General features: G+C 35.0%; 3 protein-coding genes, 1 long non-coding RNA gene and 3 other non-coding genes across 8 annotated transcripts; 3 read left to right on the forward strand and 4 right to left on the reverse strand.

Moving 5' to 3' along the window:
• The first annotated feature begins 4,650 nt into the window (after positions 1-4,650).
• Trnak-uuu lies at positions 4,651-4,723 on the forward strand. The gene has a single exon. It is a non-coding gene; the product is annotated as a tRNA-Lys (tRNA).
• A 586-nt stretch (positions 4,724-5,309) lies between these two features.
• On the forward strand, positions 5,310-39,215 carry LOC123695575 (sodium-independent sulfate anion transporter-like). Its single transcript, XM_045641466.1, has 13 exons — positions 5,310-5,900; positions 23,224-23,397; positions 25,996-26,262; positions 28,693-28,820; positions 30,274-30,366; positions 33,284-33,494; positions 34,374-34,538; positions 34,967-35,154; positions 36,168-36,282; positions 36,715-36,860; positions 37,612-37,770; positions 38,174-38,358; positions 38,866-39,215. Coding segments are annotated over exons 1-13 (2,241 nt in total). The 5' UTR covers positions 5,310-5,491; the 3' UTR covers positions 38,867-39,215.
• Positions 39,216-40,601: 1,386 nt separating this feature from the next.
• LOC123695585 lies at positions 40,602-44,457 on the reverse strand. The gene is made up of 3 exons (XR_006751950.1): positions 44,335-44,457; positions 43,845-43,925; positions 40,602-43,757 (listed from the first exon to the last, which is right to left on the reverse strand). It is a non-coding gene; the product is annotated as an uncharacterized LOC123695585 (long non-coding RNA).
• A 485-nt stretch (positions 44,458-44,942) lies between these two features.
• On the reverse strand, positions 44,943-113,184 carry LOC123695583 (prominin-like protein). Of its 2 annotated transcripts, XM_045641480.1 has the most exons (19): positions 112,595-113,184; positions 59,217-59,355; positions 58,768-58,893; positions 58,245-58,432; positions 57,772-57,936; positions 57,319-57,440; positions 57,060-57,083; positions 56,755-56,908; positions 56,399-56,565; positions 55,636-55,748; positions 55,246-55,350; positions 54,635-54,776; positions 53,729-53,935; positions 53,207-53,395; positions 52,482-52,616; positions 51,627-51,785; positions 50,824-50,945; positions 47,512-47,562; positions 44,943-46,847 (listed from the first exon to the last, which is right to left on the reverse strand). In XM_045641480.1, exons 1-19 carry the CDS (start codon positions 112,866-112,868, stop codon positions 46,589-46,591), a joined length of 2,841 nt encoding a protein of 946 aa, XP_045497436.1. In that variant the 5' UTR covers positions 112,869-113,184; the 3' UTR covers positions 44,943-46,588. The 2 variants fall into 2 exon arrangements, with proteins under 2 accessions (XP_045497436.1, XP_045497435.1); XM_045641479.1 differs by having other exon boundaries at positions 46,779-48,911.
• Trnap-agg lies at positions 61,724-61,795 on the forward strand. Its single transcript has one exon. It is a non-coding gene; the product is annotated as a tRNA-Pro (tRNA).
• Positions 68,334-68,405, reverse strand: Trnae-uuc. Its single transcript has one exon. It is a non-coding gene; the product is annotated as a tRNA-Glu (tRNA).
• Positions 113,185-118,077: 4,893 nt separating the features above from the next.
• Positions 118,078-126,109, reverse strand: LOC123695584 (sodium-independent sulfate anion transporter-like). The gene is made up of 10 exons (XM_045641481.1): positions 125,427-126,109; positions 124,103-124,273; positions 122,976-123,196; positions 122,448-122,601; positions 121,888-122,052; positions 121,125-121,286; positions 120,464-120,564; positions 119,768-119,953; positions 119,188-119,349; positions 118,078-118,710 (listed from the first exon to the last, which is right to left on the reverse strand). Exons 1-10 carry the CDS (start codon positions 125,656-125,658, stop codon positions 118,477-118,479), a joined length of 1,788 nt encoding a protein of 595 aa, XP_045497437.1. The 5' UTR covers positions 125,659-126,109; the 3' UTR covers positions 118,078-118,476.
• Positions 126,110-126,939: the final 830 nt, after the last annotated feature.

A 126,939-nucleotide genomic window follows, 5' to 3' on the forward strand; every position in this document is an offset into this window, starting at 1 on the left:
TTATTTAGTTAATCCAACATAGGTTGGTACTAAGTATAAAAAACCCAGTAGATTGGTTTTTGTAGGTATATTAAATCTATCAGTTACCTAGATAATATAATGCACTAGAACATAAGTGTGGATAGCAATACATATTTTTTATAACTTCCTAAAACTTGAAATCAGGAAATGCAAGAAAAAATAAAGGACAATACTTATAGCTTCCGAGTTGTAGTTAGGTAACCTATATTTATTTCCTGACATAGCTATCCGTTTAGGGTTCCATTTGCAAATAATTATATTATATTTTTTATTCTTGACAATGTAGAAACTAATCTAAATTGATTTGCCAAATTTCATATTTAATTAATTCTTTTTAAATATATAAACAATAATAGCAAATTAAAAAAAACAAATCTAAAGTAATATTGACGACGAACAGATATTTATTGTCTTTCTTTTAATACCTACCTAGGTAGTTAAAGCGCGTTTAATTTTGAAAATGGAATTAAAAATCTAAATTGTAGGAATAACTAGAGCTCATTACCCACAATGACATACTTATTGCAACAAAATAACAAATATACAATGTATAAAAAATATAAAAACCTTTCTCGCTGCACTCAAGAAACTTGTACTTGACCCCATTATAACATTAATATTGTAGGGTCTTGTCATGTGCGGGTGTAATAAAAGATGAAATTACTACGCAAAGGTTATATTTCGTTAGCTACATATATTTAACCGTATGTAATTAATATTCGACCTAATGCGACCCACCCGCGTCCCGACAAGCCCGTAACTGTCTGTGCATAGCGCACAAACTGTTTATATATGAGTTACCGTGTGAACTTTCTTAGCGTTACACTTGAAATTCGATAACTCATAAATTGGCTTGTCGACGCTACATCATTCCCCCCTTAAAAAATAAAAAGGGTATACAAGTAAAAAAAAAACTTACAATAAAAGTAAACTAAACAATAAACAGATGGGTGTATATAAAGTGTCGCTATATAAGGTTACAAAATGTTTACAATATAAAGTATAAAAAAGGTTCACAATATAAATCAATCATAACGTATACAAGTGGTTAACAGTTAACACCTAACTTCGTTAAACTATTTATGTTATAACAAAAACTCGGTTGGGTCTTCTAAGTCGCGTGCGATAATTGTTACACGTCATCTAACACTAATGGCTGGTTCACACTTTGATTAGTGCGAGTGCAGGTGATGAGTAGTACTACGTGTGGACAACGACTGTTTAGTGCGAGTGTTTAGTAGGCTGTGTAGTAAAGTGAATAGAAGCGTGTTCTATTTTTTTGCGAGTGGACTGCGAGTAGCCACGTCCCGCGCGCCCTCCCTTCCCCCTCACTCGCAGTGTGCCTGCCTAAACACGTCTGGACACGAGTGTTTAGTGTTTAGTGTTTAGCGTAGTGTGTAGCGTCGCGAATTGCACCATTGACCTGCACTCCCACTAATCACCTGCACTCGCAGTTGAATTGGACACTACTCGCACTACACACCTGCACTCGCACTAATCACCTGCACTCGCACTAATCAAAGTGTGAACCAGCCTTTAGTAACATTAACATTTCAAATCCCAATACGTTTTTCTTACACTTGTATCGTTTAATATTACAAAGGCTATTACTATACACTCATAAGCCATAAATCAAAAGTACTTAAATTTCTAAGTAGTAAACATTTCAATAAAAACTTAACACAAACATAAATTTGAAATACAGTACTTAAAACGTTAAACCATTAACAATGAACTCGTTTCAAATTTCACAAGTGCTATTATTTATTAAATACGATGTGTTGATTACTAAGTATTTATTATACATTTCTATGAAGTCTTATATGAATACTTATAATCATCGTAATTCTAATAAATTTAAAATAGTTGAAACAATTACAAATACAATACTATTACCTAAATCGTACTGGTAATCGTATAGCTCTTCCACTACGCGTGGTATGTGTATTAGGCAATTCGCTACTTGGAATTTGTAATGGAACCTCAGTATCTGCCCCAGATGTCGTATCACTATCATCATTCAAATAATATGCAGGTTTTAGACGGTCTACAGATATTCTAACTTTCCTGCCAGTCATTTGAATGTAAAATACCTTTTCCTCTCGACTCAGCACACGATAAGGACCGTCGTATGTTGGTTGTAGAGGCTTACGCACTGCGTCGTTTCTTACAAAAACAGGGGGGTGAATAAATATGTTCCGTCTTACATTCTGCCTAATAGCTACTGACTGATATTTCCTAATAGTATCTCGTAATTTACTTACATACTCAAGACTGCTATCTATTTCAAAACTCGATTTTTTATCGTAATAATCACTACACAGTACACTCACTCGCGGATCGGTTATTTTTCGACACTGGTAAAATTAAAACATTTCTGATTGCGCCGGTGTCCACTAAAAACTTAATAGATGCTGCTTCCGCCACACACAAGGTTGAAAGCACTTGCTGGCATTGTTCTTATAGCGGTAATGGTAATAACATAACCAATTTGGTCTTCTCTGTTTTGATATTCCTGCACGATCGTGATTTTGAGATGCGGAACGATGCGTGCTATTTCCATACCTTCGACCGCTAAACAATTTGCCTCTCGAGCCTGCACATTCCAGCTGGTTTACCCGCTGCTTTAATTGTGCTAATTGCTCGAGAAGGGTTAACTGTACCGACGAAACTGCTCGAACTGGAACTGCCGGATTCATTTTTAATTATTAACAAACGATATCTATGCAATTCACTATAATAATGTTCACTTTTCGCCGGGAGTCACCAATGGAGGGGCTTGTTATGTGCGGGTGTAATAAAAGATGATTAACTACGCAAAGGTTATTTTTCGTTAACTACATATATTTAACCGTATGTAATTAATATTCGACCTAATGCGACCCACCCGCGTCCCGACAAGCCCGTAACTATCTGTGCATAGCGCACAAACTGTTTATATAATATGAGTTACCGTGTGAACTTTCTTAGCGTTACACTTGAAATTCGATAACTCATAAATTGGCTTGTCGACGCTACAATATAATTGCAGTTTAAATACCTATCTATATGGATAATATTTTTTTTATCTTACGTAAAAATAACTAATAATAATTTATCATGCACTATGACCTTATGTCTCCTGTATCACACACAGAAGAATCTATTGTTTAGAAATTCAACTTCGAAACATTTTGCCGTTTACGACACTGGACTTTTCTAAAAAGTGTCCTTATTGTTAATAATCATAGCAAATTAAAATAGTTTGGAAAATCCAAAAGTGCACGCCTCATAATCTCATCCTTTACAATAAAATTGATTATTTATAAAGAGTACACTATAAATATAAAAAAGAAATAAAATAAAACAGTTGGAAAAGTAAAGAAAGCGGTACCGTAATAATTGAGCTATTTTTCTTGTGGCCCCACCTAGATGTGAAACTGCGCAGGTTTAAGGGACTGACTACCAACTTATTTTTTTAAACCTTGGCTTATAGTATAAAGAATCGAGTTTATAATGGTGAATTTTGAGTACACTATAAATATAAAAAAAATAAAATAAAATAAAGAATATATATAGATATACTAAAATTATGGAGAACAGTCGATATATTTTTTTTTTGTTTATTTAATAACAATTAAACCACATCGAATCAGACCCTGAAAAATGAAAGGGTTCTATTCCTGAGCATACTCAAGCGTAAGAGAAAAAAAAAAGACTCGATTAGTAAAGTATTTCGGTCGCTATCGTGTTAACAAGAAAATCCTCCGCACATACAGACACACGGACGTCCAAGACAGAACTTTTTGAAACTGTTTTTTAACTAGTTTAAATAACAAAAGTGACATCAAAAATATCATGAATGTTAAAAATAGTGTTTTTTCTTAATATGTGTGTGTATGTATTATCTTACAAGTGCAATGTATGATACATAAAGACATTTTAAGTTTGAAAAATCAGATGTTTTGCGCGAAGTGACAGTAGTACCCACCTCAACGCTTCGCTTATGAGGCGTGCAATAATCAGATAGTCAAACTACGTAATAGCTATTATATCTATCATGGTTAAAAAGAATTATTTTATCCTAATTAGGACGCTACAACATTGCGGAAATCAATTCCTGTGTCTCTATTTGTGCAGAATGATATACTTATCAGAAGCCTTCCTTCAAAACTTCCAAATTTTTTTTTCATCGCTAATAGATACATCAGAGCAATAGACGGTCAATAGCGATCAGCCTCGCGAGGAAATTGCCGCGTGAAGCACCTCGGTCAGTGTGAACGGGGCTTTGCCACAGACTAATAATAATAATATACTACGTATACAAGCTTTGCCGAGGAAAATGGCAGCGCCAAATAAATGATTGAGTTTGACTTTTCAGCAAATCGACCAATAATTATATATATAGATATTATATTGTATAGACTACCTAAATTGAAGGTTTTGCACATTGTTGTACATTAATATATATTTTAAATTTATTTCACTTCAGGAACAGGAAATTATTATTTTGAATACGTGAAGTGGTCACATAAATTATATCAATACAAAATACATAAAAACATTCCAAGTGAAGAAAAAACAGAACTAGATTGTCAATGTTATTTAATAAAAAGTAATAGTACTATAATTTCGACTGTACTCGTATCGGCCCGGATAGCTCAGTCGGTAGAGCATTGGACTTTTAATCCAAGGGTCCAGGGTTCAAGTCCCTGTTCGGGCGGCTTTTTTATTTTTTGTCGTTATAAAATACAAGATATTTAAGTATTCATTTTTCAACTTTTCAAAGTAGTTTTAGTAGAATAAAAAAAATTATTAGTTATGAAGTAAGTACATACCTACTTAGCATTTTTTTAGTAGGGTAGATATTCTGAAAATTGTATAGGTTTATATTTTATGGTAGTTATTATTATATGTATTTTACTTATTGGGTTTATTAAAAACATGTTTTCATCACATGCCCCATATTATAAAATTACCTACAATCATGTACCTAAGTGCTTATAAAATATTACCCAAGACACATACCTACCTAAGTAGGTATTAAAAAAAAGTAAATTATACGCAAGTAACTAAAACCAAAGGTTCTAAATTCAAAACAAATAGCCAAATAGGTTCGCGCAAATATAATGACACCCAAACCACCCAAACTATTGTATGCCAACCCTTCAACGTATTTACGTAACAAACGTTATTTCGCGCCATTTCACGACAACAATCGACAATGCTAGGTATGTAATTTTATTTTCTTCGCATTAAAAATTCGAACAGAAGCTAATGCAGAATTCAGAACGGCAGAACCACTCGTTAGCGCACAGCCGTCCGCGTAAGACGCACGGAGTGACGCAACGCGAAAAAAAAAACATTCCATATTTTATCTGTGATACTCGTATTATGTTCGACATTTAAAAACAGAACGAATAATTTAAAACGCTTCCATTCATAAAATGTCCCGCGCCTCCGCTTTCAAAACGGTATTTTAAAATCGAAAATGACAAAATACAAATTGAACAACACGGTGCGGTCGTCTTCGGAAGTCACCCTGACGTCCTACATGTCCGGGAGTATGGAGGGGAAGAAGGAAAACGTTTATCAGATACAGATGGACCCGGACAACATTGGTTCGAACCAGACGTTAGACGCTATAGACGGTAAATGCAACGTGTGCCCTAGTTCCTGCGATTACAACGGGAAGCTGGCTGCGTCCTTAGAGAAGTCCTGTAGCAGGTTCGGATTGAATGAATTAAAAGTGGAGAATTTAGAAGAGGTGTGTCTGTGTGAGAGGTACAATGGTGGGTGTAAACTGTGTCCACGGTCCAGCCCGGCGCCAACTCTTACCATCAACCTGGAAGGTGGTCAAAAGGAGTGTCTCTCGTGCCACGGAACATCTTTATATCCTAGTAAGTAATTATTTGAACTCTGTATCTGTCTTAGCATAGAGCATAATATTATCCTTAATAAGTATTTCCCAATCAATCTCTATATGAAATTAGTACGTTTAACATAGGTACTCAGTATTTTATTAAAAAATCTACAGTCATTTTTAAAGATTTCGATTTATTATTTCCGCTGATTTAAAGTTTATTGCTCCATACCTCGCTATAAATAACAAGTATTAATAAGGAAAATATTTACCCACAAATCATAATAAACAATAATTATTGATATACCTAATAATATGTAATTATTATGCAAATAGCCAGAAGGAAATTTAAAAATTTTCGCATTTATTTAGTATATAATTAAAAATAGACCTAATTTGTTCATGAGCGCATTATTGTTATAACAAACCAAATAAAATATGCATAAGTAATAAATAGTTCGATAAAATAAATACCTACGAAGAGCATATAGTTATTCAGAAACATCTCGTTCTAATAAACGACGCACAGATCAAAGAGGTTTCCATCTTACATGACATTCCGAAAAGCGAGGAAATTCTCAAATCATAGCATATTTATGAAATTGTTTTTACTTTAGACACTCTATATTCCCCTAATGACCTCTATACGATATAAACAAATCACGAGTAAATCACAAACAATTTTTTTTCGTGTTATCTTCCAATATAAACATAATATAAGAACTTCCTGTTAGAATTGACCTATTATCTATACGTAAAAATAAGTTATCACTGCTTTTAAATTGCCGTTCAATAAAAATTTAAAAGTTATACAGAGCCAAATGCAACCCGATTTTTCAATTTATTAAAACTACGCCATAAATTGTAGAGATTTGTGTCTATATTAAAATTAATGGTTTTTATAATGTTTTGTCATTTCCCAATGTTGACTAAAATGAATTTCTCTAATCCCTTATACCTACCTAGAGTCCTCACCTTTTCAAAGTATTAGTAAAATTAATTATTTTTTTACATTTTAGTTAATGTAATTACATTCTATAATATAAAAAGCCTGAATGGAATTTTACAAATATTCAACACATTTATCTAAACCTTATCGTAACTGTGAAATATGTACGTGCGGATGCTATAAACAATTTAATTGGAATATGACAAATACTATTATTACATAGAGCCATGTATCTAATATACAATAAAATATCACCTGTGTTATGAAATCACTTATTTAAATAAACACTATTAGAAGAAGAATTTATCGATTCAATGTTTATCGTACAAGCATTCCTACTAATATTATAAATACGAAAGTTTGTGAGGATGTGTGTGTGTTTGTTAATCTTTCACGCAAATACTGCTGAACCGATTACAATGAAATTAAGCACACATATAGAGGGTAACTTGGATTAACACATAGGATAGGTTTTATCCCGGAAATCCCACGGGAACGGGAACTATGCGGGTTTTTCTTTGAAAACGCGGGTGAAGCCGCGGGCGGAAAGCTAGATAATTTATAAGTTTGTATTAATTGTATTTATAAGTTTGTATTATCCAGTAGTTACTAGGCACTGCGTATTATAAAATTATATAACGGTAACATAAAATAAGCCATAAATGTGGAAATTTCTAAAACGCAATTTAATCGTATTGCTGTATTTATTTCTTTAAAAGCAATTCAGTATTTTTGCAAATGCATTTTATTTCTGATTCATATGCTTCTTGATTCATTATCTACATGATAATTATTTTAATTTAGATTCTTTCCAAACCATTATTTTATTCGACTTAGATATGTAGTTTTAAGATCAAATATTTTATCCATTCAAACTACGCAACGGTTTTTGATCCGGTTTTTTTTAATAGATGGAGTCTTAGATGGAGTGACTCAAGAGGAAGGTTTTAGACTTTTAGTGTATAATTTATTAGGTTTTAGACAAAGCGGGCGAAGCCGCGGGCGGTAAGCTAGTTAACTATAAATCAAATGCATCAATTAACTCTAATAAGAAAAATGTAATTCCATGTCACAAACGATATGAAAAAATGTAGAAAACTTAAAGATTGCGATAAATTAACAGGAATCTTTTAATACGCATTTTACAAATCAGCCTTGATCATAACATTTATATTCTTCCGCGACCCTTCACTGCATGAGGCAATACTATAAGATCTAGATATTTCGATTTTAATAATGCATTAGTATTAAAGATAAATATTTAAACGAACGTTAAAAACCTGAAATATAGCCTTTATCAAAAACATGTCACCTTAATAACTCAGGCCCCGGAATCACAGACACAATAGAAAATCTATTGTGTCGTGGACCGATCGGGCCGCTCGGGGCTCAATGTATTTTATTTAAAGGTATTGATGTATCAAATATTCTAATACAATAAGCATATTATGATGAAGCAAGTAAGAGTGGAAATTTCTGATTTTTCTACTGGTATGGGCTAAGGAAAAGTTTTCAAAGAAAAACCAGGATAGTTCCCGATCCTGTGGTAGGGAGTAAAACCTATCCTATGTATTAATCCAAGTTACCCTCTATATGTGTGCTAAATTTCATTGTAATCGGTGCAGTAGTATTTGCGTGAAAGAGAAACAAACATACATACAATATACCTTAAAATACCATGTTTAAATGCAAATAAAGGATTTATTATTATGTCTCTCTCGATAATACACGGGTATCGCCATAAGGATGATACCCGGTCCTTTGGAAGGCTTACGTGGGGACACAGGTCCAACACGCAGAGGCCCTTTAGAGAATTTAATGTGTTGTGGGACACCAGCCGCAGCCTGCCCATGACTGCACTATAGAGATACAGCCCTGTGCAGTCCGCGGCCAATGTAGGACTATTGCAGAAAAATGGAAATGAATAAAACTGGGTTATGGAAGAGGGTGTTAGATGGACTGGTATATTGGGTCTATGGGGACTATGGACGTCTGCCTTTTCAATATTAAAAATTGAAAATGATGGCAGACGGTGACTCGCCAGTTCGGTCGATGGGCTCCCAAAAAGGTTACCGATAGTGGCAACAAGGGGGCAACATCAGCTGAACGGCTGGGGGTGTAGAGAGGTGCGGCACCGGTTTCACCATCGCGAGCCCGCAGGCCCGGAGCGGGTTTCCCCGCTATTACGCCATTAGACACTTCCACCCCCGAGCATATAGCTCTAGCGGTTCCAATCTGGACGGCCAACAAAGGCAAGCCAGAGGTGGGGGATCCTGAACCTCGTCATTGTTCACTCCGAACTGCCACCGGGACAGCCCAGAGGTGAGGACAGGGGCCTCCCCCGGGAGCGGCGCTCGGTTCCCGCGGGGTCGCTACTCCCCGACACCTCGCCACAAGGTGCCCTGCGGGGTGACTGACTGCACGGCTGGGATATCTATTGTAGATATGCCAACGGGGGGCGATGGGGTCGTCACATCCCTACGCCTTTATTATTATATATATATATATATATATATATATATGTACATCCATCCTCACAAACTTTCGCATTTATAAATTACTAGCTGCTCCGCTCGGTTTCACCCCCGTAGCTCCACTCCTGTTGGCCGTAGCGTGATGTATAAGCCTATAACCTTCCTCGATAAATGGGCTATCTAACACTGAAAGAATTTTTCAAATCGGACCAGTAGTTCCCGAGATTAGCGCGTTCAAACAAACAAACAAACAAACTCTTCAGCTTTATAATATTAGTATAGAATAGGATAGGACATGATAGTATGATAGGATTGGATTTAGTATAATCATTAGTGTAAATACTTACCGGTAATTCAATCAGTTCTAAACTTCTAAAGAATAATAACTAAGTAGTCGTTTAAGAGGAGGCTCCCTTTCTCATTTCTGGCACTGAGAGACCGGTTACGGTACTAGACGCTAATGCAGCCGCCGCGCCGTAATAAAGATGAATATCGCGTGCGCTCGATCGCGTTCGAGCTCGAGCGCAGATTGGTCCGCGGACTTGTAGCCAGCTACAAATCCAGCGGATGGGCGCGCTTGTGAATGGTGGCCAAAGTCTCAATTCTTATTTCGTTTATAACTAAAGACGTAATAATTATTGATCTAGAGAAAAAATGTCTTGGGATTCGATAGTAAACTCTATTTTCTTACTGTTAACATTTATTTTATAAATAAAGAAGTAAATCTTTAAAAAATGAAACAATCCTTAAAAAAGGCATAATTTTTGAATAAAAAATGAATCGAGCGAAAATGTTACAATTACGTAACTGTCTTGTACATCGAAAGAAAAAGACCCAATAAATCATATAAGTACTAAAGTTCCATTTTGATTGTATGTGTGCCTGTTTCAGAATATGTATGCAAATTCACATAAAACCTGTCCCGTGTATTAATTAGCACCTTTTTAAGTGATTATTATTATTATCTGATATTTCTGAATCTCTTTAAATTTAAATTAGCATTTAGACCAATAGGTACATGTCGAATGGTTTTTGATTTACATTTTTGACTATAATAGATTAATTAATATACTAATGCTATTTATTATATTATGGTAATGAATTTCTTTTATATTCCTTTGTAGTAATGTGCTTTGGTACTAAATAATACCTAGGTGTTTTTTTTTTGCTAGATGCTGTACAATGTACATGATAATTTGGAAAGTAATTAAATGAAGACATTGTGTGTGGCCTACTAGAAGAAAAATATCAAACAAGAGCTATAATAATAATAATCCATAACTACACCTTATAGTGGTATAACAATGCACAATTAATTGTATTCAAAGAAACGTTGCAAATTGGTCACGAATCACGACTCGATTCGATTTTGAATTAATACATTTATTACTAACCTATCGTAATACATTTATAAATGGGAATATTATATGTAAATAACGGCTCATTTTCTTGCTTGGCTCGACTTATCTTCGCTTTTCCCAAATTGTCAGGGGTTAAAAATAAAACTTGTACATTTCTCGTTCATTATTGTTCTATTGATAAGATAAAATTTATTCGGTATACGTGGCTAGTTTTCGAGCACACGTGTCAAAAGTGAAACTGCATTGGCAAGATTCAAAGATATCAAAATCGTTGCCTTACTCCAAGACAATCATGACATGACGGTATTGCCATGACGCGACCTTGAAATTTTACTCTCAACGCGCCTAAAGAAGTTTCACTTCAATCTTTCCTCTTTATTGTGTACTTTATAGTCCGATGGTTAACCCAATAGTTTAACAAAAGGGATGAAGTAAGTGGTATAACTGACTGTGGGCGTACGATGATATATGTTATTGCAATCGAATTACAGTTAGAGAGCATTCGCAATTCATTATTATAACTCAATTCCTGTCGTATATAATAAAGTATCTAACAAAATCGTGACGTCATGACTCTGGTGAAAGAAATAAGGCAAACCATATTGTACAGGGATTTTAGTAAAAATAAAAATCTATATAAAAATGAAACCCGTTTTCCTTGGTCACGGCCGCGGCATCACGCGTGTACGGGTGGAGCGATTTCGATAATTCTTTTTTTATTATATTCCCTGAAGCACGAGGATGGTTCCTATGTAGAGAAAACGTAAATATGTACCACGGGCGAAGCCGGGGCGGACCGCTAGTAAATAATAATTGTTAACAGAACAACAATACAACTTCAATACCAAATTCTCCTTCTTTTGCATCGCTCCATTCCTTTTTATTTTTACTCAATTTTAGTTTTTGAATAAACAAGCTTAGGTATATTATGGTGATCTAGAGCAATCATACATTCTTTATGGGCAATTTTTTTGAGACCATGAGAGAGTACATCACGGACTGCACGTACCTACTCATTATTATAAAAATCAAAATAAATATGTCTATAATAACATACTCAATACTAACCTGAAACGCACTTTTAAAAATTAAAACTATCTAATGATAAGGCAGTTGAATCTAAGCACTTTAGAACTAGAACCAACGTATTTTTATGGTTGAGTAAGCAAAGCCTGATATCATTATAACTTTATAAGTATCCGTTACGCTTACAATCGATTTGCTATGTCGTAGGTATGTACTACGAACGCAAAATAGATGAGATTGTTTTAAGACATTTAATTTTAATATTTCAGTGGGTGCAATTTACAAAACCTTGTCCTTGGTATTTTGTTCTGTAGGAGTATAAATATATTACCTAAAATATCACCCAAAAGTTATATTATATTATTTAAGTAGGTGCATGTATTGTGTGGTATAATGACTGAGAAATCAAGTCATGTATAAAATGACGTATTTAACAATTGACTACAACATAACTAAACCAAACATAAACCAGAAAATTTCAAGGTCGCATTCGTGTTTCTAGAAAATATACTTTTAGAAACAAAGATTTTTTTATCTCCACCAAACACTATCTAGGCCTTTTAAATAGTATTTTTCCTATAACCTAGTTGCATAGATGTCGACTTTATTCTTAATTCCCGCTAAACTCTGTCACTTTTTATCCTTATTAAAAAAAAAAAACTTTCTTACAGAATACAGATGCACAATGCAATTTATTCATAAGGTAAACGCAGGTATTAACGACCCCTCTAAGGCAATTTCAAAATCAACCATATTTTTTAAGTATACTGGTTCTTCTAAAGATTTATAATTTCATTTTATATGCTAGTGTTATGTATAAAAAATGTATTTGTTGAAGCAAATACATTCTAATAAAGGATTATCTTGTAAAAAATAATTTTCAATGTGACTTAGTCGATTGTTGCTATTACCGACCCATAAAAACGGCTGTGAAGCTATTAACGATTTTTATGCAGCTATTCCCGATCGTATGTGAGAGGAAGCCTTTTTCCAACAATGGAATGTATAGAAGCTAGTGATGATGATGATTACCGATCTTAATAAAATGAAATAAAAATGCAAATATATTCGTATTTTTTTGTCGTCAACATAATACTATTAATGTACATATATTCAATTAAGGATTTCAAACTCTAGGATATTTCGTTATGCTATTTGATTGATTGCTTCGGCGAGTTTGTTTTACTGAATACTTTTCGCCGCTTTCGTGGCTCCATATTTCTGGAAAAAATATACCTAATTATATGTTTTATGTTAATTTAACCTAAAAAAATATAATTTTTAATAGGCACCTATTATGTCATAAAAGTGATAAAAATATATTTGCACGCTCAATTACGAGCAGAATGTTTAAGGATCAATATTATCTGTATATACAAACATCTTTATTCTACATTCTGCAAATAAAGCAATTTGAATTTGTAGATGAGAAACTAAACAATCTATATTCGATCGGTAATAGCTTCCTATAGTTGCTATTGCCGACCCACATGGGTCGGTATTAAAGTATGTAAGTATAAACCTAAATTGTATTACCGACCCATAAAAAAATGGTTATTTTAATTCATTTGACCATCAGACTATAAAATAGATTATAATTGATTAATGTCATACAAAATATGAACAAATGCATATTGTTTAAACAAAAAAAAAACAATGATTTACTACTGTAACTATTCGATAGGGATCCTCAAAAATATCATAACTTTGTATAAATTGACAACGCTAAAAGACACAACACTAGACAAAAAAGTTTAGTCGCTAATAGATTTTTATGAAGACTCATAGCTTAGATTTAAACTGGTCCATAAAACCACTTGTGTTAGTGTGATATAATAACATAAAAGAAAATAAAACAAAAAGTTACGTTGCTGCCATTGCCGACTTACGGGTCGTTGATACCTGCCACGACTTAAACTGGTGAAGCTAACACCGTCCCATTTTAATTTTAAGTTTTATCGTTTCAAATTACTTTTTATTAATAAAATGTTGTAAGAAATGAAAAGTTGACACTTAAATGCATTGACATTTAGTAATATAAATTAAAGTATAGATGTCATTTATTTGTAAATGTCTTAAAAAGATACTCACAGTACTTACCCGAAGGAACAACGGAACAGTACGACACGTCCTGCTTCCACGCTTCCCCGCAGCAACTTACGCATTTTAACTCTTTTTTGCTCAGTTACTCACTCTAACGTTAAAGTATACGATGCTCAAGTAATACATTCGTATATAACTTTGCCTACCTATAGCTAGAATAGTTCTGGAAACGTTTAAATTTCGAATTACTTTTATAGGTCGGTAATACCTTCAGATTTTCGATGGGTCGTTGATAGCTGCGTTTACCCTAAAATTTTCCTCCCGACATCCTCATTTTATTGGTGGATAAATCATTTTTGACTCACGCCAACGTTTTAAATTCGATAAGAGGATAGTGAGGGGACGTTGTTCAAGGTGACTAGCTGATGACGTATAGATATCCTAGCGTGCTAACAAATTATTTTCAAACTAGCCAGTTAGCCGCTTAGGTACCCGGTAGAACAAGGGTTAACCCGGTAAAGGAATAAAAAATCGTTTAAAAAAAAACTTAGTTTTAGAATTAGAATTCAAGTGTTCTACATTGTTAAGATGTAACTTACTAGGTAATCCTAAATAATGAAGATTAGTTCTTTAGTTATATAGTAAGTAGTAACAGACACAAATATAACATTAGTAGATAAGTAATACGTATCTCATTCAACTTTTCTCTTTCTTAATATAGAAAATATCCCGACATATTAATGGTATAAAAATGCAACTGAAACTTACGAAACATTGTAAGGAACGTTAATTATTTAAACCATGGATATCCATACTAATATTAAAATGCGAAAGTAACTCTGTCTGTCTAACCAATTTGCATGAAATTTGGTATATAGATGTTTTGATACCAGAGAAAGGACATAGGCTGATTTTTACCCCGGGACATAGAATAGGTTTTTTTCCGGAAATCCCACAGGAACGGGAACTGTGCGGGTTTTTCTTTGACTGCGCGGGCTATGCCGCGGGTGGAAAGCTAGTAGATAATAATTACTGAGATCCTGACGCAACTGCCAAAAACCAAACAAAGTAAGAATATCGACATAACATTATCGTAACAAACAACACCGTTTAGGAATTAGGAGCTACAATGCCATAGCCCATAGACAGACAAACAATCACACCCATACTAAACATCAAAACTCAAACTAATTAAATCTAGCAATAAAATGTTGAAAATGTTATGTTAAAATTTCAATAATATAATTTTCCCGAATAGTTTTTACTTTTAGCGGCAATTGGAAGATACTGAAATATTTTTTTAGTACATAATCGCATTTTAGCATCATATTCTTATACAGTACAATTCGATCAAAATAAACACAAAATCAAAAATTGTTTCACTTTATTGAGGTAATCGAACATTCCAAACCGAAGGTCATAGTGACTTTCTGTGCTTTTTAAAAATAAAAAAACTGTACCAAAACAAAACAACGCGTGACTTTCAAATCAATAAAAGCCAATAATAGGTTTTCGATTTAAAGCCATTTATAAATTTATATTTATGCCCGCGATGTTGGGATGCACCCAATATCTCTATCCTATCTCTATATATACTTATATAGTCTTAACACAATTGAATTAAATAATTTTAAAAGCAAAAGATGAAAGCAAAATAAACAATGATTTTGTTCTCATAATATCATAATATGCAATGAATCAAAAAAATAGTTTACGTTAAAGCCATAAATCCGCCAACAGACATTCAACCTCTTTGTATTTTATTTGTAACTAGCTGTGCTTCGCGGTTTCACCCACGTGGTACATGATGTTATAATTTTAGCCTTTCATAAATGGACTATCTATAACTGAAATAATTCTTCAAACCGAACTAGTAGTTCCTGAGATTAGCGAGTTCAAATAAACAAACTCTTTAGCTTTATATTAAAGAGATAGATACAGAATGTCTGTATATGTGTGTACAGAGAAGTAAAAATAAATAAAATAGCAGTTGTAACACGACAAAGAGCCTAGTATCTTCTAAAAGATGAACTTAGTTTTTTGCGCTGTCCGATTTCCTGCGCGCGATTGGAAAGGCTAATTAGGTTTTTATCTTCTAATTAGACCGTCAAGGCAGTTATTCGAGTGGGCCTTCCTACAGTTGGGCTGTGCTTTTTACGGTAACGGTTAATTTTATATGTCACTTTGGGTGTAAAAATACATTAATATCACTCAGACATTCGCTTTTCGAGTAAATTATGCAACAACTAGATAGATTCATGGTTTTAAATAACTTGACTATTTTTCTATTTTATTAGAAGAACCTAGTTAGTCCTTATCAAATACAAACTATGATCTTTATCTAAGTATACCATTAATATCGTCAAGGTTCGAGCTTTTCCTAAAATAGTACGACCATCCTTATTCTTTTTTTTTTGTTATTTTGTTATTTTAGAGCTTTTAGTTTAGTTTATAGACATAATATTATGATCAATATTGGGAGAAGCCTCTGGCTCCTGAGACACAGTTTAAAACTAGTTCGGGAGCCAAAGGATTCTGATGTCAATAAACTACTATACTTAGGTACCGTATTTTAAGTAAGATAAAATATATACAAGGGATAGAATACCAAATCCAACTTTCAAAACCACACAATAAATGCCAAATATCCATCCTGAAACGATCAGCCCTTATTTCTTGAAATATATCTATACATATTATAATAAATCTGTAGAAGGGTCAAGTCTGTACATTGAAAATATTGAAAAAATAAATAGCAGGGGGTATTACTGGATCGATACCAAACCCAAATATGTGATTAAAAAAATTTTTGTCTGTCTGTCTGTCTGTCTGTCTGTATGTTCAGGCATCACGTGAAAACTAACGGTTCGATTTCGATGAAACTTGGTATAATTATACCTTATTATCCTGGGCATAAAATAGGATACTTTTTATCCCGGAAAATTACGTAGAAAAAAATAAATCTTCATTTTTCCGCGCGGACAGAGTCGCGGGCGGAAGGTATATTAATATAATAGACCATACTATCACGTGTATACAGCATGATGGTTACGAATTCATCAAAGTTACAAGGTTGTTCTCAAAGACTAGAAGTGAGATATAACCGGCGGGGTGCAGCGTGTATTATCCAATAACCGATCATAAAAGTCACATCAGTATGAATAAAGGATACTAGTAATGATACTTTGACTGATTAAAGTGTTTGCGTATCTGCCTGCAGCTAGGAAAACATTTCCTGCAAAGAAAAACCTTTTTATTTCACAGTGTGAGCATTAAAACCTAAATACGTAAAACAAAAGTCTCTTCATGAATGATTTAACTTTTACTTTGACTTTGACTAAATTAACAACCCACAGAAGGCCATTGGAATAAAATTCTAAAAAGTTACACTTATATTACGATGACTAGCTTCCGCCCGCGACTCTGTCCGCGCGGAAAAATGAAGATTTATTTTTTTCTACGTAATTTTCCGGGATAAAAAGTATCCTATTTTATGCCCAGGATAATAAGGTATAATTATACCAAGTTTCATCGAAATCGAACCGTTAGTTTTCACGTGATGCCTGAACATACAGACAGACAGACAGACAGACAAAAATTTTTTTAATCACATATTTGGGTTTGGTATCGATCCAGTAACACCCCCTGCTATTTATTTTTTCAATATTTTCAATGTACAGACTTGACCCTTCTACAGATTTATTATATGTATAGATTATGCCTGAATATGTTAGAGTTTTACGTAAAGTGAAGTCCCATGTAGTGGGGTAAGGGGCAGATGCATTATACATCTGTTTCACTGATCGATTTTCTTTAGGGAGAAGTAGGTGATCAGCCTTCTGTGTCCGCCAGACCGAGAATTTTTTTTTCTTCGTCTCCACCGGGAATCGAACCCATGCAGGACCTCTCGGTGTTACGCTCACGCGTCAACCACTGTACCAAGGAGGCGGTCCGAGTTTTACGTAAAACGTTAATTAATATTTTTATAAATTAAAGATAAAATTATTTATTATGGTGATGATTGTTGTTATTTGTCGAATTAGAATTTAGTATCGTCAACGAGTATCGTTTATAAAGCGTTTATAATAAGCTTTTTTTATTTTATTTAGCAATTCATCAAGACGCAAACCAAACGATTTCTATGAAACAAAACAAGAAAATTGTCAAAATACTACAAACAACATTTGTCATGTTAAATTCCACACTCTTTACCCATACCATGAACATCTGAATAATTCGGAATGACATTGTTATCTGATGAACCGTGACCACATACAAAGGCATTGCTATTTACCTACGTAGTATATAGCCATAGCTGTGTGAGACAATGATTATTGTGAACCCTTGAAATAGAAAACTAATACAGTCGTCTTTGTACTAATATTATTATTTACCAACATTAGTCACAATTTCACGTCACGATTGCAAAGTTTGTATGTATTGAAATATGTTTATGAATCGTTTTAATTCATTTGAAAACCACCAAATTGATTTGGGTGAACACTGTTTGCTCAGAATAAGTTCCCCGTTCAGTGTGCGGTTCTTTAGTTAGTGGTGTATAAGTAACCCGGCTGTAGGGACACACATATGCAATATGCTGATCAAAGCTTTTTGTATAATATGTATGTGTCCACATTGTTTCCCCACCACATACATCGGCTTTATCTATACTAATATTATAAAGCTGAAGAGTTTGTTTGTTTGTTTGAACGCGCTAATCTCGGGAACTACTGGTCCGATTTGAAAAATTCTTTCGGTGTTAGATAGCCCATTTATCGAGGAAGGTTATAGGCTATATCATCACGCTACGGCTAACAGGAGTGGAGCTACTGGGGTGAAACCGCGTTGAGCAGTTAGTTAAAGATAGAAATATGAACTTTAAGGTACAAGTCCGAGACGGGCCGCAGACCGCAAACTGCAACCGCAAACTGCAAGCGACACCACTTGTTTCTATGAACATCTATGAATCGCTGCGCGTTGCATCTGCAGGCAGCAGTGTCGCCGCGCTTGGAATCAATTTTTTAGAGTTATACGGAGAGTCGGAGAATAAACTATAATAATTTTGAAATAAGATATAATGTGCAATAGAGGTGAGGTAACTTTATGTTTATCAAGACGTGTATAATCAGCTTCGCGTAAAGAGTGTCTTGTTTTTAAAACAAGTGCATATTATCGTAACAGAAGACGTGCTATTGAACGTCAATGTTAAACACTCTAGGCTTCCTAGATTTAAAAACACAATGTAGATATTTGAATCCATAATTGGTGCAGGTTTAGGTTATCTTGTTGAAAGAATATAAACTGCAATATCCTCAAGTTTCCTGAGCCAACTTTTATATGACATTAAAGCCGCTGCATTCGTATTCTTTTGATAGTTATTTTCCTCATAAAGATTTACTCAACTTTTTTCTAAATCCGTCCGTCCATAGAGCTAAAGCAAATAGAACCAAATTGTCAAATAATTAAGGAGCCTATATGTATACTTAAATGCAACGGATGATTACATTTTCATGGCACGTCTCTTCGGACTGTACATTATGTAATTTTATTAACTCGTTTATTTGCCACTGACTTTGAGTTACGCTAACATATGGACATGGAGAAATCGAACAAAATTGTCAAGAATACTTCCTGAGAAAATAAATATTTTATGTTGCTCTTTCTTAGAAAAAAGTAATGTGCTTTCTTTGTGAAATTTGTCAACAACAAAACATAAACGGTTAACTTTTAAACCAACACCAAAGCACACGTATTTATTGCGAAAATTTTAATTACAAATGCAAAATACGTTTAGAAAACAGAACATCAATTTCCCCCTGTCGCGCCATTGACAAACGCGGCCAAAACCAGTCCTCAAAACATGTGCAAGAACTTTCCAAATGCTAATCAACCTAGATCACTTGGCTATGCTAATTGACCGCCTTTTCCCTGTTTTTGTATTGAGCTCTTAAATCAACTGAGAAACATACAAATAATAAATTTATCTTGCGGTTTATCGCCTCGTATTTGTATACTTTTTCAAATTGAATGATCATCATAATAATATTATGATCATTTTTACGGTTACCACGGGAAACTGAATTCGTAATTATGGCCGAATTCTAACAATATGGAATCAGTAAGTGAACATACAAAAATGTATACTTATGTCCTTATGTCCATACATTCATCCTTACACTTTATCAAGTGATGTCGTAAATATGTAGAAGTGAGTACACAGCACATATACGTATTCACACATAATATTTATATTGCAAAATTTAAACTTTGTAAATGCAGTAATGTCAAGATCATTTTAATTTGATACTTATCAATGACTCTTCCATAACCTAGCCTAACATTAATTTTATGATAAACTGAACTGCAAATCAAAAAAATTGATTTTTATGATAAAATGAATTGCAAAAACATGTTATTTCATTTGTTAGTACAAATGAAATAACATGTTTGTGTACTTGTGGATTATTAACCGACTTCAAAAAAAGGAGGAGGTTATCAATTCTGCCGGTATGTTTTTTTATGTCTGTACACCGATTACTCCGAGGTTTCTGAACCGATTTACGTGATTCTTTTTTTGTTCGATGCGGGATGGTGTCGAATTGGTCCCATAAAAATTTTATTCGGATAGGCCCAGTAGTTTTTATCTTATTCAGAAATCAGAGCATTTTTGTCTGTATTTGTAAATGTTGCAAGTGCAAGTTTGAAGTATAGCCGCAATTCCGCCAACACGCACTTGGCCAGCGCGGTGGATTATGGCCTGTACCCTCATAGGAGGCCCGTGTCCCAGCAGTGGGAACGTATATGGGCTGATGATGATGATGATGATGATGATACGTATAGACTTGTTTATTTACCGTTTACTGAGAGTATCCAAATGCCTTATCTACCTATAGATTGTTTCAAAAAGTCGAGTGATATCTAGGTTCATAGTATTCTCGGTATAGAAACCGAACCCAAGGCATTGACTCGCCTTGTTTGATTGTCCTCAATGAAATGTCACATAGCTGTATTTCATACATAAACTACCATTTCGACAGAACTCGTGTAGATGTGTTTACTGTATTTGTTGGTAAAGTTGGGTTGCTTTATTGATGAAAAACCGTTCAATTGCGAGTGGGACTCGCGCATGAAGGGTTCCGCACTATGGGACCCCCCTTGATATTTTACTTTTTAATTTTTAGTATTTGTTGTTATAGCGGCAACGGAAATACATCATTTGTGAAAATTTTTCAGCTTTCTAGCTATCTCGGTTTATGAGATACAGCCTGGAGACACAACAAAGTCTCAGTAATAGGGTCCCGTTTTACCCTTTGGGTACGGAACCCTAAAAACGACGTTGTTGAACTGAAACTCAAACTGTTACTTTAGAATGTAGACTCTAACTAATAGAGAGTAGTTTATGCAGATATGTACCTGCAATATTATGTAAACTTTTCGCAGATTTTTCAACTAATGGATATATTTTTATTTAAAACAAATAATCGACTATTATTTATGTTCTCGTATTTTGTGTATTAAGGCCTGAATCGGGTAGAATCCCCTTTTGATACCGAAAATTAACTCTAGTTATAACCGTTTTTCTTCTTAGATTCTTTATGTACATGTATATCTAAAAAAAATGTATATTATAGTTTCGAATATGATAAAGGGCATGGTTGTTTTAATTTGTTTATTTTACAATCAGGTTTTTTGGAAAAAAATCATGAACTGAGGTCGATTTTTGTACTTTAAACCAAAACGCTAAGTCAATATAATGTCAATTATTGTAGTGTTTTAACAGTGTGTTTATGAAATTGAAACACAAGGCATGGTTGTTTTAAATTTTGATTCAATATCCAAATATCTTTTTAAATAATTTTTATACGTACTTTTACTACGATAGATTCGCGCCGGTCCCCCGATTCCGCCTAGTAAATCGTCGCCAAGGTCGCTAGCCCCTATTAACGCCTTAAAATATTCTAAGTTTATAAAGATATGAATAAATGCTTAATATACTAAATGTTATCTTCACATTCAATCTCTATTGATTATTGAATATTATTTTAGCGAGCATCATCCATACAAAAGACAGTAATTACATCTCCTACTATGCCGAATTAATTACTTGCATCAAATCTCATTTCTCTATGGACATTAAATTGAAACTAACATTACTAAAAGGTCAAGGACCAAGGTCGCCTGAACACCTGGCGTTCGCTTGCTTTTCAGCTTTCTTGTTTTGTTGATAAGCGCTTGGACATTGACCGCAATTTGCAAATTAAATATACTTTTGGTTATATAATGTTTCTGTTTACTTTAGGTATTTTTATGGTTATTGGCTTGAAAGTAAATGAAAGTGTAGGGTTGTAGAATTTTTTTATTCCTTCAAAAACTCTAGGTATATTTTAGTACCTATTGCATATTGAAAATTTATATTGCTCAATTATAGGATTTGTGAGTATCTTCCAAAAAGAAATAAACAAACTATAGGTAATTTCTCTCGTCTCTCTTCAATTAATCTGCAATTTTAAATTTTAAAATATTTAACGAAGCCATATATAGGTTATATCTGTCAACTGTACCTATAAATACGTAACTTTACGTAAATAGTTAATAACATCTAGCAACAAAATCAACATATTTGTCTCATTACCCTGAATGCCCTCAACCTGAATTTAGACAGTTGAAGACAAACACGGAAAAGTAACCATATTATTATAATTAAGTATTTATTAATTTATTTTATGATAATTAATACATCTGTTTTAACTTTGACGTCAAAATGCAAATGATAAACATACAAATTTATAAGGCAATAATTTAACTGTAATTTTTGTATTGCATACGTAAAATCTCATTAGATATGGTAAGCTAAATTGTTAAATCCTTATTAAAAACATAATATTTATTAAAACAAAAATATTCGATGCACGTATCATGTAACTTAAATTGTATCTTCAGACGTATCTTGAACGCGATTTGACCTTCCAGTCAAAAATACATTAAAACCGGGTAAATCACACATTAATATATTTAACGAATAGGTATATCTCTACAAAAGAAAGCTACTCCAGGCAAAGCTATTTTAAATTAACAGTTACAATTAACAGTAACAATAATAGTTCGCGAATTTATGACCTAATACATTGAAGTGGTATTTTTTCCGCGCTTTGACCACGTCCATGAATCGATCCAATTTGTCCTTGATTTGACTGCCATGCCGGTGATAAAACAAAATCTCTTTCTATTAAAAAAAATGTATATTTATAAAGCATACAATAAAACCAAAAAATATGAAATTTACGCTTTTATAGTGTACACAAGACTGTGGCTTACCTAGCATTATAACATAATTGTTATCATCATCATCAGCCCATATACGGTCCCACTGCTGGGTACAGGCATAATCTATCACGCTGGCCATTGGCCAAGTGCGGGTTAGCAGATGTCACAATATGTCGAACTTTCGATTCTTCGACATGTCGGTTTCCTCACGATCTTTTTTATAACAATTTATATTATCCACAGATACAAATGGTTCCTACCCCGGCCCCGGTTACCCAAAGAAGAGTAGATGGCGAGGCGACGTTGCGAAGCGAGCGAAAGCGTGCTGTTCCAAGAAGACTTTACTCCGAAGAATACCCATCCTGGCTTGGCTTCCAAACTACAATGTGAGGCATGGACTGGCAGATGCCATTGCAGGTAAGATGATAAATCTAAGCCGCACTATATGTAGTTTTTGTGAAACTTCTTTAGGCACGTTGAGAGTAAAATTTCAAGGACGCGTCATGGAGTAATTTTGGTTTCTTTGAATCTTGTTAAAGAAGTTTCACTTCTGACACTTGTGCTCGCCACACTACACGTTCTTTTTTATATTTTGTAGCACGTAAAATTATTCAGTGCTTTTTTTCTTTTAAATAGGTTTTTTTGTATATTACCTTCCAGTATACTACGTTCATGCTTATAATATGATAGTATGTAACCGACTCCTTTAGACTCGATTTTGACCCACTTTCAACGGACAGATCTAATTCAGACTTTGTACACTTATCAAGGATCGGCTTCAATACAATAATCTCTCAGTTTATTATATTACAGCTTGATTTTTAGTTTTTTCAAACTATATTTATTAATATTAAAAATAAGATATCCTGTATAAAATTTAATATACAATATGTACCTTAATAATATACCGCAAAAGTGCTTGAGAAAAGAAAACATTATTTATAAATAACCTTATATACATTTTCAATATAAACTAGTTTATTTATGGCTGTTACTCCAATATCACCTTAACCATAAATGTTTTATTTGAACAATGTGATAAATAGTTTTATTACTGTGTTATAATTTTAATTACAATTGTAATTTCGCACTTGCATTCAGTTTTTTTATGACATTTTCAGTATGCTAGAGTGATGACTTCCTATTTGCATCTCTTTCACACAATATCCTTTATATTCGCAATACAATAAAAGCAACATTTTTTTCGGTAACTACCAATAAAAATACTTGTAAAGTGAATACAATAAATTTGTATAGTGAATTTCAGTAATTTGGTGTTTTACAAGTGCCGTAATTAGAATGAAAATGTAGGTAACAATTATGTATTAACATAATATTGTAAATTACAGTTTGTACAATACAAACGATGTTTGTTCAAATTATACAAATTTTGGAATTAGGTAATACACCAATTATCATGATTCATGACTCATAATAATTTTATTGTTAACCGTGTTTGTGTTTCTACTTTTCGTTATAAGTAGAGTTCTTTAAAAATTGGAAGTTCGCGGGATATTAAAAATACATTTACAAATTGATAAATATTTTAAATAACATCTATATACGGTGTAAAACATCGCACATATGCATATAAAATGACTATAAAAGAAATGTGACTATAACGAATCATTCGGGTACGCTTGATTAAAGATAACGCCATAAGCAATGAGTCGTAGCCATAAATTAAATGAAACACGTGTACATAAACGTTTATTTTACTAAGACCAAAAAATTTCAACAGGTAGGTACGACAAATCCAGAGGTTTCTAATTTTCAAGCAAGAGTCCGGCTTTAGACATTTTACCCGGTTTTTAAACAATCCCAGGATGAATCCTGCGTCGGAAGTCTACCCTTTCTCGATGACTAGGTAAAAAACTTATTATGTAGATGGACATGAAAGATTGATTTTGTTTTATTCTTTTTATGGTAAAAAATCATACTAACAAAAACATTGTAGTTTAATAAAAATTGATCAAAGTTTTTCAGTTAGCTTTTGTTGACTCTTTAGAAGTAATCCGCAGATATATTATGCAGAATGCTTATTACAAGTTCAATGACCATTTTATTTTCTAAACTGCGAAATATAACAAATGACCTTTGTGATGTTTTACAATAAAAAGTCTACAACAAGAGGTATCGGAGCGTGAAATTAGTGAGATTTCTATTGTGTGCTTTATGTTGTTGCAAGCACTAACCCACGTCTCGGGTCTAGATTGTTACGACATTTGGACACTAGAAACTAAACTACTTAGTTAGTATTTATAATAACTTTATACTAAAAAAGCGCTGATATCAACACATACAATCAGGCAACAAACAAGTTAAATACCAATAGATTTTTTTCTACTTCTCCTCACTTTAAAAAAGGCAATATTACAATTAAAAGACAGTGATAAAAAGCGACACAGCAGAACTACTATGACCTTTAATAGTAAAAGTTCCCAATAATTATGCAATTAAACCTTTTTGTTCAATAAAATTACAATGCTTATCACTGAGGTAAACGCCACGTAATAGGGTAATTTTTTTAATTATATTGAAAATCATATAATCTGTAGCACATTTCTTGAAAGTGTCCATTGTCCATTGTCAAGGAAATGCATTTGATTACTGAGAACCTTAGAAACCTTACTTTACGTAATCTTATGAATGTTATGTTGTACATATATTCAAGCATTTCTTAAAACAGAAACAGTATACAGAGCATATAAATTACATAAATCTTATTGACACATTAAAAAAACTTTTATTGTGAATAAACTAAACGATTCAATGAAGTTTGCCAGACACAATCTACGAAGTACGCGACTATTTTTTTGTCTGTGATTTATATAGTCTGTCCCCGACCGTCCACGTCTGACTTCTGAGTCTAATCTACTTATTTAATTATTATTTAATAATTATAAAGTGGTGTAGTGCAACCTGCACTACACCACTTTATAAAATTCTAAAAATAAACATCCAATCATCTATCCCTAAATACATTTCCTTACCCTTTATCTCTTCTTTTTTTAGGTCTGACTGTCGGTCTGACAGTGATCCCGCAAGCGATAGCCTACGCGAACGTAGCCGGTCTACCTCCGCAGTATGGCCTATACTCCTCCTTCATGGCTTGCTTCGTGTACACGATATTCGGTTCTGTAAAGGACTCCGCTATCGGACCCACGGCAATAGCTGCTATACTGACGAGAGAAAACCTACATGGTCTGGGCCCGGAATTCGCAGTGCTTCTGGCGTTTTTGTCTGGTTGCGTCGAACTTGTTATGGGCATTTTACAGTTGGGTAAGTTTTTTTTTTTCTATTTGTATAGAAGAGTTTTGACTCTACAACCATTTGTGGTTGAAGAGTCGTATCCCATTAAATATCACTATTTAATGGGATTGGACATCAACTCCATCGTGTGCATATATTACCTAAATCCGTCAGAAAGTTTATGTTCTTGTACAAATCGTTCCTTAGTTAGTTACATTTTGAAGGAATCTTGCAAAAATAAAACTGTTTTAAATTATAATATGTAGATATGTAATTCATCTTTGGAAAATCATACATATTTTAATGTGAAATACACTAAGCCAAGGTAATGTAGTTAAAGATTTCAAACTATAGAGCCCATAAAGACATAAATTGCTACATACAATTGTAATGCAAATACCTACCAACTACAATGTTTTGTTATAAGTTTTAATTTAGGTATTCAAATTTATCTGTCTGTAACCATACGGGCTCTTATTTTCGTAACGGTCAGTTAAACTTAATTATTGAATAAAACATAAGGACCGCATATTTTAAAAATTGGTTCGTGCAAAAAATTTGACCATATATTTTAACCATATATTTAACATTTAAGTACATAAATGCTGAAATAAACGACATTTAAATGTAAAAATGTGTACTTATAATTTATAATGGTTGTCGTCAATATAGCCTTTGTCCTTACAAAGCGAATCGCACCTATTTACTTACATTATTCAATTATCTTTTAAATTCTGCATTTAACAAAATGCGTATCTAATCGGTGACAAAATGTACCTCAGGTAATATGCGTTGTTTCTTTGTGAATAAAAAATAAGGTCAGATTAATTTGGAATGGAACTAATTCTGAAGCTTTTAACGTCAATGTGATATTTTTTATACTGAAGTTGAATTTAAATTAGGTATATCTCATCATAAGTCATAAAATACAACTTTACCTCTTTAAACAATTTTTAAATAACTTTAGTAACAGGTAACCAACCTTTCGCGTAAATTCAAGAAACAAAACATCTAGTTACAATAATAAACATTGAAATACCATATCGAAAAATAGCCTGAATAAACAGACAAACAATCAGTCACTGAATTATTGAAAAATATAATTTACCTATATGTTGATTGTTCTGTTAGACAAAGAGTTTACTATCTGTGCCCTTTTATACTTTAAGTATAAATGTCCATGAAATTATTTGTTATTTCCTGCAAATTTTCTTTTTATTGTTGTAATATGTCAGAATATAATCGCTAATATTAGTCGCCGTTATACCTAATTTACGTAATAGTTGAAAAAGCAAATATATATTAAATAGCCCTTTTATATAGCACTTATTACACGGAATAATTTACGTAAATATCGGTAATGGTAATGCTCATTTATACCATTTTATACGTATAGTTATTTTAAACGCGTCATACATTTTTTACAGTTTACCAGTTCGTGATTATAAAACATTGCAAGAACAATATAAATATTTTGCATACAATGTTATGTTATTAGCAATAAATATATTTGTTAGTCACACGATGTAGTCAAGCAAACATAATTTAAAGTTTATGAAAATATATCAACTAGGAAGTTATTTAAAATATATTATAGAGTTGTTATAAATAGTCGCGAACGTATTTTAACTTTTTTCAGTCAGCGGCTTCGCTTGATATTGAATGTTAAGAAAAATACAAAATTCATTATTAAAATAGTATTAGGAAATGTAATACGTGGTAATACACTAAAATACTTACATGTAAAATGTGTAAAAATGGTAAACTGAATTAAGACTAAAAATAACGGCGTAATTTAATTCGATATAAAAACAAATAAAAATATAAGTAATATGAAACTTTTTATAATCCTTAGATATTGTTTCTTGGAAAAATTGTATCATTATGATAACACAGATTTTATATAAATATTTTTACTATTTTAATGAAATGATAAATGTTTAGTCTGCTATTATAAAAACAGACGTAACGATGTATTTCTACTAAGAATAATGTGTATTAATAATTACTTAGAAGTTAGAACAGTGAAGCAGGAAAATACTTATCTTAGCTTCAAGTACTTGTAATAGATAATAATTAACTTGGACATAAGTAAGAATTTGACTGAAAATCTCGTGGACTTTTTATGTGTTCATATTATTATGTACAACACGCCTGAATTTAAAAAATATTCAAAAAGTGTCTTCATCAATTCTGTTTATTATAATTTTAAAAGTTTAATTTAACAAAAATGATATCGATACGGGTTTGTTTGTTTGAATACTTATCTGTCTATACGTCTTATTTTACACGGCATTTTCCGCACTATTCCAAAAAAACTATAGACCTGGTTTAATCCCAGATTATTCATTTATTCAATCATCGTTATTAGTTTAGTAACTAGACGTAAAGATAACGACCATCGTAATACCAGGAAGCCCAAAGGTAATTTGAAAAACTTCTCATAAATCATTCTTTTAGGTTTTCTCATCGACTTCATAAGCGGTCCTGTGTCTGTGGGATTCACGTCAGCAGCTGCCATCATAATCGCGACCACGCAAGTCAAGGACATCCTTGGCTTGAGCTTCCCAGGTGGCAAGTTCCTTCAGGTACATACATAATAAATAATAAAAATTAATATAAAATAGAATAAATTACACTTTGAATCTATTATTATTATTCTTACATGACGTAATTATATACTGTATTATTTATTTCCTTACGTTTACAGCTTACAAATTTAGAATTCATTGATCATTAGATACGCCAATTAAAATTCATTTATTTGTTTTCCATGTACATTAATTTATTGCTGCATAAATTTAACATTATAGCATTTGCCACTTTCTATAGGTTATGAAAAACCTGATTTATTTTAATTCTTTCCAAATTCTCTTAAACGCTAACTTGTTTACTTGCCAAAAAAATGTAAATTATTATTGATGCTTGTCTGCAAATTATTACAAATTTCCATTTTAATATACAGGTTACTAGATTTTCAAAAACCTGATTTTTTCCAAATTCTCTCACGCTAACTTGTTTACATTTCAAAAATTATAAATTACTAGCTTTCCGCCCGCGGCTTCGCCCGCGTTTTCAAAGAAAAACCCGTTCCCGTAGGATTTCCGGGATAAAACCTATCCTATGTCCTTTCTCGGGTATCAAAATATCTCTATACCAAATTTCATGCAAATTAGTTCAGTAGTTAAGGCGTGATTGAGTAACAGACAGACAGAGTTACTTTCGCATTTATAATATTAAGTAGTATGGATTATTGATGTTTGTCTACAAATTGAAAAAAATGATAATTTGTTTGAAAATAAGGTACTAAAAACAGTAGAACTTAAAATTGCAACTTTCTTAACAAAAGCAATATTGACCAACAGTTTAACCCTGTAACTTATGAAGTAGTTCATATAATTTTATGAATTACGTGTATCGAAAAAAATGTACTACTTTTTGATATTATTTGCAAATCGTATTCAAACTCTACGTAATAGTAATTGTGTTTACCCTTTTTTCCATGAGTTTTTGCCTAATTTACTCAACGAGTTTTTTTTAATTCACTCTGGAGACATTCTATCGGCCTTCGACATTCCATTATTAAAAACTGTTTTATCATTGTATTTTGAATTAACTTTGTATTTGTAGGTGTGTTTTTTGTACATTGTTGTATGTTATTAGCTAGGTGATGGAAAACGTATGGTCATTAAAACCAAGGCAATTAAAAAACAATAATTATAGTTCTATAAAAAAAAAAGATTATTTTTCAGTTATTTTATACCTATTTCTTGCCCTTCAACGTGCATTTGGAAAAAATTAGTCAAATAAATTATACGAATTAAAATGAACCCTCAAAGGAGGTCCGTGTCCCAGTGGTGGGAGCGTATGGCTGATGATGATGATGATGATGCATTAAAATGTAAGATCATAGATGAAAAAAAAAAACACGAGGAATATAAGTCAGAGGACGTACAAATAAGGTTCCTTCGTATAAGCTCTAAGTTATTGACATTAGGTACTTGAAAGTGCATTGAACTCCATGCAAAATGTTTGTTTCAGGTGTGGTCGGGTATTTATGAGCACATCGGCGAGACGAGGCTGTGGGACTCGGTGCTGGGACTGTCCTGTATTATTGTGTTGCTTTTACTTAGGGTGAGTTTATTGGCAAATAAGCGATTGACATGTGTAGTGTGTGCCTACTTGCTTTGGAGGTAGGGGAATGTTATGAACGTGACTTATAGAGATGTGTACTGTGCATAAGATTTGTGCATTATTTGAGATGTGTACTGTGCATAAGTTTTGTGCATTGTTTAACATTAAATTTTTAGGAAATAGGAATTTTTGTGTGGATTTCAAGTAAAGATGTTAAGTATATATAATGCAAAATATATTCTCATCTAACAACATTCTCTTCTATCAGCTACCTACTATTAGCGATAATACATATATATACAGTTTGCAATTCAGGAACCTCTGTAGTTTTTGAGATCATCGCGAGTATCGTTCAAAAGTATGTAAGCTAAGTTGTATATCTTTTTAAGTTGTAACTTTACTCATACCAATACAATATATGTACATTCAAATTTTATCAACGCTTTAGTGCTTTGGCTTTAGTAGCAAAAAAACATGTAGATTGATTGTAGATGGGTTATTTATACATTTAAAAGGCACATACACGTGCCGTTTCATAAGATAAGCAAGTAAATTGAGTGTGACAATTGCAAATAACATACATTCGAGCTTCCTGCGGCGTACTCTAAGTGATAGTTGATGAATGTGTTTTGACGATTGAGTAAGCACTATGTACTAAGAATGTGTATGGTACGTAGTTGACTAAAGTTTTCTATATTATTTTACTTGGTAATTATTTTGAAACATTTTAGTTTTTTTTAATAGTTTTAGGATTAGAAACGTAATAATAATGCGACAGATACCATAAATGTTTAACGGGTAATTGAAATCTCATACAACAACAAAAAAATAAGAAACATTATCATAATATGTAATGACTTTGTAGAACGCTATTAATGAAAATAATTAAGTACTTAGTACCTACACTTACCTGACCTGACCAAATTATATTTTTTAAATTGGTAACTTAATTTTTAATTTAATTTAATTTATTAAGTTAAATTAACTTTGTAGTATTATCAAAACTTAATAAAAAATTTAATTAGGGCAGGTGACCCGGTTTTGGCCATTTTAAGAAATTTGTAGACTTTGAGGCTATATAATTTTACAGTTTTTGTTATGACGGACATATTTCTTGTAAAACGTGATTAAATATGTATAAATCTAGCCTAAAGATATATTTTTTTTCATAAGGATTCAATGGAAAAATAATCCTCTAGGAAAGAAAAATAAATGGTAGTTTGTGCCATTTTTGGCCAGATTTACCCTATTTCTGGCCATGTCATGTGCCAGTTCTGGCCATCATCAAATTCATCAAAAATAAAAAGCAGATAATTCAAAGTAATGAAAAATTTATTCGAAAATCGCATATTTTACGACCAACAATAGATAAAATAGCTAACATAATATTGACGACATATATGAAATATAATATCTCAGCTTGAATTAAAATTACAATTATGGAGATCAACATTATATACGAGGTAGATATCTATAATCTAACACAAGAGATCCGTTTGGAGCTAGAAAAAAAGCTGTTTCATCACAGTTCCAAACTCTCGCAGGGTTTTTTAGAATCTTTAAATTTTCATCACCGAGCAATGAAGAAATTTCTTGGAACCAGTTCCGAATTTTCTCTTCAGTTATTAAGGCACGAGCTTTATTAATATACTCGGCATGTTTTTTGGCTCAAATCAGGATGTCTCGCCATAAATCCATCGAACCAGGATCTTGAAGTCTATCGCATTTATAAAAGGTGTAGCAATTTTGCCCTTCACAACAATTTTCTTAACAGAATCCAGTAAACCTTCCTTATTAATAGGAAATCCAGCGCGAGCGCAATCTTTGATCCATATGACAAGTTCGTTTTCTAGTTGTATTCCAAGAACTGACTGGGTCCCTACATGTCCAGAAGTTTCAGGTGCTTTTCCAGAAATTTTGTGACGCAATGTCGTTCGAGGTACATTAAAATCTCTACTAGCAGTGGCAACGGGCATTCCATTCTTTATTGCGTTCAATAGTAATGATATTTTATGCGGTGAGTACTGGAACAATTTTCTTTTCACGACACCGATTTTTTTAGTATTTGGTTTCGATGGAGGCATTATAATTATTATAACTCTGAAAATGAATAGATTACTTATATCAAAATAGCTTAGTAATTAAGTTGAAAAATCACGATAAAAACTAAATGGCCAAAAGTGGGGTTCTACGTGCACCACTTTTGGCCAATCATGTGGCCAAAGATGGGAAAATTCATTCATTTTGGCTCCATTAGTGGCCACCTCTCATAACCTCACTTAATAAACAAATAGCGATAAAATAACATTAGTGTGTTATTAGACAGTGTATTCTTTATGAAGAATTAACATAAACATTAAAAAAATAAGAAGGATTTAAAAAATAATTATTGATTACTCACCCGCTCGCCTTACCCGTTTTGCTAAGACTTAGAACAATTGACGCTCTTCAAAAACTAACGACTTGTTGGATTGAAGTGAAGTTTGAAACATCAGAGCTTTCAACGCTATCTGTGCTGCCAATAATAGATCTTTTTAATCCCGTAAACAATAGAGTAAAATATTTGTCTTTGCCTTAGTTATAACAATTTGAAGTTCTAAATGGCCACAAAGGGGTCGGTGGCCACAACCGGGTCACTTGCCCTAAATCCCGATCTTTTTTTTTATCTGCTAGTATTATAAAAATAACTCATGGTTGTACATGTAGACCGTACACGATAACTGTCCGCTATCAACATCAATATAATAATTAAGATTTAAGATCTAACCATGTATTAAATCGTGGGCAACTTTCAAGGGCCGGGGCCTTACCAGCTGGCCAGTCGCATGATCGAAAATCCTCCCATTAGTATGCAGGACCTCCTCTCCTACATATTCCTCCACAGCCTAGCTAAGTATATGTTGATTTAACATTACAGAAAGTAAAAGACATCAAGTTCACCGACAGTTCAGACAGCGCGAGCGAGGTTGCCGGTATCCCGGCGACGTTGCCGCAGAGCCGCGCGCGGGTCGGCGCGTCACAAGCTCTCTGGTTCCTCTCAACCACACGGAATATATTGGTTGTGTTGGTGTGTTCTGGTCTCGCGTACTACTTCGATACAAAGAACCAGACGCCGTTTATGTTGACTGGTATGTTGGTGTTTCGATTTTATGCGGGTATTTAAAAAAAAGTTGGGTGCAAAACTTTCAAATTTTAGGCGTTTTGTGTGTTTTTCTTGCCAGGTTGAAACTTGAAAGGAATTACTACATTCCGCAAATAAAGATAACTTGATTTGATTTGGACAATGATGGATATCAAAATTCAAATTGAAAATTTAGAAATTGTTTAAATGGTATATAAGGTTAGGAGAATGTTTCAACTGAAATAGAAGTTCTCAGCGGCCTTTTTTAAACCAGTTGGTACCTATTTTCTGATGTGTAAGAGTCCCCATTCTGAAAATTGATCATTAAATTCAGTAAAAACTGATTTATAAATGTTTCATGTAGATAATAGTCACTAAAATGTAGTTTAAGTGTTTTGACCCAAAATGAATTCTACGAAGCAAAGTTAACAGCGTTTTCTAAGAAAACACAACCTAACATTAAACCTCAAGAACCTTACATTAAAGTTTATGTCCAATAAGCAGAACTAAATACCAACACATGTTTTTAACTTCAATGCCATATTTTACGTGTAACAGTTGCCAAACATAACCTATAATTAGGGTTTGAACCCTAGATCATTATGCCTTCTTAGTTTTTCCACAGATAATAAAAATACTATAATAGTAAATAATAAGTAAAAAAGAGCGTGTGTGCCGAGCACACGTGTAAGAAGTGAAACTTCTTTGTCAAGTTTCAGAGATACCAAAATTGTCACTTTACTCCGGTATTGCCATGACGCGACCTTGAAATTTTACTCTCAACGCGCCTAAAGAAGTTTCACTTCAAAAGTTTTTTCTACCTGCTTAGTATCTCAGTATTTCTTTCCTTGAATCTTTTTTGACATAAATAATTTTCTATTCCCAGGTACAGTTAAACCAGGGTTGCCAGAATTCTCTCCCCCACCGTTCTCAGCGACGGTCGGAAACCACACTTACACGTTTATGGAGATGACTTCTACGCTCGGTTCTGCCATATTTGTTGTGCCTTTGTTATCTATATTGGAAAACATCGCGCTGGCTAAAGTTTTCTGTAAGTATTTAGTTGTTAATATTATGTAGTTACTTTCTATGATAGTTGTGGCTGACTTTTTGAAATCTAATAATTTGTGTTTACGATGCTGTAATGATTTTGCAACAAAGATTGAGAAGTACCATGCTAGAGTCAAAACGATTTCAATTCTCATTGCTTTTTAGCATAGGTATGTCTACTTATATTGCATGTTTTATCTACACTAATATTATAAAGAGGAAAACTTTGTTTGTTTGTTTGATTGTAATGAATAGTCTCATAAACTACTGGACCGATTTTAAAAATTCTTTCACCATTCGAAAGCTACATTATCCACGAGTAATATAGGCTATATATTATCACGCTAAGACCAACAGGAGCGGAGCCACGCGGGTGAAACCGCGCGGCACAGCTAGTATCGTATATTTTAATATGGTCTCAATCCACAGCGGAAGGCAAACACGTGGACGCTACACAAGAGATGATAGCGCTCGGTGTGTGTAACATCGTGTCCTCCGTGGTGGACTCCATGCCGGTGTCGGGCGCGCTCTCCCGCGGCGCGGTGAACCACGCGTCGGGCGTCGCTACACCCGCGGGGGGGCTCTATACTGGGGTGCTTGTGCTGTTGGCTTTACAAGTGAGTTACTGGCTCTATTTAATATGCTCTACCATTCTGTTTTGATGCAGTGAAGTATGCGTTGGGTGTCGCTACACCCGTGGCATGCTCTACTTTGGAGTGTTTGTGCTGCTGGCTCTACAAGTGAGATAGCTCTATTATACTCTCTACTAAAATTATTGTCCTAACGACTCTACAACTCTCTCACGGCCGCAGCCGGCCGCGGCGCTGTCTAGCACGTGCCCGTCTGGCGGGCTCTACACTAACGTGCTTGTGCTGCTGACTGTACAAGTGAGATACTGGTTATGTTCTTCTTCTTCTTCTTCTTTTCAAAAGACAACTCCCGATCCCAGCGAGGACAGATTCTGCCATACTATATAGCTATGTTTAATATGCTCTACCATTGTGCCTTGGCGCTGTGAACCACGCGTCGGGCGTCGCTTCACCCGCGGGCGGGCTATATACTGGGGTGCTCGTGCTGCTGGCTCTACAAGTGAGAGAGCTCTATTATACTGTCTACTAAAATTATTGTCCTAAAGACTCTACAACTCTATCACGGCGCCGCGGCCTAGCTCGTGTTCGTCTGGCGGGCTCTACACTGGCGTGCTTGTGCTGCTGGCTCTACAAGTGAGATACTGGCTCTGTTAATTGCTCTAGCATTAGTCTCTACTTGTGCCTTGACGAAGCCGCGTCGGGCTCTGTTGATATACTCTACCATTCTCTCTACTACCATTGTGCCGCTAAACCCGCGGGCGGACTCTACCCTGGGGTGCTCGTGCTGCTGGCTCTTTCGATACTAACACATCTTAAAAAGCAATCTGTTATAGTGCGGGAGCAACGGTCAAACGCGGCGTACACTACTTTTTTATGAATTATTAATATTCAATATGAACCGTAACGATTCTTATAGCTCCATTTGTAGATTATGTAAGAGAACACTCTTCTTCTACTAGCTCTAACATAAAATCTACTATCTTTAACATAAAATTTATAATGCAAAATTTATTTTAAATAAGTACCATTTTCTATTACAGTATTTTACTCCATACTTCTACTACATACCCAAAGCGTCGTTGGCGGCAGTGATAATAGCGGCTGTAGTGTTTATGATGGAGTTGCATGTATTCAAACCAATTTGGCGAACTAAGAGTAAGTCACTTTCATATTCCTTTGGTATTTTTTATCTATTTTATCTATTTATAGTGATTACACTGTTTTACACAATATAACTAACATCATTCATTATGTTTTTAATAATAAACAATAGCTCATTAATAATCCTAAAACAAATATTTCAAATCTTAATAATTTAAACCTCATAATTAACATTATTGTGTAATTATAATCAGTCAATTACGTAAAAAATTCAATCTCGGAGAAAGTTATTAAAAATCTAATTTATGAAGTTTTTGTTTATTTTTAACACATTTATTGCTCACCTTATTTTGTTTCATCATATTTTTATATAACTACTTTGTAACTAATCGCCGCGATATACTAGCTGTTTAAATCAATAATTCTTTAACCGACTTGCAGAAAAAAAAACTTTTTTCGTTCTATATGTATTTTATTTTATTTCAGAATTAGACATAATCCCCGCAGTAGTGACATTCGCGACATGTCTGTTGGTCCGTCTGGAGCTCGGGATCGTGGCTGGTATTGCTGTCAACTTGGTGTTCCTGCTGTATGCGTCTGCCAGACCCTCTGTTAGGGTGTCTAGAGCTATTGTGAGTAGAAGTTTAGATGTACATATTTTGTTATTTAGTTACATTTAAATTTGTAACATATTAGGTTTAATTTTATTTATGAATATAATATAAAATGTGTAAATTTTATCATGTGACAATGAAATAATGTACTTTTTATATAAAATAATGTTGCGGAATTTGCACGCCATTTATGGCTAATGTGTTGATTCTACCTAAGTATAAGTAATATCTTTGTACACACATTATGCAAATAAAGAAATTTATTTATTTATTTATTTAATAGGTAAAATAAATGAAATAAAAATACTAAAAAACTCACTTTAATGAAATACTTTTATTCATATTTTAACAGGAGCTAGCGCGCAACTTTGTCTCCGCAAATATTTTGTCTCTCCCACCCATGGGCTAGTATGAAAGTGCGCGCACGTAGCGACGCAACTCCCCATACAATTGATGGGAGAGACAAATTAGTTGCGGAGACAAAGTTGCTCGTGCGCGCTGGCTCCAAAAACTATAAAGACTTCATGATTACGTCATTATGTTGATAGATTACCCAGATTTACAGTTTGCGCGTATTATAACTAGGTGTATAAAACAATGTTTTATCATTTTCTCTTCAGCCATTTTCTATTCACTGTTGAACATTACGTGATTTCTATTCAAAATTATAATAAAAATCACTTTTCGAAAATGTTTAAATGCTATTTTATATATGTATATATTTTTTATTATTTAACGTACTTTACTAAAATATCCACAATTGTTCCAGTCAAGTGACGGCGTGCCGTACGTGCTGGCGACAGTGGACCGCGCGCTCGCGTTCCCGTCCGCGGAGTTCGTGCGGCGCGCGCTGCGCAAGGCGCCTGCCGACGCGCCGCTCGTGCTCGACGCGCACCACGTGCAGGCCGCCGACTTCACCGCGGCAAGGGTGAGTGGTCTGGAACGTTCTAGAAGCTTCTGGAAAGTTCGAGAACATTTGACAGTTGTGTCGGTGTGAGTTCGCGTTCTGGAATGTTCTAGAACATTTTGATAGGTGTGACGTCACTGCGGTACGGGCGAGGGGACGTTCTCGACTGTTCTGGAATATTCGTGAATGTTTTCATAGTTGTGTCGGTGTGTGCAGTGTGCGCCTGCGGAGTACAACACAGTGCGGGTGTGTGAGAGCATTCTAGAATGTTCGGGCAGCTTTTATAATTTTATGAAAGTATGCGATTATATAAAAACAAGATAAAACCGTTCCAGAAGTTTATGAAATTTTTCAACAGTTAGTATGTAATTATTTATTTACGTCTAACTTTTAAGTTTTAACCAATTTATGTATTATCTTCCAGGGCATAAAATCCCTGATCGACGACTTCCACGCTCGCGGGCAGACGCTAATCTTCTACAACGTGAAGCCGTCCATAGCGGATGTGTTCCGCGGCGTGCGCCCGCGCGAGTTCCTGCACTGCTCACATCGGGCGGAGTTGGACAGACTGCTGCTGAACATCACTAGAGGGACGAAGCAGCCATCTTGGTATGTAGCCTGTTTGTGTGTGTGTTTTTTTTTATTATAGAGGGAAAAAATACTGTTAAGTATCTCAGGTCATGATCTGCGACCTGGTATGTCGGTCTCGATCATGGTGTCATTATCCATACCGACTAAAACAACCCTCTTTCTCCAGCCCATATCCCCGCGGGATGGCCGTTAGGCTTTACTTCACGGGCCTGTGTGTTTGTGTGTGTGTGGTGGAGTGAACTGTAAAATATCTTGATTGGAGAGAGGGGTAGTGGAATTTAATTGTGTTATGCTGGATGTTTTTTGAAAGCTTATAACAAGTTCTAACAAAGTTCGATTAAAGTAAAACTAATGCTAACGATAGAAAATCTAAAAATCATCGCAAAAACAACAACCATTTCATATATATTTGAAAATGAGGGAAAATTGTGATATTTTGTCTCTAATAACACGTTCTGTTTATGTAGAATAGGATTGATAACAACACAATTTTAACAAAAATCGTTAACTATTTTTCTCTTGCAGAAACCAACTTCGGATACATGTATGGTGTTTCCTCAGAGATGAGCGGACTTTGTTTCTATTCAACTATATCGAAGTATGAACATAACACTAAGAAACAGGGTACAAAGAGAGATTAAATGTTTGTGATAATCGATTATTTATACTTCCTATCACAATTTATTGCTCTTTTTTAAATTTAAAAATTGTAAAAAATATCTTATAAATATGAGTTAAAATATTTGTAAGTAAATAAAATTGTATGTAAAACTACCTATATGTAATAGATAATTTGAGTAGCGTGCTGTGTGAAGAGGCATAAGAATCTTTACAGTATTATCTTATTGTTGATGGAATAAAGATTTCTAAAGTTATTTTTGTTTTGTTTTTATTACACCTATCCTTACAACCATCGTCAAATACATAATGTGATGCAGTGCAAAAAAGAACGTATAAAGTTTACTAAGAATTGATTAATTAACAAAAATTAATTAACAAAGGGAATTAACAAATTATATTGTTGTAGAAACTAGCCGACCTGAGGGACGAGACAAAATGTCAAAGCACAAAGAAATAGAATCTGCTATCGATACTAACTGATTTAAGCGTATGATGTTTTGTTAAGGATTTGGTCACTCCACCAACGACGACTACGACCACGAACAAAATTTTCATCTAGTCGAAATTTAACAAAATTGTGCAAAACACAATTAAAAATGAAATATTCGAATTTCCGTCGTTCTAGTGATTGGAATTTTTTTTTTGAGATCAATGGATGAAAAAATAGGTTTTTCGTAGAAAAGGTGGCTCCTACAAAAAAATGTATTGAACGTTTTTATGGATAATTTTATGATCTACAATTTTCGTCCCAAGATTAATATGATAAATTTAACGTTTCAGTGAAAATCGCAAAAAAAACATTTTTTTATTAATTGACCTCGAATTTTTTTTCCGAGTAGGTACCAGAATGTCGGGTAATTTTAATAGTTTTTCTGGATGGGAATTTTGGTCGCAGTCGTCGTTGTCGTTGCTAGTGTGGCCAAACCATTACCAAAATGTCATAATCTAATTAGCGAAAGCAGTTTTTATTCCTTAGCGTTATTCAATTCGTCTGATATTTGTATCGGCCTGTTGATAACCGTTGTTATATCGGATGTATTTTAAATTAAACAAGTTAAACAAGTTGTCGATAAGTATGGCACAATATTGTTATTGTTGTTATTATAAGCGTTGATCATACCGAGGACATCTAATTTTGTTTTTTGGTAAAATCGTCTCAGTGCCCACGATACAGGCTTGCCTAGTGTGGGTACTATAGGGACTCCTTTTTAATAAACATAGATTAAGCCAATATGTGTAATAAGCGAGCAACGTCAATAGTGTATCTGTGTAAAAACATTTTTTCATTTTTTCAATAGTTTTTGGTACATCGACCAGTCCTTCGAGTCTACGAGATTTAGCAAATTGCAATAAAGTACCGTAAGCTTAAACCCTAGGGTGCGTCTGTATATTTAAAATTTAAAATAAACTGAACTGACTTTGATAAATCATGAAATTTGCCGTCTTATCTAAACCTTGTATAAATATTATCTATATCTAAACTAAAGTTAGGCCAACCAATTTTTCCTTTCATCTTTATTTCCAATACCAAATTAACATTTACATATATGTATAAAGGACTGAAATGTATCGTGCGTTTTTCATTTGAACACTACTACGCCAGGTTTACATAGGGTTAGGGTTATAAAGAAAACAAAAAATTGGAGATAATCAAATTTATTTTACATTCTCAATACACTCCGGCCTAGCGGACCACAGCCCTCCGGGACGTTCATACAAAACTTTTTGGTTACATCTACGTACCGTAAACAATAACGTTATATAATCACCTCGAGATTGTTCTAAATAATAACTAACTCTTCCTTACAATTCAATCGATATCTAGAGCTCCTCCATCCATACTAAACATGTCTTCATACATTTTTGAAGTGAAACTTCTTTAGGCGCGTTGAAAGATTTCAAGGTCGCGTCATGGCAATACCATGAGTAAAACCACAGGTAAGACGATGATTTTGGTATCTTTGAATCTTGCCAAAGAAGTTTCACTTCTGACAACTGTGTTCAACACACACGCTCTTACAAAACCGATAATTAAAAACGTATTGTATTTAACATCCATATTTTTCCTCATTCCGCTTTCTTGCTCACAATTCAAACTAAATTAACTACATACTCAGATGCGTATAGCACCAACATATTATGAAGAATTATTGAGCAGTGGTTAAATTCACATAGAGTATACAATTTCTGGAAGTTTCTTTTAAACTGAGCTTGAAATACGATACAACCACACAGAGATCTACAGCGCACTATATAAATTTTTAATTCAATATCATAAAAACTTAAAGACACTATTACATTTCAATTAGCAATATTCCAGTTAATTATTGACATTTCAATGTGATAACAACAAATATTGAAATAAAATTGTCCATAGGAGTTTTTCAAAATCACAAAAAACAAAGTCGAAAATAAAATTTTAAACATTTTTGGCATATCCCACAACATAACCTAACTAACAGATATGACACATTAATTATTTGAACATACGCGTCAACTATTTGAAAATAACCTAAAATAAAATATAAATTGTTTAATAATAACTAAATAGGATATAAATGGCTAGTATATAGCACTAACCAATTAGTGTGGACGCATACGAGTATTAGAGTCGGGAGTAAAATGCGTCCACACGTAAGGAAACTTTATTACTAAATTCAAGTCTATTTTCAATACAAGTAACTAACAAAAAGGGCTTGTCTTCAAGTGCCTAGTTCGTCTTTGGAAAGACATATAGGAAGAACTTTGCCAACTGGGAACAAGGGGGTTCTACACTTAACTAATCTCGCTACTCAGCCCATACTAACCAGAAAATTATTCCAACGTTTACTCTTTCAACTTACAATACGAATAAATTGATAAAGTTTGGCATGGCGTCCATATCGCATCCCTGCTTACAATTAGTCGACTAATTACGTTACATTACAGAGTTAGCATTATACCTACTAATCCTAATAATAAATGCGTTTCTAATCTCGATACCGTGATGTTCATCAACATTTATATCATTTTACTCTTTATATAACTATTCGAAATTAGAAATTTAAGATTTTAACGGATTTTAAACGCGGTTTATTCATTCTATTATTTCACTTTGCTGCGAGCGTGGAAACGTCGGTCGCGATAATAGTATAACGAATAAATCGCGTTTAAAATACGTTAAAATATTTAATTTTAGAAATTACTCGAAATAATATTTAGTTTAACAAAAAGGGAATAACTTTGAAATAACTCTCAATTCCAAAATAATATTATTTATTATTCGAGAAGAGTATATAAAGAATAAACATCACTTACAAATTCTTTACCGATCCGTGTCCTTCAAACTACCCTTTTTAACACACTCAAAAAAGTGCAAGATATTAAAAAAGGCTACAAAATTTTTAATATTTGTAAGCGCTTATAAGAAACCTTGAAAATGACATATTAATTTTAAAAACTGCAGAAAAAAAATCTGAGTACTTATATTTCAATCAATTTGCCCTACCATATTGTCATACATCGTAAAACAGAATACAATTAAGAAATCCCTAATTTCAAACGCACCTCGACCTTCAAATACAACATTCTCAATCTATCAACAAAGTCCAAACAATTTAGTTTCTTATAAGCACCCCACTATTATTATATAACCTAGAGAAAAAATTTCCAACGCTAAGTAAAGAACCTCTGAAAGTCATATTTGTGCGGAGAGCCGCGAGATACAACATGTAAAGCATTCGAACTAACTTAAAGCCAACACGGCCCTGGGGGCCTTCAACATCACACAATATACTCTTGAGCTAGACGCGCCCTTTTGCAAACACATTCTTCTGCAAAACATTTACAAAATGTTCCTTTACTGTGAAATTACAATCCGTAAAAACTTAACGTAACCATACATCCAAAAGAAAAACTGAAAGCTGGAAAATTTAACCCCGTTTCTTTGAAAAATTTAACATCGTAAAATTTTAGACTCATTCAGCTCAAATTGATTAAATAAATCTGTCTGCAAAAGGGCACGCTTATTAAAAAGATAAATCCGCTAATAGTGTATAAATACAGGACAGTCGAAATATGGCAGTTTTTATTGGAATCAACTTCCCCAAACATGACATCCCACTGCACGCGCCTACATTACAACTAGAACTATAGAGTACCAAATTATTTTACCATTCGCTCTTGGACAGGTTAAAACAACTTTTGCAAAGAGAATAACATTATTTTAGCAAAACTTTTTAGACAAGACACTTAATAATTGAAAAGTCTGCATAATTTTTCATGTATTCGTATACTTATCCACCGCTTTAACTGTCCAAGAACGTTCACTTACAATTATTATTTTTACTAAACAGTTACAGAGATGGCATACGTCAAAATTAGCCTAGAAAAATATTTATTTCGATGCGCGTTTACATTGGACTTCGATTTTTCTTTGCAAATGCAAAAGACGCAATACCGATTGGTAAAAGTTTAAAACTGATTACACTAATTTCAACTCTAAGCTCATTGACATAGATCACATCATGGAATGCGTTACAAGTTTGACGAGGTATCATTACTTTTCAAAGTATTGATGAAAACAGAGTTCTTTAGAGTAAAAATTGGTGCAAGCTAATGACATATTAGTATCCTTGTAACCGATAATTATTTGAATGATTCAATACATCTAGGGCATGGAAAAATACTATGAGGCTATATCTATGGGGTTCGATTGTCAGCTTGTGTTGTACATACGTTGCGTGGATGTGGGGACCGGACTTAGTACTTCAGTACGTCGTCGTCTAGTTCGGTGAGCGCTAGTTTACTGTCTATCACTGAAAAGAAAAGATAGCATAGAAAAAATAACGTATAGATGCATAAAAAATAACTTTTTGGTATAAAAATCATATGAGTATACATACTTTGGTCCGGGATAGTAGTATGGTGGTGGTCGCTCGTACTCAGTAGGCCCGTGGTACCGAGGCAGTCCTTCCTCCCAGTGTCTGAAATAGCGTTATAGTAACTGTTAACATTTACCAATTAAAAATTGTGATGGTAGAGTTCATAAGTACTATCTACTACTCATAATTACAAATGCATACTATTGTTTTAAGCTTTTCGAGGTAGGTACTCTATTAGATTTAGAGTTGAAAATATTAACTACATTTTCGAAAAAAAATTATATTAAATGAATGTCATCATGCATTTTGGTAAAAAATGCAATATTGAAACATGTATACTAATTTTCCTTTTCAAACAACTTTTACTTCTGATTGATCCTAAATAAAAATATTAGGACCGTAATTTACTAAATTTTTAAATGGTTAAAGAATGATTGAAATGGTAAGTACATTGACTATAATTAAAAGAAGATCAAGTGAAATAGAAGTATAGTGTATACTGTATACTAACTTTGGCGCCATATCATTATATCTGCGCGCGTGGTGTGCGTCGACAGGCGGCGCCAGGGCGAGCGCGGCGGCGCCGTCGTCCCGCGCCCGCGCCGCGCCCCCCGCACCCCCCGCAGCGCCCCCGCGCCCCTCCCCGCGCCCCTCGCGCTCCCGCCGCCCGCGCCCCGCGCGCTTCTCTGCCTTGTAGGCGCTGTAACACCACGTGTGTTATATGACCTGCTTGGTTGTGTGATGTGACCGCTTTCGACTATGTGGGATAGGGACAGAGGAGGCTAAGAGCGAGATGAACTGTTTCATGAACTCGGATATCTTAGTGATTTATAGGAATCCAAGCAGTGCTGTATAATAATCAGGCTTGTTATTTGTATTGCTAACTTTTAATAAGAGTGTAAAGTAAACTTATTTTTTTTTAATTATAGGTACGTTTACTTGTATGTAGCGTTTTTTTTATTAGTTAAAATTAATAGTTCTTACGTACTTCTGTACTATGATGAGTATGTGTTATTATTGCACTTTTATCTTATAATTTAAAAAATCTTGTCTAGATTCCATTAGTTTTTGATCAATAATTTTAGAATCTCGCTCTTAAAGACACCTCATGAATTCATGATAATAATGATTCGGGACAATAGTATTAGTCGATAGTCGAAAGTTGTCATTAAAAGTTATATCAAAACAGGATTCAGATGAAAATAAAAATGAACTCAACGCCAACCAAAACTAATTGAAACAACCATCTGTATACTGCTTTGAAGATATAAAGAACACTCATAGCGGGGAAACGCATGCTACCCCAAGATTGCGTGCCTAGAAAGGTTAAAAAGTACCCAAAAGTAAAGAAAATACCACAACACGAGAAACGAAAAAGAAGAAATAAAACAAAATTAAAGTCCAATAGCAGGTCCAACTAATAAAAAAAACACTTCCAATTAGACATATATCTAATCCTACTTCAACCATGTAATGCTATGTTACTGGGTGATAGTACATGCAAGATAAAACAGAAAACAAGATAAATCACGAATGAGTTAGTTACCAAATTGGGCTCGACTGAATCCCCCTTCCGAGTGACCACATTCGGGCTTCTAAATACTGCCTTATGTACTTATGATAGAGATTATTTTTCCATAACAATTATACATTGAATAAAATGATATGATACATTACGTATATCTTAATTCTAGAATTATTATAAAATCCATAAGTTACACTGATACAACATCCAGAGATTACAAGATTGCGATTATAACATCTAGACACATATTCACAAAGTTTGTGTGTTGTTTGTATATAAAACTATCAATTCACTGCAGTGCAATCACATTACTGTGTCAAAAATGTCTTAAAGGTACGTAAATACACAAATAAATTACAATAATAATTTTGTTCTATTGATTACCTTAATTAAACGATTACATGGTTAGATTCCTAATGTGATATGATAGTTTGTTTAGAATAATCTGTAATATTTTAAGGACTAATACACATACAAATTTTAGATATACATAATCAGATCTAAGTTTTAGGATTTATCTGTATAAATACATAGTAGTATCAAAACGTTTTATCAAAATCTACTCTTGTATAAGCCTGTGCTCCGTGTGTAAAATGAAAAATTTTATGAAAATAAAAATTATTTTTGACTACGATAAAATTTGGTTAGATCTGTATCTACAGCATATATAGCATCAGAACTTGTACAAGCGTTGCAGTTAGTATACAATTTAACATTGGGATCAATACTGAAGCACTCTTATTTTTTTTTTTCAACTAAACCAGTATTGTTCCAAACATTCTTCAATCCCACGTTAAAGCGATAAGCGGTACTTATGGACGTATATTTATACAAAGCTTTATCAGTTACTTTATAAAAGTTACAAAATATTCTTACATATATTCGCTACCAAAAATCTTCCCAAAAATTTCACGAGATTGTAACATTCACCCGTCACATATTGCAATTTCGACAACATTTAAAAGTGTCTAAAAAATGGACATCAAGTGGTTACCAGACAACCACTACAACGAGCGGAAGATGTAAACATCGACCGCACTACGTAAAATTGGTCGAAACAATTGCAATTCTACGTGGACATCGCGGAAGCTCATTCGATTTTACCTCTAAGGTACAATTGAATACGAACCTACTTGCATCATTAAATAACATTAAACAAACGTCCAAAAACAGGGAATCAAATTCACAATGTGCGTCAACTTAAAGTGTAAACGATGACAATTTGTAGAACGTTCTAGAACTACTCGGACTCGTGTATGCCCGACTCGTTGTCCTCGTCCTTGGCGTCGAGGCGCGTCTTGAGGTCGTCGATGAGCGCGGCGGGCGGCGGCAGCAGCGCGCACACCACCTCCCCGCGGCCGCCCACCACCAACTGCGTGCGCGACGGGGACTCCCCCTCCCCCTCGCCCCCGCCCTCCCCCCCACCGCCCGCCGCGCGGTTCCGCCCGCGCCACTCCGCGATCTTCCCCTCGATGTCCAGCGTGCTACGCTTCGACCCTCTGCGCACGCCCCGCCCACACAAACATCAATCAAAACCGCGCATATGCACTATGCGCGACTTTATCATCGGCCATCGATCATAGCTAAGCGATGACGGCTATGCGTTGTATGAATGTCCCTAACCGAAATAAAAATAAAACAACATAATCGAACGTAACATAATCGGGTATTTATTTGGTCGCCGTGCGGGATTGCTAACATGCATGTTTTCCTTGTAAACCATTGTATCATGCAAGTTACAATTTCATTTCTATACAATTAGTCGATTACATTTTTTCTCTTAGATAGCCCTCCTCCAGTATGTTGCGATTTAATTCAAAATTCACTCACACGTGCATTAAAAACCCAATTGCCAAAACACCAGATTAGAAGAAAATTAAATAACTAAAGTGCGCGCCCGATGTCATTCCAAGAGTATAATTGATACGCATTTCACAAGTCGAGAGCGCACCTTACGAAGCGGATGTTATATTAGCGCATGCGCAAAAGGCAAGGGAGCAGAGGTATGTGAAGGGCTTATTATGGTTTAAGGCTTCACGAGGACGTTCCAAACATATTTTCTTTAATTCTAAGGTTATGAACATCAACATCTTACTAGAAAGTTCTATTCGTCATCGTGAAGCTCTAAAACCACGTCGCATGTCGCTAGTGTAGGGCACTTACTTGGCAAGGGGTACGTTATCGCGGTCCGCGTACGCGTCATACAAATACTCGCTGCAACAAACAGACAAGGCTGACAGGGCGTCGACACGCGCTATGCGAACTCATAGATCGTTACTCAAAGCTTTATTTTTATACTAAGCACGCTAAACCTAAGCCGACGACTACCAGTGCGTCCTGCGCCAGTTGTAAGTGTAATTTGTTACACTTAGAATAATCGAGGGAACAATGTTCCATTTGTTCAATAATAGTAAAAGGTCATATTTAATTTGGCCTATAATAAGAATAGGTACCTCTTGTATTTGAATTCACTAAGTTCCATAGCGAGTGAACCAATCGGACGACACAATAAATTGGATTATATAACAATTGTTAAACCTTCAGAAAAAATTCACAGAATATTCTTATTTTAATTACTATTAAAAATATATAAAACATAAAAAATTGTATAGATATCTAAGTTATATGGTTAAGTTCTTCTTTTTTCTACAAATGATGTCTTTAACGTTAATTTGTGAAATAAAATTTGTGTTTTCATGAATGAATTGAAAAAAGGAAAATAAAGGTAAACAAACATATCCATACCAAGGGCACATCTACCACTATCATGATTATTTACAAATGCAACAGATGCATTGCGGCTGACGTATGATACCCGCAATGGAAACCCGCCAAAAATGTATGGATCGTAAGCAATGTAGGTAGCGTTACATGCCCATACGTCTATATACTGGGGACCTCATCACAACAACGAGACGACCATGTCGATACATTACACTTTGGCTCATTGGAACACATGCATTAGGTCTGTGGAACTAGTCTAACTCTAGTCAAATCAAAGGCATTCGAGGATAACTATTCCTTTCTTTTTAATCAGGCATGACACGTGGATTTAACTAAACTGATACTAAAAACCTACATCGTTTCTATGCTACCTAATTCAATAGAGCCGTGTCCAAAGTTATGTATATTTAGTTATGGTTAATCGTATTATTTCCAATGAGCCATTGGGTAACTAGGGGAGAATGCAAGCCACTGTAGGGTCAAAGAGCGCACATCACGATCTACAACAGTCATTCTTATTTACTTGACAATATTTATCTTATGAATACATTTCAAAGCATAATCTGGTCCCTCAAGCCGGTTTAAAAAGAATGTAATTTACTTGAAAATTGGTCCTTCGAGCCGGATTTACCATTTTATTATAAAGTAACTTTCAAATTGGTCCTTCGAGGCAGATAAGTTTCTTTTTCCCTCTTTTCACTCATCGATCTAAATATTGTCAGGTAAAACGTACTGTATCGAGTATGGTATGGCGTATTGAGGTGGTATGTATAGTGTTACCCGAGTTGGCGCCGCGTCACCGCCACCAGCCGCGACTACGGCACATCGGCTCGTACTCGCTGCTGACAACACCATTACGTCAGACGAACGAACTTACAAACACGATTCGTGTATACTTAGCGCCATGACCAACGCGATTGTAATGCTCTCTATCGGTTTGCGTCATTGAGTTATTCATAACGTGTTTAATGAACGTAAATTATAAATTGAATGCTATACGCAGTTATAATTAACTTTATATGGCGGTGAGAAAATTAAAATAAACAAAACAAATGCAAACAAAAACTCAGAATATTATTCAATACTAATAAACTGAGCAAATTCAAAAATTAAATAAAATAAAATTTTACTAGTAATTCAGTTCAGTATACTTTAAAAGCAGAATTGTAAAGTTTATCAATGTAAATATTTTGTGATACCATACGTAAATATTCTCAGCTCTTTAACCACACATTGGCATGCTCACATTTTAAGTAGAAAGTAAAAAAAGCATTCGGACTCTTTCGTATGCGTTAGAGCCACGATGTGTTAGAACGAGAGAGTGGGACTATTACTACATCTATAGCACTCGATTGTCATAAGACATCTATTTTAGTTTTAAAGTATTTCCCTCTCTCTCGAGAACCATAGAGCCCGATTATTATGGGCTCGTCTAATCAAAATATGTAAATAAGGTCTTCCATTCACTACGAGGATGAGGGTGCACAGCAATTAAATTAATTACCATCGACAAACTCATACAGGGGTTAACATTTCATGTAAAAGAACTCATATAAAATCATACGAAAACATAAATATAAATTAAAAAATAAATGAATTATCTGCAGTATTTTGCGTGAAGATTTATTTATTATAATCTGCAAACAATTCGAAAAACAACGATGATGATGGCAGATGAATGATTTCTTAAGTTAATAAATTAATATCTTGAGAACATATAGCACAATCGTTTAAATTCATTACTGACTGTTTATTAAAATGTATTTATTTTTGTTAAATAAGTGTAGTGTAGTTATAAGAAGTGACATCAAACTCCACAAGTTATCGATTTATAATATTGTGCTATATTTCCCGTGAAAGAAGCTACTTTCAAATATAACATATAGAAATTGGACTGATAGAAATTGAAATTTAACTATGTAGCTTCTTCCTTGATGATTGTCCACTATAAAATAATAGAAGCGTATTATTTTTGTATGAGTGTTATATGAAATAGCAACATTCAATGTATTTGTTGTTCTTTTCTCTTTTGTTCTAAAGAACAACTAAACTCAATTAATTAAATTAATTTATTGACAGATTATTTTATTTTATTTTAAAAAGAACTGTTTTGTATTTGTGTCTATATAGAGACTGAGCAAAGGATATCAGCAAAAACATTTGATTTTTAAACGTTTCGTGTGTGTATGTCCTCTGTACGTTCATATATACAACATAAATAAATGCAGGGGCACTTATATGTGTGAAACATAGTGTAGTTTATGAACTTCTAATTACGGTAGAATCAAATAACAGAAAAAAGTAAGGGAACTGATTAAAAATTAAACGAAATTTTCTTCGTCAGATCTTAAGGTAATTCAAAAGTATTTTAAGTTGTGATTAATATTAGTTATATATCTGTATGTTTTATGGTTATGTTTTATGTTTTTACTCAAACATTTATTTATTCAATTAGACTACTTTTAGTAGCACTTTCGAATCGTCATTACATAAGTATTTTTAACATTTACCACCGATTCGGAAAGCAGTATCTATGGAGAAGAACCGGCAAGAAACGCCACAATTTCTCCGGCAAGAAACTTCATAAGTTCATTCTTTATAGGTCCATATCTTAACATATCTCTATTGCGTTTCTTCTCTATATCTGCATTTAGGTATGCGTGTGCGTATATGAGTGTGTGTGCGTGTGCGTGTATATGTACCTATCTGGCTACATGTTTGTGTGTATGTATGTATGTAACAAACACTTACGCCTCAACGAGCGGCCCCGGGTAGGGGTCCGGGTGGCGGTAGAGCCGCGCGAGGCGCTGCGCCAGCACCGCCAGCGGCACGAACAGCACCACGCACCACGCCAGCGAGATCCAGTACCCGTTCTGGAATTTGTACCATGGATATGTCAATTTCGAATGTATAGTGACATGTCATTAAAAAAATCGCATTGATGAAATTTGATTTTTATGTATCTTATTCCATAAAATATGAAATATAACACATAATCGATCAAATGCAAATGAATATGTGTTTTTTTTTTTTTGTATGGTGTTTCTCAATGTTAGCCAGAAGGGCTACTACATTTTAACGCGGACGCGGGGGTGAACTGAAGGTTCACCCTGGTAGCGACATGCACAAGGGCGTCCCCCCTTGACGGGGACCACGAACCTCGGCTTGAGCTGTCGCTTGAGTGGAGGAGGCCAGAAGGGCCCTAATCGGACGGGATGAATACGTGTGTAAGTCATCATTAGTGAAACTCATTTCACATTTTTTATTTATTACAAGTCGCGTTTCACATATTATGCACATGAAATATAACACATAATCAATCAAATGCAAAACAATATGTGTTTTGCCAGTCATCATTAGCGCGACAGATTTCGCATTTTTTATTTATCACAAGTCACGTTTCACATATGTTGATGTTTCACACGTGGCATGGCACATTAAATACGTGGCGTGCTAAATTACACACGTAGCGTGCCACATTACACACGTGACGTGTCACACTACACACGTGACGTGCCACACTACACACGTGCCACGTGTCACGTGCCACTCACCGCGGGCATCAGCACGGCGCGGCAGGCGGAGTCGCGCGTGGCGTTGAACGCGTTGGACAGCGGCCCGCAGCGCCCCACGTGCGAGCGCGCTGCGTGCACCACGCGCGACAGGTACTCTTGGAGACGCTCGCCAACCACCTCGGCGAACTCACGCGTCAACTATACAGGAAAAAAATCATTTTAAATGAAAAAAAACCAATCAGCGTTTTTTTCAAGAAATTTAAAATAATACTATAACGCATTTCATTATAGAAACTAATCTTAAATGGCGGCGCTTATTATACCCTCTCGCTTACACACGGCCGTACGGCATGCAAAAAAAAAATAGGGAAAAGTAAAATCACTAAAATGTATTTGATTTTCCCTTTATTAGGTTTTATCATAAATTTACAATGATGTTATTATGTATTTGCGATAGTAAATAAAGTTTTATTGGAATTTGACAAAATATGTTCTTTGGAAAAAATTGTTCAGTTTTATGGGCTCATTACAATGATTATGGGGATTTTGTTGCATTCTGTATACGTAAATATGATAATTCATATAAATACACAAATACCATAACAAAAAGTTTGTCAATTTGAATTATAAAATATAATTAATAAAATAATTTCCATTTACGTTATTTTTATTTTCTTTTTTGCTAATCTTACCATAACATGTCAGTGTCAGCTTTGGCCGCCATTGAAGATTCGTTTCTTCAATGAAACGCGTTATACCATTCCAATGAAACCAACCATCAAACCCTGATCCAAAACTTAAATAAAATATGATAGAAAATCGACAGTGCATAGCGACAGTGAATCGCATATTTTCTAGATCAACTCTCATATAAACAAGATTTTTTGAACTTACATTCTGTACGAGGTCAGGACCCTGTGTGTTGAGGAACAATTCCACTTCTGTGGTGTCCCTGATGCGGTATTGGATAGCCTCCTTCAACGAAGACTGATTGAAGCGTAACACGTCGCGTAGTTCCGTTGCAGTTTTCTGGAAAAAAAAAATCAATCTTATACTTCAAGTAATCAATACGAATTAGTTTGAGACATTAGTGAAGTGGAACTTAAAATTATGGCACTATGTTTGAAACCGATCTGAAATGCCTAATAATTTTGACAATAAGGCGAAATATTGTAATACAAGGTTCTCAGTAAGAAAATTTACGTTTTATGATACTTAGGTATCAAATTTACTTAATTTCTCAACATAACATAACATTCCGTCCGATTTTGATGGCATATTAAAAAAAATAACATTGATGCAAAAAAGATAGAATGGCCTGTTTTAATAAACATTTTCCCAAACAGCAAAAATTGGACATAAAAAAAAATGTGTGTGTGTACTAGTGTCAGCGAGCATACTAGTGTACACACGTAAGAAGTGAAACTTCTTTATTTTTCAAAAAATAATTTACTATATGCAACTTTACAGAAATACGTCGAATCACGCGTGGTAGGGATAAGAAAAAGATGGCGCGTAACGGAAAAATGTCACGCGTAACGAAAAAATGTAACACTAAATTTTTTTCCAACCCCGATAAAGAAGTTTCACTTCAAAAACAGTAAATTCCAGTAACTCACATTAAGCTGATGCGTATGCTCAATCATGGGCACCACTATGTCCCTCTGCAATCTATCCAGGTTTTCCGCAGCTTGACGTAAATTCCTCGCTACTTCTGCATAACCAGCTCTACTAGATAGTGCTCGAGCTGTACTTTGAAGTTGTGCTGATAGGGTCTCTAGAGGTAGGGAAGTCATATTCGTCTCCAGCTAGAAGGGAAAATTCAAAGGGTGTTAAGTACCAAAATGCGTGAAGATAATTTACATTTGCAATTCATTAAACAGTTTACTTCTAAAAAGGCCTCAATGCAGAAATCAGAAATATCTCCATATTTCTGCTTCTATGGAGAATTAGTGATATTTTATAAGGTTCTTGTAGAAATTTTTAACCTTTGGACTTTAAAAAAGGCTGTTAATTTTCTGTATAATGCTCAAAGTTCTTAAAAGTTAAAGAGCTTTGAAAAATCTTATCAGAATTATAGTCAGAAATACCAGTGGCAGGGAAGCGGCTAAAACTAAAAAGTTTAGGACAAGATTGCTCACCGCTTCCAGAATCTTATCAAAGTTGAAGTCCGACAGGCCAGTTTCAGCTAACTTATCTAACTTCTCCCTTGCTGCCGGTTTCAGTATGCGCAATGGCCGACCACGTGGAGGGTAGTCCGTTCGAAGCGAAGACACGCGGCGACTTAACTGCCCTTCCACTTCCTTTTTAACCGCTTCTAGATCGTGGACTCGGTGCAGGTGGAACACCTGGGAATGTACATATTATTTACTAGCTGCTCCGCGCGGTTTCACCCCCGTAGCTCCACTCCAGTTAGCCGTAGCGTGATGATATATAGCCTATAACCTTCCTCGATAAATGGGCTATCTAACACCGAAAGAATTTTCAGTCGGATCAAATCGGACCAGTAGTTCCCGAGATTAGCGCGTTCAAACAAACAAACAATCTCTTCAGCTTTATAATATTAGTATAGATTGTCAATACTGACGTATTATATAGAACGTCTAAAATATCAATATATTGACTCATAGAACCGTCGTGTTGTCGATTCAAAACTTTTCCAATTTTATGAAATATTCCTATTTACAAATTAAAATTTCTTCAAATCTTATAATATATATAAATCTCGTGTCACAATGTTTGTCCTCAATGGACTCCTAAACCACTTAAACGACTATAATAAAATTCGCATACCATGTGCAGTTCGATCCAACTTGAGAGATAGGATAGTTTAAATCTCAAATCGTTTTAGAGAAAGCGGGCGAAGCCGCGGACGGTAAGCTAGTATAATATATAACTTTCCATAAATCCCAATAAAGGTTGATTACACTTTGATGTTTTAAACTGAATTAATATTGAAAATAAATCTCACAAACCATTCTATAGGTACCAAAATGACATAATTTTTAATAATGAATCGCATCTAATCAATCATCTAAAACAATTACCTCGTAAACTGTCTTATTCTGGTGGCAATCAACTAAAATAGAGGTCATGTTGAAGCTCGGATCCTGTCGCTCGTTGAACATCATGTACTCGAGGTCTACGAATTTCTCTATATCTTCAAATGCGCGGTTTTCACGTGGTTCACTGAAATAACAGCATACTTTAAAACAGGCATTATCTTGATGTGTTCTAACTATTAAATAATATTAAATATGAGGCGAACCGTATATAAAATTAAAAAAAAATTGGTTGTCTGTTTACTGACGATAGTTGAACGTGACAACGTCCGATTGTGCTTCTTTGTCGCTCGTTCCGCGCTCTCGCTCGCACTTCAAGCCTTACTGGAACGCCTCAGATGAGTCACAGCGAGGTAACGCCGCATGAGTCATGTTTTTTCGTGCGTGCAGCCGGCTTTATCGAATTATAAGACGTTGTCACGTCAAAAATATCAAATTTATAATTAGCACTTAACACTTAAAAATAATTTGGAATTAAAATCAAATAACTTTATCACTAGGTAGAAAATTCAGTTCAAAGTCAATTTGTACTTTCATTACAAGACTTAAGATCCAAATTCGCTTGTCCTTAATTAATTATAGTTTAATATACTCACGTAAGCGGATCGCAGACAAATCTCTGCGCGGCCACGCCCACTACGAAGTAGATGAGAATCATCAATGCAATAACACCTCCCACGAACAGAGTTAGCGCAATTCCACTGTTTAAAAAAACACACACACACGAATTAAGTTCTGCAGTTTTATTAAAAAAGCTGTTACATATTACACAATTCACAAACTAGATTGTCGAGGAGCTATATGCATAGCTAGTTCGTCATACAATTTTATTCCAAAAATGCGTAATCAAATCTGAAATGAATATTTCTTTGTCCTAAATACATAATTAATTTTCTCATGTTTAGAACATTTTAAAAATACATAATATGTTTATTTGTTGAGATTAAGTCCGATAAGTGGGTACCTATAGGTTTGTAGGTACTCACCACAGCAAACAAGACGCTCCAGTGCCCTTATTGCAGCAATCACTAGCTCCATACACATCGGGCCGCTTGCCGCACACACCGCACAGCAGGCCCCACGACATCACTAGCACTATCTGTTGGATAAAATACGTGATTAGGCGCCGGTTTCAGGTACTTTTTTTAATTTCGCTTTATTCCCCTTCCTTCCAGCGGAAGGGACCTTTGTACTAGATGGATAATTTTTTCTTTTTTTTTCATATTTTTAGCACAAAGCTGCGCTAGCTTAGTTAGTCTTAGTCCCTCCGTTCCGGAACGCAACAGAGTTACAAATTTTGACGAATATCTCATTTGGTCCTAATCGCTTATATGCAAGCTGAATTGCACTTTGTTGCTTAGCAGTTAGGGTCGTTATTTGTCATTGAGATATACATATGGAGACGACACGGCCGCCTACATCACTTATGTTCCGCTCACCATAAGCCATATGGCTTAACTGCACGCTCATTTTTTATTTGTTTTAAAGTGAAACGCATCAAATATGCCTTCGTGTGTGTTACGATATTGCACAAATAATACAAATAATACGGAAAAGTGCAAAGGAATAACTTTTCATCGGTAAGTACCTAACTAGATAATAATTTTTAAAACTTAGTTAGAGCAAAAAAATGCGCCCCGCGCCGCCGCGGCCGCGCGCCGCGCACAGATTTTGTTCTTGTTGTCTCCTCCATACGTAGTAATATTATCTCAATGTTATTTGTATTTGCCGGCACGCTCGCCTACGCACCAGCAGCAGCAGCGCGGCGGCGGCCCCGCTCGCGTACCGGCGGTAGGGGCCGACGCGCGAGTAGCCGCGCCGCAGACGTTCAGTTTGGGACTTCGAGCGGCCCAGCTGCTCGCTCAGGTTGCCCGCCTTGTACGTTATATCGTCAGCTACTGATGCGAGTTTGCGACCTGCAGGAGAAAAATATATTTATTTTATCATCATCATCATCATCACCACCAACATCATAATCACCAACATCATAATCATCACCATCATCATCATCACCACCAACATCATCACTAACGTCATCATTATCACCTACATCAACAACATCATCATCACTAACATCATCATCAAACGAAAATAAACACACTAACCAGTCTCAGTGATAGCTTCCTGCACGCGCGGTATGTGCTGGTCGACGGTCTTCTTGATACCGTTGAACACTTCGAGGCCCGCGGCGACGTCGTCTTTGATGTTACTCTCGAGTAGTTGTGTCACGTTTGAGAGGAGCTCGGATACGTCGGGAATCTAGAGATATTAATAAATTAAAGATGAATGTGAAACATTAGGTTTTAATTAATGGATCGGTTGGAGGGTAGACAATTGCGAGATCAATATGAGCTCTGGTACATCTGAAAACGTGTGATTAAGTAATTATTGTTGAAATTAATAAACTTACCGTAGGGAAATATTTGTCAAGCATCTATTCCATAATGATAGCGTGCAATGAAAATAACATATTAGTAATTGAGACATCAAGTAGAAGTATTTAACCATTAGTTTGAGAATAATAAAACATTTAAATAAATGAAGCTCTCAACTTAGTACTTAATGTCACAGTTAAAGTTTTATCTGTTGAACTTTGTAGTATTCTCCAGTAAACACTCAGGAAATAGAACAACAATTTGAACATTGATACATCTTAAACTTGATCTTACCAAATTGTACTGAATTTCTGTTCCCAATTGTCCAATCTTGTGTTTTTCTTGTAACTTTACGCACTCCTTTTCGTGACAATCCGACAGGGTTTTGTACAAGAAGGCTTTAACCTGACGCAAACCTGAAAAAAGAGTTTTGTCAAATTTTATTCAGTAAAACTTAATTCAATTCATTCTTGATTAAAGAAGAGATAATATAAGATACAGATCTCTAAAATCTGGTTCTCTAAAATAGAAATAAACATTCCTGACAGCCTTTTGGAAGTTTTCTGAAGGAAATCAAGCCCATATAAAATTTCTTCTGTATCATTTTAATTCTCGAAATGATCAAAGATACCTACACTACAGTTAATTTTACTTTCAAAAAACACTTTCCATATTTTCAAGGTAACAAATAAAAAATTTACAAATTCTTGTGACCACTAAGATATACCGTACTCTTTTAGCTCTTACCAGAATCCAAATCCTCCGCCTTGCTCCTCAACGCCGCAGTAGATTTCTGCACCGCCCGCAGGTCATCCGGCACTCTATCTAATTGCTGCACCATTCCATTCAACTTCTGAACCGATGTGGCACTCGTAAAGTCATCTAGCACACGGAGCACTGTTTGACCGCTACCTAGAATACATAGAAACTATTGATTATCTCGATTATTTGGCATAGAATATTTCACTCTCGATTTTATGTATGAAATGGAAAATCGTAGAAATTTGAAGACAGAAAACTAATTTTACGAAACTAGTTTATCATCTTTCATATTTTGTAATTATGAGAAGTGCCACGTGTAATTTGAAGGAATAATTTGGAAACATTACCAACAGAGAGAGAAAAATTGCCAAATCCAATATGATTACTGGATTAAACATTACTTCCACAATATTAGCCATCCCAGTTATCTCTAAACCTCCTACAACCATCTAACTCACTTGTTAACATTTCATTCAGCTCCACCTCGAGCTCTTGGTAGTTAGTGACTAGTAAATGCCGTGAGTGCGCCTGTGTCGCGTTCAGGAACTCTTGCGCATCACGCACGCTCGCCTGCACCGTGTCCACTACGTTTGAGCCACCTGTGTCCATCTGGGAGTCTGTAGCGAAAGCGCCTACCACTCCGAATCTAGTGGACAGTAACAGTGGCTTTTTAAGCAAATTGTACCAGACAGAGTACATATTATCAAGTACAATTTGTTAAAAATGTAGAAGGAATAAAACTCGGTTATTGTAAAACATGAGTAGTTAAAGAGCATGGAATAAAATGTATTCGAATATTCATTTAAACACATCTAATTAAAAAACCCCAAAGTGGAAAACCCCTTTGATATGTAACATAAATAACAGCGATATAAACTTCCGCTTGATCAATCCAAGCCAATCTAATCTTTCGCTATATGATTAATAAAATAACATGCCCTAGATACATCAATCCATCATACTGTTATAAAGCACACTCACAGGAATAGCGTAAGGAATGCAATGAGCACGATAGCCAATATTCCTTTGAGACACGCATCGTATTTTCTATCGAACGGCCTCCTCCTGTGACCAGACTTGCACCATTGACAGCAGCACCAAAACAACCTGAAATTTTGATTAGATTACTAAACATTAGGTCATTAGGTTCAGTTTCAAAGAATATTACATTAGAGATTAAAATAGCAGTTTTACAATTTAGTCACCATTTCTTTTCGTGGTCGTAATTTTGAATAACACCTCTTGTTCATTCTTTGTATCAGCAAACAAAATAACATAGTTAATTCAAAAATGTAACAAAATATGTAGATTAGAAAACGGTCGGAATCGAATTTGAACCTTATTTTTATCTCCCATCTTTTCACAAATGGAACCAGCTACCATTGTTTACGCTAGCCAAAATGACTAACATTATAATAGAATCTACTAACCCAGTAAGCGGTAGTATCGCGATTAACAGCACCACTACAACGATAACAGAGACTGGTCCTGCGTAATGCGCTAGCAGCGGCTTCCACTTATCCTGGATCTTCGCGATGTTGATGTGGCCATCGGTGACGGAGACGATGCCTGGAAGAATAAATATCTATAAGATTGTGTAAAAATAAAACAATTAAAATGACGATTCTCGGTTGTAGACTTATACGATTTATGTAAGGAGGCAGTCACAAGTAGGTACATTCTTGCAGGATATGTCAAGAAAAATGTCTTTCCTTGCAGTCAATGAAAAATCTAGAGCTATGTGCTTACAAAGTCTCTTTTATACACAGAATTTTCCACGACATTTAAAACCTCTATACTGGAGCGGATCTCCAAGTGGGCTAATGTTACTAATCATGTCTTATTCTGAGCAATTCATTTAAAGCCTTACTTTTTACAGCAATTAGATACTTTCACGACGTATCGTCTCACTAAAGAGTATCCCTATTACAGTATATGTATTTTCTTTTGCAATGTATTTTTCTTTATCTTTATGCTAAGAATCCAGAAATGTTTCAAAAACGGATATAGGCAAAACAATCTATTCTAAAGCAATTATGCAAACATTATTAATCTCTTATGACATTTACGAAACCTTCTAGAACCAAATTCCTCGATTTTCATTTATGCGGATACAATCTATTTTTGCGTATCATCACCTCCAATAAAATCCACAATAAATAGCAACAGGTGGAAATCGTTTATAAGCAGGCACTCAACAGGCTAAGAGAACCGGTATCTAGCGGTGTTCTAACGATTTTTATCTTAACTGTCATTTCTAATACAGCTACGTGAACTTTAATTGAGGCACGCTCTTCCATTTATATCCAGTTTTATATGAAAAACGGATTCTCAGAATGTTTTAGATTCAGTGTTAGAACTGTTAGGAGAACGATGAATCGTGACTGACACACTCCGACTAATAACTGAGTACGAACATTCGAAAGTCTAGACGAGCGTGAAAAATTCAATTTTCAATTGATCTGTCTAGTTATCTGTCCAATAAACCAAAAGGTTGACGACATAATATGACGTCTGCGCGGAAAAGATTAATATCTTATAAACCCTGGAGAGGGCTGGTGATGTTGATTTTCATTCATTGCCATTCTTGATATTCAGGTTAGTTTATTAGTCTTCACTTGAAAGAAAATTGGCTAAATGAAGATATGTTTTAAGTTCCTTTCAAAACCCCTGCACCAATAATCGTTAAATTAAAATCAATTCCAAAACTACTTCGACCATATCTTCTTTACATCAATCAAGTACTCTAGTTTAAAAATCAATTTAATACTGAAGCATGTCGATGCTTTGTTACTAAATACAATACGCTTTCCGCCTTATTACCATGAATAACAATCAACGTTTTTACAAAGAGCCAGTGTCAATGACTTCCCATACTCTTTGGTCACGCATTTTTATTCTACGATTAACGTAAATATTCCCTTCGTCGTAGTTATTAGTAGGCTAATAGATATTATTATGTCCAAATGGGAATGTTTGTGAGGGTGGATGTATGTGTATTGTGTAAGCAGGCATGTATGTTTGTTTCTCTTCCACGCATATACTACTGAACCGATTACAATGAAATTTAGCACACATACAGAGGGTAACTTGGATTTAAACATAGGATAGATTTTATCCCGTAAATTTCACGGGAACGGAAACTAAGCGGATTTTTCTTTGAAAACGCGGGCGAAGCCGTAGGCGGAAAGCTAGTAATTATAATTAATATTAAACATAGACTTCCCGCTTCAACAGTTCGTTATTTAACATTTTATCTCGCCTACAGGCGTCTTCAATTGGTTCAATACATTTGCTAGAGCAATATGACACGTATGACTAATGAGATAAGAACTATGGGCGCATAGTGTTGATATGTGGGACAGTCAAGTCATTGACGCTAATTTATAGGCCGGCTGTGTTTATCTCCACTTTACGGTCAATACTGATGATGTTAATATGCTTTTATTTAACATTTGTCATGTAAGGAGAATCGGGCCATGCCTCATTCGAAAGCCTATAACTTATAAGTTATACCTTAAAAGTTTTATGAAAGTTTTATATTTCATATCAACTTTGATACAGGTTTTCAAACTATACTCAGATACCTACTATGTATAATAGATATTATAATTTATTTTATCAAAAGAGCAAGAACTATTAATAGAGGTAATACAGATATGATATTATCAATCAGAAAAAAATGTGATAAACTTTAATTTATATTTTTTGGTTTTTATGGCATTCAAATGCTTTATAAATATGTATAAATAATTTTTTTCTATTCTTTATAAATTTATATGTGATAAACTTTGTCATTGTAGGATTGTAAATATTATGTATTGTGTTATTTGAGCCAACTAACTCAACTAACTAAAGTTGAAACTGTTTTACTTCATTACAGTGTGATCTGTACGATGCGTAGTTTTAGAAACAAAATTTCGACAACCTGTCAAGCGGCTCGTTGGTCTAGGGGTATGATTTTCGCTTAGGGTGCGAGAGGTCCCGGGTTCAAATCCCGGACGAGCCCGCAAAACCCTTTTTGTTTTTTTTTCTTCATTTTAGTATACATCAAAATTATGTTGTTCAGTATAAAATATAAATCTATACATGTTACCTCAATCATATTTTTTTTTTCATAAAAAATCTAATCCGAAATCATAATTCCACAATGTCAACGTACATACAGCAATGCTTAATCACGGCATTGTATAATACCAAGTGACATTATCATTACGATAACCACCTGCAACCAGTGACGGATTAACCCTTAATCAAATTAAGCAATTGCTTAGGGCATCACGTCTGAGGGGGCACCAGAAGAAGCACAAAAAAATCCGTCCTTAGGGCATCACGTCTCACTCTCACGTCACCAAAAACCACACCAAAAAAAGTTTCTAGGACTAATTTGAAAATTGGCGCGTTTTAAGTTGACATAGAGTCCGACCTAGAGTCACAACCCCACTCCCGTTTGCCCACTCGCTGCCCGCTAGTGCATTCGACAATTCGAATGCCCCGGAATTGCGATCAGCCAATCACAAACCACTCCCTCCCCGCGGGCCCCAAGCCTGGCGCCTCCGCAAATCTGTTTCAATCAAATGTTTTGTTTTTTGAGTAATTGTGTTTTTTGAGTAAAAATATACAAAGAAACAGCAGACAACTTCTCATTCTTGAATAAAATACCCGATGCCGATAAAATTATGTGTCCCAATCAAACTGCAGAATACAGTCAGCACAGTACAAATCTAGTAAACACATATCCAGAAGACCTTAACACCGAATTAATAACAGAAATTCAACAGTTTCATTCATATGTCATAAGTAAAATAAGTTTCAGACCCAGTGATTCGGCTCGCACAAGTTTACATCAAACTCACGCACATTGTATATAAAATAATACATGATGATAAGATTGAATCAGCTTTCCCTAATGTGGAAACAGCCCTGCGTAGTCCGGGCAATTTAAACATTCGAAGTTATATTATGTATAATGTCCCAACAGGCTGAATTTCTGTGAAGTTGTTGAAATCATAATTATAAACAATGTCTAAAAGTTCCCCATCATTCCCCTGTAAGGAAAAAAAAATATTCAAGGTCAAAGGTAAAAAAAATGAGTTTTTCGCGATTTTCAGCAAAACGGTAAGTTTTATCAGAAAAGTACCTCAGACAAAAATTATAGATCATAAAATTATCTATAAAAAATGTATTAATACTTTTTTTCTTACGAGCCACCGTTTCTGAGATATTTAACGATTCAAAAAGTTATAAAAGTTGTTAAAAAAACATCGTTAAAAAAACGCGTTAAGTACACTACCTCATAGGTGGCGTGGAAACGTGCATATTATGACGATAACAACTACCTATTACCGGTACCGTTCACAACATTACCGTTTTGCTGAAAATCGCGAAAAACTCATTTTTATGACCTTTAACCACAGAATACATAATAGTAGCTAAACGCTACTTTAACCTTGAATATTTTTTTTCCTTACAGGGGAATGATGGGGAACTTTTAGACATTGTTTATAATTATGTTTTGAACAACTTCACAGAAATTCAGCTTGTTGGGACGTTATGTAACTTCACCCTCATTTTTTGGTTTAAATTGACCGGGCTATGCGTATATTTTTATCGCTTAAGATTACAAATTGCTCAGCGGAACGTTCTTTTTCAAAATTAAAAATATTAAAAAATGAAAAAGGACAAAGATGATAAAAGAAAGGCTCGATAATTTATCGATATTGTACATAGAGTCCGATATGTTAAAAACGTTAGACGTTAATACTATCTTGCGTGAATTCAATGCTCGGAAAAGCCGCAAGGCGCATTTCAATAAATAAATAAATTATGCTTTGGTTTTTATTATTGTCGCACCTACTCCACTTCTAAAGTACGTTACATCTCATCATCTTATTTTACAAAAAACCTTAAAACTAATGTTTTTAGGCGGTAAAGGTTTAAAGACCGATTCTAGTTGACATACGGATAGGGGGGCCCACAGGCATGGATTGCTTAGGGCATCTAGTAGTCTTAATCCGTCACTGCCTGCAACTACAAACCTTGGCCGTGCCGCACTGCCAGCCACGCGTTCATACATCTCCATTGTTATGTTATCCTGGTAACTGCTAGTTACGAAACTCAGTTAATTAGTTAATTAATCCATACATAACTATACGCGGCTTGTGTTTTTGAGAACTTTTTTTTACCATTGATTTAGTAAACAGTTATGAATTAAAATTTAGTTGTTTTCTTTGTTTTAATAAAATAGATAGTTAGGTCATTTTCAAAAACAATAAAGTCGGAAAAATACATACAGCCTCGAAAGATGATAAAAGCCAAGGTTCATTAAAATTACATAAAAATCGTTCTTATCCAGTTAAGAAAAGCATAAATACTGGTTATAACTATCTAATATTTATTTTATACAACAAGATAAAATAAGTAACATTATGAGTTACTTACAAAACTATTAACCCAAACGTTATTCGGCTTTACAACCTTGACATCTTCACATCCTCGTTCTTATATATTTCATTATTCATACCAATATAATACGATCTCATTAAAATATAATCTCATTAGAAGCTATTGGTAACCCAATCCTACCAATACATATATACATTATTAGTTACGGCATTGCTATATGCTACTTGTATACGTAGTATATTATTATTAGTCTGTGATGCTACTGAAACGTGTGTAATCTCGCCAACCTTGAGAATTCGATATCTGTAAGCTGTAAGCTTAACGTTCAAGACATTGTTTATTTTTAATTGCATTATGTATAAACAGCAAACACTGGAAAAGTATGTTAATCATATTACTTATAGAAATTTCACTAATGGGATTTTACTCAATGGTAAAACCCAAGACTGATTAAATAGCTTATTTGAGAAACATATCTAAAATCTACATATTTGATAATAAGTAATATAAAAATGACAATTGACTAAAATACGGTAAAAAAATTAAGCAATTTGTCTAAAAAAGTTACAAATGAATAAGATATCATATCGCATTTTTAAAAATTTCATTCAAAACTGAACAATTTCCAATAGTTTGTGTTGTTATAATAGAAGGAAGGAAATAGGTTTTCTTAAATTTTATAGGAAAAAATACATTTTAGCTAAACACGGAAAGCAGTAAAATATAAACCAAAAGATCACGCAAGCATTTAATAACGCAAAATCGGAACAAGGTAAGGTAAAATAAGTGGAGCAATTTGCAATTTTAACGCCCTCATAAATCGTGTATCGATTAGATTGAATTTATTAGTGTACCACTAGCGAACAAAAAACAAGTGCAACTAACTGTAGTTTATACGAGATAAATTAATTGACATAGATATCTTTTGATTTGATTGAATAAAATTTAAGCTTAGCTATATCTTCTTTACAAGGGCGGATCCAGCTTTAGTGCCAGGGGGGGGGTCACATAGTCGTGTAGTCGTGGTCAATTAGAAAAGCTATATTTTGATAATTTAATTGATACGTAGATTAAAAAAAAACGGTCCAGTGCGAGTCGGATTCGCGAACCAAGAGTTCCGTACAAACATTTTAAATTTTAAATTTATGCTTTTTGCAAATTTTCCTTTATTTGTGTTATAAGACGTAACTTTCTACAAAATATCAAGATTCTGTGTTCACGGGAAGTACCTTGTAGGTTTTGATTCCTGGCGACACTTGAGAATGTTGATAAGCATGAAATGTATGTTTTAGCAATTTTTCCTCCATCTGTCCTGACATTGCTTTTAACCAAATTTCAAGACTCTGTGTTCACGGGAAGTAGTTCAATATAGGTTTTGATTCCCTTGCCGATAATGTCGAAATTTGCGATAATTTGCAGCATAAACGGCTGTATCTTTTGATTGCGTTGGCTTATAAGTTTGACTTTTTCACAGCTTTAAGGAATTTGAGTATTCGGTATAAATTTTAGATTGATACCTCCACGCGTTCCTGAGAAAAAGGCAGACAAACTTGAAAATTGTTCAAGATATATTTAATTAAAAAATATATATTTTTTGCAATTATTCCTGTATCTGTACTATAAGATGTTCCTTCGTACCGAATTTCAAGATTCTGAGTTTACGGAAAGTACCCTGTAAGTTTTGAGTTTTGTTACCCTTGCGAATGTCGAAATTTGCGAAATTTTTCGGCATACGGCTGTATCATCTGATTCGTTGACATAGAAGTTTGATTTTATTATAGCTTAAAGGTATCATAGACTTGAGTTTTTGGCATGAATAGGTATCAATTTAATACATGTAAGCGTTCATGAGTAACAGGGTTGTAAGTTTAAATTTTTTTTATATTTTTTCTATAATAGATAATCTAAGTAAAAATTCATGTTTTTCGCAATTAGTAAACAAAGTCGTTTTCTCTGTGCCTATGTCCCTTTGTATGATTAAATCTTTAAAACTACGCAACGAATTTTTATGCGGTTTTTTTAAAGATAGAGTGATTCAAGAGGAATAGTATATAATTTATAAGGTTTTAGACAAAGCGGGCGAAGCCGCGGGCGGTAAGCTAGTCTTCGTTATAAGATGTTACATTGTACTACATTTCATGACTCTGTGTACTCGGGAACTACCCTGTAGGCTTTGATTTCCTAGGGAGTGTCGAATTTTGCGAAAAATTTCAGCATTTACAGCTGCATCTTTTGATTGCGTTGGCTTATACGTTTGAATTTTTCACAGCATCAAGGGACCGTAGACCGTAGGATTTCGATATTAGCAAAGGAATCAATACCTGCAGGGAGCACCCTGTCCCGTAAACACAAAGTCTTGAAATTGAGTAAAAAGTATCCTCTTGTGGCACAGATGTAGGAATAACTGCAAAAACCCTAATTATTTAATGAAATTAAATAAAAATTTAAAATCTATTTTTTAAATAATTTTAAACTTACAATCCATCAACATATAACTTAACTTTACATCCTTCATTACTTACTCATGAACGTCTACATGTATTAAATTGATATTCACATCAGAACTCAGGTCTATAATAACTTAAATCTATTATTTAATTCAAATTCTATGTCAACGCAATCTGAAGAAAAAGCAAATAGAGCCGCATATTCTGTAACTCGCAACTACTTGCAAGGGAATCAAAACCTACAAGGTACTTCCCGTGAACACAGTCTTTAAATTTGGTTAAAAGCAACGACTTATAGCACAGATAAAGAAAAAATCCTTTAAATAAAATTGTAAGATACAACCTATTAAAAAAATAGGTTTGCTCGGAGCCCTCGGTGCGCGAGTCCGACTCACCGATTTTTTGTCGTAATTTTCTATCGTTTATTGCTATTTTATGTTTTATCCGCGAACTGGGGTATTTCGATATTTGAGGTTTTGTGTGAAAAGTGTGCAAAAGTTGTAGCAAAAAAATTAATAATCTACTACTTTATTCCGCAGTTATAGGTTTTTTCAAAAATCGATAAAACTGTTTTTTGATCTTGAATCACGACCACAGGTCGACCCTAATTAACTTTAACTCTAATTTTTGTTATATTCTCTTCCGTTTGTAATAATTGATTTTAATTGTTTTATATTACTTTTATGTCTCAAAAGTCAATAAAAACATCATTTTGAACAGTATTTGTAAATTTAAAAAGATAATATTAAATTAGTGGTCCACTTAGGTCGTGGACCTAGCCCAGGGGGGGGGGGGTCATGACCCCATGACCCCCCCCCTGGATCCGCGCTTGCAGTTCTTTAGGAATTTATTATCTATCTACGAACGAATAGTACCACTTTTTCCAGATATTCTGCAGTAGTCATTTCTAAAGATTAGTTTGACATTTGACTAAATTTGGTATATCCGTAACAAATAAGCCAAAGGAATGAAACTTTATTTTATCATCTGTGACAGTTATGTTTACAATACTGGTTGAAAGCTCAACACAGAATACAAAGCAAGATGTTCACCTTAAATATTATTCGAGCTACCTTCAAGGAGCATTATCAATTATAATCGCCCTTCTAAAGCGAGATAGAATTGAAATTGAATTAAAAAAGAAACCCACAAAGTCTTAACCTCAAAGAACTGAAATGAGAGAAAGTCGAGTGTACTTAGTTTTATATAAAAAGTTCTCTGTCGTCAGTATCTAAGGAGGCACGTAACGTCCTACATCCTTGAGACACCAGGTCAACAGACCCTTGTGCCTCGCAAATCTAAATTACAAATTGCGAAATATAATTCTTTACATTAAACCGGTGTCCGTAACTTGGTCCGAGGAATAAAATGAAATTTGTCTGTGTAACATAATATTTACTGAAGTTTCTATAAGAAAAAATACATATAAAAGAAAAGCGTTACTATAAGTGAATAGAATAGAAAATCCGATAAATCGCTTTAAAGATGACGAGAAACCTCTAACCATCTTATAGTTGATTAATAAAGTTTATTGTTTATTGTTTATCTGCAAACGAACTACGTATATATTAAACTTACAAATGAGGAAATGAAAATAAAATAATTTTATCTTAAAATTAATTAGCTAAGAATCTATCGGTAATATTTTTTAAGAAAAAACTCTATTATCTTCATTTTAAAAGAAAAAAAAAAGTTTTCCCGTACCGGGAATCGAACCCGAGCCTCCTGGGTGAAAGCCAGGTATCCTAGCCACTAGACCATACGGGAGTTGAATGTGCTTTCAAAATATCTAGCTATATATCTTGCGGCGTTACAAAAATAGACACAAAATCTGCTTTTTTTATATTGATTCCCGTATTTTGTAATCGCGCAGTTGCAGCCTGTTGCTATATATGCGCGGCGCGCCGTTTTGCAAGTATCGAGGACGGCGGGCGTGTGAGGGGGCAGGGGGAGTTGTGGAGGGGCGAAGGGGGCCATCAGCAGCCCTTTGTGAGCGGTGCAACGGATCGATAGCTCCCGTCCTGTCTGAGCTAGGATACTATGTAACTAGCTACATACGACGGCACGTGTATACCGGGCAATATAATTATTTATACTGAATGTGGAATGAATGAATCATGAAGTAAGTTCAATAGAAAAAACACCTGCAAAAAATGATTGTTTTCTATGAAATCGTCTCTTATCTTTGAAAGTACAGTCAAATTAATGTATTTTAATATGAAAATATTTTTTTTATCTTTCCAAAAATAGTAATCGATATGACAATTTTTATGAATATTGTATTAGTCAATATTCGTGTAAACTGATCTCCATTGGTGCATCACCCAAAATATTCATACAGACATAAATAAAAGACGCTTGTCTAGACACAACACGATATTTCAGACAAAGGAATCGAACCCACGCCTTGTCGTTGCACGGGGATTAGTATCAAACCTTCATCTCTAAACCGTTTGTAGTAAAAAAAACCTTGGTAATATTTGGGTTTTGGTATCGTTTCAAATGGTAATTTTTGATGATTTCAAAATAGTATTGTAACAATGCAAATTATGCAATTCTAGTTGTATTCAAGCGTAACGAATGGGTACATTGCAATCTTTGTTTATGCATACAGAGTTAACTGCTTCTCATCATGGTATCAACTATCACGTAGATGTGAAACATTGCACTTCAAGCGTTCATTCACAGCTCTGAGTAGAGCATATCTGTTTAATGCGAATGTATTTACAATAAGTACCTATTGAAGATTTGTTTATTTGAAACTTGTACTAAATACATTGTGTTTCGAATAAATACAACTTTCTGAACACACCTTATGCTGAATACAACATTTAAACATAGCACAGCTTATAAGGTATTCAATGAAAAACAGGTTATTTTCTATATTAGCATAATCATGGGAGAAAACATCAACAAAGTGTTCTATTAATCCAACATCTTAACTGCTATTTAATTAGGCTCTAGGCATTTTATTATTGGGACACATCAGCTGAGCAATAATTTCAAATTCGCGAACTAACAACTACATGTTTGTAGTTTTTGTTACAGTGATCTACTTCCAATAATTATGTTAGCGTAAAACATTGTCCTTATTGGTGAAAGGCGAATCAACGGCCAGGTGAAGGACGCCCAGATACAGTGGATGGCTAAAACATTAGTCAGCTATACAGCTGATCGTTCTAATAATACTATTAGAACGATCTGAGAACGTCTAAACATGCATGTTGTCACTGGGTTTTTTTGCAAAGAGAAGAGAATGGATTCACAGAGAAATTTTTGGGTGGAGAACTTTCACAACGAAGTTCTTAAGATATCCTAAATGTATTTTATGGGTAGCAGGCATTTAGTGTAAGGATGATACAATTGACAAATAATAAAACATTGTAGGTACCACTTAAAACCAAAATACTTGTCTTCTCTACACGAAACATATCTACCTAAGTACTTCAAATAAAGCTAAGAAATAAAGGATGATTATGAATGCACTGTTACAGTGCCTAACTAAAATAAGTGTCATACTAACTACAAACATAAAGAATCCACTTCAAATCATAATATTGTTAAAACTCTACAAGGGCTTCCGCCAATCTCACAAACATGCAACGGAAGTTCAACGGAAGTCTGACGCGTGAACTACGGAGTTTTTCTTAACTTCATAACTTGTCAGCTGCTGTTACACCAATTATGGAGTTTGTATTATGTGGGTTTTAGTTGAGAACTTCTTTATTTTTTATATACTTACTTCATCTTTTGTATGTATTAAAAAATAATCTAACTACACAAAAATCTTCACGTACCCAAGAATGTGTTGAAATCATTAATTGGGTAACAAACGCCTAGCTAAATCATACTAATCTTTCCAAAAATACTGTATCATAATGTGTTTAATCATCATGCTCATCATCAATCCTTACTAATATTATAAATGCGAAAGTAACTCTGTCTGTCTGTCTGTTACTCAATCACGCCTAAACTATATTGAACCAATTTTCATGAAATTTGGTATGGAGATATTTTGATACCCGAGAAAGGACATAGGCTACTTTTTATCCCGGGAAAATGACGCAATCCCGGAAATCCCACGGGAACGGGAACTATGCGGGTTTTTTTTTGACTGCGCGGGCGGAAACCTAGTTAAAAATAAAGACAATACAAAAAGCACCTGTAAAGTATAATATGACGTAACATACCGTCACATCGCGATACTCGTTTTGAGCAAACATTTTATACTTTTCAATCTTCTCTTTACAATCTCTTTACAACATTTAATAGCAGTGCATCATAACCTTGCTCTTTTAATGTCTGCAGCACATTATCTCCAAGAATGACTATCTCAGTAATATCACTTAACCTGACGAACGAAAACCTCTTCACAAAATTTTCAAGGGCTCTCAATGGTTTTTACAAGCATTTCTCCTTTGTCTTTGTAAAATAATTGATGGAGAAAATATTCAAATTGTTTTCAAACATTTTCTTTACCGTTGACCTAGATTTTGATCTCACAATTTTAAGCGTTGTTTGATAAAAGTAGTTTGTCGCAGTTTTTCGTTGCTAAAAGAAATGAGAAAATATTTTTTTTGTTGGTTTCTCTGATATTTATGATAGTGATTTATAATTAGAGGGAAAATATGAAAAACTCTTTTTTACGGACTTTATAAATTATAATTTGGGACACTATCAAATACCTACTTGAATATGACCAGTTTTATAATAAAAATATAGCCTGAAGTGAAGTGAAGTGAACTATAAAATATTATTAGTATTATTACAAGAGTCGTTTAATGTACAGGAGAATGTCAAAATTAATTTTGTATTTATAATAATATATCCATAGGTAGTATCAAATGCGACTGTTGTAAAGCACAGAACAGTTGGAAACCTTTCATGATAATAACACTAACCACTTGCATTTAAGTTGTACATGAAATATCTACACTATGAAGAAACATGAATAATTAGGTAATAATGCAATAGATATGAATAAATAACACAAAAAATAACAAAATCTACATTTATAAATACAAGAGATTCCATAATTAATCATTAAAAAAAGCATTAACAAATCAAAGGTATTGTAATTTTCTGCGATCGATAAATAATGAATTCTTCTGATAATTATTTATAGTATTTCTTGGAATTTGATACGCTATTGTTTATTTTGATCAAAAAACATCACTTCTCTAATCTACACTTTAATCAATGTGATAAAGTCGATTTTTTTTTATCTTAATTACTTGAATTTTGTTATCTTAATTACTAAGTAGGTATTGTAAATAAACAAAAATTATATTGTTTAAGTAAAGCATTCTTCTTATCGACTGCACATAATCGAAGTCAAGTTTCGGGAAAAACTATTGCTTTAATTATTTAATTTTATTCCAAATCCATCGGTACTTATACACATTAGGGGTCGTACATTAGTCACGTAAGTATCTAAAGGGGTGAAGTGCGTACGACAAAAACATAAGATTTCACAAGGTGGTGTAATAAGATACACAGTATATTTTTATATTGTCATTAAACACGCGATTTCCAAAAGCCAATCAAAAACAGCCTGCAATCTTAATGTATCCTGTTTGGACAATCTTATCTTTTCCAGAATTCGATTCAATTCAAAGAATAAGTATCTCATTAAAGATATTATCTTAAAATGGTAAGATATTACCTATCTTAATTTTTTAAGAATTTGTACACGTATGATTTTGCGTAGATGAAAAGAGGTGATTAGGCCCAAACCTCACCACGTAAATATTTAGAAATATGTACTCTAAAATATTATCACGTGATTTATGGAAGATTCCCTTTAGAGATGAGAGCTCCGATATTCTGTTTCTGTCTCGTGTTATCGCTAACTCTGCTACACAGAGATTGATGGAACTTCCACGAAGGATACACTACTATTTCCCTGACATTACTTTATTGATCCTGATGTGTCGTTATACATAGTACGGTTTTTTGGCGTGATAGTAAGATTGTTTTTATTAGTATCTACAGGGAACACGGCTCGAATGATAGCTTGTAAGAAACAATATTTAACTAACTATAAGCCAAATATATAGTAGGTACTATAAAAGGGATAAATAATAAATTATATGTCACAATACAAAACCATTACAACCATATCGCGATATTTACCTGTAACAAAGAAAATTACATATTAAGTAAAGAGACACACATCTTTATAAATTCATATTTTTAATTAAACAAAAATTCCATAATAGTAATACATAACAAATATTATTTTAATTAATAAGGAAAATCTATAGGTATTAGTTAAACCCGTAGGTTTTAAATTTTCACGGAATTTATTAGTTTCGTCTAAAACGCTTTCAACTGTATCGCGTATGTAGGCAAAAAAAAATTAAGCGTTCGATACTACAAAAAGCTTCATACCTACAAAAGTTACCTTACAACACGCTGTCAAAAACATGACAACATCAGGCACTCGTATTCAATTCAACGTGTAACAAACGTTCACTGATATTCTCGTAAAAAAGCACCAAAGAGACCATTGAAATAGTTTAACTTCAGCTTTCGCGTAAATAAACGACGGTATGTGGCCTACATCAGTAAATATATGAGCCAGAATGAATGTAATGTGTGTTAAATTTTATTGCCGCGCCTAAGATCAACTTTCTTAGCGTGAATTATCGGAATAGCGAACTAATTAATGAACTTCGCAGTGATTTATATTAATCCTTTTGATATAAATCACGAAGTATTGAGAAAGTTTCGGGAACAATTCTTCGTATAACTTTATAAGCTTTTGAGCTTTCTGAGCTCAGGATCTTATTTTGTTTAGGGTAATAACATTTTTGCACAAAAAGCTAAGACAACCTAAAATATTTAAACTCACTGGTAAATAAAAAGCTTAAAAGCTATTCACAGGTCAAGAAATTAAAGCAACGATAAGTAGATATATTTCTAACAAACACATCAATTAACTGTTACCTTTGTCACTTTGTATTTGTTTACAAAAATAAACAACAGATGTATAAAATACATAGTGCATGATGTGTGATGTGTAAAATACATCTTTTTAATACTTTTAGTTATACTTTTTGATAGTGAAATCTACAGAATTCACTTTTCATTATAAAAAAACATAAATGAATTCACCGTGAACTAGCATTAAAATAATTATGAAAATATAACTCGGCGACAGTTTAAAACCATAACTTTAGAATTCAGGTCAACAATTTTGTGCTGCTTCCACGAAGGATTAAGGGTAAAGGGTAACTGAAGCCAGGCAAAGTACAAAAGCATTTAAAAGTGAAAAATGAAAGTAATATTACAAAGTAGGTACGTTTGAGATTTTTATAACTATTTTGTAGATTATAAACAAAAAAATGGCTACAGCATGATGCAACACAAATAGTTGCTCCCAAAGCTTAACCACAATACTTAGTAAATGAAATATTTTTTCTATTAGTTTTTGCCTGTGAATTGTGATATTTCCATGGAAGCCTTCTACTCAGAATGATTTAGCAAAAAATAAGCAACATTTGCTCAAGATATTAGTTTACGAATGATATTTTGACTACAACGTGTATCTAAAACAATCATCATCTCGTAATACCAAAACCTATAAAGGGTATTGACCCTTAAGTTATAATTTGTCCTTTGCCTGAAGGTTGCCTGGCAGAGATGGCTTTGAGTCATAAGGTCGCCATTTGTACATCTTAAATAGTTCTGTTTTATGTACTTTTATTTTAATATGTTGTACAATATAGAGTAAATAAATAAATAAATACCCTTTATAGGTCAACATGCAGACTATCATAACCAATAAGTTCGCACAGTTAAACTAATAATTTTATCCCAAAATCTATATGAGTACAGCAAATTGTTTATTGTTCACGTACGAACATTAACAATTTAACAGTACCAAATCCCAAAATACAGGAGACCGTTCCAAAAAAATATCAGTGCAATGCAAATACATAGCAACCCACCTACTTCTATTGTCTTTCCCTAAGCTACCATCCTACTAGCGCTCACTATGGACGGACGGACTATGGCTCATATAGCTTGTTGGTCTATAGAATAGCCCAAAGGGCTTGACACCTGCCGCTACACAACCACTTTCTAATCAACTGTGGTCGATCAGGTGCACTGCAATTTCACTTTCACCGGCTTGTTATTGATGCAGGGACTGTGTCAATTTTCCTATTAAATTTCTGAATGTAATGAAATTTGGTATGGAGATATTTTTATACCCGAGAAAGGACATAGGCTACCTTTTATTGCGAAAGATGTACCACGGGCGAAGCCGGGCGGACCTCTAGTAAATTATAAATTAGATTTGTTTCATTTAAATATAATTCCAAGGTGAACTAAGTCCTAATGAAGGTAGTAACTTTTTACAATTTTAATTACATATCATTTTAAAGTAGAATTATCTGTACCTAATAAATTAAATCATCGTTTCCTAACAGCCATTTATGAATATAACCAATGGTAGGAAATGAATGTATACTACAAATCCTTGAATGATTAATAACAAGTTTGATTACGTGGTAATTGTAAATCACGATCACTTCACCTAGTTACTAGATACTTTAAGAATTCAGATAATAGTGAATACGGTACAGAACATACCTAATAACCTTTTATTGATATTGAAATAGCTTTAGTTACAGTTACGCCTTTTCCAATAACCTGATACCGTTGGACGAAAATTGCTACGCTAAAACCAATTTGCACTTTCAATCCTTTTTATACAGATGTAACAACACGTCATTCTTAATAACTCTACCATACATACAGATACTGGACACATTAAATAATCTATAAGAAAATTGATTAAAAAAGTCCATTCACATTTAAACCCAAAAACTTATTCCATTTTTAATCCTAAACAATCAATCACACAGACCATAAATTCCCATAAGAATTTCACAACACAATAGCCAAGCCTACTCCCAGATGTTTATCAAGCGAGTAGAACAATACACCGGCCGTTAGACTCTAGAGATCAAAGTGACCATCTGTTCACAACTCGGCAACTGGATCACGTCTCGACTAGGTTACGACATTTAACAGTCAGTAGATGACTCGTTCGATTGGAGTAATCAATTGTTTAGGTGCGAAAGAATAAATAAGAAGTCACCAAAGCTATATAAGCACTTTGGTATGTGCCAATAATTATTTATTAGAGCATCATTGCTTTGGTATATTGCTCTGAATTTACTCCCTCTTATAGCGTCAATCTTGCGTCAATAGAGCACTTTCTTCGATCAATTTCTAGTCTTGTTGACATCAAAATCCACTTTGATTTTGTTTTATCTATTGCTGATAATCTTTATTTTTCTTTAAATCAGGACAGATAATCTCTAGTCAAAGGATATTCAATTTTTTTCTCCATTCTCAAAAGTCAAAACTCATAAAAGGTTGCAATTAAGCAATAGCGATTTATTAACTTATACAATTCATTCGAATATCGAATATGAAAAGGATTCTTGTATGCTTGTATTTTGGTCAGTGAAGGTCGACCACTACCACTAGTAAAGCTAAGTCAAGTTAGTTTGAATAATTTACCTTTAGCTTTGTGATTCATAACATCCAACGTGCGTAACTTAAAATAACCGTTGTCTTTTTTATATTTCTTGGTTAATATTTACAAAGTTTCTTAAGTTTACGAATAATAAATTGGAGTATATATGGTAGGTACGAAAATATACATGTTCGTGATAGAAGTGGATAAATTACTTGTAGTATTTTTTGAATTAATACAAGGTAAAGAGACCTAAACATTATTCAACATTATCGATACACAAATCTTTGACTTGTCGTATAAATTAAAAAGGCACATTTAACAAGCGCAAAAAAAAGTGAATAAAATAGTTCTTCGAAACTGCAGGCCAATGAATCATTGGTCAACAAAGAATTTAATGTTCAATGTTCATATTTGGGATGTGCGTCATGACTCATGCGTATGCGCACGCTTCACTTTTGTATTATCACGACGAAAGAAAACAACGTCATTATTAAATTACGTCATTTCACTTTGTAGAATAATTACCGTTCAGTTATATGTTAAATTGCAGAAATACTATTTAACATCGGAAAAATACGTAATTATTGGAAGTTGGAACTTGGATTTATGGATATGTGGATCCATTTGATCCGCTTTTATTAAAGAGTACGTACTGATAATACGCCTAGTAACTAGTAACAGTCCTCCTACTTACCTAGTACCTGGCCAATACTTTAAGCAAATCTTCCCAACCCTCTATCCAACTACAACCTATCTATACAACTACAAATCAGAGCCTAACAATCTCCAATTCTCACACGTGCGGCACTACCCATAGTTACCTACCTAAACATACCTACCCATAGGTACCTATACCGACTAAACGCAATTGACACGTCTGGCGGAGCGTTAACCGTTGTCGCATCTATTAACCTCGATACCAGTCCATGTAGAAACGCCTGTATGACATGAAGCTGAGCTTAACCGGGAGAATGACGGCTTGCTAATTGGGATAATACCATAGATTAGATTACTGTTACTTTGTGACGTATGTTAGCCTATACAGGAATAGCTAACATGTACCTAATACTGATAGGAATTGAAACAATAATGATCTGAAAGCCGAAAGGTAATAAAGAGACGGAATTCCCCATGAACAGGAAATGAGATAAGGGTGAAAAAATAACTTTATCAATGTTCTGATATAAGTAAATAATTATAATCGAGATAATAGAAATATTTGAAATACAAAAGAAATTTTAACTTGTTTTTATTTTCGGCGTAGCGATAACATTTGATAGTTTTATCTTTAAACTACATCACTTCGTAATGGTGAGCTGAAAGTAGACCTCCGAGTAGATGAGCTGAAAGAAGTGATTTGTTAAGGATTTAATATTTTAGTAGTAAACCGCTAGCAAGTCTCTAGGGGTGGCGGAGGCTCATTACGAGCCGACTTCTCCGAACCTAGATCCAAAAGTACGCTTCGAATTTAAAATCTCCATCAGTTTTCATCTATTCTAAAACCAATTTCCGTTCCACTTCTTGCTCTGTATCAAAATAAAACCGTTCGATAAGAACCATGTAATCTGAAGTATAAAAAATCAATCACACGAGCATAGCAAATAAAACGGTTATCCATCCTCGCTATAATCACGTGTAGAGAATAAAACACATTTCCCTGCAGGCAGACACTCCCCCACTAATTCATTCTGCACTGCGCTTTAGCTGTACCGTTAGCAAATTAAACGTGATTTTAATGGGTTTAAATGCCACTATGTATTAATAAATCGGACCGCTATTTCATGGCGGATAATTTACTTCATTAAATAGTGTAGGAAGCCTTTTTGTTGAACAACTCATAATTTATCACAATGTAAAAATCCAAAGAAGTCTGAATGAACAAGCATATCGAAAACGATAAGAATTGCAAAAGAAGAATGCATCACAATACACAACATATGCAGATAACTTCCGCCGTGGGCGAGACTTTACTAGCATAATAATTACTACCGATCCAATGGAAACAAATTATCGATAAAGTATTATTATCTTTAATGATTTGGTGTCTATTTTTGTTTAACCTACGGTTTCCTGTCGCCAACGCACGAGGCGATTTATTTTTACACGCTGTAAGAGACCTTTTCAATTACTTACTAATAATTTAGCTACTCGTTATTTCTTGTAATTTAACCTTCTATCGATAACAGGAACTAATTACCTCATTACAATTACGCGGTTGCTGACGGTACTAGTCCCAATAGTTAGGTGCAATTGATTCGACCTCCGTGCTCCCTCTCGGTACGCAAATAAACGGCCGTGACGTTTCCATTCAGCCAACTATCTTATCTGAGCTTGCTTTGAATCTCATAGAGAATTGGATTAGATCAATAAACTAAACCGTTTTATATGAGTGTTCTAGAATCATTTGATAAAAGTTTTGAATATGTTAATTTAAAGATATTTAGATAAATCAATTGGCTCTTCGATTGATTTTGTATTTCGTTTTGTTTAAAAATGATGGCTATAAATATTCATCACATACTTCGAGTTCGATCACTCGATTCTTTGAATAGCTTTCAAATCAAGGTTGTTTTTTTACTGCTTAGTTGTAAGAACTCCTCACACTTATCTGCTCTCATCGAAAAGCTGTTAGCAATTTGAGTATCTAATGAAAAACACAAATATTTATTTAAATGTGTTAATACGATGTCCTGCTGAGCCCAGGGCCTTATCGATCTAATTATTAAAATAAATGTGTTTTTCATTATTATATAAACTTTATTATGAAAAATAATTACAGAGCTTTCCGTGACAGATAACGCATTTATTACCAGTAAATTTACTAGATTCTAGACTAATAAAAACAAAATCCAAACTAATAAATCACAGTCTTATAAACAAACTAGCGGTCCGCCCCGGCTTCGCCCGTGGTACATATTAACGTTTTCTCTACATAAGAACCATCCTCGTACTTCAAGGAATATAATAAAAAAAGAATTATCGAAATCGGTTCAGCCGTTCTCGAGTTATGGAATTACAACGAAAAGTGGCATTGATTTTTATATATTAGAAGATGCTAGCACAAAAACTACTCATCTCACACAGAGATAACTTGAAAATCATGTCAAGGACGCTACCCCAATATTGATTTTATACCACTATTTGAATAAGCTTTTCACGTATTTGTTATCACTATCACGATCAGTAAATCCCGGCAGATTAACATCTATCTGGACTCTATGGAACACGTTAATTTAAAAGGATGTTTGTAGAGCAAATAGTTAGATGAAAGTCCACATTTTTTCAGTGAACGTAAAGGCGGCAATCCTTTGAGGCATTCCTTTTGCTATGCAAGCACTGTGATTTAACGAACTTTTAAAATTTCGTGTTCAATTTTAGTCTTAACTAACGATTTTTCCTTTGTACACTTTTAATTAAAATTTCAGATTTTAGTTTTCTGTATTTGCCTTCAATTATACTATAACTTATGGTATTTTCTCTTTACTCTTCTATTGAGTAAGGAAAATTAATTAAATCAAGAGACTATTCCTATTAATCTGGATTTATATTCAACTAGCGGTCCGCCCCGGCTTCGCCCGTGGTACATATTAACGTTTTCTCTACATAAGAACCATCCTCGTACTTAAACGAATATAATAAAAAAAGAATTATCGAAATCGGTTCAGCCGTTCTCGAGTTATGCGCTTACCAACACATTTTGCGATTCATTTTTATATTATAGATTAACGTGACATCAGCTATTCCTTTGCTACAATATAAACCAATCCAAGATTCACACCCACCCACATCTGCATAAACCCAACAAATTGACTTGCACAGCAATACAAGAAACTACATAATTGGTCAGCATTCAAGTGGAGCTATATTAGAGGCTGCCGAGCTGTGGAGGCAGGTCGCCGCATTGCAGGTGCGACCCAGATGCCATGGCCACCGAATGTCCATGCAGTTCGCTGCAAGGATTTTGGCAGTGCTCCCTGGCATGTTTGCGGTGGACGCAGATAGATAAGTTTAGACGTTTATTTTTGTTGTTATGCAATTTTATACAACTTTGTGATGTGCTTAATACATAACAGTTTTGTTACCATTTCTGAAGGAATTTTTTCTGTTTGAGACTTTTTAATTTGAGCCGAATGTTTTTGTTTTACACTTTTGAAATATAAGCTTTCAAACCAAAACCTATTGTGCTACTATGTAACCAGTAACACAAATTTATAAACATATTGGATTGATTATTCAAAATAGCTTCTTGGCAAGGCTTAGTTATAAATTACGAGACGACACTTCCACTCCACAGATTGTAAAAATCCATAGAGAATATAGTGTTATAGACGCATTCAGATAAAATCTTAAATGTTCTTGGCTTGGCGGTCGGTCGTGACTTCAAAAACTATTAAACTTAGAGCCATACTGGACAGAAAGACAAGTTTAGATACGTACACAGTACACACAATCAAGGCAAACAAATAGGTATACAAGTTCATTATTACACCGAAATAACTTAACCATATACTTACATTACTACACACTAACTAATTAGTAACTAACATTACTACTACTTTTCTGAGGTCGATTAACCTCTTAGTATAGGCATTCTGAATTTCTGATAAGTGCAATACGATAATATATTTTATCTGATTACATGGAACGTTATCTCACAGACCACTTTCTCACGTGAATCATCACAAATCACAATGTTATGATAACAAAAGTACATTTAAATGACAGCGTAACTTAAATAAATAAAAATAGAGGAATTTTACAAAATATGTTGTTGCAAGTGTTACGTATCGAAGCCTTAATCATGTCGAATATAAAACATAATCACGAATCTGTACGTAAATAGTAGGTACTATTGCCTGAATCACGCAAATTACTGAATCCAAACGATTTATTTTATTGCTGAAGGTCGTTTTTCTCATTAGCATAATCAGTAATTAAAGGTGGGAGAAACAGTTCTATCAAACTATGATAAATTACGGTCTATAAATCTAAATTCGGGAAATTTTAAAACGCTTTGAATAGTTATACACGAATGAGGTCATGTTTTATGCATCTTCATGAATGCATCATATTTAAACCTTTCTAGGCTAATTTAAATAGTTAATACTACACGAGTCTTTCAAATTTCTATTTGAGTGCTGCGACAAGGCCATAATATTTAAGATGAAACTTAAACTTCAATACCATAATATGAGTCTTGTTATTCCGAGCATAAGGATGCTCATCATACGTTTGTCAACAATACTTTACGGTAACAATAGCAATGACGTCACGCTGAAAAACACTTTTCACGGTGCTCCTCCTGAAAAGGTACTAGGCTCGCATAATGTAACAGCAGTATTGTTATCAGTGCGGGTGTCGGCGGGGAGATTGCGCGGGCGGGGGGAGGCGTCCGTGACGTCGCGACGCATCTGTGTTTAACCACAGTTACACGCGATATGTTATCAGCGACCACGGCGAATAATCGTCACCGTTAACAACTTACTTGCAGCTTATGCTCACCTGGTGAAAATCGAGAAAATTCGCAGAAAATCCACAATTTTCACAAATAATTGGGTGCTTTTTTTGTTTATTTGCTTTAGAATTTTTGGGGATATTTCCGAAATTAAAATTTCCGATATTTCTGCGAATAAAATTAACATTTCCTGTATGTACATTTAAAGGAAGATTCACGTCTCATACCTAAGAGAGAAAAAATTGTAACATATTTTATATAGTAAGTACTTACTTCAATAGGTACAGAGTACAGACAAAAGAGCAAGTTTTATAGAAGTGACATCATTAGTCGTTATATTATTGAATTTTTTAACCACATGTCGATTAGGTACATACGATTTCCGAACCGTCTCAGCACACCCAAGCCACACACAATGACTTATTTGCATACCGCACTCTACGTCTCTCTCACAACGCCTTGCATTGTCTGAGAAAGAACAATCGTCTGACATGTATCTCACTTTTGCTCACGAACCACTTTTGACATCACATCTTTAGAGTTTGAGTAAAGGTCATTATTTAATTATGCAGATAACAAAAAACTAAACAACTACATAGGTAGTACCTATTATGGATGTAGGTCTTCATACTAATTCCACAAATACATTCAACTGTGACTAAATAGTAATTATATCGGCATAATTTATATCCTTACGTCAATATAATAATAAGTTGCACATTTAACTATTGTAAGCAATAAATTAATCATATTTACAATTCAAACTTTTCATACCGTCAAAATTATGTGCACGCATACACGTAATTTCTCTTTAAACATCTCTTACACAAATTCCTAAACGGCCTAACACTGGCCCGAATTTCTCTTATGTAACCACAGACCTCATTATTTGCTACCAAATGGTCCAGTATCAAAATAACAGTAATTGGGTCATGAATGCCATGATGCGGCGGAAGGGATGAACGATAGCGAAAGGGCGCCGACCCTTCGACCGCAACCGCACGCTTTTATTGGCTTCCAGTTTATGTTTCATGTAATACATTTAATGATTTACAATTAATTTATGTGCTCCCAATAATCAATTAATTGAATCAGAAAATGTAATTGTTTAAACCCAGTTCCCAGTTAAATATCATCCTACCGGAATCGAATTTCATATCCTCTTTACCAAAACAATGAAAATATATTTTTTTCTCATAATAGCGAATAGTTCGGAAACAGGCCAACCAATCCTTTTAACAAATCTATGTTCTCTATCCCTCCAGTAACAATTATAAACTTAGTAAGCCTCAAATAAAACAATGATTTCCAACTAACCAACAGTTAACAATACATACCAAAATCCTGAAAAGCGACTTTTACCAACTATTTTTAAATCCCAGTTAACCGTAGCGTGCCTTCGCTGTTCGTACTAGTAACATAAAAGCCGAAAGTAAACACGGTGTTTTATACCACAATATCACCCTTAGCAACCGTTGTAAACGACCTGTCTCGATGTATGGGAGTCTGTTTAAACAGCTGGTCCAGCCACGTGGTCAGGATACGACATCTGGGGAGTTACCGTGACGTTTTATAGCAGTATTTAGTTAGTCATTTTTTACACTGGAAATAATATAGTTCAGGATCCATCGCCCATTTTTGCAAGTGACTACTATCAAGCTAATTTTTATGAGACGTTCAATAATTTTGTGTACGAAACTCTCGATTGTGGTAGCTAACAGACGTAACAAGGATACAATTTTTTGATTTGATGGTTCTCAAATATTTATTAGTTACTAACTGATTTTTTTTTGTTCAATCTCAAGATAATTATCACGGAAAATTAGCTTGATAGTAGTCACTTGCAAAAATGGGCGATGGATCCTGAACTAATACTGCATTAAAACATTATTGTACGAGGGCTGAGCTGTTATCTTGTTGCTAGGCAGTTTTTCGTACTAAAAACTTGCCACCATCCACACACATGTCACTGTTGGATCATACTCTATTGTTGAGCTGTAGAGATGCAATCATTCGTAATAACTACAACAACAGGAAAAGTATAAAATGATCCACCATTTATAGGCAATAAAAAGAAGATTACTGGCTGTATTCTGCACAAGCACCCTTATTACGAATTTTAATTTTTAAACAAACTCTATTCGCATCAAAATTTAGTTGTAAGAAAAATTTTTGGGCAAAAGAAGAATTAACATAGACAACGACCGCTTAGTTGTTTTTAGAGATGGAAATAGAAATGTTCTTTCTGGTTTTGTATCCTCGCTGGTGTTGTTTAATATACCCAGTTTAATTACCAGTACACGTTTAAAGTGTAATAGGGATATACAAAGAAGGCTACCGTAAATAGGACGAAAATATAAACATTTTGATCACGTTTAATACCACAGGTGCGCTATAGTTAAATCAAAATTTTAATCTGGTGTCTTTATATTTTTATAAGAACTTTTATTTTCAATTTTCTTTACACAAACAAATTCAATAAAATATCTAGATCTTAACTTTGAATGGAATATCCACTTCAACTTGTTTTCTAAATCACAATTCCAACTTTTGTTAAGATAACAAATTTTCTCCATAAATTATCTGATCAAGACCTTAAACTGAAGACAAATTTTAATTTCAGATAGCGGGGGTATAAATAATTGAGTAGTTATTAAGGAAATCTTTCATTAATTTTATCAGATAGATGCTGACTTCAATGACTCGAAAGGAGCGGATGCGTCGCCTAGTTTTCAACACTGACTCTTATTCACTTAACTATAGTGCTATCCCAAATGACACAGCACTTTAACCATAGCTGCCCACGCAATAAAGACCATTTTTCCCTTTTATCTTTTTGTCAGCCGCCTCAAAGGGACATCATATACAATGAATGAACCTTAAGATAAGATCATAAAGACTTGTTTTCTTAAAACAAACAGGAACACTCATCGAGAGGTTTGAGACATTTTGGATCTTAGAGCAGATGTGGAAGAATCAGTTTTGAACGCGAAATCCTAAGGATATAAAGCCATTACTCGATTCGGGTCAAACACACACGTTGAAAGGAACTGCCTTAGTAGCAGCCCCTTAACAGTAACTGGACAGTTGACTGTTTACAAATAATAAACTACGAGAGGTGACTCAGATAACACTTCCAACTTATTTCCAGAGTAAGAAAAAAATAAAATTTATGGCATACCTATAATAATAGAAATTGGTGTATCTGAAATATCGATTGCGTATTTGCGGTCAAATCAAGAACAAGTTATACTATACGCCTATTTAAACAATAAGCTACGTGATCGAATCAACAAACTAATATTGGTTTATTAGTTGCCGAGATATTGTCTACGGTCCGCTGAACAAAAACTATAACGGAACCCTACATCTGGAACCGAATACCACAAAGTTGATCGAAAGTGATTTAAGACCATTTTTCTGACACAAATTATAAAAAAACGCAGAAGAATGACTTAAAAATATAGAATTTATTTAAGTACAATTTAGCTTAGAGAAATATAACTTTTAAGACAGAAATTAATGAGGAAAAAGTATACGAACAACTTCTTGTACGAAGTGTCCCTCTTTTCTTAATAATATACAAAATACCATACTGATATCCGTACTGATAACTGGAGATCATTATTGAAATTCACTGAAGATAAACAAGCCAGACACATCAATACCCTTTCATAAAAGGTTTTGCTACATCATTATATTATGAAACTGCGCAAAGTGGCACAGCATCGTGACCCAGTATGCGCCTATACTCCGCGAATTAAGGTTGCAGATTTCATTGCAAGCTCCGAGAAACCGGCTATACAGCGCTTGGAAAAAGTTAATTTAATTTTGCATCGTAATTGAAAATTTCAAACTTATAATAGAAATCGATCAGACTGGCTAACAAGAATATTATGTTTATAATATTTGTCGTTTATCGTTATTTAATAATTTTACTACGATGAAATTTTCTTGCGATTATTGTGAAATCAGCTTCACCACTCGGAGTACTGAGAGAAAATCATAAAGCACAAGGATAATATTTTTTGTATAATGTATTTTTAACATAAGATATAAGACATATTTAATGTATTCCACATTTTAAACAACAACAACCAAATAACTAATGGACTTTAAATAGAAACTATTGTTTATACAGTTGTCGATAAAACAAACATACGAATGGTTATTTATACTAACGATCCAACTAAATAGGAACAAACGCAGTACGGAGATATAAATAAATATAAATAAATAAATACACAGACACACGCCGCTCTACGTTTTCATTATCAATGCCAAGATATGGTGTGGCCACTCAGTGATAATGTTTATCAAGGTAAACAAACCTACCTCTATAATGGAACAATTATAACGTCTAAGATGCATTTTACTGCAGGACATTTTCAACGTTTTTAATCTGATAAGCCACAATCATAGTAATCTTGTTACTTATCTTAATGGCAAGTATTATCGTGTGATAGCGTGGAAGTAACTTTTGACATTTTCATTTCAATTCTTCAGTTTTTTTTATCGATAAGTTTTAAATTTCTCCCTTTAAAAGATCCCAAACAGGAACGTGTGTGCCGAGCACATGTGCAGAAGTGAAACTTCTTTGACACAATTCAAACATACCAAAATCGTCGCCTTACTCCATGACGTGACGGTATTGCCATGACGCGAAATTTTACTCTCCACGCCTAAAGAAGTTTCAATCAAAAATTCAACTCCTCTATAATATTGATGTACGTAGATTGTATGGCGATGATCAAGCAATTTCATAAGACGATCATACGGATCGTCCCTGACACCTTTCGCCTACATCCAACATCAATCATCCTTCCAACATATGGTTAGTCATGTCTTAGAGTCATGTATTCTCAACATAATAATATTATTTACGGCGAGATTATAACTCAAAGATAACTGTTAGGTCTGTGGATTATAATCATAATATCTTATCAAACACAGTTAGACGTTGGGTATTTCCCGTTTTAATCTCTCTTTATGGTGTTTTACGGTTTCTCTGCGGTATGAAGAGATTAAATAGAGAAATAATATAACAGGCCTACATTATACGAACCTATAGCAAAAAAAATCTGTATACACCAAAGCGTGAAAGGGTGGCACTTTAGCATCCATATATACTGTTCAATAACATCAAAAGCATATTAAAAACATACCCTATTAAGAGCAAGTTCCCATATTTACATAGCCTCCAATATAAATTATATCTAATTGATCTTAATCAAGATTTTAATTAAATGTCATGTGTACACGGTGCATCCCCACACTCAATTGGCTATTGATTGCTATTTAACCAGCGTCTAACAGCAAATAAACGATAAAATCTGAGTCACATGTGAATTAATGTAGTACCAACTCAAATGTGGGTATTGATTACAAATAATTAATAATGACAATATGAAACTTATCGGAGAAAACTTACTTAAATCATACTTATCAGAGTAACAACGATTCAATTAACTTATTTCATCATCATCATCATCAGCCCGTATACGTTCCCACTGCTGGGACACGGGCCTCCTATGAGGGTACAGGCCATAATCCACCGCGCTGGCCAAGTGCGTGTTGGCGGATAACTAACTTAACTATTAACGATTAACTTATTTATTATACATAAATTAAAGAATACATTTTTGACTGAAAATTACCATCTTTCCTGTACCTGGCAACTTCGTACCTGAATACGACTATTTTAAACTATAATTTAGTATGAATTTATTCCCCAAAAACAGAATAAACATAAATTTTTAAAGCAAAGGTCACACATTCATATCAAACGAAACTCCCGTTCATTACACATCATTAGTACGAACTACGAATATAAAACCCAACTAAAAACTTAAATACGGAAGCTGACCTTGCGTATTATTTGAAATTGTAAACATTTTCACTTTTGTTATGTTTACTAGTTACCTCTTTTCATTCTTCCGTTACATGAATAGCCATGTGATTATCTCGAGTAGATAATTTTATATCTGCAGTTATTATTGTAGCCGTAGGTAATTTACTAATTTGTTACTTATCATTTACCTTTCAAAAACAAATTGATAATTTTTTATTTTGAGCCCGTGTGTGATTGTTTTTTTGAAGTGTATGTTTACAAAAGTACCAAAACGAATTAACTACCTAAGTTGATTTAACATTATTTAAATTCAGCTCAAAAACTGTAGATGAATACATCAATACATTACCGCGTACGTAACCGAATTCGTCAAGTTAAAAACGTAACACAATTACCAAAATAAATTAAATTGCATAATATTACATTAAAATATTAAACTATTACTTCATCTAAATTGTAGTTACATCTGGCGCAAAACCTTGAAACATTTAACTCGAATAATATTTAGGTTACATAAACTGCATATTGGATAACTCGCGTTCCGTTTCACGCATAATATTAAACCGTGTTTCATTTTAACAAACATTAAAGCATTAATACTCAAAATAACACTTGAAGCTACTCGTGAACCGGACCACGAGGGGTATGATTACTCTCCATTGTATAAAACATTTTTAAAGAGACCTATTTCCTTTACAAAGACTTCCAGATAACAATCGGCTGGCCTATTGTGCTATAGTTGGTGTTCTCATTATTATTTACGTATAGTTAGTTATTTAAATTTGTCGAGAAAATTCAATGAGAAAGCGAGATTATGGCTGAGTGAGCCAATGATAGTTGCGACACTATTTTATCCTTATGAAACAAGTTCGATGTTTAACGCAAACTTGTGGACACAACTATTATAAAATCGAATGAATCAGATTTTCCTCTGAATTGAAATCATTACATTATTTATTTGTTCCTATCGTCTTTTCTTGTTTTTAGCACACATTACCCAAAAGCCAAGACACATACCACAACAAGTATACAAAACATTTTTTTAAGCTATTGCATAGCTTCTATAGCGGGCTTTGAACGCGGGGACCGAATCCAGAAATTGCGTAACGAAAAACCTCACGGAGGTGTGAATGCTTGAAGGCATGCTATGTAATAGCTTTACCGCGGCAGTCGAGTGCCACACTTATTTTTTTTCTGATAATCAATTACCAAATAAATCAATGCATCTTCACGGTACCATGCTCTTAAAAATGGATGGAACATTTATTTCCGAATACATTTGTAAACCAAAACGATAGAAATTACCCTCACAAAGTCACACTGATAAATAACACAAACAATAATGATGCTAGTTTGTACTATGTCGACACAAGCCGACACAATAATCGCGGCCCAATTCGGTCAAGCCAGTGCCGCTTCAATGCAGTTGCAACATAGATGTGAATAGATTCAATCTACGTGACTGGATATAATTGAGAGGAGATTATAATCAAGTCCTATTCATGCAACATTTAATCCAGTCGAATATTAATTTAAAGTGCTTGTTGGTTATATTTCTAAATTAGACTCACCACAGACGTACAGACTACAGAGACTCGAAATTAAAGACGCGTTTACGCGCGATTGGTACTCATAAAAAGCTTGTTAATTACTTTATTCAACGAATAACTTATAGGACATCTTTGCAGCTGCATATTCCGCCTCTCAATATTTCTCAACACGAAAGTACGGGCGTTCACTAGTCAGTAACATAATTTGTAGATGACGTGACTCTTTGGTCTACAAACATAGTTTCAGTCACGCAACTATTATAATAGAATCCGATTTATTTCATATTAAAAATAAAGTCATTAGTTAGCTACGGAACCTTACGAAGTAAGCTAAGCTTCATTTGTTAACAAATCTATACTATAAAGCTGAAGAGTTTGTTTGTTTGTTTGGACGCGCTAATCTCAGGTACTACTGGTTTCTGGATTTGAAAAATTATTTCGTTGTTAGATAGCCCATTTATCAAGGAAGGCTATATAACATCACGCTTAGAACAGCAGGAGCGGAGCAATGCGGGTGAAACCGCGGGGAACAGCTAGTTATAGATAAAGCTTTAAATGCATATTAACATGGTTGATCTAGTTAAATAAATATCAAACACAGCTGCTATCGGAGTTATAAGGCAATAACCTTATTAGTTATTATTTGAAATGGTGATTCATACGACTTCGAGGCCCGAAGTACAACCACGTCTCACTTTACTGTTATGAAAAAGCGGTAAATGTTGTCGTTTAACTCACTTTGTAGTTGTACAGAGAAATGCAAACAATTGAAAGTTATTGATATACGAATAACACTTAAAAATGTATGAACAAGGACAGTTCTGTATCGCAAGTGTATCGCGCATGATATCTATACTAATATTATAAAGCTGAAGAGTTTGTTTGTTTGTTTGAACGCGCTAATCTCGGGATCTACTGGTTCTATTCGAAAAATTCTTTCGGTGTTAGATAGCCCACTTATCGAGGAAGGCTATCCATACTAATATTATAAATGCGAAAGTAACTCTGTCTGCCTGTCTGTTACTCAATCACGCCTAAACTACTGAACCAATTTTCATGAAATTTGGTATGGAGATTGGAGATATTTTGATACCCGAGAAAAGATAGGCTACTTTTTATCCCGCGGAAATGACGCAATCCCGGTGTTTCGAGTTAACAGGAAAATAGTATTATCATATTTAAATACCACAAAAATGAACGTGATTCATATTTTTTATCCAAAAGAGTTTTATCACAGCCATTCTTCCTGCAAATTGAAATAACCAACATGATGATGATGATTTAATAAATATATTCAATGCTATTTTTTTCTGGTTTTCTTCGGCAGGTACTCGCCGTAAAACAACGGGTTAATTTTTTTTTTTGAAAAACATTGTGAGATATAAGTTTTTCGTTAAGTAACTATTAAATTTCCTTTTTAGTAAATAAATAATATAGTCAAAAAAAAACACGCTCATTAAATAATTGTATTGTCATCGATTCTTGATTTTGTAGGTTTTTGAAATTAAATCGGTCTGTATTACGTTCAAAAACACCGGTGAAGCTAATAGCGTGTTCAAATAAAATGTTTATTTATCTATATACCTGAGTATTTATTTAGATATATATATATATCTCCATGGGCACTATGTTGATCAAACGTGCCATATAGTTAGTAATTATTTGATCCGTTTTCACTTGTTGATCCGGTTGGTATTTGTGGATCCATTGCCACACCACCGTCCGTATGTGGATCCGAACGGAGCCACAAGTGTAACCATCAGTAATAATAATAATTACGTGCTTTTTATACAAATCCACCTTTTTTGCGTTTAAGCTCTTGTTGATCCGATTCAAATGAGCCAATCAGAGCCCACCGAGCTCAGCCATTGGTCGCTTGCGGCCTTAGCCATTTGAAGGTTTAAAGACATTTATTTCCGTTATAGAAACGTATGTTGCCGTTCGCCTTCCATAATTTGTTCGGATCTTCGGGAGGGCAAGATAGCTAGCTCGTCTATTAGGATAGTGGCGATTTGGTGTTGAGATTATAATATTTGTATTTATGTTTTTATGTAGCGCTTTGCGGATGAACATACACGTATTATAAAAGTATAATTGTTTTAAATTCATTATTTTAGTGTCGTCGTAGATTTTATTTGTAGAAGTTAAAAAAGGATAGATAGTTTAAGATGATTTAATGATTTTATTTTGTAAAATTTGGAGTGGCGCTAATTTATTTTTGTAAGCACTCCCCCAGACTTCTATTAAATACATTAGGTGCGGCTTTGCTAACGTGTTGTAGATGGTGTGGCGTAATTTATGGGGTATGCAAGAAGTAATATTACGCAGAGATCTAAGAAGTGCTGATAATTTATTTTTTAGATGGTCGATGTGATAATTCCATTTCAGAGAGCTGCCGATTCGCAAATCTAGGTTATTTCTCGTGGGTTTTATGTTCTAATACAACACCGTTAATTTTAAATGGAGCGTATGGCGGAATAATTTTGTTATGAGCTTTGAATTTAGATATATTTATTTTTAGGAGATTGCATTGAAACCATTTATTTAATTCATTTTGTGCTTGCGCTATCATGTCATGTATAGAGGGAACAAAATAAAACAGACAAGTGTCATCCGCATAAAGTGTTAGGTGACCCTTTAGCTTTAAATCTTGTAAATTATTAATATAAATTAAAAAAAGCAATGGGCCTAGAATCGAACCATGTATGCCACATGTAATTGGTAAGGGAATGCTATCGTGGTTATCTATTTTAACTATTTGTGAAATATTTATCGATTTTTTAAATATTATGATTTCAGCATATCTAGTGCTTTACCATTAATGTTAATGGATGTTAATTTCTTTATTAAAAGTTCGTGAGAAACGGTATCGAAGGCCTTTTGTAGGTCAATAAACACTCCCAAAACTATATTGTTTGTGTCAATGTTCTGTTTCATTTAAATAGTTAGGTCCATAGTCGCTGACAGAGTGTTACTTTTTGGCTTAAATCCGTATTGACGCACTGAAATAAAATTAAATGAGTCTAAATATTTTTCTAATCTCGTGTGTAAAATCTTCTCTAATATTTTTGACAATACTGGCAAAACCGAAATTGGCCTATAGTCACCAGGTTCAAATTTTTGATCCACTCTTATAGATAGGAGTTACCTTCGCTATTTTTAACGAGTCCGGAAAACGTCTTTGAATTATGGCTTGGTTAAAACAGTCGCTTAAGGTATGATTTAATTTTTCTTTTAATGCATTTAATTGCTTTTGTAGTAATACCATCAAGACCTGTACTACAGTTTGAAGTAAGTTTTTAAGCTTATTTATAATTATATATTTTTACTGGCTTCGGTAGGTCTGAACTTATTAGTGAGGTAATTTTTAAAATTTCGTAGTTGTCTTTAGATTTCCTCTCCTCTGAGTTATAAAATGTCAATTCTGGGAAACCAGCAAAAATTACATTTTTTCGCGGCTCTTTCTGTCCCGTAGTTCCTTGATTAAGTTTTTATTTATATGAAGTTGATTTTTAGACGTAAAACCCGATGAGTTGGCTCATGACTGACTGATTTATTGATTGAAGATTTAATTTCAGTAATTTTATTTTACTCTCACCCTGGTTTATCTGGGATTCTAATTGAGAAATAGTACTCTTCAATAATATGTTTTGTTCAGTAATTATCATACATGCTCATGACTTAATTTCATTGATTTGATTCGTATTTTGGCGAATTAAATTCAAAGATTGTTCGTTGGACGATTTAATTTCGGTAATTTGTGTTTTTACCTCAGAAATGTTTTCATGAATTTTGTTTACTATTTTGTTCATTTGAGCATACATATTTTTCAAGTAATGTACTAATACGGCTCAACTCCGACCGAATATCCTTCATATCATCACTAAATCTGCAATCTTGTTCTAGCGGTTGTTTCCGTTTTCTGTAAGTAATTTGAGTATCAGTTGGCGTAGAACTCGTAGAAAACGAACTTAGCTTCGATAGATCGGGATGCGATCCACCGGTAGTACCCACTGCACCACTGCTGTTTAAACGTGTTGGCGATTTGCGTACACTCATATTTACTCCGCAATGGATAATTTGTGCAGGAATATGAGTTGTCATTTGTTTGACCTAAATCTAACATTTTAATTATTTTATCAGATTGATATCAGAATCAGGGCAAAGGCGAACGCTACATGTCAATAAATATTATGATAATTATCTTGATATTTACTGATGATTCAAGAGGTAGGTTGTTATTTGTAGGATGCATACTACTTGAGAATTATCACCGTCACTGTATGACGAAAGGTTCGTAAATATCTATCTTTTTAGGGTTCCGTATTTTTAGTTTCACAACATTTTCTATAAGTTTCAATTGAATTACGGTCAACTTCTTCAACTTGCATAAAACTCAGGAGATTTTTTGTTAGCCCTAATTTCATATCCCCATGTCAATATCATGCAAGTGCATATAAATGGAACAGATCAACATACGACTTATGATTTGGTATATAAAACGGAGTCAAGAAGTGTTTGAGCATTTCAAAATTTGAACCGTTACTGAGTCGAGTTCGTCTAGTCTAGGCGGATTTAGAAATGTATGGAACATTACCTAACTGTAATATGTTTGTGTACGGAGCCAACAAATACTGTAGTGTTTACGAAAAATTAATCTACGTTACTTAATATACAGTTTCGTTTTGTCGGATCAAATAAAGCTGTAATTTTGATAATATAAATGGATCTGATCAACATACGACTTTGGATTTGGTATATAAAACGGAGCCAACAAGTGTTTATGGGTTTCTGAATTTCGGCCGTTACGGAGTCGATTCAGTTCAAGATCTTAGCAATAAAAATGTTGAGTATATCAATTTCTCCATGAATACGTTTGGCAACGTCGCTCAAATATTTGCGCCGTTGCCACTCCGGGCAAGATCTATGCAACCGGAGTCGAGTAATATCGGGGAAAAGGTGGAGTCAGGAATGCACGGCAGTCGGGCTGGATCAACTTAGTGCCCAAGTTGGTATTATAATATATAAAGCTACACTACCACTCACTGACTGACTGACATCGGGTTTCTCGGAAACTACGCGGAAAGTTGGGGGGATTTCGACGTGATCGTATAGAGGTGCGGCGAGTGACCTCCGGAAAAATATTGACATCTCCAACACCCTGGACAAGAGAGTGGACCCCTGGAGGTGCGCAAAAACGGTGATACCTGGAGGGGGGGTGTCTGAACAAAAAATGCTCGGAACTGGTGGCGATTACCAGGGGGGGTGGAAAAATGGGGATTTTCGCGAAAACAAGATGGCCGCCGTACTTTGCCAAAATCGCCGTTTATGAATCCTTACGTCTCAAATTTGGCTCACGTGCTCTGTTCAAGCCGGCGAATCGATCGGTGCCCCGTTCGAGTGGCTCCGGGCCCCCGTTTCCGACTTTCATACATTGGAAAATCCAACGGCCCGCGGAAACGGTGCGAGTTGGGTGGGGGGTCCCGGAACTAAAAATGATCACCACCCTGGGACGCTACCAGGGAGCCGTAGTGGGACGCTCGATTTTGGAATTTTTCCATTTTTGGCGCAAACATAAAAACGTAAATTTAGACGAGGTGGTGCAATAGAGAAATAAACCAATTACGCATTCATACTCGCCCAGCTCCCAGGATATCCAGAAAAATCCGAAATCTTAAACTTTCCCTCATCTCGCGAAGACGGTCAACGGCCCGCGCAAACGGTAGCAGCTGTATCTGGGGTGCTCGAACTAAACTTGGAGTAGACCTCGAGCAATTACCACAGAGTGTGAAAAAAATTCAAAATGGCGGAAAAAATGGTCGCCGCCATACAAATTCTAAAACGGCCATCGCTGGGCCGATCACGCTGAAACTTGGCGCAGGGGCTTTAATCGAGCCTCAAATTGAGTTGGCATACTCATAATCGAGTTCCCATCGCTGGTTTCCGTGTTTCATACAACGCAAAATTCGACGGCTCTCTGAAACGGCGCAAGATAGGTGGGGGGTGTAGAACTAAAAAATGATCAGGAAGATGGGGTGCTGCCAGGGCAATCGAGAAATTTCAAATTGGACGTAATTTTTTTTCAAAAAATGGCCAATTTTTCAAAGCAAGATGGTGGCGCCGGTTCCGTCACGATCGGTCTGAAAATTGACTTCTGTGCTCTGATTGGTCAGATTTACAAAACTGCATACTCAGAATTTCTCTCCGACCCCCGGTTTCCATTTTCCATACATCACGAAATTCAACGGCTCTCTGAACTGGTGGCACTTAGGTTGGGGTCACCAAGGTAAAAAATGTTTAAAAACTTGGTCCGCTTCCAGGCACATAAAAATTTTTGCTAAAAAGCGAAATTTTTTTTTCGAAAATTTTGTATGGAAATTTCCATAGTAGGAAGGGTAATTGAATAGCATCGGCAAAAGACGGCACCGCGGGCTGCTTGCTGCCCGCGCACCGCGCAACTTCGAGGGTTGACAGCCTCCCGGAGTAGAAAATATTTATTAACTTTTGAACTACCGCACGAGCCAAGCGAGCGAAGCGAGCGAGTCACGGCAGCGGCCAGCGTAAATATTCAAATAGGTAGCGAGGAGCGAAGCGACGAGCGTGTTAGGTTAACTTTTGAACTACTTACCGCACGAGCCAAGCGAGCGAAGCGAGCGAGTCTTGTCAACGGCCGGCCTAAATATTCAAATGGGTAGCGAGGAGCGAAGCGACGAGCGTGTTAGGTTAACTTATGAACTACCTACCGCACGAGCCAAGCGAGCGAAGCGAGCGAGTTGCGGCAGCGGCCGGCCTAAATATTCAAATAGGTAGCGAGGAGCGAAGCGACGAGCGTGTTAGGTTAACCCTTGAACAGTTTATTATGAAAAGTCACTGCCCGCTATCGATAAGACGTTTAAAAAGTTTACCAATATTTGAATAAGTAATTTATAAGCAGTTTAGGTAGCGAGGGGTGAAGCGGCGAGCGTGTAAGGTTAACTTTTGAACTACCACACGAGCCATGCGAGCGAAGCGAGTGAGTCACGGCAGCGGCCGGCCTAAATATTCAAATAGGTAGCGAGGAGCGAAGCGACGAGCGTGTTAGGTTAACTTTTGAACTACCTATCGCACGAGCCAAGCGAGCGAAGCGAGCGAGTCGCGGCAGCGGCCGGCCTAAATATTCAAATAGGTAGCGAGGAGCGAAGCGACGAGCGTGTTAGGTTAACTCTTGAACAGTTTATTATGAAAAGTCACTGCCCGCTATCGATAAGACGTTTCAAAAATTTAACAATATTTGAATAAGTAATTTATAAGCATTACCGACTGACTGTAGAATCGCTGTTAGGAGATGTAACAAATGGATAGGAAATTTGAATGCATTTTCGAATGACTGAAGATTTCTGCCCTGGGATGAGCCGCGAGCTGCTTGCAGCTCGCGCACCATGCACCCTCGAAGGTGAACCGCCCCCCGGAATAGAAAATATATGAATTTGAAATTTATAAACACTTCCGATTGACTGTGGAATCGCTGTTTGCAGATAATAGCAAATTGACGGGGAATTTTAATGCATTTTCAAATGACTGAAGATTTCTGTCCTGGGATGCTTCGCGGGCTGCTTGCAGCCCGCGCACTACGCTCCCTCGAAGGTGGACAGCCTCCCGGAGTCGAAAATACTTGAATGGGAAATTTATAAACATTACCGACTGACTGTGGAATCGCTGTTAGCAGAAAATTACAAATGGACTGGGAATTCTAACACATTTTCTAATGACTGCCTTATTGCTTCAACCCAGGGGCAAAAGGGGCTCGCGGGCTGCTTGCAGCCCGCGCACAACGCACCAGCTAGTTATAATATATAAAGCTACACTACCACTCACTCACTGACATCGGGTTTCTCGGAAACTACGTGGAAAGTGGGGGGGATTTCGACGTGATCGTGTAGAGGTGCGCCGAGTGACCACCGGAAAAATATTGACATCTCCAACACCCTGGACAAGAGAGTGGACCCCTGGAGGTGCGCAAAAACGGTGCCACCTGGAGGGGGGGTGTCTGAACAAAAAATGCTCGGAACTGGTGGCGATTACCAGGGGTGGTGGAAAAATGGGGATTTTCGCGAAAACAAGATGGCCGCCGTACTTTGCCAAAATCGCCGTTTATGAATCCTTACGTCTCAAATTTGGCACACGTGCTCTGTTTGAGCCGGCGAATCGATCGGTGCCCCGTTCGAGTGGCTCCGGGCCCCCGTTTCCAACTTCCATACAACGTAAAATCCAACGGCCCGCGGAAACGGTGCGAGATGGGTGGGGGGTCCCGGAACTAAAAATGTTCACCACCCTGGGACGCTACCAGGGAGCCATAGTGGGACGCTAGATTTTGGAATTTTTCCATTTTTGGCGCAAACATAAAAACGTAAATTTAGACGAGGTGGTGCAATGGAGAAATACACCAATGACGCATTCGTACTCGCCCAGCTCCCAGGATATCCAGAAAAATCCGAAATCTTAAACTTTCCCTCATCTCTCGAAGACGGTCAACGGCCCGCGCAAACGGTAGCAGATACATCTGGGGTGCTCGAACTAAACTTGTAGTAGACCTCGAGCAATTACCACAGATAGTGAAAAAAATTCAAAATGGCGGAAAAAATGGCCGCCGCCATACAAATTCTAAAACGGCCATCGCTGGGCCGATCACGCTGAAACTTGGCGCAGGGGCTTTAATCGAGCCTCACATTGAGTTGGCATACTCATAATTGAGTTTCCACAGCTGGTTTCCGAGTTTCATACAACGCAAAATTCGACGGCTCTCTGAAACGGCGCAAGATAGGTGGGGGGTGTAGAACTAAAAAATGATCAGGAAGATGGGGTGCTACCAGGGCAATCGAGAAATTTCAAATTGGACGTAATTTTTTTTCAAAAAATGGCCAATTTTTCAAAGCAAGATGGTGGCGCCGGTTCCGTCACGATCGGTCTGAAAATTGACTTCTGTACTCTGATTGGCTAAATTTACAAAACTGCATACTCAGAATCTCACTCCGACCCCTGGTTTCCATTTTCCATACATCACGAAATTCAACGGTTCTCTGAACTGGTGGCACTTAGGTTGGGGTCACCAAGGTAAAAAATGTTTAAAAACTTGGTCCGCTTCCAGGCACATAAAAATTTTTGCTAAAAAGCGAAATTTTTTTTTTCGAAAATTTTGTATGGAAATTTCCATAGTAAGAAGGGTAATTGAATAGCATGGGCAAAAGACGGCACCGCGGGCTGTTTGCTGCCCGCGCACCGCGCAACTTTGAGGGTTGACAGCCTCCCGGAGTAGAAAATATTTATTAACTTTTGAACTACCGCACGAGCCAAGCGAGCGAAGCGAGCGAGTCACGGCAGCGGCCAGCGTAAATATTCAAATAGGTAGCGAGGAGCGAAGCGACGAGCGTGTTAGGTTAACTTTTGAACTACTTACCGCACGAGCCAAGCGAGCGAAGCGAGCGAGTCGCGTCAACGGCCGGCCTAAATATTCAAATAGGTAGCGAGGAGCGAAGCGACGAGCGTGTTAGGTTAACTTATGAACTACCTACCGCACGAGCCAAGCGAGCGAAGCGAGCAAGTTGCGGCAGCGGCCGGCCTAAATATTCAAATAGGTAGCGAGGAGCGAAGCGACGAGCGTGTTAGGTTAACTCTTAAACAGTTTATTATGAAAAGTCACTGCCCGCTATCGATAAGACGTTTCAAAAATTTTACCAATATTTGAATAAGTAATTTATAAGCAGTTTAGGTAGCGAGGAGCGAAGCGACGAGCGTGTAAGGTTAACTTTTGAACTACCACACGAGCCATGCGAGCGAAGCGAGCGAGTCACGACAGCGGCCGGCCTAAATATTCAAATAGGTAGCGAGGAGCAAAGCGACGAGCGTGTTAGGTTAGCTTTTGAACTACCTATCGCACGAGCCAAGCGAGCGAAGCGAGCGAGTCGCGGCAGCGGCCGGCCTAAATATTCAAATATGTAGGTAGCGAGGAGCGAAGCGACGAGCGTGTTAGGTTAACTCTTGAACATTTTATTATGAAAAGTCACTGCCCGCTATCGATAAGACGTTTAAAAAATTTAACAACATTTGAATAAGTAATTTATAAGCAGTTTCGACTGACTGTAGAATCGCTGTTAGCAGATGTTACAAATGGAAAGGAAATTTGAATGCATTTTCAAATAACTGAAGATTTCTGCCCTGGGATGAGCCGCGAGCTGCTTGCAGCTCGCGCACCACGCAACTTCGAAGGTGGACAGCCCCCCGGAATAGAAAATTTTGAATGGGGAATTTATAAGCATTACCGACTGACTGTAGAATCGCTGTTAGGAGATGTAACAAATGGATAGGAAATTTGAATGCATTTTCAAATGACTGAAGATTTCTGCCCTGGGATGAGCCGCGAGCTGCTTGCAGCTCGCGCACCATGCACCCTCGAAGGTGAACCGCCCCCCGGAATAGAAAATATTTGAATTTGAAATTTATAAGCACTTCCGATTGACTGTGGAATCGCTGTTTGCAGATAATAGCAAATTGACGGGGAATTTTAATGCATTTTCAAATGACTGAAGATTTCTGTCCTGGGATGCTTCGCGGGCTGCTTGCAGCCCGCGCACTTCGCTCCCTCGAAGGTGCACAGCCTCCCGGAGTGGAAAATACTTGAATGGGGAATTTATAAGCATTACCGACTGACTGTGGAATCGCTGTTAGCAGAAAATTACAAATGGACTGGGAATTCTAACACATTTTCTAATGACTGCCCTATTGCTTCAACCCAGGGGCAAAAGGGGCTCGCGGGCTGCTTGCAGCCCGCGCACAACGCACCAGCTAGTCATATATATATAAAGCTACACTACCACTGACTGACTCACTGACTGACATCGGTTTTCTCGGAAACTACGTGGAAAGTGGGGGGGATTTCGACGTGATCGTGTAGAGGTGCGCCGAGTGACCAGAGGAAAAATATAGCGATCTCGATCATCTTCGAAAACCAAGTGGACCCCTGGAGGTGCGCAAAAACGGTGCCACCTGGAGGGGGGGTGTCTGAACAAAAAATGCTCGGAACTGGTGGCGATTACCAGGGGTGGTGGAAAAATGGGGATTTTCGCGAAAACAAGATGGCCGCCGTACTTTGCCAAAATCGCCGTTTATGAATCCTTACGTCTCAAATTTGGCACACGTGCTCTGTTCGAGCCGGCGAATCGATCGGTGCCCCGTTCGAGTGGCTCCGGGCCCCAGTTTCCAACTTCCATACAACGTAAAATCCAACGGCCCGCGGAAACGGTGCGAGTTGGGTGGGGGGTGTCGGAACTAAAAATGATCACCACCCTGGGACGCTACCAGGGAGCCGTAGTGGGACGCTCGATTTTGGAATTTTTCCATTTTTGGCGCAAACATAAAAACGTAAATTTAGCCGAGGTGGCGCAACGCGGAAACACACTCTCACCACGTTTGTACTTGCCCAGCTCCCAGGATATCCAGAAAAATCCGAAATCTTGAACTTTCTCACAGCCCGCGGAGACGGTCAACGGCCTGCGCAAACGGTAGCAGCTACATCTGGGGTGCTCGAACTAAACTTGTAGTAGACCTCGAGCAATTACCACAGATAGTGAAAAAAATTCAAAATGGCGGAAAAAATGGCCGCCGCCATACAAATTCTAAAACGGCCATCGCTGGTCCGATCGCGCTGAAACTTGGCACAGGGGCTTTAATCGAGCCGCACATTAAGTTGGCATACTCATAATTGAGTTTCCATGGCTGGTTTCTGAGTTTCATACAACACAAAATTCGACGGCTCTCCGAAACGGCGCCAGATAGCCGGGGGGTGTAGAACTAAAAAATGATCAGGAAGATGGGGTGCTACCAGGGCAATCGAGAAATTTCAAATTGGACGTAATTTTTTTTTTCAAAAATGGCCGATTTTTCGAGGCAAGATGGTGGCGCCGGTTACTTTACGATCGGTCTGAAAATTGACTATTGTGCTCTGATCGGTCTGATTTACAAAACTGCATACTCAGAATTTCTCTCCGACCCCCGGTTTCCATTTTCCATACATCACGAAATTCAACGGTTCTCTGAATCGGTGACAGGTAGGTCGGGGTCGCCGAAGTAAAAAATACTTCAAAACTTGGTCCGCTTCCAGGCATATAAATTTTTTTGTTAAAAAGCGAAATTGTTTTTTTTTCGAAAATTTTGTATGGAAATTTCCATAGTAGGAAATTCGAATGCATTTTCAAATGACTGAAGATTTCTGCCCTGGGATGCTTCGCGGGCTGCTTGCAGCCCGCGCACTACGCTCCCTCGAAGGTGGACAGCCTCCCGGAGTGTAAAATACTTGAATGGGGAATTTATAAGCATTAACGACTGACTGTAGAATCGCTGTTAGCAGATAAAAGCAAATTTACGGGGAATTTTAACGCATTTTCATATGACTGAAGATTTCTGCCCTGGGATGCTTCGCGGGCTGCTTGCAGCCCGCGCACTACGCTCCCTCGAAGGTGGACAGCCTCCCGGAGTGGAAAATACTTGAATGGGGAATTTATAAGCATTACCGACTGACTGTAGAATCGCTGTTAGGAGATGTAACAAATGGATAGGAAATTTGAATGCATTTTCAAATGACTGAAGCTTTCTGCCCTGGGATGAGCCGCGAGCTGCTTGCAGCTCGCGTACCATGCACCCTCGAAGGTGAACCGCCCCCCGGAATAGAAAATATTTGAATTTGAAATTTATAAGCACTTCCGATTGACTGTGGAATCTCTGTTTGCAGATAATAGCAAATTGACGGGGAATTTTAATGCATTTTCAAATGACTGAAGATTTCTGTCCTGGGATGCTTCGCGGGCTGCTTGCAGCCCGCGCACTACGCTCTCTCGAAGGTGGACAGCCTCCCGGAGTTGAAAATACTTGAATGGGGAATTTATAAGCAATACCGACTGACTGTGGGATCGCTGTTAGCAGAAAATTACAAATGGACTGGGAATTCTAACACATTTTCTAATGACTGCCCTATTGCTTCAACCCAGGGGCAAAAGGGGCTCGCGGGCTGCTTGCAGCCCGCGCACAACGCACCAGCTAGTTTATATATATATATATATATATATATATATATATATATATATATATATATAGATATCTCCACGGGCACTATGTTGATCAAACGTGCCATATAGTTAGTAATTATTTGATCCGTTTTCACTTGTTGATCCGGTTGGTATTTGTGGATCCATTGCCACACCACCGTCCGTATGTGGATCCGAACGGAGCCACAAGTGTCACCATCAGTAATAATAATAATTACGTGCTTTTTATACAAATCCACCTTTTTTGCGTTTTAGCTCTTGTTGATCCGATTCAAATGAGCCAATCAGAGCCCACCGAGCTCAGCCATTGGTCGCTTGTGGCCTTAGCCATTTGAAGGTTTAAAGACATTTATTCCCGTCATAGAAACGTATGTTGCCGTTCGCCTTCCATAATTTGTTCGGATCTTCGGGAGGGCAAGATAGCTAGCTCGTCTATTAGGATAGTGGCGATTTGATGTTGAGATTATAATATTTGTATTTATGTTTTTATGTAGCGCTTTGCGGATGAACATACACTTATTATAAAAGTATAATTGTTTTAAATTCATTATTTTAGTGTCGTCGTAGATTTTTTTTAGTTAAAAGAGGATACTAAAAGATAGTTTTAATGATTTTATTTTGTAAAATTTGGAGTGGCGCTAATTTATTTTGTAAGCACTCCCCCATACTTCTATTAAATACATTAGGTGCGGCTTTACTAACGTGTTGTAGATGGTGTGGCGTAATTTATGAGGAATGCAAGAAGTAATATTACGAAGAGATCTAAGAAGTGCTGATAATTTATTTTTTAGGTGGTCGATGTGATGATTCCATTTTAGAGAGCTGTCGATTCGCAAACCTAGTAGATCGGGAGATATTGACACAAAATTTCGAGTCATTTGTAACAGGATGGCGGTTCTACAGGGGTCTTAGTACGCAATGACAAAAAGAAAAATGATGGTGTGAACGCTGGTACCGGCGGCTTAGTCGCGTGGGCGTTAGTCGAACTCGTCGGAAAAATAGCGAAAGTCAAACGATTTGTAACACAAACATTTTAGAATTTACCGATAGCCCATAAAAAAAGATGTAGACGGTAGTGTCATGCCATACTTTTCCGGTGTGACATAAATCCCGCCATACCGACGCGAATGCGTTGATTTTAAAAAACAATTCAACCATTGGTACCAGGCTATCTTTTGCACAGGCAACCATCGTCGTGCAGCCATTTACGAAAATCGCCATGCCATACTTTTCAGACGATTCTAAATGGTTGCCATACCGCCGAAATGATTTTGTTTAATTGAATGAAATGTTGAAATGAATGTTTAATTGAATGAATTTTGTTTACTATTTGTTCATTTGAGCATACATATTTTTCAAATAATGTACTAATACGGCACAACTCCGACCGAATATCCTTCATATCATCACTACATCTGCAATCTTGTTCTAGCGGTTGTTTCCGTTGTCTCTAAGTAATTTGAGTATCAGTTGGCGTAGAACTCGTAGAAAACGAACTTAGCTTCGATAGATCGGGATGCGATCCATCGGCAGTACCCACTGCACCACTGCTGGTTAAACGTGTTGGCGATCTGCGTACACTCATATTTACTCCGCAATGGATAATTTGTGCAGGAATATGAGTCGTCATTTGTTTTTGACCTAAATCTAACATTTTAATTATTTTATCAGATTGATATCAGAATCAGGGCAAAGGCGAACGCTACACGTCAATAAATATTATGATAATTATCTTGATATTTACTGATGTATCTTGGGAGGGATCACAGCACACCCTACACCATAAATACATATCGCGTCAGTACTGAAACGTTCTTTGTACGAGCCAGAAGTGATGACGGCAAGATAAATATTGCGATGTAGGTCCTGGGATCAGATCACAAGGAGTTCCAGAAATCCAGCGATATACAGGGTTAGTTTTCAATGACCGGCCAAATTTTCAGAAATGGTTCAGAATCGATAACATTTTAGATCTAATGAAAAAAATAACGTTTTTTTTTTAAAAAATTAGATTTCATTCCTGTCCACCACTAAAAAGCGAACGTGTGGACATTACAAAAGCACAATTCAGTTCAACAACCAAGATAGGTAGAAGTTAGCACACACATAAATTTGGCGATGCGCGCACGCACCCAAGTGCATTGATTCTGGCGGTGTTTACGATTTAGGCAATTTTTAAGACATTTTCAAATGAATGCTTTTATTTTTATTTTATTTTATTCGACAATAATGTTTCAAATGTAAGTTTGGTTTTATATCTAGATCTTAATTTTAAATTTTGGCTGGTCATTGAAAACTAACCCTGTATTGTGATCCGTCAATACACTACCCTACACGTCAATAAATATCGTAATCCGATAGTAAATATTGACGGATCACAATATGGATCTTACTTGTAGAGTTCGCCAAAGAGTTGCCCTGATTCAAGAGGTAGGTTGTTATTTGAAGGCTGCATACTACTTGAGAATTATCACCGTCACTGTATGATGAAATGTTCCGTATTTTTAGTTTCACAACGTTTTCTATAAGTTTCAATTGAATTACGGTCGACTTCTTCAACTTCTACGTTACTTAATATACAGTTTCGTTTTGTCGGATCAAATAAAGCTGTAATTTTGATAATATAAATGGATCTGATCAACATACGACTTTGGATTTGGTATATAAAACGGAGCCAACAAGTGTTTATGGGTTTCTGAATTTCGGCCGTTACGGAGTCGATTCAGTTCGAGATCTTAGCAATAAAAATGTTGAGTATATCAATTTCTCCATGAATACGTTTGGCAACGTCGCTCAAATATTTGCGCCGTTGCCACTCCGGGCAAGATCTATGCAACCGGAGTCGAGTAATATGGGGGAAAAGGTGGAGTCAGGAATGCACGGCAGTCGGGCTGGATCAACTTAGTGCCCAGGTTGGTATTTATATATATATATATATATATATATATATAAATACCAACTTGGGCACTAAGTTGATCCAGCCCGACTGCCGTGCATTCCTGACTCCACCTTTTCCCCCATATTACTCGACTCCGGTTGCATAGATCTTACCCGGAGTGGCAACGGCGCAAAGTTTTGGGCGATGTTGCCAATCGTATTCATGGAGAAATTGATATACTCAACATTTTTATTGCTAAGATCTTGAACTGAATCGACTCCGTAACGGCCGAAATTCAGAAACCCATAAACACTTGTTGGCTCCGTTTTATATACCAAATCCAAAGTCGTATGTTGATCAGATCCATATATATTATCAAAATTAAAGCTTTATTTGATCCGACAAAACGAAACTGTATATTAAGTAACGTAGATTAATTTTTCGTAAACACTGCAGTATTTGTTGGCTCCGTACACAAACATAGGTAATGTTCCATACATTGCTAAATCCGCCTAGACTAGACGAACTCGACTTCGTAACGGTTCAAATTTTGAAATGTTCAAATACTTCTTGACTCCGTTTTATATACCAAATCATAAGTCGTTTGTTGATCTGTTCCATTTATATGCACTTACATGACATTGACATGCGGATATGAAATTAGGGCTAGCAAAAAATCTCCTGAGTTTTATGGAAGTTGAAGAAGTCGACCGTAATTCAATTGAAACTTATAGAAAACGTTGTGAAACTAAAAATACGGAACCTTTCGTCATACAGTGACGGTGATAATTCTCAAGTAGTATGCAGCCTACAAATAACAACCTACCTCTTGAATCAGGGCAACTTTTTGGCGAACTCTACACGTAAGATCCATATTGTGATCCGTCAATATTTACTATCGGATTACGATATTTATTGACGTGTAGGGTAGTGTATTGACGGATCACAATACAGGGTTAGTTTTCAATGACCAGCCAAAATTTAAAATTAAGATCTAGATATTAAACCAAAGGTACATTTGAAACATTATTGTCGAATAAAATAAAATAAAAATAAAAGCATTCATTTGAAAATGTCTTAAAAATTGCCTAAATCGTAAACACCGCCAGAATCAATGCACTTGGGTGCGTGCGCGCATCGCCAAATTTATGTGTGTGCTAACTTCTACCTATCTTGGTTGTTGAACTGAATTGCGCTTTTGTAATGTCCACACGTTCGCTTTTTAGTGGTGGACAGGAATGAAATCTAATTTTAAAAAAAAACGTTATTTTTTTCATTAGATCTAAAATGTTATCGATTCTGAACCATTTCTGAAAATTTGGCCGGTCATTGAAAACTAACCCTGTATATCGCTGGATTTCTGGAACTCCTTGTGATCTGATCCCAGGACCTACATCGCAAATCGCAATATTTATCTTGCCGTCATCACTTCTGGCTCGTACAAAGAACGTTTCAGTACTGACGCGATATGTATTTATGGTGTAGGGTGTGCTGTGATCCCTCCCAAGATACATCAGTAAATATCAAGATAATTATCATAATATTTATTGACGTGTAGCGTTCACCTTTGCCCTGATTCTGATATCAATCTGATAAAATAATTAAAATGTTAGATTTAGGTCAAAAACAAATGACGACTCATATTCCTGCACAAATTATCCATTGCGGAGTAAATATGAGTGTACGCAGATCGCCAACACGTTTAACCAGCAGTGGTGCAGTGGGTACTGCCGGTGGATCGCATCCCGATCTATCGAAGCTAAGTTCGTTTTCTACGAGTTCTACGCCAACTGATACTCAAATTACTTATAGACAACGGAAACAATCGCTAGAACAAGATTGCAGATGTAGTGATGATATGAAGGATAATCGGTCGGAGTTGTGCCGTATTAGTACATTATTTGAAAAATATGTATGCTCAAATGAACAAATAGTAAACAAAATTCATTCAATTAAAATATTCATTTCAACATTTCATTCAATTAAACAAAATCATTTCGGCGGTATGGCAACCATTTAGAATCGTCTGAAAAGTATGGCATGACGATTTTCGTAAATGGCTGCACGACGATGGTTGCCTGTGCAAAAGATAGCCTGGTACCAATGGTTGAATTGTTTTTTAAAATCAACGCATTCGCGTCGGTATGGCGGGATTTATGTCACACCGGAAAAGTATGGCATGACACTACCGTCTACATCTTTTTTTATGGGCTATCGGTAAATTCTAAAATGTTTGTGTTACAAATCGTTTGACTTTCGCTATTTTTCCGACGAGTTCGACTAACGCCCACGCGACTAAGCCGCCGGTACCAGCGTTCACATCATCATTTTTCTTTTTGTCATTGCGTACTAAGACCCCTGTAGAACCGCCATCCTGTTACAAATGACTCGAAATTTTGTGTCAATATCTCCCGATCTACTAGGTTTGCGAATCGACAGCTCTCTAAAATGGAATCATCACATCGACCACCTAAAAAATAAATTATCAGCACTTCTTAGATCTCTGCGTAATATTACTTCTTGCATTCCTCATAAATTACGCCACACCATCTACAACACGTTAGTAAAGCCGCACCTAATGTATTTAATAGAAGTATGGGGGAGTGCTTACAAAAATAAATTAGCGCCACTCCAAATTTTACAAAATAAAATCATTAAAACTATCGTTAACTATCCTTTTTTAACTTCTACAAATAAAATCTACGACGACACTAAAATAATGAATTTAAAACAATTAGACTTTTATAATACGTGTATGTTCATCCGCAAAGCGCTACATAAAAACATAAATACAAATATTATAATCTCAACATCAAATCGCCACTATCCTAATAGACGAGCTAGCTATCTTGCCCTCCCGAAGATCCGAACAAATTATGGAAGGCGAACGGCAACATACGTTTCTATAACGGGTTTAAATGTCTTGAAACCTTCAAATGGCTAAGGCCGCAAGCGACCAATGGCTGAGCTCGGTGGGCTCTGATTGGCTCATTTGAATCGGATCAACAAGAGCTAAAACGCAAAAAAGGTGGATTTGTATAAAAAGCACGTAATTATTATTATTACTGATGGTGACACTTGTGGCTCCGTTCGGATCCACATACGGACGGTGGTGTGGCAATGGATCCACAAATACCAACCGGATCAACAAGTGAAAACGGATCAAATAATTACTAACTATATGGCACGTTTGATCAACATAGTGCCCGTGGAGATATCTATATATATATATATATATATATATATATATATATGTATGTTTATCAGCCATCTAGTTTCCATAACACAAGCGAAAGCTTAGTATAGGATCAGATCGTGCCGTGTGTGAAAATTGTCCTGAAATATTTATTTATTTATTATTTCTTCTTTCTAGTATCAACCTCTATCAGTCGCTATGTGCGTTTTCTGAAAACGAAACCCTTTAAGGGGGGTTAGGCGGTCAGCGAAAATTCAGCTATTCGGGCCTGAGGTAAGCGGTGAGGGGGTCCGCGTTTAGTATGGAATCAACGTGCTCGAAACTAAAAATCGTAAGCGCCATTCACATTTTTATCAAAAAGTGAATGAAAATATTTAGTATTTTCTAAATCTAAAACAGTCACGAAATCGAGAAGGTAAATGCCTATGTACTTGTGATTTTATACGAATTATTATCGTAAAATACGGTTGTAATGAGCATTTATATGATATTTTAGAGGTAACTTCAGGATTTTTTTTTATCGAGCAAAATTTTTCCAATCGTGTTTTGGAAACAGTCATCCCATCACACATACGTTCTGTAATACATATTAGAAATTTCAGTGCGAAAAAACCTCAATATTTTCAATTATAGCTCATAGAAAACAGTCCATTTTTCCGTGTTCACCTACTAAGGGCCCTTAATAAGTACAATAGAAATCTGAATACCAGCATATCGAAGGATTACCTACCCCCTTTTTGCCAGCAACAAAGTTATTTAAATACCGTTTAAAAATTAAAACTTTACTAACCAACTAAAAGGAAAAACTACCTATAATGGATTTATGGACTGTAACAAGAATATAATATGTATTTCATAAAAATTGTATTTACATTAATATTTCCTTTGATGAAGTTATTAGCAATGATTAAATAATATGAGTTGAAAATAAAGTTAAATAACTTGTAAATTTGTTATATTAAATTGGTAGTATGTATTCAATCTCAATCAAAAAGATTAAAATTGCAGTTAGTAAAACAATATGAGATTACATCGCTTTACAGTTCATAAAACTTAAGGAATTAAAAAGATAATTGGAAACTGTACTTGGCATTATAAATTGTAATTTAAATTTCTATCAACATTGCCCATTGGTATTCAACGGGTTAAGCCAAGTCCGAAACTCAATTAAAGAGTTTGTATCTATTCTGGGTAATTGAAGTCGCTGCAAACTCATTAACAAATAACAAAGTTCATTATATCATAAGTATAATTTATTAACAACATTATTCCCACTTCGTTTATAAATACAAATCTACGTGGGCGCATTCGCCGGTAAAAGCGCGTGTAAATAGGATCTTCCTCATATGCCAGAGGTAACATAAATGTCAACGTGGAAAAACACAACCTTTTCAAAACTATAATTAACCCTGACATTATGGATCAAAGGCGAACCAACATCGCTGCTAGCTCCAACTAATTAGGTTGATGTTAAAAACGCATCTGCAGTCGACCTCAAAGCGGGTCTAGCACATTGGAAGTGGGACAATATGGAGCACATTTCTGACTTTAATATACGAGGCTTTGTCTCATATTTGGGGCATTTTGCTTTTGTAAGCCTTTCATTGCGACGGTTTAAAGCGCGAGATGATTGTTGCGGGATAATTAAGGCGAGAACAATAAAAAACGGGTATCTCAGCGGGAGCGTGGCAACCGGGCGCAGCCAATAGGAATCTAAGCACACGGGGCTTCTGTGAAGTGCATTGATCCGGAAATATCTGGTATTAACCGCTTTTTTACAGCGATGACGACATAAACTCAGTATTCGTATGAATGCACTCCACATATTATAGGACTCGAGTACATACATTTTAAATAAAATAAAAATTGAACGTTTTCTCTGTGTTGTTTTAAGTAAGGTTTATTTATGAACGCTGGGAACGGCAAAATGAAACAAAATTTTGGCAAAACAAAGACATTCATTCTCATTGCATTTGTCATTGTTAACATTGCATAATGTTTTTAAATAAAAGAATGTCATTATTTTCTGCACATAATACGGAAACCACACATTAATTTGCTCGAATAAGCTCAGCCTTTTTATCCAGGTGGGTCAGTACTTCTATTAATAAGACTTCTATTGTAGTGACTTCTATTCTATTAAAATCTCCATAATACATTTGCAACACAATGACGCCCTAAATAAGTAATATACAAGTACGATAGTTACTATGGACAAAGTCACCAATGGCACAATAAGCCCTGGGTGCGCAAACACAGTACAAAGTTAGCAGTTAGCACTTAGCATGCGTCGCGACACACGCAAGGTCGACGGCCGCGACCGCAGCGTGCGTGCGCGCAGGCTCATTCTAGACTCTAGTACACAAGCACTGATACACTTTTTAGCCCTTTTTGGTAAGAGGGGATAAAGTAGTAGCTTGGAGATTTTAATGAATCGAGAGTTATGACGCTTTCAGATTATAGATAGCACTGTAAGGAAGTTGTAGAAGTTAGAGCACCAGAAAAATGAAAATCTATACTAATATTATAAAGCTGAAGAGTTTGTTTGTTTGTTTGAACGCGCTAATCCTGGGAACTACTGGTCCGATTTGAAAAATTCTTTCGCTGTTATATAGCCCATTTATCGAGGAAGGTTAAAGGCTATGTTTCATCACGCTACGACCAACAGGGGTGGAGCCACGGGGGTGAAACCGCGCGGAGCAGCTAGTATACTATAAAGTTAAGAACTGTCAATCTATTAGAAAATAATATCTATGTAAGTACTGTACATATTTAGTGCTGCAATACAAATAACAAAATACAATTCATAAAATTATAGGCCGAGTATACCTCAAGGTATTTGATTTTGGCTTCCTCCTTTTTTATAATAACGTCATTAACAAATTGAATTGTCTAATATAAGAAATCAATCTTATTGAAGTTACTACAAATTATTAACAATTAACTAATTACTTTTACTGTAACAAAGCATTTACGAAAAACAATACTCTTAATGATTATAAGAAAGAACATCAAAACTGTGCATATTTCCAGTGAATAAATTAATAATTGGATCGACAACAGGAAATTTAAAACATACAGGATACAATTAGTAATAATAAACCCACAAGAAATATCCCTATGACACATTGTGGTATAATTGATTAAATAAATAAATTGTTTCCTTTAAATTCATTTTAAATAATTTACAGTAACCTTAGTAACAGTAATATAATGTTGCCCGTAACTTTGCATATGTGGAAAATAATTTTTCATGGTATAAACATCAATCCTTGGGGGTAGAATTGATCAATGTTAGTCAATCAATCAACTTTGAGTTTTGTGTATTTAGATTAATTATTATAATTGTAATGTTAATTTTATAATTGTATAAATCATATATTATATCCAACTTGTAACTTATAAATGCAAAAGTTTGTAGGTTTGTTTGTTACTCCTTCACTCAAAAACTGCTGCAACGAATTTCTTTAAAATTTGCACACACATAGAGGGTAAGTAACACAGAATTTGTCCCAAAAATCACACAGGAACGAGAACTATGTGTGAATGTAATATTAGCTTTCCGCCTGCTGGCCATTGTGTCTAATAAATTATATTACTAAAACCTTCCTCTTGAATCACTCTATCTATTAAAAAAAAACAGCACCAAAATCTGTTGCATAGTTTTAAAGATTTAAGCATACATACGGAGAAAGGGACAGAGAAAGCGACTTTGTTTTATAGTATGTGTAGTTATATCCTTTATGAGCTCAGTGATAGTGCAAAGTATAACTATAAATAAATGATGCAGAATGACAAAACATTACACTCAGCACATTTCACATAGTGTCTGACTCTATTGTTCTTATGGTGTTATTGATAAAGTTTCAGATTCCCATTGTTTGGTAATGGTATCTGCCTTATTATAATGCTCCAGACATATTGTTGATTTATAAGGCTATTGTCGCATTATTGTTTACTCTTTTTGATAAAATTATGTAAGAAATACTACAATTACTTGTATTTTTGGGTTTGTCTTTACGAATGATGCATTCAATACTAGCAAATTGATGATACTGTTATAGACAAAAAAATAATAATCAGCCCGTTTTATTTTAGTTTTTATCAGTACCAACTAACTTACAGTACAAAAATTTTTACTGTAAGTTAGTTGTTTATCAGTACAAAAATTTTACGAAGTAACTATTCTCTAATCTGTGTCAGTACTCTGCATTCTTTTGACGTAAACACAGAAATAAATTTGCTGGATTTTAGAGAGCTTTGAGAGCTTAAAGTATCTTATCTGTATCATACAAACATCATTGATAAGTGTGTATATTCCTTCATATGAAAGGTTATTTTTTTTGTGTTTATTTCACACATATCAATCAAAATAGGTAGAGTTTTCAAATTATTATACAGAAAAAGAAATAACTAAACAAATTGTTGTTATACACAACATATTATTATCTTACCTTCTGGGTACGCCTGTTTTCGAGATATTATATCAAGGATAATATGACTCGAGTTATAAAGGTGTCCCATAGCGCGCATGTCGAATTCCACCTTCGCCACATAAGTTGCGTTGATCACAGGCGTCGAGTAATTAACAACAGACGTCTCCAGCACCCTGGAGAGCCCATCTCGAAGATTATCAGTTATGTTTGTTAACCACGACTGCCCCGCTACACCACCAACCAAGGCACAAAACAATACTGCACACCACATTTTGCCGGCGCACCCACTCATTTTTCTTCTTCTCAAAGATTCATTATCACAAAGTAAGGCAGTTAAGAGATTTTTGCACGAGATAAACTATTTGTTTGCAAAACAAACACACAAATATACCCGCACTATAAAATATATAAATAAACACAGATTCGGGTCGATAAGAAGTCGTAAGAGAAACGTTCCAAATATAAGAAAGACAAAACAGGCACTTGAATATAAAGAGTCTTTATCTTATTCTACGCACGTTTTATGTTAAGATTTACATATTTAACAAAAAATCTTTTGTTACAATATATGCCATTCCAACCAAAACACAACACGCCCGACGCGAACGACGAACGAATCTGAAATCTGAATTCTGACTCAGATTTTTCTTTTTTTTTATTCTGCTGAGCGTTAAATGTTGCCACGTCTATTGCAATACTCCCAATTGTTGGGAAATTATTTATTTAACAACATTAAGCTAATATATTTTTACATAGAATTCGATTAATTATATAAATGAATGTCTTTTTGTATACGTACTCTAGTTTATTTTCATTAGATACTTTTTAATTAAAGAAACACGTGTTTTTGCACGTGTTATTGATGTTAAAAAAAAATCAAGTTCACATTTACCTACGATTTATTTTTACGAGTTATTAAATGACATTTGAACTGTGGTCTAAATCTCGTACCGCATATTATATTAACACAACGGGTATTCATAATAAACTTAGACTTCAGAGTCAGTTAATATAAAAATACTACAGAAATTTCTTTCTCCCGATTTCTGACAGTCTTCGTTAATAAAAAAAGGCTTGAGTAAGACTTGGATCATGAGGATCAGGATGTAAGACAAGAAACTACATAAGTATTGAGAAAAAAATATTTTTTTTTTGGTCAATAATAAATTTTTGTCAGAATGCTCAAAACAAATAAATAATTGAATTTATTTTATTGATTATGTATTGAGAAAGTTATCTTCGAGGGCAATTCAGTTATTCTGCTCAATATTCGTCAGTTATTTATTTTATGGTCATTTTTATTTATAAAATATAGACCAGCTTATTTTTATTTATTAGCCGCAGTATTACTTTTATGTTTTTGACGTGACAACGTCTTATAATTCGATAGAGCCGGCTGCACGCACGAAAAAACATGACTCATGCGGCGTTACCTCGCTATGAGGCGTTCCATGTGCAAGTGAGAGCGCGGAACGAGCGACAAAGAAGCACAATCGGACGTTGTCACGTTCAACTATCGTCAGTAAACCGACTTTACAGACAACCAATTTTTTTGACGTGACAACGTCTTATAATTCGATAAAGCCGGCTGCACGCACGAAAAAACATGACTCATGCGGCGTTACCTCGCTCTGACTCATCTGAGGCGTTCCATGTAAAGCTTGAAGTGCGAGCGAGAGCGCGGAACGACCGACAAAGAAGCACAATCGGACGTTGTCACGTTCAACTATCGTCAGTAAACCGACTTTACAGACAACCAATTTTTTTTTTATTATTATCATGGTGTACATATTACTGATCTATAGTTATTACCGTTTAGTCATCCAAATCTGTCCAGCAGTTTTTTTTTTCATGATGAGCTGATGACAAACTCACATACATATTTATGTCCACCTTCGCAAACATTCACATTATGCAGTAGCATTATACATGATTCCCAAAAGAAAAGAAATGGCTTTTCTTATTTTATGTTTGTATTTATTAAAATACTAGCTTCCGCCCGCGACTGCGTCCGCGCTGATGTCGGTCTTCGCGTGGATGGTTTATTTCTCCATTTTGAGTAACTCTGACAATTACATCTTAAAAATATCTATTGGACCCAAATACGGCTAGGCCTATAATAATACGCAACGTGTGTTCGCGGTTCTACAGAACAACGTCTATGGATAAAACTGAAAAATTAAGATTAATTTTTTTCTACGTATTTTTCCAGGATAAAAAGTATCCTATTTTACGCCCAGGATAATAAGGTATAATTATACCAAGTTTCATCGAAATCGAACCGTTAGTTTTCACGTGATGCCTTCACATACAGACAGACAGACAGACAGACAGACAGACAGACAGACAGACAAAAATTTTTTTAATCACATATTTGGGTTTGGTATCGATCCAGTAACACCCCCTGCTATTTATTTTTTCAATATTTTCAATGTACAGAATTGACCCTTCTACAGATTTATTATATGTATAGATGCAAATAAATATTCTATACTTGGCAACACTGCAGTCTACTGATAAGTTCAACTTTAAGATTACGACTGAAGGACTTGTATCCATGGTTATGAATAAATTATTAAAAAAAAAAACTGATAAGTTCAAGAGCTTTTATTGGTTCTGAATACAAGGCTTTTAGAACTAAAAAATAGTAACAGTAACTCTTCAGTAACTTTACTAAACTGGTAAATGCACAGAACATGGTATATATATGAAATTATTTCAACTTTAAAATGTATGCATTTTTTTCTTACGTGAAATATGTAATAATTATTATGCTTAGGGGTCATATAGCCAAATATCACAGCGCGCAGCGGTAGCGAGTATTTTTAAACCACATTTTAAACTATGGACTGTGAAATCAAGCCTGATTCCTGTTGCCCCTCTGTTGCTAAGTATTTTTTTAGAATGAATCCTAATAGATTGAGTTATCGAACCCTATATACAAAATTCATGGAAATTGTAAGAGACGTTCGAGTTACGAGATTCAAATTGATATTTTTATCTATACTAATATTATAAAGAGAAAAACTTTGTTTGTTTGTTTGATTGTAATGAATAGGCTCATATTACTACAGGACCGATTTTAAAAATTCTTTCACCATTCGAAAGCTACATTATCCACGAGTAATAAAGGCTATATATTATCACGCTAAGACCAACAGGAGCGGAGCCACGCGGGTGAAACCGCGTGGCACAGCTAGTCTCTTATAAAGGTATAAGAAGATATTGTTTTGAGAGTTCATTTGATTAAAATGATAATATAACTAGGTATGGTTCAAAAATATATAAAGGGTTGTAAAAAAAAAACACATTTATTCATGTATATAGTACAATTTATTAAAATATCCATTTAATGATTAGGAACTACTTCCAACACAGATATCTACAAAACATAAAGTTTGTCTACAGTTTTAAAATGCAATCTATTTAAATAAAACTCAAAGGTGACTGATATAGTGATCTATCAACGCACAGCCCAAACCACTGGACGTATCGGGCTGAAATTTGGCATACAGATAGATGTCATAACGTAGGCGTCCCCTAAGAAAGGATTTTAGAAAATTCGTCCCCTAAAGGGGTAAAATAGGGGATAGAAATTTGTATGAAACTTTTTATTCCTTGGATGTATTTGCATGAAATTGGGCATGTAGATAGATCATATGACGTAGACGTTCTGTTAAGATTTTTTTTTTAATTCATCCCCTAAAGGTGTAAAATAGGCAATAGAAATTTGTAGGAAACTTTTTATTCCTTTGATGTATTTGCATGAAATTGGGCATGTAGATAGATCTTATGACACGTAGGCGTCCGGTAAGAAAAGATTTTCGAAAATTCATACCCTAGCTTTGCCCTGCGGTTTCAGTCAGTAATCTATATCTATATATATAAAACTCAAAGGTGACTGATATAGTGATCTATCAACGCACAGCCCAAACCACAGGACGTATCGGGCTGAAATTTGGCATACAGATAGATGTCATAACGTAGGCGTCCCCTAAGAAAGGATTTTAGAAAATTCGTCCCCTAAAGGGGTAAAATAGGGGATAGAAGTTTGTATGAAACTTTTTATTCCTTGGATGTATTTGCATGAAATTGGGCATGTAGATAGATCATATGACCCGTAGGCGTCCGGTAAGAAAAGATTTTCGAAAATTCATACCCTAGCTTTGCCCTGCGGTTTCAGTCAGTAATCTATATATTATATAAAACTCAAAGGTGACTGATATAGTGATCTATCAACGCACAGCCCAAACCACTGGACGTATCGGGCTGAAATTTGGCATACAGATAGATGTCATAACGTAGCCGTCCCCTAAGAAAGGATTTTAGAAAATTCGTCCCCTAAAGGGGTAAAATAGGGGATAGAAGTTTGTATGAAACTTTTTATTCCTTGGATGTGTTTGCATGAAATTGGGCATGTAGATAGATCATATGACGTAGACGTTCTGTTAAGATTTTTTTTTTAATTCATCCCCTAAAGGTGTAAAATAGGCAATAGAAATTTGTAGGAAACTTTTTATTCCTTTGATGTATTTGCATGAAATTGGGCATGTAGATAGATCTTATGACACGTAGGCGTCCGGTAAGAAAAGATTTTCGAAAATTCATACCCTAGCTTTGCCCTGCGGTTTCAGTCAGTAATCTATATATTATATAAAACTCAAAGGTGACTGATATAGTGATCGCACAGCCCAAACCACTGGACGTATCGGGCTGAAATTTGGCATGCAGGTAGGTATCCTCTAAGAAAGGATTTGGATCAATTCTACCCCCAAGGGGATTAAATAAGGGATGAAAGTTTGTATGAAACTATGTCAATTTTATACCGATCGGGCTTAGAGTAAGTAAGGATTTTGTAAAATTTCACCTCTAAGGGGATAAAATATGTGATTAAAGTTTTGTAGGCCCTAAGTTTTTACATACGCTAAAAAACTGTACCAAAGCCGCAAAAAATATACCTAATTAATATTAATACTTCTTAACGCGAGCGAAGCCGCGGGTAAAAGCTAGTATATTAATACTATTTGAGATTTTAAACTTACACTATACATATAACAATACTATCTAAATATATTATCATCATACAGGGGCCCATATTTTGAAAGTATTATGACCTCTTATTTCCAGACAGTTTACGCCGTGAATTGAGCCGACTGGCATATTCATATTATGAACGCAATAACTAGCCATGGTTAATTATGGTATAGTATGAATTTACTAGTTAGTTCAAATTCACGACGTAAACCGTCTGGTAATAAGAGTACGGCCCCTGATTATAAATAACATTGGAATTTAATAACATTTTACAAATGGCATGTCACCAGACTAGTTATGATAATTTCATCAACATCTAAGATAATTAAATACCTTTTTTATGCTTAATTCATTTCAGGGTGGTTCATGCAGTTTAAATGTATTCATGATGGAGGTATTGAAAAAATTACAGAATTAAAATAATTCACAAACCATGTTTACTTACTATAATTGACAATCATCATATTAATTTTCTTTTATATTTGTTTCTTCTAGTAACAGTTTTTTTATAACTTTTGATATAGTTGATATGTCCACAAAAATGTTTAAACATTAAATTTATAAACATTCGGGCAATTTTCTAGAAACAGGTAACATCTGAGCTAATACCTATAATATAGTTAATTAATCTTTGACACACAACATGCTAAGTACAAAAATATAATCTATTATAAATAATTTTCTACAATTATTGATATTCATCAAAATTTTTCAATGCATCCAGCTTTTAACTGTACTATTCATAAAATATAATATAATACTTTCAACATACTTAATGCTTTTATAATACATTGAACCAAAAGTGTTTCTTCCGTCATATTCTGACTTAAGAAAACCATAAAAGCGCCTAAAATTTCATCTGTTTTTCATACAATTTCTTCATTCTTTGGCTTCTTATCCAACAGGGCACTTGTCTCATCATCAGCGTCAGGGTTCCTGGTAGCTACAGCATCCAGGGCTTCCTGAACTTTTTTGGTATTTAAGGCTCTTTTATCGAGTTCAGGAATACTTTCCAACCATTTGAGACTGTCTGGTGAGGCGCTGTAGAAAACTAGTTGTAGTTTCATTTCTTTGAACTTCTTTATTAAGCGGGATATCACCTGGGGATAATGGTTTATGATTAATTAATCAATTTATGTAATAACTTATTACTGGGTACATTATTTATTTGTTTCCATATTAATTACGAATAATTTAAAAAGTTATAGTGTATAAATGTACAAACTTCTGGATATTGTTCGAGTTGATAATGGACATGTGACTATGTGTGTTGCAACTACAATTAATATTTTACGCCTACAGAATCTATCCACCAATTTTAATAAAAGCGTATTAACATCGCATCCCACTTATATGTGCCCTATGCCAATAATTATTATTTTTATTTTAAGTTACTATAAAATGTTTTGGTGTTATAAAGTATTCATTATATTTTGTATTAAAAAATATGAGTTGTAATATGTCGCAGGCAAATTGTATAATTTTTCCGTTTACAAATGTCATCGTCAGTTTAAAAACGCATTTTGTATAGACTTTTGTATTCTGAAAAATAATTCATTTATACATATTTCACAAACCTGAGTAGCAGTATAATCACAGAGAGCGATGCTAGAACAATCGATGAGTACGGGACAGCCAGCTGCCGAGGCCGTGGTCAGAACGATAGCGGCAAATCGTTCCGCGTTCGCGTATACTAGCGCGCGACGGACGGATACGCGGATGACGTCACCGCTGTTTGCCTGTCATTTTGTAAGAGGGGAAAATTAGGTATTGATAGCTTTTTTGTAATATTGCTTTGGAAGTTGAAGGATAGATAATTTTAAAACTTATTGATTATTAGACTACTTATTCAATATTGAATAAAAATATTTATAATAATAACTATTCACATTCATTTTATTACATAGAAGAGGACAATATTATTATAGTAACGTTTCTAACTAATGAACATTTTGTGCTCTGGGTTTATTAAAAAAAAATGCTGTTTATGTAGAGTTTTCTTTTATGCTAAACATATGAGCTAGTCTTTCGTTTTAAGTAATTGTTTTTTTCTTGAATTGCAGAAGTTCACAAAAATTTTGAGAATTTTTGTAATTGCAATGAATGAATTTTGTTTTTTCTAGTCCTCATTATATGTGGAGTTTTGCAGCAACTCACCTTAACTTGCGTCATATCAACGGGCGACTGCATAACATCCTTCACCAGTACTGCTAGCCCCGCCATGGCGCCTACTAACACGGAAAGTTCCAGACTCTTCCACACTCCAACCATGAAGGTTAGGAACCAGATGGCTAGCTCCCGCTTACTGCCCTTCCAGAGGTTGAATACTACGTTTATGTCTATCTGTAAAATTATTGTGAGAAACGCAGGATTATAAAATATGGTGTATTATAATAAAATGAGAATAAAAAATGCAACTGAAAATGTTTGCGATAATAAACAAAAGTTTATAGTGACAAAAACGAATTACTACACATAAAAATGAAGATTAAAAATTAGTACATACAAGGGCCATTTATTAAGTTTTTAATAGTCCCATTTCCAGAGTAGTCAATATCCTACTATTATTATAAAGGCGAAAGTTTGTATGGATGTATGGATGTTTGTTACTCTTTCACGTAAAAACTACTGAACCGATTACAATGAAATTTAGCACACATATAGAGGGTAACTTGGATTAACACATAGGATAGGTTTTATCCCGGAAATCCCACGGGAACGGGAACTCTGCGGGTTTTCCTTTGCAAACGCGGGCGAAGCCGCGGGCGGAAATCTAGTAACTTATAAAGGTTACTTTATTAATTATACATTGTTAGTTAAATAGTTAGCATGGATTAATATTTTGATACTTACCATAAAAACTACAGCACATATTAGTACGGAAGATAGGCATGCTTTCGGAATGAAGAAGAAGTATTGCGTCAAGAAGTTCAAAGCCAATAGAGTTATTAAACCTGGAAAGATAAACTCCTTAAATACAATATATTAATAACAATGATTACAATTTACACGTTATCATATTATCTTAGTGCAGTATAGTTAATTATGTTTATTAAGATACTACGGAAATAAGATCAACAATAATCGAATTGCGTATTTGAATGTAACAATGTTTGTAGGTAGAAACTCATTGCCTCTATTGTTAATAAAAAAAAAATACATTTAAACCTTAGAGCTAATTTACAAAGCTAAAATTTTACTCATTTTATAAGAATTCCTTTACCGTCTACTTTATCAAGGAAATTGAACTTTTCATATAGGTCCAAAACTATTCTATATATCAAAAACCACCCAAATAACATTGAACGTTTAAATATTTAAGTACCATTTAATTCGCATAATATTTCTTTAAACCTTTTGAAGCGAAACTTCTTTAGGCGCGTTGAGAGTAAAATTTCAAGGTCACATCATGGCAATACCGTCACGTCATGCAGTAAGGCGACGAATCTTGCCAAAGAAGTTTCACTTCTGACACGTGTGCTCGGCATTCGGCTTTTTTAACTGCAAGCTATACCTGAATAAAACCCAGCAGCAGGAGTCCTAACTCCAGACGAGTGTGATACAGCTGATCTTGTGAACGCTCCACAGGTTGGCATCGCGTGGACAAACGAACCGGCCACATTACATAGTCCAAGAGTTACCATCTCTTGAGTTGCGTCTATACGACCTCCGGGAGCTGAAAATTAAAGTCGGTTATATACAAACATACAGGCGAAGTCAATAAAAGAGTGTTAAAAAGAAAGATGTTAATTATTTTTGAAGAGGACTCGAAATTTTTTCATATTGATATAAAAAAAAAATAATGAAAGCAAACGCCAAATGTATTGCTAAGCGTCAAACTCGAGAACGGGACAATTAATTCGGCAAATGTTTTTAACATTTTTATTTTGGCACAAGGTAGGTTCTTTTGGAGAGAAAACACGTAAAAAGGGCAATAGGGAAGAACAAAGTCGGCTAGGACAGTTAGTTTATTATAAACATTCAACGAATACCCTTTCCCTTTATTATGAAACTTAGTGTCTCTAAACATGACGATTCAATTTAGATTTTTTTCAAATGTTCATGTAGATTTTCGTTATCTTTTCCCTAATAAATGATACCTGTTATAAATATTGTCTCACGTAGGTGTGACACTGAGATACACGCAAGAAGATAAAATAAAAACCGTTTATAAACATAACACAGTTTTATACCGCAATTCAAAAATTACTATTACGAATTTGATATTTAAAAATTTTTTCGAAAAAAAAATGTTTTTTTTCAAAATGTATACTTACAAAATGCCTTAGCGATGGCAATATTAGCGAGTACCATAACCACAGGCACTATGATCAATCCAGATCCCAGGTGGTCTATCATTTCCATAAAACCTAGCGTCTGGTTGTTCATCACTGCGCTAAATGGAGGCAGACTCACTTGTGGTAGACCTGGTTCTACTCGACCTGGAATAAAAATTAATAATATGAATGGATAAAAAATTATAAGCATGAAAAAACCATTTTGTTCGATGGCTCGAATATTTTTTATCATTTTTTCTCTATTCTATATTAGAAGTTCTATTAACTAGAGTTGAAATTACGTTGCGAATTAAGATACTAATAGTGTTGTACTAATACTGATACTGAAGTAGCAGGTGCGAAATAATTATGTACTTACATGAACAACTAATGTTCCTATTTTTATATCAGGAATCTAAAAAGGCACTCAACGTTGCATTTTAACTGCCTTATATAGACGTTATAATACTTAACAAGCGAATAGGACTTAATGTTTTATTCCTAGTAGTGTAATGTTTACATCTTACAAATGAATAATAAAATAATAAGAAGATAATTACCAGATAATTTGAAGAGCAGTTTTTCTGGATTGTAAGTGCAATAAGCGACTGTAGATGCGATGCCAACGACTAATGCATTCCGGGCGATCGATATCATCCATAATACTTTTTTCAACCTGTATTTCTTTGGATTTACCTTGATATCTTTTAGTTTCTGAAATGTAAACATTATTTTTTTAAATAGCAACAATCGATGGATGACTTCTCAAAAGCGTTAGTAGTGTACTTTGGAGAAATCGTATAAAAAAAAATATTGAATCAATTACGTTTTTTTACAGATTTTATACTATGTATAAATAAATCAGTTCTTAAATTTATATTTAAGAACTGATTTATTTTGTATTTGACTGTTATATGTGTATAATAATTGAAATAGAAGTGTTTTCGTTCTAACTAAGACAGGCGATACCCGTTAGTATCTACAGTACCTACCTATATAAATCATAAAATAGTAATTACATATGTGAAGCACAACAGATATAGTAAGATTATGCAATATCTATCCTTCGAATTAAAACAATAACCAACCCGTAAAGACAGCAAAACAGTACAGCACGAAGCACCAAGAGCACAATCCGTCCACCGCACAGACAACCAATTCTTCATTATAAACGATAGATTCTCTACAAGGGATTCTGCGATAAAGCTCAGTCCCAATAGACCCTTGAGTTGAGCCACTATGATCGTCACAGCAGTTGCTGATGTGAACGCACTTGTCACGGATGGTGATATTATGTCGACTAGGAAACCTGGAATAGGGAAGAATGTGTAATAGAACATATTAGATTAGATAGTTTTTTTTTGTAGACAGGGAAGCGCTTGACCACAATCTCGCCCGATGGAAAGCTAAGATGTGGTATAAGATGGTAGGTACGCGCTTCCCTAGTAGGTACCGATTCACTCTTCGCTTGACTCAGTTTACTGAAAGATTTTGTTTTCCTATTATTATCCCAAATGGGAGGTGCCGTGACGATTCGAAATACATATAAAACAATATTATGAACCACCTGGACATTGGTTGCATAGCTTTGGTACCTAATTCATGACAAAAGCAATCATATAGGTAACCTTTTAAGTATGCAATAACTCAATCTTATCTTAGACAAATGTAAAGCTTTTTTACAGTTTGGAATCTGTTTATTCGTATATTGTATTCATAGTATTGTGTTCATAGTATTGCATAAATGATTGCTTTTAGCAAATATTTAATATTAAATTAGATAATGTGATGTCAGTTTGCACGTAGGTAGACGTCACAGCTCTAAAGAGATCTAAATTTATTACCGGTTAAGCTATCTAAGATATTAATTTATCTGCAAGTAATTATTTCTGTTGAAAAAACGATTAAATTTTACTGTTTATACCTACTGCATGTAATTTGATAAACGTTTCTGTATACTTGACTTTTTTGCACAGTAAAAAATTGTCACAGAAATGGCTCATTTCGATTTTTTTTTACTATTAGCAATATGAAATTTAAAAATGAATTCTAGGTTCTTAAGTTTCGATACCAACACGTATGTTACCAGTTAGAAGTATTTACTAATAATTAAAGCTCTTTTTATTTTTTTTATTTTTAATTAAAGCACCATCTGCTAGTAACACATTAAGTATTAATAATTAATCTTTTAGAGAAATCACCAAAATATTTTTACCAAGTTTTAACAATCCCATGATGAAGACGACACAACCGGACAAGAAGGTCAAGAGCACCACAAATTCGATCGGCAGGCCACGGCATATTTGCAGAGTAAGCAGGGCCATCAAACTAGTGGGCCCTATAGATACCTCCTTCACGGTACCCAGGAACATGTATAGCATTGTACCTATAGAAAAAATATGTTAGAACCCGTTGGCATTTATGTTAATAATTTTACGATTAATTCTTTCATTTTAATGTTTTTGTATCTTCATCGACACTCGACAGTAGATTTATTTCGAGTACCAATCTGTCTTGGTGAACTAATATGTTCAAATTTTTAAAAGGTTCTCAGGCGTTTTGTAGCATTTGAATAGCAAGCAACACGAGACGAGATCCCGCCTCGTGTTAGATTTTTTTCTATTCTGAAAAATAATTTATCTATGTTAAGTACTAGTTAGGTTGGTACTACGCAAAATAATTTTTTTTAGACGTACACTTTTTGCTAGAGGTACACGTACATAAAGCAAATAATTTTAAAACATTTATTTTTATTAAAATAAAAACCAACTCTACATAATATACCTACATTTTTATAGAGCTTGAACAAAATCAATTGTAAAGAAAATTATTTCAGCATTAATTTTAAAATAATGATGGCAGGTAATGAAAGTGAAATTCATTTACGTTACGTTTCAATATTACTGATAAAAATAATTACCAAACAAAAAAAGCAAGTCTGGAATAAATATACCTACACATCGATAATAATTTCTATTAATTCAAAATAAAAATATTATAAAATTTAATATAATAGAATAAAATTATTATAAAACTTGTGGATACTCATGTTGAAAAGAAAAAAGTACCTACGCGATCGCCTGCGATTTTAACTGATTTTGATAAAGCAGGACCTAAGTTGCACTGTATAATATTTATGTTCTTCGTTGTATTTCTCAGACAACTTTTATTTTAATAGCGAGTATTACAACAAATAACATTAAATTCCCCCTTGTAATTGTTTGTTAATCATATATTATTTAGAGTTCTTTATAAAGCCAGCTTACACACATTTACGCAATACGATATTATAAAAATAAATTTGATAATTAGAATCTGAACTACGACTACGACCTACATAATTTTTGGTAAAATATTTCCTTGTAGTGCAATGTTTATTATAATTCTTATTTTCATTTATTCTCCATACACATTTTGTAAAAATTCATCATCACTTTTATTACAAAAATTCTACAAAACTATTCACTACTAAACTACGAATAAAAAAAGTAATAGATCCTACAGTATATAATATTAACATAAATAATTTGAATACAAACCCATAAACGCGGAATACAGTCCATACTGCACCGGGAGATTAGCGAGCGAAGCGTACGCTATACTTTGCGGCACGAGCGTCAATCCGAGCGTAATCCCGGCTATCAAATCCGCTATAGCATTTGTTCGATCATATTTCGGAGCCCACTCTAGTATTGGCAATCTTCTCTTACATTGCGCCAACCATCCTCCCCCCGACTTCTTCTTCGTTAACGTAATTTCTTGCGCCTCCATATCACAACACTTCTAAACCATACAAAAATGTAGCACCCGTTCGTACACCTTGCTATTATCAGGAGTACTGGCGTGGTGATGCCTCCGCATTATCTTTAAGACAGAACCTGTCCGAGGCTGCGACAAACAGTACAACTATCCTGATAATGGCTTCTTGTTCTAACACATTGCGACCTTTAATCCATTATACACACGCTATTAGTTTGATAAGTCCGTTTGCTTTTTCGTGTGACATAATTAGCCGGAACGATAAACCGGGAACGCGTGGTTTGTTTTTATTATTCATAATATTACTCATTTTAAAATGAGTGAACGAAAGACCATCGATTATTAGGAATTAATTAACTTCTGAGGCTACATCATGTATAAAACATCGAAGCATTTCACCGGTATATAATGACAAAAACAATTCAAAGTCGCTTAATGTCAATGTCGGTTTTTCCTTATCTTTTATAACAATAATATACAATACATGTAAAACAAATATTCACTTGTTAATTATAAATATGCAATCTAACAATATTACACTATTAGCTGGTTCCTCACTCTACACAAACAAATTTCTGTACATCTATATACATATAATAAATCTGTAGAAGGGTCAATTCTGTCCATTGAAAATATTGAAAAAATAAATAGTAGGGGGTGTTACTGGATCGATACCAAACCCAAATATGTGATTAAAAAAATTTTTGTCTGTCTGTCTGTCTGTCTGTCTGTCTGTCTGTATGTGAAGACATCACGTGAAAACTACCGGTTCGATTTCGATGAAACTTGGTATAATTATACCTTATTATCCTGGGCGTAAAATAGGATACTTTTTATCCTGGAAAAATACGTAGAAAAAAAATAATCTTAATTTTTCAGTTATCCATAGACGTTGTACTGTAGAACTGCGAACACACGTTGCGTATTATTATAGGCCTAGCCGTATTTGGGTCAGATAGATATTTATAAGATGTCATTGTCAGAGTTACTCAAAATGGAGAAATAAACCATCCACGCGAAGACCGACATCCGCGCGGACGGAGTCACGGGCGAAAGCTAGTTTTTCATAAATTTTTATCATTTATATAAAACGAACATCAGAAAGATATACATTTCTATGAGTAGGAACTATACTAATAATAAAGGTCTGGATTTTGACCTAGAGCTACACATAAAGATTAAGATAAAATGCATAACGATGTTATTTTTGTAACAATTATTATTAGTTCATGACAATACAAAACTAACACTCTTATCTTACTTTCCCTGGTAACAAATAGTATTTATGAAGAG

The sequence above is a fragment of the Colias croceus genome, chromosome 11, assembly GCF_905220415.1.
Source record: "Colias croceus chromosome 11, ilColCroc2.1".
Taxonomy (NCBI): Eukaryota; Metazoa; Arthropoda; class Insecta; order Lepidoptera; family Pieridae; genus Colias; species Colias croceus.

What these genes read in the sequence shown, in the direction of transcription:
- LOC123695575 (XM_045641466.1), top strand. Translation starts at nt 5,492, where the DNA reads ATGACAAAATACAAATTGAACAACACGGTGCGGTCGTCTTCGGAAGTC. An exon ending in GACGCCGTTTATGTTGACTG is followed by an intron (nt 33,495 to 34,373) that starts GTATGTTGGTGT and finishes TTCTATTCCCAG; the next exon opens with GTACAGTTAAACCAGGGTTG. An exon ending in CGCGCTGGCTAAAGTTTTCT is followed by an intron (nt 34,539 to 34,966) that starts GTAAGTATTTAG and finishes CTCAATCCACAG; the next exon opens with CGGAAGGCAAACACGTGGAC.
- LOC123695584 (XM_045641481.1), bottom strand. Translation starts at nt 125,658, where the DNA reads ATGGAGGCGCAAGAAATTACGTTAACGAAGAAGAAGTCGGGGGGAGGA. An exon ending in ACTGCTCTTCAAATTATCTG is followed by an intron (nt 122,053 to 122,447) that starts GTAATTATCTTC and finishes TTTTTATTCCAG; the next exon opens with GTCGAGTAGAACCAGGTCTA. An exon ending in TTGATATGACGCAAGTTAAG is followed by an intron (nt 119,350 to 119,767) that starts GTGAGTTGCTGC and finishes ACAAAATGACAG; the next exon opens with GCAAACAGCGGTGACGTCAT.
- LOC123695583 (XM_045641480.1), bottom strand. Translation starts at nt 112,868, where the DNA reads ATGAGTGGGTGCGCCGGCAAAATGTGGTGTGCAGTATTGTTTTGTGCC. An exon ending in GTCCTGACCTCGTACAGAAT is followed by an intron (nt 51,786 to 52,481) that starts GTAAGTTCAAAA and finishes TTTCCTGTATAG; the next exon opens with TTGACGCGTGAGTTCGCCGA. An exon ending in GATAACGTACCCCTTGCCAA is followed by an intron (nt 46,848 to 47,511) that starts GTAAGTGCCCTA and finishes GGGCGTGCGCAG; the next exon opens with AGGGTCGAAGCGTAGCACGC.